The sequence below is a fragment of the Peromyscus leucopus genome, chromosome 20, assembly GCF_004664715.2.
Source record: "Peromyscus leucopus breed LL Stock chromosome 20, UCI_PerLeu_2.1, whole genome shotgun sequence".
NCBI classification, from domain to species: domain Eukaryota; kingdom Metazoa; phylum Chordata; class Mammalia; order Rodentia; family Cricetidae; genus Peromyscus; species Peromyscus leucopus.
Genome location: NC_051080.1, coordinates 19,661,697 through 19,804,299, shown reverse-complemented (window position 1 = coordinate 19,804,299; position 142,603 = coordinate 19,661,697). Strand labels below are relative to the sequence as shown.

The 142,603-nt window shown below is 52.2% G+C and overlaps 2 protein-coding genes across 13 annotated transcripts; one reads left to right on the top strand and one right to left on the bottom strand.

Moving 5' to 3' along the window:
- Positions 1-27: 27 nt before the first annotated feature.
- Positions 28-45,555, top strand: Arhgap8 (Rho GTPase activating protein 8). 12 transcript variants are annotated; one of them, XM_037197479.1, is made up of 13 exons: positions 28-340; positions 16,504-16,647; positions 23,041-23,128; positions 24,423-24,554; positions 26,486-26,560; positions 27,757-27,843; positions 32,777-32,875; positions 33,439-33,549; positions 39,586-39,659; positions 40,214-40,291; positions 41,059-41,187; positions 43,288-43,391; positions 45,136-45,555. In XM_037197479.1, the coding sequence occupies exons 1-13, from the start codon at positions 319-321 to the stop codon at positions 45,430-45,432; spliced, it is 1,440 nt and encodes a 479-aa protein (XP_037053374.1). In that variant the 5' UTR covers positions 28-318; the 3' UTR covers positions 45,433-45,555. The 12 variants fall into 12 exon arrangements, with proteins under 12 accessions (XP_037053374.1, XP_037053373.1, XP_037053375.1 ...); XM_037197478.1 differs by having other exon boundaries at positions 16,501-16,647; XM_037197483.1 differs by lacking the exon at positions 28-340 and adding an exon at positions 424-1,010.
- A 14,763-nt stretch (positions 45,556-60,318) lies between these two features.
- On the bottom strand, positions 60,319-131,224 carry Phf21b (PHD finger protein 21B). The gene is given in 14 exon segments (XM_028878123.2): positions 60,319-62,402; positions 65,971-66,074; positions 66,444-66,519; positions 66,943-67,101; positions 69,083-69,105; positions 70,346-70,400; positions 72,283-72,359; positions 73,848-73,899; positions 77,593-77,609; positions 77,612-77,723; positions 78,780-79,130; positions 82,220-82,312; positions 129,799-129,864; positions 130,776-131,224. Coding segments are annotated over 14 exon segments (1,458 nt in total). The 5' UTR covers positions 130,830-131,224; the 3' UTR covers positions 60,319-62,183.
- Positions 131,225-142,603: the final 11,379 nt, after the last annotated feature.

The following is a 142,603-nucleotide window of genomic DNA, read 5'->3' as shown; positions in this document are numbered from 1 at the left end:
GTTTTAACTGGTTCCTCGGGACCACGTCCCCTGCCTGTCCCCTCCGTGCAGGGCAGCTGGCCTGTGGCGATGCCTCATCTACTGGACAGGAGAAACTTCAAGTGGAGCTTGATGTGAGGGTCCTCAGAAAGGGACCCCCAGACCCTGTGTGGGAACAGACGGACAGGATGCAAGGACAGGCGCCAGGAGATCACTAACTTGACTCACTGGGAAGTGGTGGTACTGTGACAGACTTTGAAGGAGCTACCAGGGCTTGAGAGTGTCCCACACATAGGCTGTGAGGACTCAACGGTTTGGACCCCACCATTGGAAAATGAGATGGGGAGGGGTTGGCGAGCAGGTGAGTGTGCCGCTCCAGAGGTTGGGTATCCAGCGGACAGCTAGGAGCCTGAGCTTGGGATTGGGGTAGGAGCTAGGGGTCATCGGGGTTGGAGGTTGGTGGGCAGCAAGCGGATGAAGGAGATGGGGTGTAGGTGGAAAGAGGTGCCAGCCCAGCATGACATCAGGAAGCAGAGGAAGCGGCAACCTGGAGGCAGAAGTACACGCTCTGGTAAAGCCACTTTCGTGCCTCGCTCCACCTCTGGTCTGCTCTCCCTAGGACATCAAGACCTTCTTGTGCCTGGAGGCAAGTCCTAGGGGTGTGGGAGTGCTTCTGAGTCTCCAGCCCTGGCTTCGTTTCTCGGGCAGGGACAGCACCGAGGGGAGAGGGAGCTGCCTGAGTCAGGCCTGGGACGGCTGGTCGAGTGATCCAGGATGCGGGCTCAGTTTCCTGACTCAGCACCGATCTCCGGTTTCCCGTCTCATCCCGAATCGGGGTAAAGCTGCGGGCTGGCAGCGGGTGCGCAGGCGACCCAGGGCCAGTGTCCCTCAGCTCCCTCCCGCCTAGAGCCACAGTCACCTGCCCTGATCCCGCCCACCCTGAGGACTCGGGGCTGTGCGCTTTCGGACGTGGGGCGGGGCCTGGCGGGGAGGGGCCTGGCCAGGTGAGCGGCTGGAGTTGCAGAGGCCAGGTGAGCTGCTCTGTGGTCGGGTGAGTCGCCCCGGAGAACTGCTTGGGGAGGGGGTCGCTGTTCCTGTGCTCCTGACCCTGGCCCCTTCCAGCCCCCCTTTCCCAGGCTGTCCCTCTACTCCCCACCCTGTCCTCGCTCTCTGTGCTCCCTACCTTCCTGGCTTCCTTCTGACCGGGTTCGGTCCCCTTTGGACCACCGGGGTCAGCACCCAGCACTGGCCGCTCGGCTCTCGCACTAAACCTGAGCTCATCATGGTAGCATCATTCCCGCTTCACAGGTGGGAACACTGAGGCCGGGGCAGGTGCTGAGGATGCACGTGGGGCCCGAGGCTGGGGTCTGTCTGGGTCATCTTGTCACACTGGGTCCAACTCCCAGGATTTATAGGCCTCGGAAGTCCCCACTTAGGCAGGGCAGCCTGCGCGGGCTTCTTTCACTTTCTCAAATCTGGCAAAGGCCTCCCGAGAATGTTGCTGGGCGCCGAGGCTCTGCTGGGGAAACTGTGGAGGCCACCACGGGGGAGGGGTGGCATTCCTTCGTCCTGTTGACTGGGGTGGGGACGTCCTGGGACTGTTGACTGGTCCCAGGCTGCAGACAGGTTCTGCTCTGAGACTTCTATCGAGTGTGCGCGCTGTCGGCGGGAGTCGGGGCGAACCTGAGTCCAGGTGAAAACTCAGTTCGCCTCAGCAGTTTGGTAAGTAGGCAACCTTCACTGGGCTCTGTCGTTTAAGGATATGCTTGGGAGTTCCTTATGGAATGCCCCGCCAAACCCTCCCCCGAGTCAGCGCCGGGATGGGGGAGGGGGCAAGGGACTGGAAGTCTGAGCTCAGCTACTCCCAGAGGGGTCAGTCAGGTCAGCCTCCTGCAGGTTCCCAGCTCTCCGGAGCCCAGAGTCAGCTCTGATCAGAATCTGATCAGATCAGATCAGCTCTGATCAAAGCCAGGGGGTGTGGAGATTTTCCTGGAGGAGGCTGCGGTTGAGCTGGAAGATGGGTGGGAGATAAGCAGATGGGGTATGGCCCTTAGGTGGCTGGGAGGTCCAGGAGCGGTGGAGATGAGCGTGCTCAGGCTATGTGCTTGCATCAGCTCACAGTCAAGTGCAACTTGGGAGAGCTGGATAAGGTTGGGGGCTCTCCTGGCTAATCACCCTGTGAGTCCTGGTGTCTCTAAGTGCAGATTTGGGGTACCATGTCAATAATGGACAGAGACGTGGCTTCAGTTAAAGAGGAGGCAGCAGGGTTAGGGATGCAGCTAAGTTAATAGAACCCCTGCCTAGTATACACAAAAGCCCTGTGGTTTCCCAGGGACACACAAACCACAAGTGTGGTGGCCCAAGGCTGTAATCCTAGCATTTACCACAGAGAGGACAGAAAGTCATCCTTGGCTACACAGTGAGTTTGAAGCCAGCCTGGGTGGGTGAGACCCTGTCTCTAATAATAAACTAAAATATAATAGGCTAGCCAAGGGCTGTCACCCGGAGGTGCCTGACCACACTAGAAACCCACTCCAATCCCCAAATCACCTTCATTTCGCTGGTGGGGAAAATTGATAAAACTTCAGGAGGGTTTGGGAGAGCTTGATTATTTTATTTTGTTTGGAGACCGGTCTCACTATTTGGCCCAGGCTGGCTTTAAACTCTAGATAATCCTCCTGCCTCAACCTTCCAAATGCTGACATTACAAAAATGAACCACTGTACCTAGCCAGATGAGTGGATTTTGAGCTGGCCACATTGCTGTGGGGAGCGGCCTCCACATCTGCAAAGTCCCCTAGCAGAGGTCAAGTCATCCTTGCATGCCGATTGCCTCATTCCTCACTCAAACCAGCCTCCTGAGATGGCAGTGGCACTGCCCATTTCTACAGATGGGGAAACTGAGGCAGGGGAGTCATAGGCCCTGGACTGGTAAATGGAAAGCCAGGTTTGGAATCTGTCTTGGTGGGAGCAGGCTGATGAAATTTGGAGACTTTGGAAGTCTAGCAACTGCCTGCTCTTCCAGATGTGTGCAGTGAGAGGCAGATGTGAACCTCCATACTTTGGCCCTCAGTGGCCTGAGGAAGTTCCTGTAGGGACCTCAGCCAGGGTCTATGGCTTCCACTTAAAAGGGAATTTCAGGACTAAGCAGTGTGAAACAGAGCTGAAGTGTAGTTAAAAGTGGAAAGGGAGGTGCTCAAGAAAACAAAAACATACAAGAGAGGGAGGCTTCGCATTGAAGAGTTGCTGTTCATTAAAAGAGTTTCTATGGGCTGGAGAGACGGCCCAGCACCCATGTAGTGGCTCACAACCACCTGGAACTCCAGTTCTAATGGATCTGACACCCTCTGTTTACTTTAAAAAAAAAAAAAAACAATGGTTTTATTTTAAATTATGTGTGTCTGTGTGTGGGGAGGAAGTGGGAATGTGCACACGAGGCCAGGTTCCTGTGGAGACCAAGGAGGGTGTCAGATCCCCTGGAGCTAGCAGTTGTGAGCTACCTGATGTGGATGCTGGGACTGAACTTAAGTCCTTTGCAAGAACAGTCCATGCTCTTAACTGCTGAGCCATCTCTCCAGCCCCTAAAAAAACTTTTGTTGTTGGTTTGAGACAGGGTTTCTCTATGTATCTGTGACTGTCCTGGAACTCGCTATGTAGACCAGGCTGATCTCGAACTCACAGAGATCCTGATGTCTTTGCCTGCTGAGTGTTAGGATTATAAAGGTGTGTGCCATGCTGCCACCACAACTGTCTGCCAAAAGATATTTTTACATAAATATTAAGCACTGGGGTTAAAAGAAAGAGAAGCACTCAAGGAAAGATTAAGATATATCCAAATGTGGGCAGGGCCCTCTTAAGGGAGCGTCAATAAGAAGTGTCTTAGCATCAGCCATATAGACCATTTTACTGGCTTTCAAATTACCTCTCAAAAGGTTGCTAAGAATCTCCCTTCTCCCCCCACCCCACCCCCGTCTCTTTGCTAGGTAAAATTAAGGGTAGCTCTGGAGGTGGGTTATATTCTGATAAAGTTAAATCAAGAACCTCTAAGGTTACACAAGGGTTTTGGGATATGTTTTACTGTAAATGGAGTTTTCAGTGTAAGTCCTAGAAAATTGCAGGTTTAGAGCTGGGAATGGAGAAAGACCTTAAGCAGGTGCTGAATGTGCTAGAATTCTGCTTCTCGTCTAGGGAGAAGCTTCAGCCAGACTCAAGTGGGCGAGGGCTCTTTCCTCTTTTATGCTTTCATTATTTTCCATGTCGTTCTGTCCTGTGTCACAGACGTTAGCACAGGGATAGAAATAAGAAGTTTTCCACTATTTATCTTCCCCCAGTATGTGTTTACATTTGATGCTTGCTGAAGATGTCGCACAGATATCTGGAGGCTTCTTGGGTGGCTCCTGTGGGTGGGGACAGACTGGGATCTGGGGTACTGTATGGAACTTCTGGAAGCCCATTTGTCCAGGTTTCTGGGTTCCTTGAAGCAGGGTTAGGTGAATGGATCTCTCTAAGCTACTGCTTTGGGTTCCCATCTTCTCTCTCACAGGCATCTTAAGGCAGTTGAAGCTTGGAGGATAATGTGTGTGTGTGTGTGTGTGTGTGTGTGTGTGTGTGTGTGTGTGTGTGTTCAGTGGAGGCTGTGCAGGGGTTAACAGCTGGGAATGGGCCTCCACACCCTGGCCATAGGCTGTGTGACCTTGAGTCAATAGCCAGCCACTCTGAGCCTTGTTTTCCTCACCTGGGAAGTTCCATACTCCAGAGTTATGGAGGGGTCAAACTGAGTTGATTTAGGCAGAGTGCCTCAAATAGGCCACACAGCTTTGGGACAGATCATGCCTGGTAGCATTCATTCTGTCTGTGGCCTCTGGGAGCAAGCCTAGGTGTTGAGTGAATTTGTGTTGCTGTCCTTCCCTGCTGAAGTCCAGCCAGCTCCAACTTGGGAGCAAGAAATAACCTTTCAATCGGAGGGGGCAGGAGCCAGGGACTCTCAGAAGGAACTGGTTAGGCAGGTCTGGATTCTGGAGATATCTAGGAGCTACCCTTGCATTTTTTTTTTTTTTTCCCATTGGCCTTAAAATTCAACTCTACAGTGTCAGTCCTGAAGGGCGGGATGCCTGGGCTGGGTTTGCTGGGTTTGTGATCTGCAGTAGATTGGAACCCTGAGGTGCCAGGACAGGCTCTGAGTCAGTGTCTCGGTCTCCCTGAGGTCCCTGCAGCTATGCCCCCCATCTCTCAGGCTGTGCAGGGTGTGTGTGTGTGTGTGTGTGTGGTGTGTGTGTGTGCACGTGCGTGCGTGCGTGCGTGCGTGCATGTGTGTGTGTGTGTGTGTGTATCTGTTGGTCAGTACCCTCAGGCCAGAGTAGGGCATTAGATCCCTAGTGTTGGAGTTTCAGGAAGTTGTGAGCCACCTGATGTGGGTGCTGGAAATGGAGCTCAGGTCCTCTGGAAGAACGGGAACTCCCAACTACTGAGTCATCTCTCCAGCCCGCTATTTATCCATTTCGCCCAAAATTATTATTATTATTATTATTTTCATTATACATACATGTGTGTGTGTGTGTGTGTCTGTATATGGGTGTGTGCCCATGAGTGCAGGTTCCCAAGGAGGCCAGAGAGGACTTGGATCCCCTGGAATTGGAGTCACAGATGGCTGTGACCCACTCTAAGAACTGAACCTCAGTCCTCTGGAAGAGCAGTAAGTGTTCCTAACTTACTGCTGGACCATCTCTCCAGCTCTTATTTATCTATTAAAGATTTATTTATTTTTATTTTATGTGTATGAGTGTTTTGCCTACATATATGTCTGCACACCATGTGAGTGCAGTGTCCCCAGAGGCCAGAAGAGGGCATCAGAGCCTCTGGAACTGGAGTTATGGCTGGTTCTTAACTCCTGTGAGGAAGAATGGGAGGGCTGAGGCAGGACTGTTGAATCCAGACTGAACTACGAGTCAGACTTGGGTCAGTAAGGAGAGGTGACGCTGGCTATGGATCCCTTGCCTTGTGTGGGCTGTGTGTTCTAGGTCACAAGGACAGTATGTGCAAAGGTTCTGAGATGGCCACAGTGTGGTGTGTAAAGAGCACCCGAGGCTCATGGGGCTGAAGCAAGAGGCACAGGGTGCAAGTGGTCCATCTTGTTTTCTAGAGGCAGCCTTTGGGTCGGGGATGGGGGCTTCAGGAAGCCCCTGATGTGAAGAGAGCTGAAACAGGAAGCCTTGGACAGGCATTGAACGGCCAAGCGTTCTGTTGAGTTTCTAGTTTTAACTCAACAGACCTAGAATTACCTGGAAAAAGGAACCTCAGTTAAGGAATCTCCCAGATCAGATTGGCCTGTGCAGCCATGCCTGTGAAGAACTGTCTTGATTGATGATTGATGTGGGAGGGTCCAGCCCACAACGGGCAGCACATCCATAGGTAGGTGGGCCTGGGCTATATAAGCAAACTAACTGAGCTTGAGCCCGTGAGCAAGCCAGGAAGCAGCATTCCTCTTTGGTTCCTGCCGTAATTTCCCTCGATGATGAAATGTGACCTGGAAGTGTAAGATGAAATAAGCCCTTTCCTCCTCAAAGTTTCTTTGGGTCAGAGTGTTTTATCATAGCAACAGAAAAACAAATTATGTTTTGGGACTGAGACTCGGCGTTGAGGGCGGGATCTCAGGCTTCAGCGTCCTTTTGGGAAGAGTAGAAGGCCAGTCCCCCACCCCCACCCCCCACCCCTGTCTGGCACTGAGCGTGGGCTGTGGAAGCTGTGACAGAGGTACCGGCTGTGCCCAAATGGTGATAGCAGGGGTTCCAGACTGTAAGAGTGGGGCTAGACGAGGAGGGACCTTGAACTCCGGTCTCCTGACAGCTAGCCACAAGGACTTCACTGCTGTTGCCCCCACCCCGCCCCACCCCCGCCCCAACCCCAACCCCGGTGTCTCACCTGGATCTTGTGCCCAGATTCTGGTGTCTCCCTATTTCTCCCTCTGGACAAGTAAGTAGTCTGTGTGTGCCTCTTAGCCAGCACAGGGGACCTCGTGGCCTTGTTGGTAAGGTGTGGGCATTGGGGTAGGGGTGTGGCCACAAGCTTGGCTGAGACAAAAAGATGGATCCTGCTGTGGTGTCGGAGGCAGATATGGCCAGCGCATGCCTCTTTCTTTCTGAGCCTTAGAGGGTTAGGAATGGTGGTATGGGACCCCTCTCCTGAGTTCTGAGAGAGCCTGGAGGTCTGCACATCCACTGAGCTCTTTATCCGTGTGCCCCACCCTCCATGGGTTGTGCTGTTTAAGGTAAACTCAGAGTTAATTTGCCCGAAGTAAGTAGGTGTTCATTTGTAGCTACAGCATTAAGATAATTGCTATGAGGGTCTGTTTGTGTAATATGCAAACACATTTTGACAGCAGCAAACCACTTTGCTGTGAATCATAAACAGACCCCTTGGGTGGTTTGGAATCTGTTTTGCATAGCATGCCTGCTGCTGGAGCGCCTGTTCTGGTCTTGGGCGCCAACAAAGACTGAAGCTCTCCCAGCCTCACAGATGCCGATGGCTCCCCCAGGAATAAGTCCCCACATGGGGGAGACTCCTGAAGTGCACAGAGCTGCAAAGGGAGCAAGTGGAGGCAGTGGACACAGGCGAGTGTGTGTGTGTGTGTGTGTGTGTGTGTGTGTGTGTGTGTGTGTGTGTGTACACAGGCAGAGCCAGGCAGGCTGGGGGGCAAGGCTGAGGCCCAGAAGCCCTGAGCAGGACAGATCTGTTTGTAGCAGGACTTGTCACTCTGGCATTTATGAGGGGCCTTGACTATGCTGGCCCTGCATGGGGCATGAGGGGGCTCTTGGGCTCCTGTGAAATTTCACTAAACCTAGGAAGACCCAGAAAGCCAGAGTTAGGAATCTCTGCTCACCCCTAGTGGGATTGCTGTGATGTGGATGCCGATGCCAAGAGGGCTGACACTCCTGTAGGACATGGAGAATTCCCCTCCAGAGTGAGGAGGGTGGATAGAGGCCAGACCATGCCTGCAGCCAGGACTGGGACAGGAGTTTTAAAATGTACATTGGTGGGAGCCGGCTCAGTGAGTAAGTATGACTGCAGCGCAAGCCTGAGGTTCTGAGTTCAGATATTTAGCTCCCTTGTAAAAACCCGGGTGGTGGTGGCTCACACCTTTGATCCCAGCACTTGGGAGGCAGAGCCAGGCAGATCTCTGTGAGTTCAAGGCCAGCCTGGTCTACAGAGCGAGTTCCAGGACAGGCTCCAAAACTACACAGAGAAACCCTGTCTTGAACCCTCCCCCCAAAAAAAGCTGGGTGTGGCTGTGCACCTGTAACCCTAGCCCTGGGGAGGCGGGCAGAGACAGGAGGATCTCTGGGGCTTTGCTGTCTGCTAACCTAGCTTTGGGTTCACTGAGAGACCGTGTCTCTAGGGAATAAGGCAGAGACTGACAGGATACCTGATGTCTTCCTCTGACCTCCGTGTTTGCATGTATGTGCAGCTGTACACACACACACACACACACACACACACACACACACACACACCACATGCCATATATATATATATTGCATAGCATGCCTGCTGCTGAAGCGCCTGTTCTGGTCTTGGGCGCCAACGAAGACTGAAGCTCTCCCAGCCTCACAGATGCCCATGGCTCCCCAGGAATAAGTCCCCACATTGGGGAGACTCCTGGAGTGCACTGAGCTGCAAAGGGAGCAAGTGGAGGCAGTGGACACAGGCAAGTGTGTGTGTGTGTGTGTGTGTGTGTGTGTGTGTGTGTGTGTGTATAAACAGTTATATATATGTAGTGTGTAGAGACTGGAAGTAGTATGACTCAGTGGAAGAGCAATTGCCTAGCATATGCTAGGACCCGGATATATATACACGTGTGTGTGTGTGTGTGTGTGTGTGTGTGTGTGTGTGTGTGTGTGTACACATAAGATATATTTTGAATATCATTTGCTATACATATTGAGCTCTTTCAGCTACAACTGAGTTTACGCTAATGATGTGACTCAAAATAGTCCCAGCTTCAGAATGGAGCCTACGCCTGAGGAACCAGCCTATACTGGAGGGCTGGGCCACTCTTAGGGTCCTTACTGATTAGATGGCACCTGCCTACATTGCAGTGGGTCAATGTGCTTTACACAAAGCCACTTGACTTAGATGTCAACATCACCCACAAATCTCTTCACAGAAGAGACTAGTGTTTGAACAAACACCTGGCATTGATGGTGTAACCAGTTGACACATAAAAGGGTCCCTGTTAAGGGCCTGTGTGTACAGCCTCACCTTGAAACCGAGTCATTCCTTAGGACCTGTCCGTTAGCAACTCTAGTGACTCCTGGGCCTGATAGCCATGTGGTACCTGGTAGAGACAGGATTCGGGGATTCTCAGAACCTCCTAGACCTCTCAGAGGCAGTATGGTCCAGCTTCCTTCTTGGGTCTGTTCAGACTCTGGGAGGCGGGTTCCCACTGTCCACAACACCAAGAGTCAGGTGAGGCTGAGAGCAGTGCAGGATGCTGGAAGAGCCTTGCTGTAATTCCCACTCAGTGGCTGCAGCGGGAACCGGGCACAAGCCCCTTCCTGCCAGTGGTGAAGCAGGGCTGACTAGGCAGACTTCAGAAAAAAGTGTCCGGGCTGTGCCAAGGGATAAAGAGTTTGAGCTCGTCCAGGGGTCCAGTCGATGAGAGAGAGGAGGGATTCTATGAGCAAGGGACATCTAGATCATGATGGGGAAACCTACAGAGTCGACCAAACCAAACTAAAGTAAACCAATAGCTGTGGAGCCCCCGTTGGACTGGACTAGGCCCTTTGGATACTTGAGACGGTTGTTTAGTTTGAACTGTTTGGGGGGCCCCCAGGCAGTAGGATCAGGATCCATCCTTGGAGCTTGAGTGGGCTTTTTGGAGCCCAGTGCCTATGGTAGGACACCTTGTGCAGCCTTGGTGCAGGGGGAGGGGCTTGGACCTGCCTCAACCGAATGCATCAGGTTCTGCTGACTCCCCATGGGAGGCCTTGCCTTGGGGGAGGTGGGAATGGAGGGTGGGTTGAGGGGGAAGGCTAGGGGGCAGGAGGAGGGAGGAGAGGGGGAATCTGTGGTTGGTATGTAAAATGAATAGAAAATTTCTTTCTTTTTTTTTTTTTTTTTTTTTTTAAGATTTATTTATTTATGTATACAGCATATGTGACTGAAGGCCAGAAGAGGGCACCAGATCTCATTACAGGTGGTTGTGAGCCACCATGTGGATGCTGGGAATTGAACTCAGGACCTCTGGAAGATCAGTCAGTGCTCTTAACCTCTGAGCCATCTCCCCAGCCCCAGAAAATTTCTTAATTAAAAAAAGTTTGAGCTTGTAAAGGGAAAAGGACCCACATGTTGGTTGGCTAAAGCAGAGGACAGAGGAAAATGGAGCCATCACTGCTGCGGAGGCCATGGCTGTGGGCTCTGAGCAGCTACTTCGCCCTGGGGATGGTGTGAGGACTGGCCTCTCAGTCGTTACTGGTTCCTGGCCAGCTGCCCCAGGCTATGTGTGTCCGGAGCTGTGGGCTCCGAGGGCCAAGTTCCTTTGCTGGCTACCTATAAAGTAGGTTTTTCCTGCAAGGTGTGGGTTCAGGGTCCCAGCCTGGGCATCATCCCACACCAGTGAGGTCCCCGGTGAGCGGCTCTCCAGTGTAGATAATTTTGGATTTGAGGAGCACTGGAGAGAAGGTTTGGCTGATGAGGCCTGGCCTTGATGTCCTGTGCCCTGCCAGGAAGCAAACCTGATCCTGAGTATGCATCTGGGGCCTGGGCCAGTGGCTCCCCAGCTCAGAGCCTCAGCATCTAGAGTTAGGTGACGTGGAAAAGTACCGGGGCAGGCTTGGGGAGACTGAGGGCGGAGAGGCCAAGCCTCTGTGTGAAGTATGGGAGGGCTGAGGTGTCTCAGCTGTCCACACTACTGTAGGAAAGAATGTCACAGGATTAGGATGGGGAGGTAGCTGGTCCAGAATTACAGGTACTCTAGGCTCCATGTCTGTTGCAAGTGTGTAAAAGGGATGGGACACACGAGATCCCTCCCTGCTTTTCCCCTCTGGGCATCGTATCCTTGGCTCTCTCCTGGGACCTTCGCCCTCTCTGTTCCTCCCCCATTCAGGATGCCCTTCTTTCGGGATCTCCTGCCAGCATTGCCCTTGGCAGCCCCAGGGACTTGGCAATAAGTTAGCCTCCACCCTGCCTGTCTGACCACCCAGCTGGAGCAAAGCTCCAGGCCAGAGCCACACAGCAGCCTGGTGGCAGAGCCCTGACCAGGGGCACAGATGGCTGAGGGCTTCAGGGAGGATAGAATAGCATGGGGAGGGGGAAGGGTGTGTAACAACTGGACAAGGACTCTAGAAATATCACTATTGACTCAAGAGAAGCTTCAGCAACCCCTCCTGATGATGACCTAGCCTCCTGTTAGAGGTGACTAGTTTAGCAACACCCCTGCATGAAGCTTCAGCAGGAAGAACTCACTCACATCACCTCACCTGCTGGAATATAAAATATTTAAAACATTTGCAGAAGCACAAAGCCAAGAAAGAGTCTGGGCTTCCTGTCCTGGGCACTGACCTGTGGGTGACCTTGGGCTAGTCTGCGCTGAAGCAGCGCAGAGCTCTGAGAGGTAGAGATTGGTTCTCCTCAGGGCGCTGTGGTTGAGAAAGGCGCTTCCCCTCAGTCACGGCTTCCAGCTCTTGGTAATATTTCTTAAACATTCCTGTAGCCTGAAGATTGGGAGGAGGTGTGTTTTTGACTTGAGACCGAGTCTTGCTGTGCAGCCCAGGCTGGCCTCACACTAACTCGTCAGTGTCATGAGTTCTAACACGTTTCATACTTTAGCCTAGAGAGGTCTAACCTCCCTGATTATCAGGACACAGAGCTGCTGTGGTGTCTGTAGTGATGTCTCCTGGTTACATTGTTTTTAGTTTCCCATCTGTGTTTGAAGACATACACTTGTCAACTCGACTGGGTTTTGGCCAAGGAATTAAAGGTTGTTTTTCTCCCTTCCTGCCCCGACAACCCTGTGTGTCCATTTATCTGTGGAGGTCAGATGTCAATGTCCAGAGTCCTCTTCAGTTTCTCTTCACCTTATTTTCTGAGACAGGGTCTCTCACTGAACCCGGATCTTACGGATTCCCCTAGACTGGCTGGCCAGTGATCCCCAGAGCCCCTCCTGTACAATCTCCCCGGGGCTGTGACTGCAGGTACGCACTGCTGTGTTTTGCTGTTTTACTTGGGTTCTGGAGGATTTGAGCTCAGGTGCTCATGCATGAACGTCAAGCTGCATCCTCAGCCCTGAAGTTCTTTGGTGCAGATAGGAATACTATCTTGTGCCACCCTTCACGCTTGGTTTTTACTATTTATTCTAAATGTCAACCAGAGTTTTAAAATGCTTTACAGGACAGAAGTTTTGTACTACAAAGGTGGCCTGGGACTTGTTAAAACATGTGAAATACCTGGGCGCACACCTTTAATCTCAGCACTTGTGGCAGAGGTGGGCAGATCTCAGTGAGGCCAGCCTGGGCTACAAAGCAAGTTCCAGGACAGCCAGGGCTGTTACACAGAGAAACCCTGTCTCGAAAAACAAACAAGCCAGTAAATAAATAAGAGTGTTTTGTCTGCATGTGTATAATGTGCACCACATGCATGCAGTGTCCTTGTAGGTTGGAAGACATCACTGACTCCCCTGGAACTGGAATTACATACAGGTGTCTGCTGGAACTGAACCCGGGTCCTCTGCAAGAGCAGCCTTGCTCTTAACCACTGAGGAATCTTTCCAGACCCTATAGATTTGCTTAAATTATTATTTTTTAAAAGATTTAATTACATTTATTTACTTACTTACTTAGTTATTTTTGTGTGTGTGGGAACACACACGGGTATGCTGTGACCTACATGTGGAGATCAGAGGACAGCTTGTAAGTCCTGTCCTTCCACTGTGCATTCTGGGGATGGAACTGGGGTTGTCAGGCTTAATGACAAGCTCTGTTACTACCTGAATCATCTTATGGATCTGACTATTTTCTCTATAGCTCTTTCTTCATCATTTGGAGGGGCTACTTTTAAACAGAACTTCCAAGAGGCAAGAGGCTATGGTCTCTCCGGGTAGTGTGCGTAAACTGAAGACAGTGAACACTCTGGGTCTCCCAGTTCCTCAGACATGTGTCTTACAAACCACACACACCAGCCTCAGCTCATAGGTCAGTGGGGATGGCAGGGGTCCAGTTGCCTGATGCTAGCCTTTGGTGGACATGGCTACTTCTCCCCTCACAGTCTCCTTGGGGATAACTAGAGCATCTCCCATGGCCTGGCCACCTGCAAGGTCTGCATCATTCTTTCTTGGCGCTCTGCTGTTTAAAGGAGCTCTCTGTCATCTCTCACTGGGCTGCTTCCCCAGGCCTGGCCACTGCTCAGACCTTGTGTGTGCTGGGGTTGCTGCTAAGCTTTTACTTGCCCAGGCTGGGGCTGTCAGGTCAAGGTTACTGACCCCTGTCTGGTGCTTAAAGATTCACCCAGTTTTGAAATCCCCATGGTGAGTTATTAACTGAAAAAATCTAAGCTCTTCTGGGAAACAGCCCTGGCCGTGAGCCCCAGATATAAAGGGGGCCTTCCACTCTCGGGTCCAGGTTTCCAAAGGTTGCCTTCAACAGAAGCGCAAGGACTTGGGTGGAATCTTCACATGAGGTGGAGGCAGAAAGATGAAGACTCCAAGGCTATCCTAAACTACATAGTCAGTTCAAGGCTAGCCTGGGCTACATGAGAGCCTGCCCTAGAAAAACAAAAGCATAAACAAAGTTACAGCTGGGGGTATAGTTCAGTTGGTCCAGTCTTTGCCCAGCAGGCCCGAGTCCTAGCTTCAGTCTCTAACAGCATATAAAGCTGAGCATGGTGCCACTTGCCTATAATCCCAGGCAGGAGGATCCGAAGTTCAAGGTCATCCTCAGCTGAATATCAAATTTGAGGCCAGCCCTGTCTCAAAACGAAGCATACACACACACTACAAAAGAAAAGGTGAGTTTAAAAGGTGTTTTGTTTGTTTGGTTGGTTGTTTTTTTTTTTGTTTTGTTTTTTTTTTTGTTTTTCGAGACAGGGTTTCTCTGTGTAGCTTTGCGCCTTTCCTGGGACTCACTTGGTAGCCCAGGCTGGCCTCGAACTCACAGAGATCCGCCTGGCTCTGCCTCCCGAGTGCTGGGATTAAAGGTGTGTGCCACCACCGCCTGGCTGAGTTTAAAAGTCTTGAATCTACTGTAATTGGCTGAGTTGGGTCATATGATCATTCCTGTTGTTTGGTTTTTGTTTTTTTTTTTAAGTAGCTTGGGGTTTGGTCAGACACAGGCTCCATGTTCAGTCCTTGATGTGACGGCTCTTGGCTCTCAGGTCTGGTGTCTGTAACCCTGACCTTTTGCATGGTGTGTGGGGGGGGGGGGGGGGGGGGGGGGGGGGGGGGGGGAGGGAGAGAGGGGCTGGGGCCCAGGGATGCTGTGGGATGGCTGACAGTTGTTCACTTTGGCTGCTGGCCAGAACCCCCTTTACTGTGGATTGTGGGCCTGGACTGCAGGCCTCACACCCGTCCGTGGGCATCTTCCTGCTGAGCACTGTAGAGGAGGGAATGGCAGGGTCAGCCACCCTTGCCCCACACGAACTTGACAAGTTCTCTTTGTGCACGTCTGAGGGACATTCAGTCCCCTTCTCTGTGGTGGTCAGCCCTCACGGGGCCCCAGCAGCTGTTGGAAAACTTGGCTTCTGACAACAGCCAGTGGTGACAGGGGACAGCAGCAGCAGGTGGCACTTGCTGGTGTGACGGCTCTCGGGCCTGGTGTCTGTAACCCTGAGCCTTCTGCCAGCTCCCGGAACTCTCGTAGCAATTAGGGCCCTCAGCTTCTTCAGACCTGCACAGCTCTTGTGTCTACCACATTTGTTCTTCTTTTGCTTCTGCCCTAGGCAGTCCCTGGAAATCTCGATCTGTACTCTTTGTTTGTTTGGGGGTTTTGTTTTGTTTTGTTTGGTTTTGTTTTGAGAAAGCATCTCACTGCATAGTCCTGGCTGGCCTGGAACTTACTATGTAGATCAGGCTGGCCTTGGACTCACAGGTATCTGTCTGCCTCAGCCTCCGGAGTACTGAAATTAAAGGCAGGAGCCACCACACAGTTTCAGATGCCCTTTATTGCTGCTCCCGTTGCTATGGTTGCTGTTGCCACCACCTTCCGGTCTTCCTGTTACCTGCTCAGCTCACTCTACCTATAACTCAAACCAGACAAGACCCCAGCATGGAAAGGGGAGGTGGGCACAAAGCCCCACCCTAGCTAAGGAGCTGTTGGCAATTGGTAGTTGCAAGGGGAGGGAGAGTCAGGGTTTTTTTGTTTTTGTTTTTAAGAGTGCAGCCCCTGGGGCTGGAGAGATGGCTCAATGGTTAAGAGCACTGGCTGCTCTCCTAGAGGTCCCGAGTTCAATTCCCAGCAACCACATGATGACTCACAATCATCTATAATGAGATCTGGCGCCCTCTTCTGCTGGGCAGGCGCACATGCCGGCAAAATATTGTGTGCACAATAAATAAATAAATAAATAAAATTTAAAAAATGTAGCCCCTGGTAAGTGAACCGTGCTCCAGTGAAAGGCCCCAAATCCAAGAATACATGGGCAGCACAAATTTGATTTTCATGAGTTTAGAGGAAGAAACAGAAGACACAAAGTTGGGTGGGTAGAGAAGCAGAGGTAGATCTGGGGGTAGTTGGAGGAAGGAATAAGATCAAAACACATTGTATGAAAGAGCTAATAAAAATGAAGGGGGGGGGAATGTCAGAACTGAGCAAGAAACAGACACCAGAGAGAAGCCTTGAATGGGCCCAGGGGGCGACACAGGGAAACGGCCTCCCTCTGAGTCCCCAAGGGATTCATTCACATAGCCTGTAGATAGAACAGTGGCTGTGAGAGCCTGGCTGGGACATCTTTAACAACTGTGGCAGGCCTTCACTCCAGTGAGGACGCTGCCAATCACAGGCCTTCTGCTGGGTCACCAGGGGAAGTACTCTCCCTCGGGTCTGGGTAGAAATGGCTGCAGGCTCATGCAGAGTTCACTGAGGCTGACGGCAGGGTGTGGAAGAGGGGGTGGCTGGACAGCTTCAGGAGACAGAACTGACAAGGGTCCAGGGCTGGGTATTGAAGTGGGTGTGGCTGGACAGAGCTTTGGGAGCCAGAGCTGAGCTTCCACAGCAAGCAGCTGTAGTTGCCGTGGGGCTTCCTCCAAGCCCTGCAGCGCTCAGAGCAGCCATTCGTGACTGGCTACTTGGAGGATAATTATCCACTCAAAACATCAAGGCACCAGGGAAGGGTCTAAAAGCTGTTAACTAGGAAGTCAGCTTCCCTCCCTCTCAACATCTCAGCCTAAAACAAAAATCCACCTGGAAAAGGATGGTTTCAGTAAAGGCTAACTGTTAATGGTGTACCAATGGTATTTAATAGTGATTTGTCAATGCTTGGCCCTAGGTCCCCCTAACCTAGCTTGCCTCCTGACTCCCTTTAATTCCCGTGTCCCCAGCAGAGCTACAGAGAGACCAGGAAGCGACAGCCACACTGGGGGCCACAGGAGGGCCCTCAGTAGTGTCCATGGCCAGCCAGGACCCGACGCTGAGCACGAATCACCCGTTCTATGATGTGGCCAGACACGGCATTCTGCAGGTGGCAGGTAGGTGAACCATCTGGCGGGTCCCCAGACTGGGCAGTACTGTCTTTTAGGACTTGTGGGATGGTAGGCTGTCACAGGCTCCCTCTGCCCACCACGGCTGTTTCTCTGTTTCCGGTAAGCACTTAATGTAGGACTCATTTGGCGGCCTCCGCTGGGGTCATTTTTGTCACAAAGGAGGTCACCTCTTCCCCTCCCAGGGCTTCGTACATCGTTCAACATTGGCACTCCTGTCTATAACTCCGGTTCTTGCTCCTGAGTTTCCCATGGGCTGATGGGCAGTTCTGAGCCCGGGACCACCTTCCCTCCGGGATTCCTTCTTAGGAGTCAGTCGTATCCTCCAGGTACAACCAGATGTGGCCACACCTAGGGGTAGTGCAGCCTTCCCAGGGTCCTACAGCCAAATCTGGAGACTTGCTAAAGTTAACTAAAGAATGGCACGCCCACCTAAGTGCGTGCTTTTGGTCAGCCAAGGCACCATAGAAGCTGTGGGGACTTCAGTACATTAGTAAGTGGTCAAACGCAATGAGTGTTGTTTGGGGATCCGAGGCCGTGGCCTATGGGGCTGAGCTCAGTAGAGATCTTGTGGTGAGGACGAGAATGGGAAATGGAAGGTTCTGGACCTAAATACCAGAGAAAGGAGGCAGGAAGCAGGCTCTTGGAACTGTGGAGGGGAACAAGAGGCCTGGAAGAGAAAGAGAAAGCTATGCCAAACCTGGTCATCCTTTCATCTAGATCATTCTACCCAGCACATCACACAGCCTTCTGGGCTTTCCTATGGGACAGATAGACTCTTCCAAATTTTCCCATCTGCCAATTTTGAGGGAAACCTTAGCAACGCTAAATAAAAAGCCCCAGATAGACCAACTTCCACATCCCTCCAAGTAGACTATGACCCACTCAGCCCCTCTGCCTTGTTTTACTGGACAAGATGATGAACATATTGTGCCTGCCATGGGTGACAACTCTGGGAAGCCTTCCTTTGGGCACCTAATGGGGCTTCTCTGGCACGGAGACGGGGAAGGGGGGGGCAGCTAGTGATGCCATGTTGTAGACGGGGGAGAAGCGGGTGGTGGATTAATCTCAGGCCTGTGGAATTTGCGCTGTGGATAGTGTTCATCTCCTTCTGTTATTATCATTTCGAAGCCTGTGTGTAATGTGCCAGTCTGTGTTGCTGGATGGAACGCTTCTCATAGTGACTGATGTCCTGAATGCAGATGCGACACTAACAACTAATAAGGTGTATGGATTAAGAGGCAGAGGGAGGCAGGGGAGGGAGAGGAGGAGAGAGAGTGTGTGTTCTGAAGGGTGTGCTCCTGGCTTCTGAGGAGTGTGCAAACCCCTGTTTGGAGCAGCAGAGGACAGCCCTCTGTGGCTGCTGGGCTGGGCAGAGACGCCCTATCCCCTGCCCGCAGGAGTGGCATCTCCTGGCTTCTCCCGCACTGAGATGCTCAGCTCTCGATGAGCATTGGCTAACTGATCTTTGGGGTCGGGCAAAGAGGGAAGGAGGAAGGGGCCACCAACAAGGAGCGGGTGCCGAGGAGCCTGGACCTCACAGGCGGTGGCATGGGGGCTGCAGGAGCGGGAATACAGAGGCTTTCCGGTGCAAGGAAGCAGAGGATAATGGGAGCCACAGATGGCTGCAGTTGTGTAGGACCCAGGCTTTGTGTCTCGGACTTCTCAGGCATGAGTGAGCCCTGCAGACGGCTGTGATCTGGTGCGTCAGGTCTGACTCAGCCTCGGGGAATGTCACTCCCCCACCCTCCCACCCCCCACCCTCCTACCCCCACCCCCACCCCGAGATAGGGTTTCTCTTTGTAGCTTTGGTGCCTATCCTGGATCTCGCTCTGTAGACCAGGCTGGCCTTGAACTCACAGAGATCCGCCTGGCCCTGCCTCCCGAGTGCTGGGATCAAAGGCATGTGCCGCCGCCACCTGGCAGATCACTGTCTTTTCAAGCAGCCATACTGTGACTCAGAACTTTCCAGCTGAGGGGTTGGTGGCCCTCAGACACAGGGCACAGTTGCCTTTGGAACCCAGTGGCCCAGGCAAGAGGACCCAGTTTGGAAAACTCGCTGTTTTCTGGTGTTGTGCCCAGAGCCCCTGCTGGACAAGGGAGGGGACTGTGGGGTGGGTTAGAGCACAGAGCTCTAAACAAGCAGAGGCCTGGCCGAAGTTCTTAAGGACAGGGAGATGAATGGATGCTGTATTTGCAAGCAGATTGTTCTAGAATCTTAAACATCCCAGGCCCTGGAGCTTCCCAGAGGAAGGACGGTGTGGCGTTGTACATAACAAACAGCTTTCCAGCCGCAGAGGCGGGAATCGGGAGCCCACCCAGGCCCATGCAGTCGGCGCATGTAATCAGTTCCTGCTGGTTTATTACCTTTCAGGGCATGCATTCTTCTGTCCCTGCATCACATTTGGGGGAGTGAGGCGGGAACCCTGAGAATGGCGGCAAATACTTCTTTACAACACAAGTGAGTTTCAGATGGGTCTCTTTCTAGAAGGGGAGCTTTGTTGTCTTCCGGGTCCTGTCCTTCCGGCAAGCAGTCAATGGTGATTGGACCTGCAGAAAAGGAGATGATCAGGAGCCCCCAAGGGTGCTGGAGGGGTCTCCTCAGACTTCTCGGAGATGAATGAGGCCTGTGGACTTCCAGAGCCCTCTGAGGCCGCTGGGACAGGGTCAGGCAAGAGGAGGAGGAAGAAGAGGCCACAAACACGAAAAAAGGTGGCCTGGACATCACGGGTGGTGGCGTGGGGGCTGCAAGGGAGGAGAAGGGGCAGAGACTGTCCCCTGCAAGGCAAGCAAAGGCGAATGTCAGGAGCCATGGACGGTGGCTGTTCTGTGGGACCCAGGCTCTGTGTGTGAGCCTTGCAGACCGACACTGAGCAGCAGGGAGCCTTTGTCCTGGTCCCCTGCTATAGATGAGAGACGACGTGGGACAGAAGAGACATTCTAAATTCTAGAGACACCTGTGCCCTTCATTCTGAGGCTGGACATGGAGGCAGCCTGAGGTGCGGTGGCCTCTCCCCATGGGACAGGCTAAGTCATGCCACAGCTCTGTCGGCCTAGCTCTGGCCTCTTCCTATACCCTGGAAGACGGCCACAGATACAATACATTGTAGTACTTCTATCGGCGGTCTGTGCAAACTGTAAATGAATCCATTTCCCTCCACCAAGTTCTGTTTCCTAAGGCTCTCTGGAGAACTCAGGTTATGGGCCCAGGTGACAGATAGTAACTCTAGGGTTGCTGGAACAGAGGGTCCCAATCCAAAGAGCTTCAAAGAGCAGACATTCATTCTCGTGGCTCTCGGGTTCGGAAGTAAGAATCTAAGGTGTGGGTGGGCTGGTTACTCCCGGAGGCTTGAGAAAATTCACCCCAATCTCCTCAGCATCTGGGGCTCCGGCATTCCTTTGACCTCCTGACCTTTGATTCTCACTGCTCTTCCCGCCCCCCCGTGGCCCGTGGCTTTGTGCTCTCCTAGGTCAGTGTCTCCGGCCTCTTTCTTCTACATCCAGGACAGCCCTCTCTTAAACTTTCACCTAATTAAATCTGTGATGACCCTGTTGGCAAACAAGGTCACATTTGGAGGCTCTAGGAAGTCGTGAGCTGTTTTGAGGGGAAGGGGACAGTATTCGACCCAAAGCTGCCTCCATAGCTGCTTTCCCCGACAAGTTTGCCCGTGAGTGCTCTTAACCGCCGAGCCATCTCTCCAGCCCTCAAGGCAGCAAGTTTTTTAAGCATGTAGGGAAAGGCTCACAGGAAGGGGGCAGCACACACTTGAGTGGGAGTCCTGGTTTCCAGGGAGTCACACTGACGTGTCTTTACAATGATACATGTATGTATGTACACCACATGCATGCGGGTACCCACGGAGGCCAGAGGGCATAGGATCCTGAAACTAGAAGTACGGGCAGTTTTGAGCTACCTGATTTGTGTGCGGGGAAGCAAGCCAGGGCCCTCTCTGCAAGAGCAGCAGTAAGTGCCCCTCCCCGCTGAGCCGTCTCCCCGATCCACTGGATGTGTTTATGATTCTGTGGCTTTGGGAGCTCCGTTGTTCAAATAATATTGTGTACAACGAGGTTGAAAGATTAGGCAAAGTTGAAGGAGCTGGTGAGATGAGGACTCAGTTGGGAAACTGCTTGTCACACGAGCTGGAACAGCCAAGTTCATTCCCCCAGAATTCCTGTAAAAGGCTGGGCAGAAAGACAGGCTCCTGGAATCCCAGCACTGGGGAGGAGGGGCAGACAAGGATCCCCGGGGCTCCCTGACCAGCTAGCTACTCTTGTGGAATCAATGAGCTCCAGGGTGAGTGACAGACCCTGCCTCCAGAAATAAGATGGGGAGAGACGGAGGAAGACGCCCGACACCAACCTTCAGCCTCTACCCGTGCACACAGGAATGTATTCACACTCTACGACACACACACACAGATAGGGGAAGTTTAAAAAAAATTGATGCTTTAAGATTTAATTTAGGGCCTGGAAAGGTGACTCAGTGGTTAAGAGCACTGTCTACTCCTGCAGAGGTCGTGAGTTTGATTCTCAGCGCGCACACACGGCAGCTCACAACCATTTGTAACTCCAGTTCCAGGGGATTGGCTGTCCTCTCCTGGCCTCTGCAACACCGCATGCGTATGACACACAGACATACGTGCGGACAAACACTCATACACATAAAATAAACTAATCACTTTTTTTTTTTTAAATAAGCTGGTTGACTGATGTCTTTTTATTCCTTTTGTGAATGCCATTGTGAGACGGATTTATGGATTGTGTGGCTTAAATTTAGGGATGAGCAGGGGAGTGCTGACTCAGCTAACCTCAAGGCCACGGACATTTCTTTCCTAAGGAAGCACAGTTCACTGGTTGCCTTTAATGTCTGTGTTTAAGAAGTCTTTAGCACGCACATCTTTGCACGGTCAGCTCTTTTGGCTGTGTTGAGCCAAGAGTCAGCAAGGACGAACAGGATTCCAGGTTGAGGTCATCTGTCCCTTCCTCTGCCCCCCTTTTTTCCTTTTTATCCTGACTCAGGAGGAGGCTCTCTCATTTCAGGCTAGCCTGGGCTACATGTTCAGGCCTTGTTTCAAGGGGAGGGGCGGGGGTCTGCTGAGATGGCTCAGTGGGTCAAAGTGTCTACCGTCAAGGCTGAGTTCGATCCTGGGTCCCACATTAGTGGGAGGAAAGAACCATCTGTCACATGTTATCCTCTGATCTCTACACATGTGCTGTACTACGCACACACACAGTGCGAGACAGTGAGAAAGAAAGTTATGAAGGAAGGTCCCTGCAGCCGGGTCTCCTTGCTTTTGAGCCCTGGAGAGCTGGTCTCTTCCCGGTGCTCTGGTCCTCGGCACATGCCTCGGTTGCGTTCACCTGTGCCCTGTGTTCACCTGTAATAAAGCGTGAAGGCCAGAGCTAGCACAGCGCGTCATTTTCTTCCCATGTCTCTAAGGCAGAGCTGTGAAGTAAAGCCCCGAGGACCCAGTGGGCGGGAGCTGTGACTCCAGGCTGCTGCTGCTCCTCAGCATAACGTGGGGCTGCTAGTCCCGATCCCGTCCTCCACTGTGCGCCTGGGGTGCCATATGGATCGAAGGAAGGGTCCGACCATCACCTGGGGAGTAACATGTGCAGCACCCGGGGCCTCAGCAGCTACCTGTCCTCTGGAGAGAGGCTGTGTGATCGAGCTCACTAAGGGCCACCATACGCCTGGCCTGAGCCTAGGCTTTGGGGATGGCCTTCAAGTCCACTTGAGAGTCATCTGAGGAGGCTCCTGTCACCGAGGCTACCATGGCTGCTACCGGCACCATTTGTATGCTGGGACCAGCTTGCTTCTTCCCTAGCCAACTGAGTTATACGTACTATCTCTCTGAAGCTGAAGACCGCCCCTGTCCTGGGTACGAGGAGGCCGGAGCTCCAGACTCAGTGGGTGCTGCCAGTCCTCAGAATGCATTTGTCCCCAAGGCCTCGTGGCATTCTTGTGTTCCAAGAGCTGGTCACAGCACAGGGGTGACTTGGCTCCACAATGTAAGAAAAAGCAAGCGTGGAGCTCCTTCCTGTACTGATGTGTGGTCCTGTCCTGTCCAGGGCCAACTGGCCTCTGGCCCTTCTGGCCTTCATCAAGACTCAGGGTCCTAGGATAGCACTGAGGGACACTTTCGTGAGAAGGAGGCAGCCGGCTCCTGTACTTGAAGTCCAATGAAGCGAAAGTTAAGCTGGTGGGACCGGGCACTGGTGACGAACTCGGCAGCCCCCCATGTCCCATCTGTTAAATGGAGTGATGGCTGGCTGGAAGGTTTTCTCGGAAAATGTGCACGTCACATACCTCCCTCGGGTGTGACCTGGCCTAGCCCCAGCCCTGAGCATCCCAGCTCACACCTTTGTCTGTTCCTCCAGGGGATGACCGCCAGGGGAGACGCATCTTCACATTCAGCTGCTGCCGGCTGCCACCCCTGCACCAGCTCAACCACCAGCGTCTGCTGGAGTGAGTACTAACTACCCTGTTCTCGCCCCGGGCGTCTGCCTCCCAGGGTGGCCATCTCCGTCTCAATTCCCTGTGTGGATCTGGAGACGCGCTAAGCTCAGGATCGTCCTAACCCACTCCAGAGCCGTCTGGGGAGGTTCCCATCACCAGGACTGCCATGGATTCAACAGCACCAGTAGAATGGTAGACGTTGGCTTGATTCCCTCTTAGCCAGCTGAACTGTGGGCACTGACCTCTGAGACTGGGGACAGTCCCCTGTCCTGGGTGCATGGAGGCTTGTCTTTCATCCCTGATGGATGCAGGCTGTCTAGAGAGCAGGAAGGTGTATTCCTGGTAACAGCAGATCAGCAAGACATCTGTGCCGGATAGGACCATAGTGCTGAGGGCAAGGGCAAGTCACATGGCCTTGAGTTCGAATCTTGGCCCCTCCTTGAACAGTTTGCTGTGGCTATCGTAACAAATGATCATGAATCTAGAGGCATAAAACAGTAGGACTACATTCTATGCAGAACCAGGGTGTGTGTGTGTGTGTCAGACCTGATCCCTTAGTGCACCCTGCAAGGGAAAACAGGCAATCCGTCTCCTTTAACTCCCAAATACCAGATAATCCTTGCCCCTCTTGCCAGGCTGCATCACGTCCACTCTGCCTCCGTCTTCACACAGCTTTGTCTCTCTGAGGGTCTTGGCTATGAACCCATGAAGGGACCTGGGCCTGGGTTTGTATCTCTAAGAGTTCTCTTAAAAGCCCATCCTGGCCGGGCAGTGGTGGCGCACGCCTTTAATCCCAGCACTCGGGAAGCAGAGGCAGGCGGATCTCTGTGAGTTCGAGGCCAGCCTGGGCTACCAAGTGAGTTCCAGGAAAGGCGCAAAGCTACACAGAGAAACCCTGTCTCGAAAAACCAAAAAAAAAAAAAAAAAAAAAAAAAAAAAAAAAAAAAAAAAAAGCCCATCCTGACGGGTCTAGCATCTACCCACCCATCTCTTAAGACCCCAGATTCATCCATAAGTGCTTTTCTTCCAAATGTGGGGTGGTCACAGTTTCTGAGGCTTGCCTGTGGATTTCTTTGGGGTGGTGTCATGTTTCCTTGCTGTATGACCTTGGGTTGGTGAGATAACACCTCTGAACCTCAGGTGTCACCTAAGGGACAGGGACATAGAGTCTCCATGTGGTTCTGGATATGGCCTGCTCCTGGCACCTGCTGACTGACCATGGTTTCCGTTTCACAGACATTAGTAACTCACAGTGTAGAGCAAGTGTCTGTCCTGAAGAAGCCCTGTGTCTTGTGCCCTTCAGGTATCTGAAGTACACGCTGGACCAGCACGTGGAGAATGACTACACCATCATCTACTTTCACTACGGCCTCAGCAGCCAGAACAAACCGTCCCTGGGCTGGCTCCAGAATGCCTACAAGGAGTTTGACCGGAAGTGCGTACAAAGCACCTTGGGAGACACAGGCGTGGGCTGTACACAGGGACTGAATGGCGGAAGGGTCGTGGGCTATGCAGTGGGTAGAGACAGATGCAGGGGTCTCATTTTAGTGATGGAGAGAGTCCATCTGGGAGAAGGCTACAGAATCTTAACACTTCTGGCCTGTTGCAGGAGGCAAACGTGTATAATACAGCTGGGGGGGGGGACATCTGGGTGAAAGGCGGTGATTTATGTTAGTTTTTTTTTGAGATGGGATCTCCCTGCCAGGCCTGGAACTCTATGTAGACCAGGACTCTGTGTCCCAAGGGCTGGGATTAAAGGAATATGCCACTATGCCTAGCAGGCCAGTGGTTTTGGCACAGTGACATCTGCAGAGGTTGGAGGCCACCTGTGTCCAATGCGAACAGACATTCCCACTCACGCTGAAGGGCGAGAGAGAACACAACTGTCCGTGAGCAGGGACAAAGTCCTTGCCAGCTGCCTGTTTCCGGCTCTTCTAACCTGGGTCAGCGGGCACTAGGTAGAGGTGGAAGGAAGATATGGCCGTGGCCTCCGGACTGGGGGAGCTGAACTCTAGTGTTTTCTTTCCCACTCTCGGCCAGATGTGGTGGGGCATGCTTGAAATTAATCCCAGCACTCTAGAGGTGGAGGCAGGAGGGGCAGAGTTCAAGGTCGTTCTGAGCTACGTGAGTTTGAGGCCAGACTGGGCTGCATTTGACCGTGTTTCAAGAATAAGACCCAAGCAAAACAAATCAATAAAAGATTTTCCTGCCCTCTAGGAGAGGGAGGCGGGGCAGGGATAGGATTGTCTATGTGGGCTCCATAGACACAAAACAAGTGGGTTCTCAAGGCCCCCAAACCATCCAACACTGTGATATGTGGAGGGCAATGAGCCCTCTGTCCCTAGGCGCCTGCAACTGGGACTCCAGCTCCTCTTTGTGCTGGGAGCGCCTTTGCGCTGCCTCTGCTCTGCCCCGGAGGAATCCTACCCGCTTCCCTCTTGGGCATCATCCTCAAGCCAGGCCACCCCTGCTACGTGTCCACTCCTTACACAACCCGATTCCAGGAGCACTCGTCCTTGTTCAAGGCGTCTAGTGAGAGCAGCCGCCTCTTCCATGGGTGTGGGGTAGCTCCAGGCTCCCCTACCTTGTGGCCAGAGATTTTCAGATGTGATTCGTCAGAAGCTCTTGGCTGATCCACTGAGGCCACATGGTCGTAGCATCAAATTTCCAGATGCCACTGATGGCCTTTGTGCCTGGCTTCACTCAGTCGGTCAGTCGGTGCGGAGGGGTGGGTGGTGATGGAGCACTGGCCCGCGTTGACCTGTAGGATGTGCCCTCTCCTCTGGCTCACGTCAACAGGGGCATGCGACTTGGTGTGTCATTCAGTGGGGTACGTGTAAGAAATAAGTCATCAGGAGGAAGATGACCTCGAAACGGCAAGAGCAGACTTTGCTGGTCTGAGGTTGGCGTCCTCACGCCTGTGGCTTAGTCTGCAAGGGTACGGGAGAATGCACTGTACAGGCTCTGAGAATCAGTTTTTGTAGAGAGTAGGAGAGGGGAGGCCTGGCTTTTCCAGTCCCAGAAACTGTGGAGTTTTTTTTTCCCCCTGAGAAATTGAGGTAGGAGATTAGATGGATTGCCTGTTTTTTCAACCTTCCGACCTTCCCTGCCCCGGGATGAAAAAAAAGTCGCCTGTTTCTGTGACCTCTGAGCTCCAGGGTGCATAGTGAGGATTAACTGCATTCTGGAATTCCACAGCGGCCGATTCCTTAAAGCCTGTCGTATGGCCTCAATTTTGGAGGGGTGACTTCCTTTAGTGTGCCCTTTATCAGATCATTTATTGCTCACATGACATAAATTTATCTTTACCCACCGTTGCCCCGCAGCCTGGCTCAGGGTCCTGTCTCACCCCTTCTCTCTCTCCAGGCTTCCTTCCCTCTTGCATCCCAACCCTGGAACCCGTCACTTCTCCCAGGATCCTGCCTCCTTCCTGAGGACCGTGTACGTAAAGGTCCTATCGCCTTTCTTACCTTGGGCCGTCACGTCACGTTCCTGGTCAGCCTCCTGAGTTGACAGTGTGGGCTCCTGGGAGCCCAGCACCCACTCCTCTGCACACTCACTCCAGCTCCCCACCTGGCTGGACTTCTCCCTGACACAGCCCCTCCTCTTCTGGCCTGGCTCCCTGACCTCCAGATGTCCTTGCCCACTCTGCTCTGGTGTCCCAGGCCAGGCCACCTCAGCCCGCTGCTTAGATGCTTTCTTTGCCTGAGCTTTGATTCCTGTCCTGAATCAGGACACAAGTCACACTCACCCCCAGCCCCTAACCCGGCCTCCTGGTGTGTTGTTGCAGTTTAACAACAAGTTTAGGGCTGTGCCCCATGCCCCCCACCCAGCGTCTGTATCTGCGAAAGTAGCCACAGCCATAGGCTCCACTTCCCACACACCACGGCACACACATGCAGTGTGAACTATGCAGTGGGTGGGCTGGGGCAGAGGGATCAGAGTTTCTGAGTTTAAATACCTTCTACAGTGCGTGTGTGTGTGTGTGTGTGTGTGTGTGTGTGTGTGTGTTTTTTTTTTTTTTTTTTTTTTTTTTTTTTTTTTTTTTTTTTTGTGTGTGTGTGTGTGTGTACATGCACATGTGTGCATGTGTGTAGGCCAGAGGCTAACCTCAGCTGTCATTCTTTCTTAGGCACCATTCCACCGTGTTTGTTGAGATGAGATCTCTCGTTTGCGTTGCCCAGCAGGCTAGGCTGGCTGGCCAGGGATCTTCCTGCCTCGGCCTCCCTCGTACTGAGATTATAAGCACCTGCCATGACACCCAGCTTTTCTTACACGGGTTCTGGGGTTCCCAGGCACTTTACCCACTAAAGCCATCTTCCCAGTCCCTTCCTCTTCTGGTCTCTGATTTTGTTTTGTTTTGCTTTTGAGACAGAGTCTCACTGTGTAGCCATGGCTGGCCTGGAACTCTACATAGACCAAGCTGGCCTCGAACTCACAGGGCTCCACCTGCCTCTGTCTCTCAAGTGCTGGGATTAAAGGCGTGCATCCCCAGTTCTTTCTGGGTTTTAATCTACACCCTTTAGTTGGGCCTGTTGAGAAATGAATTTTCTGCTTCTCGGGCCTGCTGTACAGGCACTCAGTGTGGAGTGTGCTGGATTAGGGGACCTACAGTCACCTCACCTTTCCCTCCTCAGGTATAAGAAGAACCTGAAGGCGCTCTATGTTGTCCACCCCACCAGCTTCATCAAAGCACTGTGGAGCATCTTCAAGCCCCTCATCAGGTGAGCATGCGCCCGGTAGACCCTCGCACCGCCTCTCTGAGGCACACCCCTACAGGATGATGGCTCTGTGCAGGTCTGTGTCTGAGGCAAACTTGGGTTTTGGGGGAGTCACGTGACCACCCAGGCCACGCACTGTGACTCTCCGAGGTTGTGGACAGGACTACTAGCCCATGACATTGATGTGGGAGCTGCTATTTTAAATACTCTATGACCCAAAATGCCCACGTTTTGCATTTGTATCTTGGTTCTCAAAGTCACTGTCAAGTTCACAAAGCCCACCAAGGGGGCTCCAGTGTACCCAGCAGGGTAACTGTGTAAATGCAGAGGCTGGGATACATCTTTTGTCTTCCGGGAATGATCTGGGACAGCCTGTTCCCTGCAGCTGAGTGTGACATGGTGAGGAAGCTCAGCCGTGCTCCGTGCCCAGATGTTTTCTTAGGGTTGATCCTGTAAGTGTGGACACCCCACAACCGGCCTCAGTGACTCAGTTTCCACTCCATCTGAGTGCAGACAGGCTACCCTGTGAGGCCCTGCCTCATTCATCTGCTGGTATAAATCGTGTGATTTGGCCCATGGCCATGTTCCAGGTTTCCTCTCTGGAGCAGGTGAGGGCACAGACTTTCCTGGAAGCTCAGGATGGGTGCCCCAAGCCCATGGGCTAGCCTTTTACTCCCTGTACCTGGGCCAAGAGCCCAGAAATTTGGGAACTTCTATTAGCTCTTTCCAGGATGTCTGGACTCTTCCTCACTGGACAATGATGTCTCTGGGCAGAATTGGGAAGAGCTTCAGGGGATCATAAGGCTTGGCTCTGCCCGGGCCCCATGGCCATCGTTACTTCCTCTCCATATAGCCTCAAGCATCAGGCACAAACTGCACCCAGCCACACTGTGGGTGGGTGAGCTTCGTTCAGGAGGACTCAGTATTTGCATGGAGCAGGTTGGGACACTCAGGTGAGGTAGCATGTCCAGAGAGGGGTGGCAGTGTCCTTCCTGGTCAGCCAGGAGGATTCAGGAGGGTTTTCAGAAGGAGTATTTTTAGCACAGGGAGGGCACACACAGAAGGGGTGGTCACCCTTTGCTGGACATGGCCCTCAAAATCCCTTGCTGCCTCCTCCTCCTCCAACACGTTCCCCTCACCTCCTACTTCCGACAGTGGCTCAGAGGCCTGGTACTAATAATGCACTTCACGCTCTCGAGCCTGTGGCCACACAGGGGGTTCGTGTTGTGCCTGGGGTATAGGAGAGAAAACAGGACAGAGGCAGGGTCAGCCATTGCATCCTTTCTTTATGTTCCCATTTCCTCTCTGACTTCAGGAAGGCAGCCCAGCCTGCCACCTACAAGGAAAACTCCCTTTCTCCCGCATCCCCCATCTCCTCCCTGCCTCCTTGAGGGCTAAGTTGTGTCTCTCACCTTGCTGTGGTCTCGAGTCTCTGTCACCACCACACGCAGCCCTCAGGACACGGTTGGCATCAGTCCTTGGGGCCTGCAGACCCCTTTCCTACTGGACTGTGAGTGGCCCCAGAGGTTTCTGCACTTGGGTCCCAGTGTGTCAAGTCTGTCACATTCCACAGCACAGGGGCTATGCTGCTGAGATTAAGGCACGGGTTTACAAACAGAAGACAACCTTAGATGTTCTAATGGGCTCCAGACGGTCTCTGGGGTCCTTAGTGGACACCCTTTCCCAGCAATGTCGGGAAAGAAGCGCAAAGATGCTGCACCGATGGCTTGGAAGATGGAGGCAGGATGTGGGTCAGGGGAAACCTTTAGGCACTGGGAGAATCGAAGGGCTGCCGCCTTGCCCTCCACACCGACCTGGACCTGTGGAGGGTACACTGGCGACATTTTAAGCTGTCTCATTTGCCCTGGGTTCCTGACAGCTGCCTGTGGACCACCCATCTATATCCAAGGGCCCCAGAACCCCACTACTATATGCTCTTGAATGGCTGCCTGAACTGATGTGTGCACACACATTCTCACACCCATGTGCATGCACACACACACACACACACACACCACACACACACACAAACATTCATCGTCGTCGTCATCATCATCATCATCACCATCATCATCATCAACGGGTCCTGGGTAGTGCTGCAGCGCTTCCCCACCTCAGGCCTCATCCCTCAGCTGCCCTGCATCTCAGCCTGCCTTCCCCACAGCTCTCAAGTTCTATGGAATGTGGCATGCACCATCCTGCCTGATTTGTTCTAGAATGGTTTAAACTGTCCTTTTAGGATTGAATTATCTATCCACCCTATGTAATACACACCAAAACCATCTTATGTACGTCTAAACAGGGGAGGTTTGGTGCTTAGAGAGGTTATACAGTTTCCCTAGGCCACAGAGTCAATAAAGGACTCGGGAATGGGACCCAACACCAGAGTGACAGGGTGAAGGGTGGACCAACACAGGCTTGAGCTAGATCCTGAGCATCATCCTGCCTCCGTCTCTCCTGGAAGCTGGGGCTGTGACAGAAACCCTGTCCCATGCATGCCCCGGGACATGCCTGTGCTGGAATTCCTGACTGAGCTGCCCAAGGCCCTTCCACCAGTGTAAAAGGCCAGATGGGTCATGTCTATTTGCCCAGCGGGTGACTCCCTTGCAGGAGACATCAGGCATCCACAGAGAGAAAGGTGGCCTGTGGCTCCCGAGTGGACAGGAGTGGCATGGGAGGACCCCACAGTGCTGAAGCAGACGTCACTGTCCGGACAGTTCCACAAGACAGTTAGGCCCCTAGTAGGTTCTGTGGGCTCCTCTTGTCCACACACAAAGCATTCGCAGCATTTCATACCCCAGAGGGACCTTTAATGTCCTCAGAGCAGAGGCTAGACTGTCCCTGAGCTGTCTGTTACCTGAATGCACAGGTGGTGAGGACATCCCACAAGACCTGCCCCAACCCCTTCCTCAGGGCCCAGGGCCTGCGTTCTTCCACATCCCCAGGTTCCTCATAGCACCCTTGCAGTCTGTGAAACTACCTTGCTTGGGGCTGAAATCTGACCTCCAGGTCCAATTCACTTGTGTCCACTAGAGGGAGCCAGTGCACAGGCCTTGGCCCCCCTTGGGGTGTGGGAACTGGTTTAGGCTGGAGTTGGCACAGGACCCAGAGTTCTATTCTGCTCACATGGGTGTACCATCTATCATGATCCCTGTGGTCTTGTTTTGTTTGAGCAGTCATAAGTTGCATAATCTTAATTCTACGTTATCTACAATGTGAAGAACACAGATTGTTCTAAGCACAGCAGAGCTGGCCTTGCTGAACATATAACTTGCCTTTTTTTTTAATTCATGAAGAAATTTATTTTACAACAGTTCTTTGTACACACACACACACACACACACACACACGAACTGTATATATATGAATTTATTAAAGATAAAAGCAAATTCACACACTAATAAGATGAATGTCTTTCTTTTTACATGAAGAACGGAGTTTTGGCTGAATATCTGATAAGGCAACATGTATCACATCTTTAGTATTTTCTCAGAGTTGGTCAGTTTGATTTTATAATCATGAATGCTGAGAATGCTGCTTTGCATAAATGTACAGTAAAAGTGGCATATACATGCTTACATATATTTCAGAAATTGTTGGAAATCCTGTCCTACTTGCAAGCAAAATTCATTTAATGATTTAAAAAAATGAAACTCAATTCAACAATTTAAACATCAGTCCTTAAATTCAAGCATTCTAAACGCAATAATATCCGGAGACACACTACATGGACAGTGACACTTGGAAGTATACGTTGCTCCCGTGTAGAGATGTCCAGGGCTGACCACTTGGGCTTGAACAAATGATGCAAGAGTTTTTCCATGGGAAGAATGATCCTCCCTGTCTCAGCAGCCACTGACCACCTCTGGCTCTTCACCTAGAGCCGGGAACTTGTCGCATGCTCCTATCCCATCAGCATGTCAGCCAGTGTTGTCACTGCTGGAAAGCTGGGAACCACAACAGAGATCAGGCTGCCGAGACATCCCCAATGGTACAGTAGTAGCGCTTTTATGTGACGTGCCTTTTTTGGTCACTGCCATTCTGCAAACTGGCTCAAGTTCAGAGTCTGTATCGCTGAGACCCAGGCCTTGGCAGGTCAAGGGGCTTGTCCTGGATTCCTGGGAAAGGATAGAATTGATGGCAGAGGCTGTCTCTCCATGGCCTCCTGAGACACTCCTGGAGAGTCTCCCAAGGTCCCTGCCCTGTCCCTGGGAGGGGCAGGGGCAGGGGGCAAGGGAGAAGAAGGCGCAACACAAAGCCACCATTCACTCGGGACCCTGGTGTCTCCAGGCAGGCAAGCTCAGTCCACAGGTCCTCTGAGCCCCGAACACAGTTATGATCATCATTAAGGTCAACATACATAAGGCAGGATGTAGACTCACATGGAGAAGGGCCTCTGGGCGTGCCTGTGAGGGATTATCTTATCAACTGAGGTTGGAAGCCCTGCCCCCTGTGGATGGGACCATTCCCTGGGCAGGGGATTCTGGGTTGTATAAAGGGAAAGGTGGAACTGGGCAGTTGCATGCATGCATGCATGCATTCTCTTCTGGCCCAGACATAACTTGAGCAGCTGCCTTGAGCTCCTTCTGCGTTGACGCCACTGCCATGATGGACTGGACCTTGAACTCTGAGCTAACATGAACCTTCCCTTCGGTTGCTTTTGTCTGGGTATTTTATCACAGCGACAGGAAAAAGACACTAAGCCACGTACTCCACTCCACACAGAGAGGGGCTCTCATGCTGGCTGCTCTATGTAAATTCACAGTCAGTTCAAACTGGAGACCCCTGATTATTTTACATAGGTGAGCCTCCGTGCCCAGCCCAGTCCGGGTCTCAGTACATGGCCTGTCTTATGTGTGTCCCCCCACTCCTGTAGCCCCATTATTTTATCCAGCCTTCGCCTCATTATTTTATCCTCTTGTTTCCCCTTCCTTAGTCACAAGTTTGGGAAAAAAGTCACCTACTGCAGTAGCCTGCGTGAGCTCCGAGAACATCTCCAGTGCGACCAGCTGCTCATCCCCCCAGAAGTAGTACGGTGAGTGGCCACCGTCCCCAGAGCCGTGCCTGATACCCACTCCCACGCGCAGGAGAACAAGCCACGAGGGCCGCACGTGGGTGGGAGGCTCCTCTTCTCACTGCCGGGGCAAAACTGATTAAAAACACATCGAGGCACAGGTCTGCCGTTCTGCTTCTGAGGCGGATATGAAAGGGGCTCCCTGGTGTGCAGATGAGCCGTGTGTAGAATGAAATGATCCAGGAGTGGCAGGCGCGGGGGCCCTGGAAGACAGCTAGTGGAGTTTCATTCAGCTCCTGCCGAATGTCTCACTGAGCGTCTGCGGCAAGCCAGAGAACAGACTCTCAACTGTAGAGCGGCCCTGGCTTCAGGCCTGGGCCAGGCATGCCGGCTCCAGCGGCTACTCTGAGCCCCTTGCTCCTGAGAGGGCAGCACTCTGCCCAGGATGTCTAAAATTTAGACAGGAGACATAGGATATGTGCGTCTCCCATTATGTTTATAGAAGCCTGGTCCACATACAGCACTTGCTTCCATGGCCAAAAGGCTGTCCCCCGTGAGGTGACACTCTCCTGTGGTGTCTGCAGGTATGACGAGAAGCTGCAAAACCTGCACAAAGGCCAGCTGCCCCCTCCCACCAAGACCCCGCCACCTCGACCACCTCTGCCCACCCAGCAGTTTGGCGTCAGCCTGCAATAGTAAGTGATGGAGGGTGGAGGCTGCTCTGCTACCTTGAGCGCTGGGACCCCTCTGTGTCCTGGGAGGTTGCCTCAGGCCTCTGACTGCAGTGGCCAAGCTTAACTCTACAGGAAGGATAGAGTCAAGTCCCCACTGAGGCTGAGTGCCCACAGCTCTGTGTGTGTGTGTGTGTGTGTGTGTGTGTGTGTGTGTGTGTGTGTGTGTGTGTGTGTGTTGTTGTTTTGTGTTGTTTTTTTGTGTGTGTGTGTGTGTGTGTGTGTGTGTGTGTGTGTGTCTCCCTGCCCTTCAGGCCTCTGGCTAGGACCCCTCCTCTCACCTTCCACGTGAGATGTGCTCAGGAGACCTTGACCTTTAGTGGATCTGCCACCTTCCCCTACCTGTTTACCAGGCTAACTTCATTCCGACTCATCTGGGGCCTCTCCTTCAGAAGCCTTCCCTGGTGCCCAATCACACAGGCATCTCCAGCCCAGCCCTAGTCCAGGTTCCTACATGCCTCACCCTCTGGGTTATGAGTTTGTCCCTCTTTGGGTCTCCTGTCCTGGTAATAGACCTGGCCAATGAAAATCCAAGGTAATTTTTAAAAGATCTACTTATCTATCTATCTATCTATCTATCTATCTATCTATCTATCTATCTATTTATTTTACATTGAGGTTTACCTGCATGCACGTATGTCTATATGAAGGTGTCAGATCCCCTAGAACTGGAGTTATAGACAGTTGCGGATTGCCATGCGGGGGCTGGGAATTGAACCCAGGTCCCTTGGAAGAGCAGCCAGTGCTCTTAACCACTGGGCCGGCTCTTCAGCCCCCCAAGGCAATGTTTTGTCCTAGAGCAGCTGAAGCAGTCAGATCGCCCACAGTGAGCACAGGAAGAGCCGGGCCTGCTACGTGGCAGGTACTCAAGACCTGTTGCGTGTCCCACTTGAGTCAACCGCTTAGTATTAGAAACACTCACGAGTTTACGGTTTTCACTTAAAACCGGCCATCTTTAAGGTCCATGTGGACTTGGGAAGAGTTGAAGAGACGTCTGGTAGGGTTCAGGTTTGTCCTTGTCCATCCTGAATCACCAAGGCAGGGTTCCTCCTGTCCTCGTATATGTCCTCTGGGATAAGACCCATCCGCATGCTCTCATGACCTGTGACGCCGAGGGCATGTGTGGGAGGCAAAGCATGCCCAGTGCCCGTCACGTCCTAACCCCCAGAACTGTGGCTTTCACCTGCCTTCTGAGAAGGACTTTGCAGAGGTGAATGGAGACCTGAGATGGGGACTGTCTGGGCCACCTTGGCGAGCCGAGGGCAGCCCGCAGGGTTCTATAAGGAAGAGGCTGTGAAGCTGGAAAAGCGTGGAAAAGCGAAAAGTGTGTCCCTGGAGCCTGCAGGTGCCAGCCCCACACCTGTTCCAGACTTGAACTGAGGTAGTTCAGAATGTTGTGTCAAGTTAATTAGTCTCACAGCCACTGGGAAGCAACAGGAAGTGGTGGGAGGCTGTCCCGTGGTTCTGTCCCTGTCAGCAAGGAAGGCGTGACAAAGCAGTGTTCCCTGAGCGAGGCAGGGGTGCGTCTGGTGACCCGAGTGTCTGGAGCAGGGTGAGCCTGCAGCAGAGGAGGGGAGCATCTTGGGATATCACAAAGAGGACTGTTACTCCCTATACGTGTGCCCCTGGACCAGTACCGTCCCATGGGGCTTTCTGCTGTGACGAGCACAGACTGCTGGACCCACTCCAGGCTGAGTGGGCGCATGGCTACTTCCTGTTTAAACAACTTGAATAGCACCTGTGACTGCCCTACTGGACCCCACAGTGCCTCCCCACCCAGACACACGTTCTCCGAGAGAAAAGGCAGTGTGCGGTGATACGGTTGGCCCCCAAACTGGAGCACAAACTTGCCACCAGAGTGCTTTTTTCCTTTGCATGGATTCTGGAAGCATGCTGCTGTGACTCACTCCCTGGTGGTCCGCACATAGTAGATGCCCCTGGTGGCCACCCCAAAGGCAGGGCAGGTGCCTGCAGTAACTACAAGCACCTCTAGAGGTCGTCGGTCAGGAGACCCAGGCCATCAAGTGACAGTTTCACAGTGTTTCTGAGGCCTGCCGATGTCCCTAGTGGCTCTGCCACTCAGTTCCTTGGTGCAGAGGCTCCAGCCACGCTGCCTAACGGCCTGTTACACCCCTGTCTTCTCATCTATAAAAACAAAGACAACAATGAGGCCACGAGCCCTTGCCACATTTCCAGGGTACGCTGTCTTTCACCATACACTGGGGTGTGCTGTGTGCTGAGCCTGTGATCCCATCACTGCGGAGGCAGAGACATACCCGGAGTTCACTGGGCAGCTGGCCTCACCTAATCAGCGTGCACAGTGAAGCGTGGCACCCCAGGTTGTCCTTAGGCGCACCTCGCCCTCACAAACACACACACACACACACAACCACTTGAAAATGAAAAAAACTAGTGTAATGTACAGGTTTGTACAAAACTTACCTGAGGCTGCAGGTGGCTGTCAGCGGCCTCTCGGCTCTACTGTGTGACTTGGGGGGGAGACTTGGTCTTTGTTCTGGGGTGTGTGTGTGTGTGTGTGTGTGTGTGTGTGTGTGTGTGTGTGGTGTTTTGTCTGTAATCATGTGTCTGTACACCATGTATGTGCCTGGTTCCCACAGAGACCAGAAGAGAGCGTCAGATGCCCTGGGACCAGGGTTACAGATGGTTATAAGATGCCAGGCGGGTGATGGGAATCGAACCTCGGTCCTCTAGAAGAGTAGACGGTGCTCGTGACTGCTGAGCCGTCTCTCCAGCTCTGGAGAAGGCTATTTTTGTTCACCTCAGATGGGAGAGATTGACAGACTAAAGAGGGGCTCTGTCCAAGTCTAGTCTGCAGACCATTGCGTTGATGGGGTCACTCATGGGGGCATAGGTGACTCAGGTGCCTGCACCACTGAGAAGCCCCACACCCAGCATGGGTGATGGCCCAGGAAAGCTGCATCGCTGGAGCTCCTTGTGGGATCTGTAGAAAGCTCCAAGAGTGTCCCCTTCCCAGCAGTGGTTCACTGTTTGTGTAACCTTATACAAGCCGAGTGTGTCTTGTAAGTTTCTGGTGAATGCCGTGAGCTCTGTGAACCTTCCTCCTTCCTCCCCTCTCCAGGAGGGGGCGTTTCATTCGGAAGCAACAGCTACAGTACCAGGCCACTGGGGACACCTTTATCGGGGACACTCTTGTGACCTGAGCACTTGCAGGATGTGTTGACACAGAGTTGTCAGTGGACAGGAAGCTGCTGGGACAGTCACTTTGCTAGTGACTCCTGCTGCAGGGCCCGTTGCCGCTCTTGACAATGGGGACATCAGACAGACAGAGCTGGGATGCAGCTTGGTGGTGGAGCGCTCGCCTGGTACACATTACCACTGTGATCCACTCCAGCACCACACAGAAAAATCCACTTCATTCCTATCTCTTTAGGGAACAGCACGCAATGTCAGATGCCTTTGAATACATTCCGGGCACGCCACTTTAAGAGATAATCTGTGTGATTGCTCCTTTAAATTAATATTTTATGTTGTCTCATTGCCAATGACTATAATAAAATGGCAATAAACGTATTAAATAAAGCACCAGATATCTAATTTGTTTGGACTGCGAGCGAGTGGAAGACATTAAAATTCATAACTAAAGCCTACTCGCCAATGTTAATTTGCTGATTTAAGTTCACAATAGAAAGCCATCACTTGGAATGAGCCACTTAAGCCAACAGAGGAAGGCAAAGTCGGGGAGTCAGAGGTCTCACTTGGGCTGGGCCAGGGCTCAGAGGAGCTTGCCTAGCATGGGCAAAGCCCTGGGTTCAGTCCCCAGCCCTGCGGAAATATAAAGCCTTGCTTGCCATTCCCGAAGAGGGAGGATAGAGATGCGAGTCTCCTCTGGGCAGCTGTGAGTCTGGGAAAGAGGACAGGTCTAGAGATGAACCACTGCTCTCCTCATTAACCCGGTCCAAGAACCTTGTGACCAGGGGCCTTGCCACAGAGCATGCAGAATATGAGCCCTTCACTATCCCCTCCTCCAGGAAGCCTTCCCTGATGACTTCACACAAAATAGGATGTGTGAGACTCCTTCCCCTCCACACACACATGTACACACCTTCCTTACATCCTCCACCTGCTCCTCAGAGTAGGATTCAGTGCCCAGATGCAGGACTGACGGACACATGCATCCAGGAACTGTCGAGGCCTAGATTATTGGGTAAGCTTCCTTTTTTCTAAGTATGTCATTCTGTGGGTGAGGGTTGTCACAGCTATGGGCAACGGCCACCATTGTTTAATGCTAGAACATTCCATCCACATCTGGTGCCTTTCCTCCCTCACAGACACGAGTCCACTTTCCATCTCTAAATTCTAGACATTTCATGCAAATAGAACCACACCATTAGGCACTTTGAGCTGTATTCTTCAGCCTGGTGTCTTTTTTGAGGTCCATAGAGGGTGTAGCTGGACACATCTATTATACAGCTGTAGTGGATTCTGTTGGTTCTCTAGCACTTCCTGAATGTTTTGGTTGTTCCCACCTTTCCATTATTATGCATAATGGTGGTCTGCAAAGTCACGTACATAATTCTGAGTCAGCTCCTATAGACCCGAGGGGACAGAAACTCACAATCCGGCAGCAAAGCACCACGAAAAGGGGTCTTCAGTGGCCCAGCCTTGTCACATGCTGATCAGGACTCTCCAAGAATGGTGGCCAGCCGGATCTTTTGCTGTGTGACCTGGACAGTCACCATAGCTCACTGGGTCCAAACATTCCCTTCTGCCATGGGCCATTTGTGTTCTGCTTGGGGACACCACTCAGTCCTGGCGTGAGAATGATTTCTGCCACCAGCACCGTTGGCTCCCTGCTTAACAACACCCCTACATCCCTCGGGCCTTGGAGAGGTGCTGTCATTGGTAATGCTGTGTAACAAGCGGTCTTTTGTCTCAGCATGTTACAGGAGCAGGTCTTTTTTTCCAGTGTCTCAGTCAGCTCTTGATGATGCAACCTAACAAGTAGCCCCAACTCTCAGCATGTCACAGCAGTAGAAATTCTTTCCTGGGTTTCATGAAGTGTGTGGAGCAACTGGAGTTCAACTCACTTTATGTACCCTGTCATTTTTGACACCGGGCCAGAGGAGTGGCCTCCACCCAGGACATCTGTCCTCCTGCTGGGGGCTGGAGCAAGTATAGCCTAGTCAGGAGGTCTTACAAAATGTGTGTATTGTGTACATCCCACAGCAGGTTGTGTGGGCCAGCCCTCGGCCAGTGCACAGAGAGGCAACTGTCCTGCAGGTGCAGGTGACACAGAGACACTTGTCCTGAGACACCGTAGCTCCCTCCACTGCGGTCCCCAGCCAGCGCTAGATGCTGAGGACTCAGAATCTGCACCAAGTCCTTCTGAATATCTGTTGTTACTGTGTCTCAAGCCCCATGTTTTTATCATGTACTTTTGGGTCTTGTTGTTGTTGTTTGTTTTGGTTTTTTTTTTTTTTTTTAATCAGGGTCTCTCTGTAGTCTTGACTGTCCTGGAACTCACTATGTAGACCAGGATCCATCTGCCTGCCTCCACCTCCTGAGTGCCGGGATTAAAGATGTGTGACACCATTCCCAGCCAGCACTTTTTAAAATTGGATGAGTACCTAGTCTGGTCTCCTGGGTCCATGCTCACAGCCAGAATTTCTCGTAAATCTGTGTGTCTTCTTGTCTGTAATTTTTTTTTCTCTTTTGCCCTCTGGCAAGCTCCTACTCATCCCTCAAAACCTCTGCCTTAAAGTAGCCCCTTGAGGAAGCCTCCAGCCCCCCACCCCCACCCCAGCGTTCCCCACAGAATATTCTGGGTGGAGTTCTGGCATTTTGTTGTCCTTCCAAATGTTTGGACTCTCGTGGCTGCTTCATGGGGCCAGAGGCTGTCTCTCTCCCTGGACCCTCCCTGATGTTCTATCCCCTGGAATGGGGGGGAATCTGAGAGCCTTCCCCTGGCTGTGCCCACCCTCAGGGTCCGGAATAAGCCAGTACTTTCTTCTCCCTCAGCCTCAAAGACAAAAACCAAGGTGAACTCATCCCCCCTGTGCTGAGGTGGACAGTGACGTACCTGAGGGAGAAAGGTAAGGAGCTCGCTCTGGCCGGGACACTCAACAGCGCCTTTCCAAAGGGGCTGCATGTCAGATCCTGAACACCCCACAAGCCAGGGGCTGCTGGAGCTGTGACCCGAGCAAGCATGTGATGTGCAGGCACAGTGGCCACCTTGGGTGTGTGTGCATGACTGTGGGTCTGGGTCCAGGCTGCTGCCCAGCGTTCTCATGTATTCTAGGGTGCTGTTCCCCACATAGAGCAGGCTCAGGCCCGACTTTCTCCCCTGGTTGTGAAGCCAGCAGCGGGGGCTGGCAGGGAGGCAGCCAACTGATGATGCTAGATAGAAGAAGAAAGGCTGAGCATTTTCTTCAGGGTCACATAGTGGTTAGGGGGCAGAGGCAACTGGAGCTCGGGCCTGTGCGTTTCTGCACTCCCTTCTCTTAGGGAGGGAGGACCTGGGACATGAGGTGACTGGAAAAGCCTGATCTGTCACCACAGGAGGTTGATACTGCAGACAGGGGAGTCACAGAATCTCCAGAAGGCCAGAGTTCTGGGATCTGAGATGTCCGGTCTTTTCTTCCTGCAGGGCTACACACGGAGGGCCTGTTCCGGAGATCGGCCAGCGCCCAGATAGTCCACCAGGTCCAGCGGCTGTATGATCAAGGTGATGCCCCAGACCCCTCCCTCTTGCCAGATTCTCAACTGCTGCCCTCCTAGTCCTCGGTAACTCCATATCCCCCACCTGGCCCCAGAAACAGGTCTGGGTGGGCTGCTGCCTGGGAATGCCAACCACCATCCCATTGTAGAGCAAGGGAGTCCTGTGTCCAGACTCCAGCCAGCTAGGCAAGGCGCTGGCCCAGCCCTCAGTGCCTCTGCGCTTTCCTCACTGACACCAGGTGGCCACATGGTTTGAACTAACACTTCAAGGTAGGGAAATCATGTTACGGCGTTCCATAGGCAGCCCCGACTCTGCAAGCCGAAAACTGGACTCTGAGCTGGGGGTACCTCCAAAATAACACTAAGCAAATAACTATCTTGCTCCCAGGAGCACTCGCCCTCTAGTCTTGCTCGAGCCTTCCGTGTTCCTGTGACTGCAAATTCACTCGTCAAAATACGAGGCCCACACAGTCCCGAGCTGGACATTTAGACCTTAGCCTGGCCCTGTGTGTGCAGCCCCAGAGCCAAGGCCCTGACCTTGGAGCTCAAGCCTCCATCCAGAGCCAAACCTTACCTCGAGGGAAGCGATTAGCTGCTCCGTGGGCACCCTAGAAGAGGGAGGAGGCAGTGGCAGTAAGAGGAAGCTGGTGGGGAATAGCATCCCCATATCCAAGAGGCATCCCTGGGACACATGGCTGTGACCTACACCTCCCCCTCGAGCTTCCAAGCCATGGGCTGAGGGAGCTGCTCAGCTGTGCCATGTCCTGTGTTCAGGGAAGCCGGTGAACTTTGACGACTACGGGGACATGCATGTCCCAGCCGTGATCCTGAAGACCTTTCTGCGTGAGCTGCCTCAGCCTCTGCTGACCTTCCAAGCCTATGAGCAGATTCTCGGGATCACCAGTATGTACCCGCGTGAACCCTGGCCTCAGGGCATCCCTGGCTAATGACCCAGGTCAGCCTCTGTCTCGGCTGAGGCAGTGTCCACCCAACCTTGGCCCATTACTGTCCAGCCCTGTGGGTCAGCAGAGGGGAACTTGGGGCCACCCCTCTCTATTCAGTGAGGCTATCAGGCATCAAACAGGCCATATTGTCCTTGGGTTTGGGGAGGGTGACCCTAGCTTGTCTGGTGGCCCTACCGAGTTGGCTACATTTCTCCTTCAAGTGAAGTATACAGGCCTTCCTGTGGAAGCTTCCTGGAGCCCTGTGGAAGCTTCCTGAAGGCTGTAGTCTCCAGAGACAAGGAGCACACTGCTGGTGATCAAGGAGTCATCTCCCTGGTCCAGAGCCGAGTCTCGGGTCCCTGTTTTTCCTGTCACCATTTGTGTGACCTGGGGCGAGTCATGCAGGCCCTCTGCGCTCCCTTCCCTCATCTGTATTCACGAGGGCTCTTCTGAGGACTGAAAGTACATAAAGGGCTGGAGATGCAGCTCGGTGAATAGAGCATCGCCTAGCATGCAGGAAGCCCCGATTCCATGCCCAGCACCAAATAAAGTAAAGCATGGTGCTGTGTAGATATAAACTCCTGCACTTCGAAGACAGAGGCAGGAGGATCAGGACCTCAAGGTCATCCTTGGCTCAAAAATAAGTAAGAATATGCACAACTGATGGCTGTCACAGAGTCACTGTTGTGACATTCTGCTGCTCTGCCTGCTTCCTCGGGAAGGGATAAGAAGGACCACCATAGCCGGGTGGCAGTGGTGCACGCCTTTAATCCCAGCACTCGGGAGGCAGAGCCAGGCGGATCTCTGTGAGTTCGAGGCCAGCCTGGGCTACAGAGCAAGATCCAGGCCAGGCACCAAAACTACAGAGAGAAACCCTGTCTCGAAAAACCAGAAGAAAAAAAAAAAAAAGAGGACCAGCGTGATAGCCAAGGTGGCCTGTGTCCCTCCCATGTCGTCTCTGTGGCCATCATTCTCTGAAGAGGAGCTTGAGACTGGGTTATCCACAGCCCAGAGCTGGTGGCCACTGGTTTCCCTGGAAAGGCGAATCACAAGGAAACATCTTGTCCACCAAGATTACTAAGCAACCACAGCTTGGTTCCCCAGGACAATGACCTTTATTAGAACGCCCTCGAACGTTTCATAGATGGGGATCCTGGGTCCCAACAGGAGCCTTCGTACAGTTCCAGGGTCCCCTGGCCACTACACAGGCTTAGCAGAGGGACAGTAGTGTGCCAGAGGCTGGGGGTTCAGGAACAGGGTTGTGAACACGTCTGTGGGCGGAGGGTCTGAGGATGTAGATTGGCTAGTCGAGTGCCGGGGCTCCGTCCTTAGCACTATACAAACCAGAAATAGTGGCACACACCTATCATCCCGGCACTTGGGAAGTGGAGGCAGGAGGACCAGGAGTTCAAGGACATCCTCAGCTATAGAGCAAGTTTGAGGCCAGCCCGGGACGTGTGAGACCTCGTCTCAAAACAAAACTCAAGTGGAGGGCAGCGGTGGGGACCGAGGGTCTATGTGTGAATGCGGGTCTTTCCCCGAGAACAACACAGCCTGGTGATCTGTGCACTGAGAATCAGAGGCAGTCGCATTTATCCTGGCGAGATCAGAGTCAATGCTTTACCTTCCCCAGCCACACAGTCTCCATGGCAGCTGCCGGCTCCATCGTGGTAACCCACAAGCAGCCCTAGGCCGTGTGTCTACACACAACCACAGTGGAGTTCAAGTGAAATATTACTACTGATCGCTGGCATGGTGGTACATGCCTCTAATGCCAACACTTGGGAGGTAGAGAGAACAAATGAAACCTTTATTAACAACCAAATGTGCTGGGCCAGATGTGGATGGCAGTCTGTGTTTAAATGGCTGGCCCTGGTCTAGCCTTTTCCTGTTTGCAGAGTGACTCACTGCCCTGCTTCCCAGCGGGCAGTAGTTTTCTGCAGCCATCACACAGAGGAGGAAGGAGGCTGGCAGAAGTAGTGGGGTGCTGGCCAGAGCCACATGGCCAGGCTGGCCTTAGGACTGTGCTGCCCAGGCCAGCAGCCTCATGCCGTTGCAGGTGTGGAGAGCAGCCTGCGTGTAACCCACTGCCGCCTGATCCTGCGGAGCCTCCCGGAGCACAACTACACCGTCCTCCGCTACCTCATGGGCTTCCTGCATGAGGTAAGTGGGGCTAGCTGCATCCCAGGATGAGGAAGCCCAGCCCCAAGACTGGCCCTGGGGGGGCCTCTTGTCATCACAGACCCGAGCTGTTTGCCCCAGGTCCAAAGTCACACCCACTCCACTCTTGAACCACCAAAGGATGTCACTCAAGGTCCAGCCAGACTCCTCTGAGAAACTTGACAGTCTGGTGCGATGTCCAGGATAGGAGCCAGGAGGGACAGAGGGGACAGTTTATCATACGATGTCACATTCTTGGCTTTGTGTGTATGGTATATATTCATGCATATGTTTGTGCGTGTGTGCATGCATGAATATATGTGAATGGATGTGTGGAGGACAAATATCAACGTTAGAGGTCTTCCTCAGTTACTCTTACCTAGAGCTCAATTATTCAGTCAGCCATTATTGGCTGGCCAGTGAGCTCCAGGGATCTGCCTGTCTTTATACTCCCATACCCCAGTGCCCGCAGTAGAGGCATGTGGGTGCTGGGAATTGAACTCAGGTCCTGTGGCAAGTACTTTAGCCGCTGAACCACCTCCCCAGCTGCCCTCTACCCTACCCCCACATTCACCACAAGCAATTCCGTCTCTCTCGCTGTTGCCTGGTTACTTCTCACCGAGCGAGGATGCATGCGCTCAGACCCTCTCGGCGGAGGACGGACTTCTCAGGCTTCCTCCTCAGGCACTGGTGTGGACTGGTCTTTGTTGTGCTGCTCCCTCACAAGGCCCAGAGGCAGGTCTCCCGTGCCCTCTGGGCTCAGTCTTCTCATCTGCAAAATGGGGAATAATGAATCCTACTCATCCAGGTGGCCATGTCAGCCAGGAGGACGGGAGCCCCTACAAGGTAGAAAGCACTTGGCTCTCTCCACCATACCCACCAGCCTGAGCTCAATTCACCAATCAGATCACGGAAGCCAGAGGGCACCCGGCTTAGATTTGCAGTGTTGGGTGCCTGCCCGGCCCCCAAGTCTGCCAAAGTGGAAGGGGAGTTGATGGGGGCACTTATGAGATCCTGGAAGTCAGACTGTGGAGGTTCAGAGGGTCTCCACAGCGTCAAGACCAGAACCTTTCACAGATGGAAAAACTGAGAAACTGAGGCCTCCCTTAAGTAGGGAAGTGGCCACGTAGAATTTTGTCATTGGCTGTGACCTCCATTCTAGAACTCTTTTATTTATTATTTATTTATGTGTGTGTGTGTGTGTATGTGTGCATGCGCGCTGGCACACAAATGTGTACACACGCTACAGCATGCACATGTGGAGATCAGAAGACAGCTTGCAGGGAGCACCGTGTGGGTCCCAGGGCCTGAACTCAGACTGCCAGGCTCTGCAGAAGTTATTGTTAGCCACTGAGCCATCTCACTGGCTCCATTTTGTTTTTTGAGATTGGTGTCTTTCACTGGCCTGGATCTTGCCAAGTCGGCTAGGCTGGCTGGCCAGTGAGCCCCAGGGATCCACCTGTCCCTGCCTCCCCGGTGCTGGGATTACGAGCGTGCACCAGATTATTCTGGGGACCAAACTCCGGCTAGCATGGCAAGCGCTTGGTGAGACGAATTGAGCCATCTCCCCAGCCCACCCTCTCCCCTCAAGAGTTCTTTCCACCACATTAGCCCCTGGGAGGGGGGGGTGAGGATGGAATCATCAACAGCTCTCTCTACCACACCAGTCTCCTCTGGGGTGAGGACAGAATCCAGGCTGCTGATGCCTGGGGATTCATTTCTTGGTTTCCGGTGCGGCCTCTTCCAGGTGTCTCTGGAGAGCATTTCAAACAAGATGACCAGCTCAAACCTGGCATGTGTGTTCGGGCTGAACTTGATCTGGCCGTCCCAGGGGGTGGCTTCCCTGAGCGCCCTGGTGCCTCTGAACCTGTTCACGGAGCTGCTGATTGAGTACTACGACACAGTGTTCAGCACCCAAGAGGCCCCCGGGGAGCACGTGCAGACCACTGTGGAAATGGAACAGGCTGGCCCTGTCACCAAAGGATTCACGAAGACAGGCACTCCCCAGGCCTCGCCATACTTACCGCGCTTCCGCATCCCCTGACTGGCTGGAGACACCTCAAGATGGAGGTGCCCCCTTGCAATCTATGTATCTGTGGCCCCGTTTGTCTTATAAACATATGGTCTGTAAGAAGACACAGGAATTAAATGAACCCAGAACTTTTTAGTGGGAATCTTGTGCTTCTGATTGTTGGGTCCATCATGGTTCTGGGCCGTGGCTGAAATGAAACACAAGTGTGAGGATGACTGTCTGGAACCATAACCCAATGTGACTTAAGGGAAGTGTGAATTTGTGAGCAAGGGGCCTGGAGCAGGGCCTGTGTGACAGGCCATCTGACCTAGTGACTCACACAGCTGTAGGCTGGCCACAATCCAGGGTTACCTGATAGTTCAGGGGTCCTTGGGGGACAATAACATGCCCTGGGTGGGCTGGCTATGATCCGGGGAGACTTAGCTGTTTGGCCAATTACTCCTATCCTCCAGCAGGTGGCATGGGGGCACATTTTGCCTTGGACAGAGGAGCTGTTCAAGGTTAGTATGGTCTTCAAGATCATGGAGAGCAATGCTCAGGTCCCTGTGGAGAAGGACTGGTCCTTATGGTGAAGCGTGTCCACAGCCAAGCCTGTCGGCCACAGTGGAAAGAGCAACATTGTAGGCACTCCGCACAGGAGTGGAAGTGATGTTGGGCAGCCAACCTGCCAGAGAGTTCCAAATCTGTGGCCACAGACAGATTGTCCCCTCAGGGCTGTAGAATGGACCCTGCACATCACCAAATACAGTGCAGCAAGGCCACCAGCAAAAGTTCTGTAAGTTATTTGCATTGGACAAGCTTGGGTCACATGCCTGCTCTGGACCAATCAGTGGCCGGAGGATGCACTGAAGGGCTAGACCTGGGTCACACACACACTTTCTGCCGGGATCCAGATCACCAACCGCTAACAATTATCACAGGGAGAGCCTATGTCAGCTGCCTTCACACTCCTGCCGCAGATAGAAGGGACGGACGCCGAGGACAAAAGCCCACTTCAGATGCCTGCTGTCAGTTCCTCCAGGCCTGGATGGGGGCTGCCCCAAACTGTGTGGTGACCCCAGTGCGTGTTCAACATGGTGAAAAAGGACTGGCTGTAATCCCAGCAGTTGGGAGGCAGAGACAGGCAGATCTCTGTGAGTTCGAGGCCAGCCTGGTCTACAGAGCGAGATCCAGGACAGGCACCAAAACTGCATAGAGAAAACCTGTTTTGGAAAAAAAAAAAAGAACAAAAGGAAGGAAGGAAGAGAGAGGAGAGAGAGAGAGAGAGAGAGAGAGAGAGAGAGAGAGAGAGAGAGAGAAGAAGAAGAAGAAAGAAAAGAAGAAGAAGAAGAAGAAGAAGAAGAAGAAGAAGAAGAAGAAGAAGAAGAAGAAAATGGAAGGGCTGTGGTTGTGGGAGTTTCTTCCATCAGGACAGATTAGGAAGTAGAATTGAAACAGGGAAGTTTACAGAAACTTTCAGAACATTGTCACAACTGAGGGCCAAGTTTTAAACACAGGAGCCTGTGGTGGACATTCTGCACCCCTGAAAGTGCGGGCTTTACTCAGTGGCTAACACTATAGGACTCCACAGAGGATGGAGACCTGCCTGAGAACTGGGGCCTCGATGACACACCATTATGATCCAGACAGTATTGTTGCCTGGTGAGTGGACCAGCAAACACCTGATTCCTGAGGACCCATTTGGCTGATCATGCAGGGCAGCTCCTTCTTATAGGCAGCCATTGACACGTCCCCCCTTCTGCCCAGAGATGCAGAGGACACAGAGATTGAGCTTAAAAGGATTTCCTACTGTGGACAAAAAAAAATGAGACTGTGTGCTCAAATCATAATCTTAGTCCACAAATGAGGACCCGGAGACCCAGGAAAGTAAGAGTATACCCATGCACAGATATGCTGTTGAAAAACATCATGCCCAAAATTAACTTCAGTTTACAGATTACAGTCCCTCTCGAAGGGAGGGCAGGGCAGGGACCCGAGGCAGGAACCTGGAGGCAGAGGCTGTGGATGAATGCTTACTGATTTGTTCCTCACAGCTTACTCAGCCTGCTTTCTTATAGCACCCAGGACCACTAGCCCAGGGGTGCCACTGTCCCTAGTGAGCTGGGCACTGGCGTATCACTCATCAGTCATGAAAATGCCCCCATAGACTTCCCTACAAGCAATCTGATGGAGGCTTTTTCTCAACTGAGATTTCTCTTTCCAGATGACCGTAGCTTATGTCAAGCTGACAAGGGATTAACCAGTCTCGCTGTGTCCAAACCTATGCAGGCTTCTGCTCTGTGGCTTTCACGAAGAAGTGAGGCTGAGGGAGGCTCTGGGCTTGCCCTTCCCATCTGGATGGTAGGTGCTCACACCGTGTGCACCCTTCCTGGAAAGTCTAGCTCTGGGGTGGCTTGAGCTAGAATTGTAGCCCCACCCCGGGCACTGTCATCCTCAGCACATTTGGTCTCTTCTGCCTGATTCCTGTCTGGGCATAGAGCAATGAGATAGTTGAACACTCTCCTGAACGTGGATGTTTATTTATTTGTATCTGCCATTGAGCAGTCAGGCTGACATTTATTTGCTGGTTGTATTGAAATTGCTTGGCACGTCTAACCCAAGGTTCAGACACGATCCGATCGGCCATAGCTGTGGACACAGCACAGCCCAAATGGCAAAGTTGCTTAAGACATGAGAGTTGTTAGTGACTGGGGAGTGGTGGGTTGGGTAACGCAACCGTGCAGTTCTGGAGGGTGAGCTTGTAGACGCCATCTTGCCACACCACAGAAAGGTTGGACGCTGGTAGATATTGGAGATGAAAGTCGAGTTGTCTTCCTGGTGTCCATCTCCACTGGTTAGCGCTGTCACGCCTCTGCTGGCAGCCTGAAGTGGCCCTCAGCTGAGGTATCCTTCAGCAAACGGATGCCCTGCCTGCAGCTGGGGGCTCCGGCCTGGCTTGCACTGCCTCTGAGCTCAGGGGGGACTCCGAAGCCCCGGCCCGCCCCCGGTGTTGAGAGGCGCCCTTGGTGTCTTTGGCTTTAGTGTCTACTGGGTTCTCTTCTCCACACCCCCTCCTCTCGCCCCTAGCCAAGCTCCAGTCACATGTGTCGGAGGCCCCATTACCCGCCCACCATGCTCTGTCATGTGTTTTCTGCTCTTTCCACTGCTCTGTCGTTCCCAGTCCCCGAGGCCATGGGATTCTCCTGGGCTTCATGAAATTGTGGCTCCTTCTTTCTTTCTTTCTTTCTTTCTTTCTTTCTTTCTTTCTTTCTTTCTTTCTTTCTTTCTTTCTTTCTTTCTTTTTTCTTTCTTTCTTTCTCCCTCCCTCCCTCCCTCCCTCCCTTCCTTCCTTCCTGTTATCCTACAAAGCCTTTCTTTTTGCCCTTTGTTTCTTTCACTTTGCTTTCCTCCTTCCTCTTTTTCTTCCTCTCTTCTCTTTATTCCTTTCTCTTCTCTATCATTCATTCTTCTTTCTCTCTTTAATTTCTTCCTCTCTATTTCCCTCCCCTCCCTCCTCCCCTCCCTCCTCCCCTCCTCCTCCCCCTCCCTCTTCCCTCTCTCTCCTTCCTTTCTTCTTTCTAACAACCCTTCCTCTCTGACCCCCAAAAGTCAAACAAAGTGGGATCTCAGCAAGGCTCAGTATGGAACCCGAGGCAACCAGTGCCCCCCCCCCCCCCCCGTGTTCCCTGCCACAGCCTCTGGAAAGGCCACCATGCATCTGCGTGCGCGCGCACACACACACACACACACACACACACACACACACACACACACCACACTTCCATGATGTCTGTGCTCACAGAATGCTGAATAACCCCGAAGGGTCTCAGAGTTCTGCTGCCAGGGAGAAAGAAAGAAAGAAAAATGATGGCTCCCTTAAGAGCCTGCCATTGTGAGCCCCGAATTAACAATGACATTAAATCAAGCCTCATGCATTATGCAGCGGGGTTTACAGGGAAATGCATGTCTGTGAAATATATGTTTCAAATTTCCTGACTTGGAGAGGTGCCCCAAGATGGTCTCCTGCGGGTCCTTTGATAACAGTTTCTCTTCACAAATGGTAATTGTAGAATCCCAGCCCAGCACTGCATGGTCCCATCACCTTCCTGTGTCTCCGCACAATTTCCCGATCATTCCCACAGCAAAAGAAAGTGATTACAGCCGTCACATGTGGGAGGCACACAAAATGTCCCAGCTTAAAACAATGCTAACAATGCCCGGACAAGGACTCCAGGGTGTCCGCATCACCAGGACACACGGATGAATTATCCAAACATTCACTTTTGCAGAAATGACAGAGATTTCCAGGGACTCCAGAGATTCAGCAGGCTGCCCAGAACTTGTGGTTGACATTCACACTGAACCACGGGAACCTGCCTAGACCCACACACGCTGGGGCTTGCCATGGCAGGAAATGTCAGGGAGAGAAAATGGAAGTCAGAACATAGAAATCACTCACCCATGGCTGAGTCACAGACCGTTGTGGACACTGGGAGAGCAACTTAGTGAGCTGGGGAGATCAGACTGTGTGTCTAGGAATGACCCAGAAGGGGGACCAGAGCATTGCTGCAGGGAGATGCAGCCCGCCTGTCCTTCATCAGCAAGAAAAGCAGGCAAGTCGATGTGTGTCACTGAGGTGACTGAAGGGCGTCCTGCAATTAACACGGACAGAACTGACGTGTGTGTCCATTTGGATCTTAGTTTCTCCTGGTGACCATCTGTACCGGTCAGCACCGCCACACCTCTGTGACATGAAAACTGGCAGGGAATCTCCCCCAAGGCCACCTCTGCAAGCCCACAATCATTCATCACTGAAGGGTTTCCCACACACTGAATGACATACAAGCAGAAGGAGTTATTAAAAACTGAATGGTGCGAGGCTGGAGAGATGGCTCAGCAGTTCAGAGCACTGGCTGTTCTTCCAGAGGTCGCGAGTTCAGGTCTCAGCACCCACATGATGGCTCACAACTGTTTGTAACTCCAGTTGCAGGGGATCTGGCCTCCTCACACAGACATACATGAAAGCAAAACACCAATGCACGTAAAATAAGAATAAATAAATTAAATAAAAACTGAATGGTGGATGCTGTGGGGTGGCTCAGTGGGTAAAGGTGTCTGCCTACAAGGCTGGTGCTTCGAGTTCAGTTCCTGGGGCACACGTGGTGGAAGGAAAGAACTGCCTCTCCACTTGTGCACCACGGCATGTATGTGCATGCACACACACACACACACACACACACACACACACACACACACACTAAACAGGAAAAAAACTGAATGAGGGGTTCAGAGAATGGGGTTTGGTGAGAGAGCACTTGCTTGGCCCATGTGAGGCTGTGGGTTCCGCCCTTAGTGTTCAGGAAGGAGGAAGAAAAGAGTGGGGGGCAGGCACAAAGTGTGAAGACACGAGCAAGCTGAACATCTGGATCTCTTCAGTGTTTACAGAACACCATACTCAGCAGCTGAGGTGAGGGGTGTGTATTATTCCTAAGTGCACAGGACATGGCTACCAATGTGGATCAGAGTCTGGGTCAGAAGACAAGCCCCGGTAAATTAAAGGATTTTAATTAAAAACAAGCAAAGAACACCATGGAATAAAATTGATCTGAAAATCAATGATATCGAGAAGGGGGAACCATCCAAGTATATGAAAATGTCTTAAAAAAGAAGAAACACAAAAAAAAAAAAAAAAAAAAAAAAAAAAAAGAAAAAAAAAAAAAAAAAAAAAAAAAAAAAAAAAAAAAAAAGAAAAGAAGAAACACACAAATCAGGCTAAAGAAGTCAGAATGTAAGCAAGAAATTACTCTCTAATACACACATGCCTGAGGTATTCAGTGTGCCCTGTGTATGTAGAGGTCAGAGGACAACCTTGGGTGTCATTTCTTAGGCTCGCTTATTTTTTTTGGCTGGCCTGGAACTTGTTATGTAGATCAGGATCCTGAGTATGAGGACTAAAGGCATGTGCCTCCAAGCCTAGATGATTTTTTTTTTTTTTAATGTGTACCAGAGTTTTGCTACAGTTAAGTCTGTGTCCCATGTGCATGCAGTGCCCATAACAGCCGGTAGAGTATCTGTAGTGGGTAGCCATTCCAGCTTTGATCTGGAAGTTCCAACCCCATTGAGGCTTCGGTAACAGTCACACCTACAAGGCGGGGGCCAAGAGAGGGCCCTGAAGACCCGAGTTCCAGATGCACTGCCTTCTCTTGGTTCCTGGACCCTGGATGCTAGAGGTAGACTGAACAGAGTTCTCCAGAGAACACCGCCGGACTGCGCTGCGCCTTTCCCAGACCCTGTAACCTATCCCTTCATTTGTAAGTTACCCCACAAAATAAACCTCCCTTTTAACTACGTGGAGTGGCCTGAGTAATTTCACCAATAAGTATCAGATCCCCCGGAGTTACAGATGGTTGTGAGTCACGGTGTAAGTGCTGGGAACTCAACCTGGGTCCTCTTGCAAGGGCAGCCAGTGCTTTTAACTGTGAGCCATCTCTCCAGTCCCACGGTTTTTTTTTTTTTTTTTTTTTTTTTTTGGTTTGTTTGTTGTTACTTTAAATATTTTGTTGTGAATTATGTGTGTGTGTGTACGTGCCGCTGTGTCAGGCTATGTGCATGAGTGTAGGTGTCTGAAGAGGCCTGAAAGGGTGTTGTATTACCTAGAGATGAAGTGTTAGGTAGTTGCTTGTGAGCCACCTGGCATGGGGGCTGGGAACTGAACCTGGGTCCTTTGCAAGAGCAGTGAGCAAGCGCTCTTAACTGCTGAGCTGGATCTCCAGCCACCCCTTTTTATTAAAGACAGAGTTTCTTACGGGCCAATTAGGCTGGCCTGGTTCCCCAGCAAGCCCCAGAGTACTGTTTGCCTGTTTGCCTCCTCAGTAACGGGGTTACAAGCAATGCCCGTTTTTTTGTTTGTTTGTTTTTTGGGTTTTGTTGTTGTTGTTTATTATTATTTTTGCATGGGTTCTGGGGTCCAAGCTCAGGTCCTCAGGTTCACACGGCAAGCGCTTTGCTGAATGAGCCTCTCTCCAGCTCCCGAGAAAATAATTTGAATTCACAGGGAAAATAATCTAAAGACATGCTAATGTCACAACATATCAACATTCATGAAGTATTAAAGCAGGACCTCCAGGGAGAGCTAAAAGCTTGTAGGAAAAAAAAAAAGATCTAAAAGCAGTGGCTAGTGCCTCGCAGTTAGATGCAAGGGAAGGAAATAAAAAGGAACAGAAATTCGGACTAAGAGGAATTTCCTAGTTTGTTTCCTTTCTTTCTTTCTTTCTTTCTTTCTTTCTTTCTTTCTTTCTTTCTTTCTTTCTTTCTTTCTTTCTTTCTTTCTTTCTTTCTTTTTCTTTCCTTTCTCTCTCTCTCTCTCTCTCTCTCTCTCTCTCTCTCTCTCTCTCTCTCTCTCTCCCTCTCCCTCTCCCTCTCCCTCTCCCTCTCCTTCTCTTCTCTCTCCCCTTCTCTTTGTCCTCTTTTTCTTTTTTGACACAAACACACTTACTACATAACCTTGGCTGTCCTGGAACTCACTGTGTAGCCCAGACTGGCCTCAAACTCAAGAGATCTGCCTGCCCCTGCCTTCCAGTGTTAGGATTAAAGGTGCGAGCCATCTACACCTGGCCCTTAGTGTGCTTTCTATTGCTCTGCCTAACCCCATGACTAAAAGGAGCTTGTGGAAGAAAGAGGTCTATTTGGCTTACACGTCCCAGTCACAGTTGCTCACTGAGGGACGTCAAAAGGCACGAACCTGGAGGCAGGAACTGAAGCAGACCAGAGAACAACACGGCTTACTGGCTGGCACCTCACAGCTCCCTCAGCTTGCTCTCTCATAGAACCCAGGACCACCTGCCCAGGGGCGGCACCTCCCACAGGCAGCTGAGCCCTCCCACATCAATCATTAATCAAGAAAATGTCCCCACAGACTTGCCTACAAACCATCTGATGGAGGCTTTTTCTCAACTGAGGTTGCCTTTTTCAGATGACTCTGGCTGGCATCAAGTTGGCCACCAACAAAAACAACAGAAGTAGCTTGCACGGCGTGCAAGCAGGGTGTGGCGGCACACACTTGTAATTTCAGCCCTCGGGAGGCTGAGTCAGGAGGGTTGTTGAGTTCTGGGTCAGCATGGGCTATATAATGAGATCTTGTCTCAAACAAACAAGGAAAAGGGAAGAAGAAATCAGGGCTAGGGTGCAGCTCAGTGCCAGAGTCCTTGCCTTGGGTTCTGTAATCAGTAAGTACCCCAAACAAACAAAACCAATAAATAAATAACAGGCAATAGAGGATAGAAACAAACCCAAATGCCAGTTCTTCACATAAATACACGCATTCATGAACCCCTTGATAGCTTCCCACATCAAGATGAGAGGAAATACAAATTAAGAAAGAAAATGTGCTGATTGCTTTAGAGTGTGCAGAGACCGAGACGATCATCAAAATGTCAAGAACAATTTCATGCCAAAATCAGCCTAAGTGATAATTCCTTGAATAACTCAACGTATTGAAACTGACAACAGAATAGAATATCCCAACAGCCCCGTGTATTAGACATACTCAACTGTTAAAATGGAAATGTAATGCCTTCTCACCAATGAAACTCTAGCTCCAGATGGCTTTGCTAGTGCATTCGAATGAAAAGGCTTTCAGGAAACAAGGGGGCACATCTCTGACTCATAGAGTATGAAGGTGTCTGAGGCATCAAAAAGACAAGCAGAAATTTAACATCCCACAGAAATATCGGTACAGAACATTTAATATAAGCAAGTCAAATGGATGGGATGCTGTGCCATGAGCAAGTAGGGTTTATTCCAAGAATTTAAACTTGGCTTAGTGTTTGACAATTAATATAAACAATCACATTTACTGAATCAGGGGACACTCACATGGTTATAAAATCATGATATATGCATGTGAAAAAAAATTAAGAACAACCAGGATTTTAAAACAACCGACCTTTGGGCTCAGAAGTTAAAAGCAACTGAGGCCCTTGCAGAGGACCAGAGTTTGTTTCCCAGCACCCACACTGGGCAGCTCATAACTTTGTATAACTCCAGCCATGGAATCTGACACCCTCTTCTGACCTCTACAGGCATCTTGAACTCATGTGTGCACGTACACACACACACACACACACACACACACACACACTCACAAATAAAAATAAAACTCAAAGCAAACTGAGACTAGAAGAGACTTCCTATCATTCTATTGACTATCAACTTGATGTGATCTAGAATCCCCATGAGAGAAGCTGCTGGGCATGCCTGTGAGGGATTTCTTAGATTAACTGAGGTGGAAAGATGTGCCCTGAATGGATGGCACCATCCAGTGGCTGGGACTCAGATACAAGGATATCCAAGGGAAAAGCATTTGTTTCTTGCCTGTCTGCCTTGGCCTCTTGCTGGTGAGAGCTGGCGTCATCCTCCACTGTTATCTGAAGCCTGCTTCTTCAACCTTCCAACCCAGACTGAACAGGGGATCCTCCAGGCCTTTGTCCCCAAACTGAGACTGCTGAGGCACCCAGCCTCAAGGACTGAGGTATTGGGTTCCCTAATGGGGAATTGGGGACCAAGCCCTCTATAGTCTCCTCCCAGGGTCTGGAAGAATCTACAACCAGCTGATAATTAATCTTTGATTTTATGAAATGAATCTATATACATGAAACCCCTTAGTCCATACGATTTATTATTCTGTATCAATTCTCTCTCTAGACAGTTTCTATTCTGTTCTCATGCTCAGCTCCTTTCTTGCCTGATTTCTCTTTACATTTATCTGCTGTCTCCTCTAAGTTCTATCTTAATTCCTTCATCTTAGTTCTGCCCCATCTAGGTTCTCATCCATCTAGTTCTTTCCCATTTTAGCTCCTCTCTCATCTCCTTCTTCCTTATTTTGTTCTTCCCCATCTGGCTCTTCCTCATCTTCCATCTCGTTCCTCTAGTCCTCTCTTCTAGCCCTTCAATCTAGTTCTTCCCCATCTCAGCTCGTTCCTCTCCAGTTCTTACCCATCTAGTTCTTCCATTCTCATTTCTCTTCTCGATCTCCTTATTCTCTCAGTTCTCTGCAAGTCTCTCAGGAATTCAGTTATAAACCCAAGCAATAGCAATCCTCTGGCCGAGCAAGGTCACCAGGTTTGAATTCTTTTCATTTTTTTAAAAGATTTATATTATTTATTTATGTGTATGAGTGCTTTATCTGCATTTACAACTTTATGCCAGAAGAGGGCATTAGATCCCACTAGAGATGGTTGTGAGCCACCATGTGGTTGCTGGGAGTTGAACTCAGGAACTTTGGAAGAGCAGACAGTGCTCTTAACCATTGAGCCATCTGTCCAGCACCCCCAGGTTTGAATTCTTAGAGGGTCATAAAGGTAGGTAAGAATTTTCCTCAGGCAGTGACCACCAGGCTTTCTTTTACAACCCAAAAGGGGAGTGGTAAAGGAGGTCAATAGAGAGCTAATGACAGGTTAGTATATCAAGAAGGCAATTTATGTGCTCAATCTACATTCCTAGAAGTGGTTAGGTAAAAAGCTAGGAGTCTATTAGTAAGGCAGTAAGGAAGGAGGGTTTCACCCTAAACTGCGCAAGAAATAAAGCTATCCTCCTGACCTAGGAGACAGGTGTTGTTTTGTTTGGCCTTGGATGTTTAAGTCTGTTCTTAGAGAGTACAGGGGTATCTCTGATAAGGTACTTTCCTTCATCTGGGGATAGGCATGGCCGGATGCTGCCAATGACCGTAATTACAGGGAGGCTTGAACTGGGGTTCTGGCTGTGCACAGCTGTCAGCACAGAAGGTTATCTAAATATTCCTTTAGTAGAGGGGTAATGGTGCCCAATAAACCATAGAAAAGCTACAATAGCACACAAGAAACTCACAGCAAGAAACGGCTGATAATCAAAAGCCAAATATCACCAAGGCTCCTTGAGCCTCAGCTTGACCTCTGGAAGGACCTTGAATTCTTCCAGGTATTAGCTTTGTCATAATCAGTTGAAATCCTACTTTGTATATTTTAACAGCTTGTAGCAGTTCTCAACCTGTCACGTGTGAGACAGCCATTGTGTGACTACCCAGCCTGTATCTTGCAAGCCAAAGTAATAAACCCAATTTAAATATGCATCCGTTCTGTGCATTCCATTCCTCTAGAGAACCCTTGACTACCACGACACTTACGGTGAAGTTATTGAAATGCTGTCATTTTAAATGAGGAAACAAAACAAAAGACGCGGAGTCTCACCTCTTCCTTTCCATATTGGACTAGACATCCCACTGCTGTAGGAGGCAAGAGGGGTGAGAGCTACAGAGATGAGGAGGGAGGTCACAGGCAGGCGTGGTGGCACACACCTTTAATCCCAGCACTCGGGAACAGCGGGTGGGGTGGGGTGGTGGACCCCATAGTGAGTTCCAGGCCTGCCAGAGCTACACGGTGAGAGTCTTGTCCCCCAAACCAAAACAAATAGAAAGAAAGAAAAAAGGAGGGCGGCAGAAGCAGCTTGCAGATGCTGTTTGTGTTTGTGCTGAAGTGGGAAGATGTGTTGACAGATGTCTGTTACAATGGGCAGGAGGATTTGGTGAGTCTCAGCGTGCAAGCTGTATCAGGTAGGGGCTGATCAGGAGGAAAGCGACGGCCACACAGAACTCTGAAAAGGGAAAGTTGAGGACAGGCAGGTGTCAAGGTAGAATTCAATCTCCAATTGGATTCTACCACAGACGCCCTTCTCACAGACGCCCTAGGGCTCTGTGAGAGTCTCCAAGGCCAGAGCAATATGGAAGGAGACTTCCCCTCCACCCAACTGGGGTTCTGATCCCACAGGAGAAGGCATGGCTGCGCACCCTAAAGGTCATGCTGGTCAGGGATGGTCCCTAGTCTCTGTCAGTTACAGACAGCCGAGGCAGGGGAGGAGAGGGCGGGGAGGCAGGATTTGAGTTATATATGACATTTATTTATTTTTGAGACAGGGTGTCATTATACAGCGCTGGCCAGCCTGGAACACACTATGTAGACCAGGCTGGCCTCAGACTGACAGTGCCACCCGCTTGTGCCTCCTGAATATTGGGATTAAAATGCCCAGCAATAAATATTTTAAAAACACACATGATGGCTGGGGATATAGCCCAATTGGTAGAGTGCTTACCTAGCACGTACAACAGACGCCACGGGTTCGATCACAGCACCACATAAACCAAGGGTGGTACAAACACCTGCAGCGCCAGTACTCGGGAGGTAGAGGCAGGAGGATCAGAACAGGTTATCTTTGACTACATAGTGAGTTAGAGGTCAGCCTGGGTTATAGAAGACCCCATCTCATGGGAAAAAAAGGGGGGGCAGAAACCATAGGAGCAAGTTCAGGTGACTCCAGGACTGTTGCATCTGTCTCTGCACCGTTACCACAAAACACCCGGGGCGCAACAGTCTATTCAGTGTGATGGTATCGTCCATATTAAAGGTGGGTCCTTCCTCTCAGTTAATTCAGTCCAGCCACTTTGCTCCCAGGCCCCTTCCTTTTGTTACCGTTTGGACAGACTGTGCCGGGGAATCTTGATTGTCAACGGGATCTGGCTGAGAAGTGCCTTGGGGCTTAGTGACGCTCAGCCCTGGGTGTGTCTGTGAAGGCGTCTGCAGAGCCATTTAACTAGTAGTGCCATGTTTGCGTGTTTGGGGTGCTGGAGAGAGAGCTCAGAGGTTAAGGATGCTTACTGCTTTTGGAGAGGACCTGGGTTCAGTTCCCAGCACCAACAAGGTGGCTCACAACTGCCTGGGAGTCCATTTCCAGGGGATCGGATAGCTTTTCTGACCTCCAAGGGCTCCTACACACATGTGGTACACATACATACACTCAAGCACACACACACACACACACACACACACACACACACACAAAATAAAACAACTAAATTTCATATAAGTAAATTAATGAGTGCATGAATAAATATTAACCAACAATTTAAAAAGGGGGGGGGGGACTGGAGGAATAGTTAGTATACGTCTCTTTCTCTCTGGCCCTCTCTCCACGCACCCTCTCTCCCTCTCTCTTCTTCCTGGCCACTGCGGTGTGAACTGCTTTGCCCAGCCAGGCCTCCCACCACCCACCATGACGGTCTGAAACCTTAGAACCTATAGGCCAGGTTTCGCTGGAGCATTTTGCATAATACACCCATAACCTCTCCTGTTCCCAACAGAGAAAGTGTAAAATGGGTTGTGAAGTCTAAAGAACCAACAGGCAGAGAGAGGCAGAGGTGGGCAGGACATGCGGAAGCCGCTGGGAAAGCTGCTGGGAAAGCTGCTGGGAGAGGAGGGCAAATGGTCAAGGTCAAGTCTCAAGAGGCAACCCGAAGAGGCAGTGAGCAAGAGCGTGCCGAGCAGAGGTCCTGTGTGCGCAAGGGGCCTGCAGGGGGAGCATGCTGTGTGAACTGAGCTAGAGCGGGAGGTGGAGATGGTGGAGAGCAGCAGAAAGAGACCCATGGAGAGCAGGGACGAGGGCCCTGTGGCCCTGGATGCCACAAGGAAGGCTGGTGAATGTCCATGGACTTGAACTTCAGCGGAGCTACAGGGCACAGACCTGTTAGCAGTCGCCCCACCCATACCTGTTACTAGCGGGAAAGCAACTGCAGTGGAGTAGGAAGGAACTGGGTGGATGGTGGTAGCTAGGTGACAAGACAGGGGGCTGAGGGTCAAGGGACAGAGACCTTGGAGCAGAAGGGAGATAGGTCCCGTTCCTATCTTGTCTCAATGACAGAGGTGACTGATTTACCAGAGATGGGTGCGGAGGTCATGGAGTCAAGGGGGGCTCTTGGGGTGCCTCTGGGGAAGGAGCCTATGCTGAATCTGAGATGTCCTCCAGTGATGTCAATCCAGGGTGGCTACCAGTGTAGACAGGAATTGAGGGGACAGCTGTCCAAGGAGCTCTGGAGAGAGCAGAGGCTGGCGTAGACGGGAGGTCTCCAGCATATGGGGGTTAGGAAGGAGGGAACAGCCTGGAGTAGACGTGAGACAGCCATTGTGGAGTGTCAACAGGAAGTCACGTGGGCTGCAAGAGCAGGGAACCTGCCAGAGCTGTGCAGAAGTCACTACCGACTATGTAGATTGTCCTGGGGGGGGGGCAATGGGGTGGGGGGGGGTGGGGGTGGGCCAGAGATCTGGGGACTGGGAAGGAAGATGTGAAGACTGTTCAGGAGGCAGAAGGGTGGGGAGTGTGTAGGCAGGGCAGGCAGAGCTGGACTCCGGGTCCCCTCAAACGGTATGCCCCCCGCAGAGCAATCACACTAGGCCATGGATACAGTGAACATACTTGGTGGGCTGTCCAGCCTTTCAGTGCACGCATGTGCGTATGTATGCCCCCCCCTCCCCCGGCAGCGCACGCGTGTGTGCGTGCATGCATGCACGTTTCTATCCCTAGCTCCTCCCACCACAGCTGCAGGCACACAGGTGAACCCTGAGCTCCAGGCTGAGTCAAGGTCCTCTGGAGGGAGGTCTGGAGGTCATGCTGGTTGGTCTGCCTTTCCACAAGCCTGCTTTCAAAGGAAACACTGAGGTGGCGGTGGACTCCTGTGTCCAGGAGGCAAAAATGAGCGGGTGAAGAGGTCAAGGTGAGAAGCCGGAGTGAGCAAGGCAGTTTCGGGACTTTTCATAACAGATGAATCTACTGCCTCCTGGAGCTGGGGTGGACACCAAAAGCTCTCCATTTCCTTTAGGGGTGGGTGGGGACACACGTGACCCTGACTTTTAGCCTTCTTTTTTTGTTTGTTTGTTTTTTTGGTTTTTTGAGACAGGGTTTCTCTGTGTAGTTCTGGAGAATGTCCTGGAACTCACTTTGTAGCCCAGGCTGGCCTCGAACTCACAGAGACCCACCTGCCTCTGCCTCCCGAGTGCTGGGATTAAGGGCTGCACCACCACTGCCCGGCTGACTTTTAGCCACCGTGAAACCCACTCAGTTGCCCCAGGGTTACTCACTGTGAAAGTAAGAACACAGGACCACCAGGCTTTGAAATTGGGTTTAATGCATCATACAGAAGGAAAAACTACACTGGCATATTTAAAGACAAACACTTTCTCTAGTCACTATCCACTGGACGGTCCTCCTTGGTCCCAAAAAAAAAAAAAAAAAAAAAAACTAAGTCTCAAGACACGTCAGCAGCTCCCCCTCCCGGGTCCAACCTTCCACATCCTCCCACGTTTCTTACAAAATCGAACTCAATTCATCCAAGAAGAAAAAACCCAAACCAACGAAAGAAGAACCTGAAGACGGTTACGTTGCCAGCCGCGCGGGAATGCATAATCGGCACCTCGTAACCAATATATAAAGACGTGCGCCTCACGCGGCTCACGCCGTTCATCGATAAAAGAATATAAAAATCTTGTTCAACCCAGTGTAATGTGTATTAAAATAGATTTGTATCCTTACAGCACAGTTTCTCCCGGAGTCGTGAAAAAAAATGACAAGAGGGACAGGGGCTGGTGGTGGGGTCCCAGCCGGCCTTCCCGTTCTGCACTTGTGTCTGGGGGCCCAGGCGTGCGTGCGGCTGTGGCCCGGGCGCATGCACGAGTGCTCGCTGCAATTCGGCACCATGTGATATGCTCGGGGGGAGCCCTGCGGCTCCTGATCGCATAAGGGTTGTGCTGTGTCCCTCGGGACAGGGTGGGGCTTACGGAGTGGGCTGCATGGCTCCCAGAGTGTGCAGCAAACCCCAGGGTGCCTAGGGACCTGCCCTCCCTGCAAATGAGGAGACAGCACTGAGGAGGAGGGGGGCGCTGGAGTCTCCAAAGGCCAGGTCCCTAAGTGCACCACCCTCTCTGCCTCCCCTCTGGATCTCTAGACCCCTTCTGGGTGCTCCCTCTGGCCCCTGTCAGGGGAGGTTATCCATTCCTGCATTGGAGCAGAGACTTCCAGATGCAGGGGAAGGCAGGCAGGGGCGCGGTTCACATTACGGATCGTACAACAACAACAACAACAAAAAAAACGCTATACAAAAAGTGTGAAGCTCTTTTTGGCATAGTGTCTTTAACTGGCAAGAAGTGGGCAGGACGCTTATCGGGTCCTGCTCAGGAGAGGGCTCTAAAGGCTTCCATCGAGAGCTGAAAGCTGCCAGGGGCCTCCCACAGTGGGTGACTGCTCTGTCTAGCCCAGAACTCCATGAGGAAAATTCCAGAGATTGGCAACAGGAAGAGGTGGGCCGCAGCAAGAGCATGAGCTAGGGAAGAATGAGGCAGAGGCCAGGCTGGGCAGCCCATGCAGCAGTGACCCCAGGAGAAGCTGGCCTGTCATTTGTCCAGCTCAATGACAGAATTTCAACATTGTAATACTGATGGATTAGGGGCCAGCAGGGCACAGGGAGCCCAAGGGCCACCGGAGAACTACTTAGGTTAGCTACCCTCTCTTGTACCAGGGGCTCACCTGCCCACCCCACTAAGCAGCTATCTGTTGTCGCTTGCCTCCCCACAGGCTGTGACGGGTCTAGTCTGCCTCCCTCCCCACAGCCTGAAGTCTTTCTCTCCTGAGGGGAACGCCACAAGAGAGCTGGCCATGGAAGCCGGAAGCCAGGTTGGCCTGACAGTCCAAGGGGAGGGCTGCCTGTGTCTTGGTCTGAGACACCCTCACCTGGCCCTCAGGTGGTCGGGATCCACCTCATGCCGGTTCTGGCTCTGGGATGCTCAGATCACTCCTTTCTCTCTCTGTCACTCTGTCTAGTTTATTTTTGTCTAAAATTCATAGAGTTTATGAATTAAGGCCGACAGATTCCCCCCAGGTCTTGAGAGCAAGGTCCCAGTAACTTTCCGTGAGTGTTATTCGGATCCCCGGGGTCAGTTGTGGCTCTGGGGGTGCTGGAGGGCAGTGCGGACGGTGGTAGTGGAAGGCTTGGTCCAGGGCCCGGCCAGAAGTGGGGTGGGGCTGGTGGTTGCCATAGAGACCTGGAGCATCTGCTCACCCTGGATCAGTCTCAGCAGGGCCCGGATCCGGTCCAGCGATGACTGTGTGCCCCTTTGGCGGGTCAGGAGGCTTGTCTTCAGCTCCAGGCATTTCTGTCAAGAGCAGAAGTTGTGGAGATGGTCTCAGAATTGAGTTCTGCAGCACCCTGGGACAGCCACCTTGAGGGGCCCACCTTTTTTCACAAAGCCTCCCACCACCCCAGCAGAACCTGAAACAGGCCAAGGGCCTCACACAAAATGGGATTAAATAAACAGCCGGAGTGGCATGCTGGCTGCCGGGGATGCCGGTCCCCGAAGCTGACAGGTTCCATCCTGGCTGGTGGCAGCCAGTGAGGCTCACAGACTTGCCAGCATGTCCTCTTCTGCTGCCTGCTCTCTAGCTTCTCTGTGTGGCACACAGAGACGACACTGCAGTGGGACCGGAGGCCTAGAGTCACGTGAACCAGGGCTCCAGGTCCAACGGTGCCAGTACAGTACTGACCTCCTCGGGGCACCCCTCCAACTGTATGGATAATCAGGGATTTCTACGGGGCTCCGGATAACTATTCTTGGTTGTCAACTTGACCACATAGGGATTTCTCTAAAACTCAAATGAATGGGTATATTTGTGAGGGATTTTTCTTCTTAATTAAATCATTTACAGTGGGAAGACCCACCTCTAATCTGGATCTTTGAGGTAGGAAGATCCACTTTTAATCTGGGCCACACCTTCCGCTGGCCTAGAAGTTTTGGTTCCAGAGTGGGGGATCACTTGTCCCAGGAGCCACAACAAACATTCCATTGAACTGGAAGCTCAGACTCCCCCAAACCTCCAGCCACTTTGGGCTTCTGATGCCCTTAAGCCAACAGGTTAAGAAAGGCATAACAGTGTTAGGAGGGGTGATTGATCCAGATTACCATGGGGAAATTGGGCTGCTTCTCCACAATAGAGGTAAGAAAGATTATGTCTGGAGTACAGGAGATCCTTTAGGGCATCTCTTGGTGCTACCACATCCTGTGATTGTCAATGGGAAACTGCAACAATCTAATCCAGCCAGGACGACAAAGGGCACAGACCCTGAAGGAATGAAGGTATGGGTCACTCCTCCAGGAAAAGAGCCAAGACCTGCTGAAGTGCTTGCTGAAGGTGGAGGAAATGTGGAATGGGTAGTAGAGGAAGGTGGTTATAAGTACCATCTAAGGTCACATGACCAGTTGGAGAAATGAGAATTATAATTGACATGAATGTTTCTGTCTTATTTTGTTAAGAATGTATACAGATATTTGTTTTCTTTCTTTGATTTCTTTACCATGTGATATCATGAATATGATAAGAATATGAAAATTTCTTTATCATGTAACATCAATTAAGAGAATATCAGTGGTTATCACATGTAAGTTGAGATACTAAAAGAATGTCCCTCAAGGGACAGTGACACTTATTCTAAATTTATAATGCATTTGTGGTTGTACAAGGGATAGTTATATCACGTTAGGCATAATTATAACCTGGCTGAATATACAATGCATTTGTAATTGTGTATGGGGTAGTAATATCATGTTATACGTAATTATGTTCTAGTTATTTTTTTCATTTGGAAATTAAGCATGACATAAGGAGACATGATTGTGTGTCAAGCTGATGCGGGGGTGGACTTGTGATGGTTATTCTTGGTTGTCAACTTGATTACATCTGGAATTAACTATAACCCAAACAGCTGGGTGTGTGTATACCTGTAAGGGACTTTTTCTTTCTTTCTTTTTTTTTTTTTTTTTTGTTTTGTTTTGTTTTTTTCAAGACAGGGTTTCTCTGTGTAGTTTTGGTTCCTGTCCTGGAACTCGCTCTCTAGACCAGTCTGGCCTCGAACTCACAGACATCCTCCGCCCACCTCTGCCTCCCGAGTGCTGGGATTAAAGGTGTGCGCCACCATTTTTCTTAATTAAATCATTTGAAGCGAGAAGACCCACTTCAAGTTCTGATATATATATATATATTTTTTTTTTTTATATATATATATATATATTGGTTTTGAGACAGGGTTTCTCTCAAATCCTGATCTCTGAGGTGGGGAGATCCACCTTTAATCTGGGCCACACCTTTTGCTGGCAGCCTTTATAAAGGACGGGGAAGAAGGGAGCTTGCTCTCTTTGCCTGCTTGCTCTCGCTGACAAGTCCATTCCCTCACTGGCATTAGAGACTGCTTTGGGATTCTGGCATCTACCAGACCAGCTGAGACATCCAGCCTCACAGACTGAACAGTTACTGGGTTCTTGGACCTTCCATGGGTGGGCAGCCATTGTTGGGCTGGCTAGACCACAGCCTGTAAGCCGTTCTATTAAATCCCCTTTATGTATTCACAGATTCATTCTCTCAGTTCTTCTAGAATCCTGACTAACAAGGCTAAAGAAGGCACCACATTTAGAGAGCTTTTCCAAGCCTGACAGACAAGGATAGGAGACAGTGAGTTCGAGGCCTACCTGGGCCACTTGGTGAGACCCTGCCCCCAATGACCAAGGAAAACACTATGCAATGCAGGGGGAACTGGGGGGATGGCCCAGTGGGTAGTTCGTAAGGGTGTTTGCTCTGCAATGTGAGCCGGAGCGGGAATCCCCAGCACCGACATGAAAGCCGGGCATGCCCGTATGTGGCTATAACCTCAATGCCGGGATCAGAGACAGGTGGATCCTGGGAACTCAGAAGCACAACAGCAAGCCAAAACGGCAGGTGTCAAGTTCAGTGATAAAGCCTCGAGGTAGGGAAGAGGTGTAGGGCAACAGAGGAAAACACCTGACAGCCTTCTCTGGCCTCAACATGTGCGCATACAAGTATGTGTAACCTGCACATGCATTCATACCTCTAGCTCCCCCCCCTCCCTCCCACCCTCCATGCCTGGGATATAAAGTGTTTATGTAACATGCATGAGACTCCAGGCTCAATCTCCAGCACCGTAACAATGAAACAAAATAAAATAAGACAGAAAAGCTGAGCTCCTCCAGGGCCCAGAACTGCTGCTGTTAGGGACTACCATCACTACTGCACCATCCACCATCAGCCTCATCACCACCACCATCACCATAATAATCACCATGATCACCACAACCATCATCACCGTTACTACCCACCAATACCATCATCACATCATCACTATTACCACCCACCATCGTCACCATCACTACCACCCCAACACCATCATCACCATCACTACCACAAATCACCATTTCTACCTACCATCACTACACTATCACCACCACCCCAACACCACCATCCTCATCACTACCACAATCAACCGTTACCACCATTACTACTCACCACCACCATCATCACTATCACCACCACCCCCATCATCACCATCAGCGCCATCACCACCCGCCACCTCTACCATCATCATCATCATCATCATCATCATCATCATCATCTTCATCGCTTTGTCTTTCATCAATCTACAGAGGGCTATGCTCTCTTTATAGAGGAGGAAGTGGGGGTTCAGAAAGGCCGGGCCTTGCCAAGGTCACCTGGCTGAGAGGAGGCAGGTTCAGAATGTCGACGAGAGCTTGGTTAAGTATTCACGGTCCACATCAGAGCTGAACCTATGGGCCCACTGAGCAGCGCTGGTCGGCCTGCGATCGCCCTGGGTCCGGTGAGTGGGTGGCAAGGCACCCCACACCACCCACCGGTGCTCACCTTCACAGCTGAGGCCAGCTGCCGGTCTCGCTCCTCCAGCTGCTGGTGCTCAGTCTGCAGCTCACTGCCACGCTGCAGCAGCTTCTGCTTCTCTTCTTCTTTCACTGGGGGAGAGAGGTCAAGCCCACGGAGAGGCGGATGAGCAGCTGGACCGGAAACAATCTGCTCGGGACCAGCCCCAGCCACTCCTTTCTCAGAGCTCTGGTCCAGAAGAACCTGGACCTACCCAGCACCCCCAAGGTTCCTTATGAACTCAGGAGTCCTTTCCTAGTCCTAGGGACACCTTACCTGTCTTTATTTTTTTTTTGGGGGGGGGTATCTTGAGATAAGGTTTCTCTATGGCACAGCCCTGGCTGTCCTAGAACTCTCTCTGTAGACCAGGCTGGCCTCAAACTCACTGAGATCCACCTGCCTCGGCCTCCCAAGTGCTGGGATTAAAGGCCTGTGCATCACCACCGCCCGGCCCACCTTACCTGTCTTGTGGGTGACGTAGGAGTGTACGATGGCCAGCATCCCGGTCCAGGGCACACCCTCGTCTTTCTTTAAGGCCTGTGGGGCAGATAAGATGATGAGAAAGAATACAGGTCCTAGAACTTTCTGAGACCAGATACTGGCTATGTACCCATCAGGGAGGCATGCTTCTGAGCCACAGATTCCCAGGGGATAGTAGCCATATCAGCCTGGTTCACTGGGGCTACTCAATGAAAAGTTTACCTCTAGGTTTCTCTCCCTTGTAGAAGAAGCCAGGGATGGGGGTTGGGGATTTAGCTCAGTGGTAGAGCACTTGCCTAGCAAGCACAAGGCCCTGGGTTCGGTCCCCAGCTCGAGAGAAAAAAAAAAAAAAAAAAAGCCAGAGATGGGTGCTCAAGACTCCCTGTCACTCTCTTATGCACCTGCTATACCCATGCTAGGGATCACCCAGAACACTGTCTCAAATGTGCAGGGGCAGGGTCTGAGCCCATCTGCCCATACCTTCCGCTGGCACTTGGGGCAGACCCACATGCCCTTGGGTGCCGTCTTGAGGGGCGGGTCCAGGCAGCTGAGGTGGTAGGCCCCCGAACAGGTACCGCAGGGCTGCAGGCTGGCTCCTCGCTTGCAGGCAGCACAGAATTCATCATGAGTGATTTCGCTCTGCAAGAGAAGGGCGGGTAGGAAGTGCCTCAGCCGGGCCCAGGCAGCTTGCGGGACTGGGAGGGAGAGACTCCCCCTCGGGGTGATAGGGCCATGACACACTAATAGAACACTCTGGGGGGGGTAGGTGTCCCATGGGTGGGGTTTTGGGACACTCATGCACACCCTGACTGGGGCACTGAGCACTGGAGAGTCCCACATCAGGCCTAGCAGTGATGACTCATCCTCATGGATACACTGCCTCCGGGAGGGGGCTGTGACCTAACACAAATTACACCTTTAGTCCCCCTCAACTGCATACGCATCTAGTGAGGACCCCCGACACTTAGGTGAGTCACACGTCTGTTTCACACCCATGGTGGGGATAAGAACAGCTGTCCCTTGGGTGCTGGACAGAACGGGACAGAGCACACGAAATGCCCCCCACTCATGCCAGATGCCCCACAGTGAGGTACGGGATAGAGCCCTTCTGTCCCTCCCAGGGGCCTCAGTACAAGCTCTAGGGACTGTGCCCCCAGCCCACCAGCAGGCTGCCCCAAGGAGAGCACCAATGATGACCTATAACACCTGTCCAGCCACCCACAGGTGTAGTGGGTCGCCATGCTAGCTTTGATCTGGAAGTTCCAACCCCCACTGAGGCTTCGGTAACTGTCATGCCTACAAGGCGGGGCCAAGAGAGGGCCCTGAAGACCTGAGTTCCGGATGCACCACCCTCTCTTGGTTCTTGGACCCTGGACGGTGGAGGTAGACCGAGCAGAGTTCTCCAGAGAACACCGCTGGACTGCGCCACACCTTTCCTAGACCCTGCAACCTACCTATCCCTTCATTTGTGAGTTATGTCACTAAATAAACCTCCCTTTTAACTACGTGGAGTGGCCTTAATAATCTCACCAATACACAGGGGCCCTTGTCCCTGTGAGAGTGTCAACAGACCTTCCGACTCTAGCATGGAAGCGGTGGGAAGGGATGGCCCTTATCACCAGGGACTTGACACCAGAGGGGTCCCCAAAGAAGTCCTCTAAGTCTCCCCTCTATGTCCCTCATCCTGTGCAAAGACCCGGGAAGGGTGTAGCAGTCGCCTAGGGGGTCACACAGGAAGTGGGAGCGGAGCCAGGAACCACAATCTGTGCCTCCTGCCTCGAAGCCAAGGCCCCTCCAGCCTATGGACTTATGGAAAAGGGGAAATCTTCCACCACCTCATGCGTCCCCTTGTCCGTGTGGTCTGGACACTGGTAGTCACGGCAGTGGCTCCTGCAGGGTGACCTTGGAAAGCACTGTGGCCACCCAGAGCAGGCTGTAAGCAGTGCCCTGCGCACGCGAGCATGTGGGATGAGGTTCATTCGGAACTAGATTAGAAACTGGGGAAAGACTGTGGAGATAGTTCAGTGCACAAAGGTACCCGATGTCGAGGCTGGGGTCCATCCCTATGACTCACATGATGAAAGGAGAGAACTGAGCCCCACAAGTTGTCCTCTGACCTCTACACTTACACACAGTGTACACATACACACACACACACACACACACACACACACACACACCCCATAAATAAAATAAATGAAAAGGAATAGGTCAGTGAGAGGCCATGCACAGGACCCAGGTCCTGACCAGCTAATGCCTCAGAGGACAGGGATGTGGGCTTTGTGGTTGGGTGGTGTGTCATAGGATCACAATGGACACATAGGGTGACACCCTGGGAATTATCCCATGGGGTGGGCAACAGAGAACTAAAGATGGCCAGCTCTGCCCAGGATCACAGAGAGAAGCCGGGAGGAGCCAAGGTAAAGGTAGGTGGTACAGCGGGAGCATCCATCCTCAGGACCAGGTGTAGGGGGAGTTCTCTGCAGTAAGGTAGGGCTCAGCCTGGCATGAGGGTATGAGGAAAGCAGGCTTGGTGTCGTGCAAGCTCTGGGTACCAAGGGAAGTTGAAAGCAATGACAGATGTCCCCCACCTCTTCATGTGAAGATGGGGGTCACGTACCTTCCAGCAGGGGTCCTCATTGGCTAGCACAGGGAGGAAGGGTGGAGAAGATGTTAGTTGGGGTGGGAGGAGCATAGGTCACGGCTGGGGTTCCCCCAGGACTGGTGTAGCAGAGTCCTTGCCCTAGAGCATGATGGGAGTATCACAAGGCCCAGTGACACCTGAGTTCTCAGAACCACCGTGTGATGAGGGAAGACTCTCTGCCTTGGTCCTGGTCAGGACCTACCTGGAGACAGGTTCATTAGACCTGAACTCATGAGGATCATGGCTGGCACCGTGAGGCGCCTCAGAGACAAAAACAGAATTCAGGGGACCCCTCAGAGTCACCTGCTTCCAGCTCCTTCGGGCTCTGGACCTTTTTTTGCATTTTAGGCCGTGATCTCAAACCACACACAGGAAGAAACACAAACAGGATTCTCCTTCCAGGCTCCTAATCAAACCATCTGTGATGATGCTGTTCCTGGGAAGGACTGTCCACTGACTCAGAGCAGGCATTAGAGGCCCGTTGTGTAGGTCAACGGCCCAAGGGCTAAGGAGCCGCCCACAATCCCAAGACGCAGGCAGCCATTTCCTTTTACTTCTGAGACAAAGCCTTTCTGTAGGTCAGGCTGGCCTGAAACTGACAGCAACCCTCCTGCCTCAGCTTCCTGAGCACTGGTGACGACAGGGACAAGTGGCTGCTGGCCACGGAGGACGGTTGGCACAGGAGAGAGGACCCTACTGAACGCTGCACGTATGCCCTGCCCATCAGAACTGGACCCAGCACCCAGCACTCCTGGATTAGCCGAGGCTATCCAACTGCCCAGAGCCAGCCCAGGAGGGAGGGCAGGGTTGGAATGAGCCGCAGCCCGGTTGGGAGATGAGTGCCTGCTCTCTCCAGAGCAGTTCAATGGCAGGCAGGCTGCATGGCTGAGCAGGAGGCATGGGTCTCATGCTCCGGCTGCAGATGGAGGCGCAGGGAAGTCGAGGCATCTTCTACACAGGCCCTTGTGGCCGGCCTGCCCTTCGGTGAATGGCCCTACCACAGTGAACCTTCAGCCTGGTTCTCTGAGCTGGACACCCAGCCCGGGTGTAACTCTGGTGGGCAGCATGTTCCCACCGCAGTGTCTGGATCTAACGGGATGGAGCCGATCCCAGTGGCCCCCCTCCTTCCCCAGGGGCCCTGCGAGCAGAGGTCATATGAAGCCCTGGAGAACAGTTGGAGAAGCCAGAATTAGGAAGGGGTGTGAGTCTGTGGAAGCTATGGCTCTGGCTGGCACTTACCTCGTGCTGTGAGGAACAGGGGATTGTGGAGATAACTGGAGGCTAGCCGCTTCCTCTGTAGGGACAGAAAGCAGAGCCACAGAATCACTTGTGTGCACAACACCCTGCCCAGGACCCTCCGGGCTCTGGAGACCAGGCAGACACCCTAAGTAGAAGACATGGGAAATAAAAACAGATACCAAGGACCCAGGGGCAGAGGGGTAGTCTACAAAGGCTGGTTCTGCTGAGGCCTAGGAATCCTCATCCCAAGTTGTCTTGGGCTGGAAAGTCTCCAGACATGATAGGTTAGGGACAAAGTCAACACTGCCCTTTTATCTGCCCTCTGACCTTTCTCAGGTTCTACAGTCAGGTGGTGTATGGACTGACCCCCTCAAATTTCACCTCCTTGCATGTGGCCCAAACCTGGCAGTTGCAGAGGCCCGAGAGAGTGGCAGAAGCCTTAGTTTTAGTGACCTCATAGGCCACACACACCCCCAGACCTTGGTGGTTCCAAGCGGATCTGGCTATAGCAGAAAGATAGTTCTAGAACCAGTTTGGAAGTCTTCTCTCTCTGTGGAGCCAAGCTGCACTCAGGGGCAAGGAAGGGACCTGCAAAGGGCTGCTCTTGGCTTGCATGCTTGTCTAAGGCTCAAGGATCACAGGGTTTTGAGCTGACTGCGTGGCTAAGGAGGCCCCGCAACTCCGGCTGCAGACACAGGGCTCACTGAGTAGGTTCTGTCCAGAGCACAGAGGGCAGTTTCTTAATAACCACAGGGCTGAGGCCCTGGGGGCAGAATATGTGTTCTTGGTTGGAGGCTAAAGACAACTTGAAGTCCTTCTTCATTTATTTTTAAATCAAAGTTTCATGTAGCCCAGGCTAGCCTTGAGCTCTCTATGTAACCAAGGTTGACTTTGAACTCCTGATCCCGCCACCTCCCAGGAGCTGGGATTACAGGTATATGGCACCATGCCTGGCTTAAGCAGTGCTGGAGGGTGGGGTGGGGACTGCACTCAGAACTTAATGGATACCAGGCAGGTAACCCACCAACGGAGCTACACCCTTAGGCACGGATGCTTGTGGAAAAGGTCCCCATGTCTGGGGTCAGGGCTTGCACCCTGGACCCAGAAGAGAACAGGATGTGTTCAAGAGTGAGCACCTTCTAAGACAGAAGCAGGGAAGGCAGGGCAGGGCAAGGGACAGATGGTGGACAGAGCCTGGGGGGCCACTTTTCTCCCCTGGACAGGGCACTGCAGAACTGGGGCTGAACATCTCCCTGCAAGGACTCCCCTTCCCAGCTAAATCCAAGTTCATGAGACATGGATTTCGGACCCACGTCCTAGAGATGGAAATGGGGCCTGGAGAACTAGCTCGGACGTTAGGAGCACTTGCTGTTCTTCCAGAGGACCTGAGATTGGGTCCCCGCTTGCTGCCCACCAGCTGCCCCCAGGGGTTGAGAGAGAGCACAGGCCTGAGATGTTACAGTCCATCAGAGCCGAGAGCCTCCCAGGTGAAGGGCAAGCCATAGTGGGCTCTGTGACCAGTGAGTGGCCTGGGTCCCGGTCCCTCGGGCTTTGTACAGGTGTCTTTCACAGCAGTCTCATAGAGAACCAACGCTACTGCTAGGACTCCAACAGACAGTTTACTTTTTTTTTTTTCTTTTCTTTTTTAATGACAGGGTCTTACTGTGTAACCCAGAGCTGGCCTGGAACTCAGAATCCTCCTGCTTCAGCTTCCTGACTTCCGTGTTACAGGTGTGTACCTCAGTGAGAGTACACTCTGTGTTTCAAATGAGTGCTTCCGGCCAGGAAGGATGGGCAAGGAGTCAGTGAGAAAGCTGGCGGAGATCCCGAGGACTCCTCTGGGCCCGTCCATCAAATTTTCATCACCGCAGGGGAGGGGCTCACGAGGCTCGACACTATTTCTCCCAGCCCCCAGTGGTGGTGCCCAAGAGTCCCACCTCCGTCTCCAAGAAGCCGCTGTAGGCGGGGTTCGCTGTGCTCCTCCTCTTCCGCTCCTGACGCTTGCTCTGGATTTCTGGAACGGCAGACACTGCGGTCAGAGGTTCCTCGCCCAGCAGGTCAGAGCCTCCAAGAACTGCTTATAGCATGGCTCTGGTGGCTTAGGATGAGTGTCAGGTGTGTGTAAGGGGATGAGGGGACAGGGACACGCTCCTCAGCATAAGGCCCTGCGGTGGTTTGAATAAGAATGGCCCCCATAGGCTCCTCTATTGGAATGCTTAGTCACTAGGGAGTGGAACTGTTTTGAAAGGATCAGAAGGATTAGGAGGTGTGGCCTCGGAGTGGGTGTGGCCTTGTTGGAGGAAGGGTGTCACTGGAGGTGGGCTTTGAGGTTTCAAAAGCCCAAGCCAGGCCCAGGTTAGGTCCTCTCTCTGCTTGTGGACCAGGATGTACCTCTCAGCTACTTCCCCAGCGCCACGCCTGCCTGCCTGCCTGCCGCCATGCTCCCTGCCATGATGATAATGGACTGAGCCTCTGAAACTGTGAGCAGACCCCAATTAAATGCTTCCTTTTCTAAGAGTTGTCTTGGGGCTGGAGAGATGGCTCAGAGGTTAAGAGCACTGACTGTTCTTCCAGAGGTCCTGAGTTCAATTTCCAGCAACCACATGGTGGCTCACAACCATCTATCATGAGATCTGGTGCCCTCTTCTAAGAGTTGTCTTGGTCACGGTGTCTCCTCACAGCAGTGGGACCTTGACTAAGACAGGCCCCTCTCTGTCTCTTGGGACCCCTGGAGGGCAGCAGCCGAGTGAGTCTCTGGCTCTGCTCAGTCAGGCACAGCTTGGTGCTGCCCATCACTGGTCCAGGCATACTGGCCCTGGTCTGGCTGCTTTCCCTCATGTCTCTCTTGCAGGTTGCGACTCTCTCTACCTCCCCAGGTAGCTCCCCGGGCATCCATTCCTCATCTCGGTCAGCTTCCTCCTGACCCTCATCACTCTGTGCCACTCTGTGTGCTCCTCGTGAGGCACCACAGGCCTCTGTGGAAGAGACCGGGATCCAAATAAATACTGTGGGATTCCAGATCTTGGAGAGAGGTTTTCAAAGTGAGGACCAACTGCATATTAGGGGAAGCCCTCTTCCCTCACTCCCCACAACCCAACAAGCTTGAGGTTTTGGTTTCCCTTACGTTGGAGACGAGGAAATAGGTACAGAGTGGACCAAATACCAAAGAAGTAAAGAAACGTCAGCTCTCGTGGGTTAGTGAATGGCAGGATTGGACCATGACCTCTGTTACTTCACTGTGCGGCCTCTAGGGTGGGGACAGGTCCCTCCACAAGAACATGGCAGTGCCACATGAGGCATGTTCAGTCGTGGGATACCCAAAACCAAACGTTTCTTTGGCTTGCCTTCTGAGTGTGCCCCCATTACCTGGGGCTGGGTTCCTAAGACCCTCGCATCTGGATAGGGCACAACCATGAGCTGGGGCACCCTGAAGGCTGCTGCATCTACCTAGGTCCCCAGCAAGCCCCACCCACCAAACTCACCCCACTGTCCCCATCATTACCTTCCAGGTGTTCTGTTGTGACCAGGCCTAGAGCTACCATAAAGGCGATTTTCTGAGAAGAAAAGGGAGAGAGAGGCATTAACACAGTCAAGTAATCCCAGTCAGCCAGGAACTATCCTGTGAGCCCCAGGTCTCTATCCTGGGGGCGCCTGGTCATGCGGCCACTGTTCCACATGCTAACATTGTTCCTAGGAAATGTGGGGAACTCAGATGCCCAGAAACAGTCCAACATGAGTGTAGGGGGCTCCTGGGAGTAGCTAGGGGCCTGCCATGGGGCTGGATAACATATCTCTCAAATCCACTTTAAAAACCAATAGCATGTGGATGGCATGTTGAGTAATGAGGAGGGTGATCTCAGCCTTCAGGAGGCTCTGGCCTTAAGCAGAAGAGCAGACAGACACATGGGTGCCAATTCCAGAACCATTCTGACCTTGGAGTGGTCCATGTGCAAATTCAGCTCACGGACGCCTGAGTAAACAAGAATGAACTAAAGGAGGGGAGTGTCAGCAACATGGAAGATGGAGTCCCACAAGGTGCACACTATATTGGCCCTAGTGAAGCCAGAACCCTCTGGGCTGAGTCCCTTATATAAAACAGCACACAGCGTCTACACAAATCCTACGCATACCCTCTTGGATACTTTAAACCACTTCTGTATGTCTTGTACTGCCCCATGTGACAGACACCACATAGAAAACACTGTTTTACTGTGTCGTCTTGGGAATCAGGACAGGAGAAATGCCTGTGTGCACACTCAGTCTGTATGTAACAGTCATGGCGGAGGAGAGATAGGAAGTGAGGGAGACACTGAGGATCTGTGAAACAGCATTCCAACAGGACGCGCCCACACTTCAATGACAGGATTCTGTGCTGGGCTTGGCATGCAGCAAATCCAAGTGCTCACTGCCTTTCGAACTTCCCAGAATCTTTCCCCCCTCCGTCTCTCTTTTAGTATTTTTAATATTTAATACAGACTGGGCTGGGAGCTCCCTAGAAGCCATAGGGGGAAGGGGCCAGCAACATAGGTCCAACCCAGCTCTACTGGCCTTTTGGAATGTCTTGGAAATGTACGGAATTTGATGAGGGAGATGAAGCCGGCTTATAGTCTCTTGGAAGTTAAATAAATAATACGGGCTTCTCACTCACACCTGTCACCTTTTTCTGCAGAAAGTTTGGGACCTGTGAGTGAGGAAGTCGGAGGCGACTCCTGGCAGAGTGGCTGGCCTCTGCAGTACTGACCTGAGAAGCATGGCTGCAGCCCACCCTGCCCTGACTCAGCTGCCCATAGTGGAGGTGGCATCTCCGGCTCCCAGCTGCAGGGCTGGGTAGCCTGGGCATGCCCTGGCTCTGCTGGAGACTACGTCCAACCCACGCACACGCGGCAGGCTCACTGGACACAAGGGCTGCTTGCATCGAGAACACACCCCACCATCTTGTGCCCACACCCCTAGCAACTACCACCAAAACACCCCTTTCAAAGTGTCCAGGCAGGGCTGCCTGGGTTACAGAGAGAGAGAGAGAGAGAGAGAGAGAGAGAGAGAGAGAGAGAGAGAGAGAGAGAGAGAGAGAGAGAGTTCAAGTCCAGCCTTGGCAATTTAGTGAGACCCAGTTTCAATAGAGGAAGCTAAAAGGAGGCTGGGCTGTATGGCAGCTCAGGGTTTGGAGTGTTGTTCTGTCCCGAGGACCAAACAAAAACCAGAATCCATGTCCTGCGATGGCCTGGGGTCCCTGGGGGCTGCTGCTCAGTGTTCTGATGGGCACACAGCCTCTTGAAGTTATAGGCCTATGCTGCCCAACTCTCAAACTTTAACAAGGGCTTCTACACCAGGGCGTGTTTTGACTGTTCTGTTTAAGCCATTACGAGTATTTACACTAATTATGCAGTTAGATATAATTATACTAATTGTAAAAAACGCGCAATAATTGACTAAGATGCACTTGGAGAGAACAAGGAAATGTCATCTGGAGAAACTTCCTGAATGTGGAGAATGCTGAAAGCCTCAAGGCAGGAGAGACAGGTGCAGGAGAGTACCACAGGCAGCAAGCCAGCCAGGGCCTTACCCTACAGCTATGTGGAGCTCATACACTGCCACAGGCTAGACCCAATGGGACCTTGGAGATGGGGTTATCAAGATGTGGCTCATACAGCAGCTTCATATCCCAGGCAATCCAGAGGTGGCATTTATTTATTTGATTGTTTGCTTATTTATTTATTTATTGGGTTGGTGGGTGCGTGTGTGCATGCTGGGTCTCATGTAGCCCAGGCTAGACTCCAACCCAGCGGTGGCATTTATTTATTTGTTTGTTTATTTTTTTTAAGATTTATTTATTTATTATGTACAATGTTCTGCCTGCATGTATGTCTGCAGGCCAGAAGAGGGCAGCAGATCTCATTATAGATGGTTGTAAGCACCATGTGGTTGCTGGGAATTGAACTCAGGACCTCTGGAAGAGCAACCAATACTCTTAACCTCTGAGCCATCTCTCCAGCCCTGTTTACTGGTTTTTTTTTTGAGACAGGATTTCTCTGTGTAGTTTTGGAGCCTGTCCTGGATCTTGCTCTGTAGACCAGGCTGGCCTCAAATTCACAGAGATCCACCTGCCTCTGCATTCCGAGTGCTGGGATTAAAGGCGTGTGCTGCCACCTGGCTCACTGGAAGTTTCTTAACCCCTGTTTGGCAGCCTTTGTAGCTACGTTTGTCTCAGAAGTGCCCTGAGTTAGTGCCCTTAGAAGGGGGCTTCCCAGGACAAAGACCGCATCTGCCATCCTGAGTCCCCTGCTCACGCAGACCCAAGAGTGAACACTCAGGCAGGACGGGCACAGAAAGCAAGTGATACCTTTGAGACCACAGGCCTTTGCAATCGCTAGGAGCTCAGGGGCCTGGGGAAGACTTTGCTAATGTGGGATCAGCTGGGGCAGGGCACCTGCTGGCAGGGACTGTGCTGACTGGACTCTTGTAGGATGAATGCGGGTTCACTGTTGAAATTAGAGCCTGAGTGAGAAGAGTCATATGGAGAAGATCACAGCAGAGCAGGGATGTTCTCCATGAGCTGGGGCTGTCCCAGCATGGGACAAATACCCGATAAAGCCAGGTCCTTGGAGACAAGCTTTGGTCACCTGCCGGCCCGCTCTGTGACTGCAACTCAACAGCTACAAGGGCTCCAAGTATCGCTCTTCCTCTAGGGAGTGGGGGAGGAGGTGTCATGTGCAACTTCTAGAAAATTCTTAGGGCATCTGAGCTCTACAGTGCTATTGATCTTACTCTTTACTCCACAAGCTTCTAGGATTAAATACAAACAGGCAGGAGAGGCAGGGGCCACATGCTGTCCAAGGTAGGGGAAACCTCCCTTTCTGGGCTTAGTCCTGAGAGGAACAAGGCTCACAGCCAGGGATCCCTGGAAGGTGGATAATGTCCCTGATCCAGTGGTTCAACTCGGAATCCTCCAGCAACCCAGGCCTTACCGCTCCTGTCTGCAGATGAATCACTACACAGGACACAACATGGCTGACACTCAGCCAGGCAGCAAGGTGCTAGAAATCCATGCTGACCACGGCCCTACCCTGCCCGCACAGCCTGGAGAAGAGAGGATCCAGACTCAGCTCACTGGGTGAGCCCTGCTCTGGCAGCTTCCACTGTGCTGGGCTACGTCCAATCAAGATCTTCCTAAGGAAGCCATCCCAACCCTGCAAACAGCCTTGTCTTAAACACAAGAAGAGGTTGAGCCCTCCAGCAGGCCACACTACCTCGGGATTCTCCTGGCTGGGGGCTGATCTTCCTTGGTGGCCTGAGCTCCCTGAGGTGGCTCCTCCGTGGGTGGCCGGGGCTCTGCTGAACTCTCAGGCTGCGTCTGCACTTGAGGCTGAATGATAATGACCTGGAAGACACAGAAGGATGAGAGGAGCAGGGGTCCAGGTAGGGAGGGGCAGGGAGCAGCTAGGAATCAGGTAGGGCCTGAAAGGTGTATCACAGAGGAAACAGGTGGCTGCCCTGTGTCCAGAGTCTTGCTTCCAAATATCTCCCCACCATCCATTTCCATGAGAGCATTTTTGTGTGAGATGGGCAGGTTTACAAAGCAAGCAGGCCTCGGTGCAAATCTTACCACTCCCTGGCCTCAGAGAGATTACTCTGTGCCTCTCTGAGCCTCAGCCAACACACTGGCAATGCCAGCCTCCAGGGGGCGCTAAGTCTTTACTCTCAGTTCAAATGCAGGCATACGGAGCTGGGGAGCATTCATTGGCCTCCCCTTCCTGAGATAACAGGTTGGGAGGCAGAGGGACTAGGATGATTTGGGGTTGCCTGGGGAGGTGGAAAGACATCAGCTTTGGAAAGACAGGCAAGAGAGTGGGCAGAGGGAACCAAGGGAAAGATTCTTAAAGGGAAAATGGGGGTGACCATGTTTCCCCAAAGGCCTCAAACAGGGCAATCTTCAGAGAGATCTAGAGGACACGGGGAGATGATTTTAGTTTTAGCATTAAAACTAAATTCCTCACAAGAAATCAAGGAGTTCCCTCACACACATCCAGGTAACTGGGTCATAAAACAGCTCTTGACCACCTGACTCTACCAGCAGAGATGGAACATCAGTACTAGACTCTCTTGCAGCTACCCATTCAGCCACACACGATTAGTTCACTAATCCTACATTAATGAATCGCAGTTCTCTCAGCCAGATTTGTTTTATCCCATACCCATTCACCTGTCTCCTTATGTATACAGATTCACTCAGCTGATCACTTATTCACAGCACCACTCCCTCATGCTAACATCCATTCATTCAACCTCTCTTCATTCCGACAGATCTGCACCCCTTGGCCATGTGCTCATGGCTCCATTCACACACTCATCTGCTCATGCCTCCCTCCCGTCCATTCGCACTGATTCATCATCCCTGTTGGTTGTTGGTCCATTCACACTCCCTCCACACACTCACCTTTTTGTCGGCGCTGATGAGGAGGGGCTGCACTTTGATGCTGTCGCTGGCCGCGGGCACAGTGGTGCTGGGGGTGATGGTGGCAGCATTGCTGGGGGAGGTGGAGATGATGGCATAGGCCACCCCGGCACTGCTCAGGGGTGAGGTGATGGCGGTGGGCTCGGTGAGGGCCTGGGCCTGGCTGCTGGGTGTTGGCACATGGTTGACGGTATTGTTGGCAGTGGGGAGGGCTGGGCTGGGGTTCTTGATGCTGACCACAGTGGCCTTTTGGAATGTTGGGGGCTGCTTGGGTGGCCGGTCCCTGCCCGGGGTGACAGGGAGGCTGTCTGGAATCAGAGTCTTTGGCCTAACCTGGGAGGAAGGGACCAGTGCGTGGTCAGACAGACAGGCACAAGCTTGTAATGAAGGCGTGGCAATGAGCCAAGCCTCAAACAGACAGGTTGAGTCCTACATTAGAGGGGAAGGGACCCTCTAGGACTCCACTCTGAGTCTCCCAGTGGTCATGACCTTGACTCCAAGGCTCAGGCTACTCCATTCACCATCTCCCTTGCTTGGCTGTGCACTGAGCTTCTGATCTCCAGCCACCCATCCACCCCCAGGCTCAGATGAAGCTGCCCCAGGCTACACTCCCTTCTGGCACAAATGAGAGCAAACTGTGAGGGACAGGGGAGATGGGAGCCAACGAGAGAGCCCAACTGGGGTGCATCCTCATCACACCAAGTCCATACACAAAGTCCCCCTGTGTCACAGAGGCTGGGATCATGGCGCTTGGGCAGGACCAGGTGAGCCACAGGGCTCCTGCAGTCCCCTGACAAACGTAGTTGGTAGCCCTTGGGCCGTGGGCACCAATCATTCTAAAGAGCCCACACACGGAGGTGGGACATGGGCTGCAGGAAGGCACCACACAGCGGAGACTATGGCTCCAGTCAGCTTGTGTGGCCAATCCTGGATCTTAGGGGATGTGGCTGGTCTTGGAGACACCACTTAATGTTTTCACATGTGCACTGGAGGTGCTGGAGGCCACTTGGCAGGAGCTGTAGACTCTGACCTCATCTCCAGTGAAGTCACTCTACGCCCAGATAGTCCAGGCGAGTTGAAAAAAAAAAAAAAATGAGACTTGAGGAGGGACATGATTTGAATCCCACTGAAGCCATGGGGAGGGTGTCCTGGCCATTCCATGGAGGGAAACTGAGGCAAAACCAGAAGGACCTGAGCCAGGACTGCTGAAGCTGGGTGCTGGTCCCTCCACTCTCCCTTGCTCTGCTCTGGGGACACTGGGGAGATCCTGCTGGATCCTGACTCTTGGGAAAGTCACCAGGACTCAGTGTGCTCTGGTTATCAAGCATCATGACTATGCGATCCTTCACTGCCTGACACAAGCTGACAGCCTTACTATCTCTTGCTCTAGCGGGACCTGAGCAAACCAAACCAGGCCCTCCCTATCTTGGGGGCCCTGCCTTAGCTGGGTGGTGTGTCCAGCCTGTTTGAGGTGATCCTGCTGTTTTGTCCCTGTCCAGTATCAGGGTCAGACCCCAGACGCTGGGCACAGTGCCACACACAATGAGGAAACAAGGGAGGAGTCCTATGCCCGCCACCCCTCAGCTGCACATGGCTAGTGCTGGCCGGGGACGGGCTGTTCTCTGCCTCTGAGGAGGACCAGTTGGGGCAGAGGATGTCCTAGGGATGCTGGGGAGATGACACTCTGCTGGCTCCTTCCTGGTCACCTTCACTGCAACACCGGCCAGATGACATTTCCTAACTCAGACCAAACATGGTAAATAGCCACGGGGCAGGTGCTAGACCCTGAGGACAGTTTAGCCAGGCTCAAACACAGGCTGTCCACCCCAAGGAAATATTTGGGAACCTTGGAACCTACGATGCTCCCCACAGCCATGTGGAGACCCTGGCCAGCAGATCCCCAGGGAACAGCCTCAGCCTGCTGCTTTCCTTCCTCAGGGTCTACTTCCACCCCTACAAGCTTCCCAGGCCAGCAGGATGAGCCCAGGTGTGTGCAAGGCACCTCTCAGCCAGCCACCCCAGGGCAGGGGCAGAGGATTTGGGGAGGGGGACAGAAAGGACTGAATGAAAGACAAGAAACCCAGGAGCTGCAGGCAAGAAGAAGAGGCTGGGCGGGCAGCGCAGACGTAGTGGGGTGTGAACACATGGGACCAGGTGCCTGTCAGTTGCCTGTCTGTGCTTCTGTGGTGTGGGAGCCGTGTGGAATGCCGGGAGGTGGAGAACTAAGGGGGGGCTGCCTGGGGAGCAAAAGCCCCAGAGGAAACAGCACGAGTCCCTCGAGCCCCTCCCTTGCTGAAAAACCTTGTGAAGAGGTCCACTGCCAACAGACAAGGACGACACTGTTTTGGTATCTGAAGCCAGGACCCCCATCTCTACCTGCTCTCAGCTCCCCCTCAGGGGGAAACTCCAGCCTTCCCAGGACCTCTGCCTTAGTTCTCACTCTGCACCTTCCTCCTTTGGTCTACAATATCCACACCCCAGGAGACTTTTGTGGAACTCATGGGACAGGCCATCTCAGAGCTCCCACCAGCCTTTCATACCCCTTGAGAGATCCTTGAGACTTGGACCCCTCTAGGGGCAAGGCCCTTTGGACTGAGGAAATGGTGGGAACTTGGCGGGGGCAGGGGGGATGTTGCTTTACCTCAGGCACAAGGGCTCAGGACAGCTACTCCCTTTTATCCTTGAGCCAGGGGCATCTGTTCAGCCCTAGAGCTTCAAGACAGCCAGCCACTGCCTTCATGTCCGCAGCCAGGGGCCCCTAGGCAGTTATGATACACATAGCAGGCGCTCACCAAAGCTGAGCCATTGGGAGTAAAGGCACTGGCAATGATTCCCAGGGTCTAGGTATCTGCTATGTCCTGGGCGCAGGTACAAGTTCTCCCGTGACCGCTAAGGCCAACAGACACAATAGAGCCATCTAGCCCTCTGAGGGAGAAGCCTTCCATCTAAGAGGGTGAAGGGCTGGGTGACTTGTCCAGGGCATGGAGTCCACCTAGGGATGGAGGCTGGCACCCAGACCCTACACCCTGCACCACTCACCAGGAAAGGTGTTACTGTAGGGCTCCTCAGACCCTCTGACAGACTCCTCACCCAATATACACTACGTGTGACCCAGCATGGAAAAGCTCTGAGAATCAACCAGCATGCCTGGCAGTAGCTACTCTGGTTGACGCTGGCCATGGCTGATGCTGGCCGAACTTAACTTGTTTGCAAAAGTTTCTGGTCATGGCCCCACTCCAGGATCTCACTGTTTGCAAAACCAGATTCCTCACCGTGAAAACTCTGAACCAAAGGCTTCCCCTCATGAATGGACAGAGGGGATGGAGGAGAGTGGGCGCTGTCTAAAGGAAGGCGCCAGCGGCAGTGCTGAGGGGCTGGGGACAGACGCAGGACAGACAGACGCAGGACGGACAGACGGTTACCTGAGGTAGCACTGCTGCTCCTTGCCCGGCCAACCTCTGCAGGGAGCTGACCTGAGGACCCGTGACAGGCACTGCAGTGGTGGTTCCCAAAGCCTGAAAGACAGAGAGTGTCTCGGTTGGAGCCTGGCAGCCTGGGACCACGGGCTCAGAAACGGCAGCCTCTGCTCTTGTTCGCCATATGATAGTGGGTTTTGTTTGGTTCACCTAAGTAGTCTGTCACCATTTAAGAACAATTGGAAAGTAGAAAAGGAAAAAGGAAAACGTTGCCCAGAAAACAGCCAACCTTACTGTACACTGGCTTCCCTTTTAAAGTGAAGTTCCTATACGGTGAGACAAAATGTACATACGTGTTATCTACGTGTGCATGTGTGCCAGATGTATCTCTGACTGGCCTTGCATTTGCCATATGAGGATGACTTTGAACTTTGGATCTTCCTGCCTCCAGCTCCCAAGTGCTGGAACTGCCAGGCATAGTGGCGCACACCTTTAATCCCAGCACTGGGGAGGCGGAAGCAGGAGGATGTCTGTGAGTTCAAGGCCAGCCTGGTCTACGGAGCTCCAGGGCCGTCAGAGACCCTGTCTAAAACACCCGGGTGCACTATTTCCATGCAGACCCCGTCATCTCTGGGTGCTTCTTTGGCTGTCTCGGTCCTTAAGCACCGATGCCTGTGGTCCTAACCTAAGCCTTCATCTTTTCTTCTTCTTCTTCTTCTTCTTCTTCTTCTTCTTCTTCTTCTTCTTCTTCTTCTTCCTCTTCCTCTTCCTCTTCCTCTTCCTCTTCTTCTTCTTCTTCTTCTTCTTCTTCAGGTTCAGCCTCTTTCCTGACTTGTGACAGAGCCAGCTCCTGTCTGTCACTTCAGTGATTCACACTCAGGGAAGGGATGGGAAGCCAGAGAGTGAGGAATGGCCGAGGTTCACCAGAGACCCAGAGCTGCCAGAGGGGCACTGACAGCTCCCACTCCGCTTCTAAGTTACCAAGAGACACGGCCAGTTGTGCATGGGACGAGGGGGCGTGGTTGTCCTGCAGGCCGTGGGAGGGCTGCGTAACAGCGCCCCCTGGATGCTTCGACCAAGATCCTGGCCGACGCCACCCCACTCCACCGCTGTGTGAACACTGCCTGGATTGGGGGACCTGGCTGTTCTTCAGAGGGTGCTAAATACAAGGTGCCTTTAAGTTGAGTGTCCCACGAGTCAGGCTCTTGTGGGAATAGGTTCTGTACTGTACTCTAGGGTCCACTGCCTGGAGCACCAGAGACCTGACCGTTCTCAGACCATGACCGGCCTCCAGGATGCTGGAAAGAGTCAGGAGCAAACACTCTGCCGAGCAAGGTACCAGCATCTTGTTGCTTCTGGGCACATCGGGAGCCCTCTCAGAACATTCCTGTCACCTCTCGCAGATGGCCCATCCCCTGCCAATGCCGCACGTGCTCTAGGTGCACTCTCCTCGGCACGGGGACTTACACAGGCGTCCATCCTCTCAGAGCCTCATAAAGCGCTCGTTAACGAGTGGGAAGGCGTTTTGTCTGCGAGTGACCTCTCTCTGCTTTGCTTCCTGCTGCAATTTATCGATGCAACAGAAGCAGTCGTTTCAGAGGCCGGCTCACTTACAGCCGCCTTTCTGTCAAGATAAATGAGCTGCTGATGACGGCATTTATAGCTCCGAGCATTTTAATAGGGGGAAAAGGGGCCATAAAAGTCAAAGATAACTTTCCTGTCTTGGTTCAGTCCTACAGGCAGGCAGTCTCTGGGAGAGGGCGGAGAAGCCAGCACGTGGCCAGGAGGCAAACTCGGGCAGGCCCTGGCATCTTCAGGGGCAGAAGCTGGCATGGCTTTGGAGAAACTTGTCTTCGGTGAATGTTTCCATGTGTCAAGGAGACTCGACTCATGAGCATGGGCAGGGAGGGAGGAGGGGGCAAAGATCTGTTGTAACACCAGTTACATGGGCCACTGAGTGTTTCTTGCTGGTGTCCCCAGTGGCCACAGAAGGATGCTTGGGCCACAGAGACTAAAGGTAATGGCCCTGTGGGGTGGGCGCTGCACAGCCATGATTTTAGGGGACACTAGGAAGTGTGTGTGAGAGAGGAACATCACCCCAGGCCTGAGTGGGACAGAGGGCAACCTGGGGTCAGCCCACTCCGAGGACCTCCTTTGTAAAGGACCATGCGTGAAAGAAAGGCTTGGTCCCAGGGTTCTGTTGTCCCGGGGAAGTGCTGTGAACCTGCAGAAGGTGGGGCTCAGCAGGGGGTCCTTAGGTCTTTGGGGACAGAACCTGGTGGGGCTATGGGACCCTTTCTTTCCCTCCTCCATTTGTGCTTCCGCTTTGCTCTGGCATGCTCTCAAGAGGCACAAAGCCATCTTGGACCTGAATGTTCAAAACCATGGGCTAGATAAACCCATTCTCTTACACACTATCTTGGGTCCTCCAGGACAGTGACACAAAGCTGAGGAACACACCCTTCTGGTTGAAAAGCCAAAGCTGCCTTTAGCGGGCGCCTCCTCATCTCTAAGGAGTGGGGTCTACTCATCTGCCCCAGCATAATGAAAACACATGAAGGCCCCATTGCAACCAATGGGTGGGTCAGGGGCTTCCAGCTTGAGGCTCTTGAGCATCTCCTGGGCACTTCCTCCTCAATCCAGGCTGGGCATAGAGTGGAAGCCAGTCTGCTAGGCTGGAAGTCAGTGGGAACCCTCTGGGGAAAAGGGCTTCCACCTCACCTCTGTCCCACTGTGGTGGCTGATATGGCCGGCTTGGCTCTCATCACTGACGCCATCAGTATTAGATCCTCGTGCCTCTCTCCACACACTCCTGCACCTTCCTACTTTTGATGGCTTCTGTGTGGCCCCTTTCCAAGCCCCAAACCAGATCTTAATGGCAATACACAGTGGAAATTGACTAAATGTGCTGTGTGTGGGAGCCCTCCCCCAGACTTCCAAAGATCTTCTCTTTATTTTCCCCTAGACTTCCAAAGATCTTCCCCTTACTTTCTCCCAGACTCCCAAAGGTCCTCTCTTTGCTTTCTCCCAGACTCCCAAAGATCTTCCCTTTACTCCCCCCAGACTCCCAAAGGTCCTCTCTTTGCTTTCTCCACCAAACTTCAACAAGGTAGTGGCTAGCACGGCCTCAGGTGGCACACGGGGCATCAGAAGCCACACTGGCAAGGCCACTCACCATGCAAGAAGCTTTCTGATGATTGTAGCCAGGAGGGGTCACCATAGCAACATCCACCACAGCATCCAGACAGGACAGGGAATGCTGGAGCTGGAGATGTCTGCTGTGTGAGTGGCCTTGAGCTGTCTGTCTTCCAGGGACATGTGGCATGATTCCTGCTCATGACTTCAGAGCACTGAGTTCCATGATTCCATGAGGTCCCACGAGCAATGACTTCCCTGTTCTAACAGTCACCAGAGAAACACATCCTACAGTTGAATTCCCATCCCTAAGTCACAACCTAGTCAGGAGACCCAAGGGTCAGAGCCACAGACTACAGCTTAGAGGACACAGGACCCAAGTTCCTTGAAAATTTTTATATGCTAAGATCTCAGAGCCCAGGAGAGTCAGTTCTAACACAAAGGCTTGGCTAACTTACAAAAAAGGCTTCTTCCCCCTACAGTTCTAGACCAGTGGTTCTCAACCTTCCTTTTGCTGTGACCCTTTAATACCGTTTCTCATGTTGTGATGACCCCCAACCATAAAATTATTTTCGCTGCTACTTCCTAACATGCTATAGTTATGAGCTGTAATGTATCTATCTGTGTAATATAATGTAACTGTAATGTAAATATATGAATGCTGGTCTCTGTCCAGGCCAGATCCCTAAAAACTTGCTGGGGAGGTGGTACAAGGTGTGTGGTGGTGGAGATGGAGACAAGCAGGCCCCTCAGAGTCCGTCCTGAGGGTGCGTAGGGCGGGGAGGCGGGGCCAGTGTGAGGGTTTGAACAAGAATGTCTCTTACAGGCTCTGCCATTTGAATATTCGGTCCCAGATGGTGGTACTGTTTGGGGATTAGGTAGTGTGGCCTTGGTTGGAAGAGGGATGTCACTGGAGGTAAGTTTTGAGAGTTTTTTTTCTTTTTCTTTTTCTTTCTTTCCTTTTTTTTTTTTTTTTTTTTGGTTTTTTGAGACAGGGTTTCTCTGTGTAGCCCTGGCTGTCCTGGAACTCACTCTGTAGACCAGGCTGGCCTTGAACTCACAGAGCTCCGCCTGGCTCTGCCTCCCGAGTGCTGGGATTCAAGGCGTGCGCCACCACCGCCCAGCAAGAGTTTTTTTCCTTTTTTCCTTTTTTTCTTTTCTTCCTTTTTTTTTTTTTTTTTTTTGATGCCGTTAGATCTCTCTCTGTTTCCTGCTTGGCGGTCAAGGTGTGAGCCCACAGCTTCCTCCCCTGGCCACCATGCCTTCCCTCTGCCATCAAGGGGATCCAGCAATAAACCTAAAGAAACCCTTCCTTCTCTAAGTTGCCTTGGTCATGGGGTTTTATCACAGCAACAGAAAAGTAACTAATACAGCCAGTGAGGCGGTATCCATAGCTTGGCTGGCATCTGGAGCAGAGGCTGGGATGTGTGCCCAGGCACCCGGGGTGAGGTCAGGTCAGATGACTGGCCCTTCAGAGCTCAGATTCATTACATGTGCGGTGGGCCCATGGAACATTGCCACGCTAGGCACACTGCTCCTTGGGCCATCTGAGCCCCCTGGGTTGTGTCACGTGGCTTTGACCACTGTGCTCCAAATGAGGACATGGGTGCCACAGGCAGAGACTGCTGCTTGTCCCTTAGGGCCAGGCCTAGCATATTAACGGTGTCACTCAGTGAGACATTTGCCTGGATCTCAACTCCCCTGCAGGAAGATCTTGGGACTGGATCCCGAACACTCAATATTCCAGCATGGTCCCTAAAACCTCTGTCAATCTGTTGAGGGGGAGGTGCCAGGCCCAAGACATTGGGGTCTGGGCCCCAGGATGTCAGGGACAGAATCTCCAAATTTCTGTCTTTCTAACTGGTCCCTGGCTGTTTAGGATGATGCCTGCTTCCAGGGTTGGGGTTCCAGCTTCCCAAGAAACAGGTGAGGCACATTCCTTCTTCTGGCTGGGTCAGAGAAGAGGAGGAGGTGAGCGGAGGATGGCTGCTTTCTTACCTCCGCTCCATGTGGCCCAGCCTCAGCAGACACAGCCGCAGAGTGCAGCGGTTTAATTGCATCTGGGTTGTGATTTTCCTGCATTCTTACAGAACTGCTGTGATGTGTGGTTCAGCTAACAAGTGAGCCCCAACATCAGGAGCTGCTAATAAATATTAATATAACATAAGCACCGCTTTGACTGCCATGGGAACCAGCTTGTTATTCACAGATGAAACTCGATGGTTGCCTTTATCACTGTGGGCAGGAAAGAGCTTGTCCCGAATGATGCTGCTGGAGCAAGTTTCTGGGCCTGGCTCCTGCACTCCAAATTACTGTCCCCACCCCTGATTTCTAGACACGGAGCCTCCACTAACTTCAGCTGCATGGGTACCACCTGGACTCTTCACAAATACTGAGGGAAATCAGCTAGCTGTCCTGCGCCCTCCAGCCCACAGCCCACAGTCACGCAGGACACAGTGACAGTTAGAACCATGTACCACTAGGTACACCAGTCTGCCTGTGAATTTCCATCCATTGACAGCACAGTCACCCTAGAGCCTTGTCCCCAAGTTGGAGGAGCAAGTGCCCCCTTCCTGTTACCAGGACCAGAGAGGAGGGCGGGAGGCATCTGCATGCTTGGCAACAGGCCATTCTAACATCTCTGCTGCCCTGGGTCCTGATGCCCCACAGGACCAATGTATGCCATACACCAAGGCCACCATGCAGTCACAAATATGAGAGAGGGAGGGAGGGAGGAAAGGGTGCCGATGTGAGGGGTTCACCCACACTGGCAGGCAGGCCAAGAAGCTGACCCCCCAGGTGAAGTCAGCAAACCTGGGCCTGTACTCCCCCGGTGCATACACTGTGCAGCAACCCCTGCATCTAAGAAGGCCGGGACAGCACCACCGTCCCTAGGTGAGGAGAAAAGATCACCAGGAATGTTCAGAAGCTCCCAGCAGCCAGAGGAATTAGCCAAACTCAGCCGTGTTCCCCAGAGGCTCTTAAGCACACTGCCCGCTGCGCCATGGGACCACATGCAGTTTGGTGACATGCAGCCAGGATGGCTAGGGGATATGGGTCACTCCTAAATCTGCTGCCCCTCAGAGCACTGAGCAGAGGAGGACCGCAGCATGACCATGTTTGTTCACCGTGTGCAGATCGTGGGGAGGCCTTTTTCAGTGCCTTCAGATACTAGACAACCGAAAACAAGCATAGGGAGGCAGGGAGCAGGAGGGCTTCCTGGAGGAGGCAGCGTCTGAGCTGGACCTTTAAATACGGGCCAGAATATTCCAAGTGGGCAGTAGATGAAGTATATAAGAATCAGAAGGGAGGATGGAGAAACCATGGACAGGGTCGCATGGGAACCTGTGGAAGGACGAACAGGAGTTCTGGGTGCCACAAGTCACAAAGGAAGGTGCAGGAGGAGGAGAGGCATATGCAGAGGCTCCATCAGTGGTGGGGTCCATCAGTGGTGGCCAGGAACATCATGCCATTGAATTTGGTCCCTCTGGAAGTGACAGAGCCAGGGCAGGGTCTTGGCTAATGTAGCGGGGCAGGTGTATCACTGCTGGACCAGAGGCCCTGTGCCCAGAAGGGTTCTCATCCCTTCCAACACATGAGATACCAGCTGGGTGCCTCCCTGGCTTGCTGAAAGGGCATAGCGAGGCAGGCAGGGGAGGGCGGCCTGTGAGGATGGCCCATGGGCCCATCTGGACCTCTGCATTCTCTCCTGCTGGGCCAGCTTTCCCGTGAGGCCTTTCCCTGCCCGGCAGCCTGTTCTCTCCCGACACGACACGCTAAGGATAAACCCCAGCACAGGGCAGGTGTGAAGCACTGGCTGCCTCCAGGACTCCCGGGGACCGTTAGACGGTTAGAACTACACTTTCAAAGCAAGAGTCTTTGGAATCCGGGTCCTTCACGTCTGGGGCAGGAGGTCATTTGCTATAGCTATGAGAAGCAAGGTGTCTGAGGACAGCGACACCTGGCCGCCACGGCTCAGCTGCCCATGCAGGGGGCCTGTGGGGGCTGGTGACCCTGACTGAGACTTGGTCAGTGAGGGCAAGGTGCCCCAGGCCACTCAGACAATTGCAGAGGCCCTTTCAGGGAGCAGCTGCCAATCAGTCTGAGAAACATCAGTGACTATACTCCATTGACATCAGAAATAACCCTTTCTGCAGCACTGGGGTGGTGGAGTAGCTTAATTAACTTGAAAGGATGTAATTTTATGCTATTTAGTACAAATGCACACTCTAAATGGCACCACGGCCTAAAGATCAGGGGCTGAGATCATGGGGGTGGGGCACGGCCACAGGATCCTGGCCAAGATAGGGGTGGGATGCATTCTGGAAACTTCTGCATGTAAATGGAAGCCTCTGAAGCCACACAGCTCTGCCTCAGAAGGTGACCAAGACCAGCTGAAAGGGTTTCGTCTCCATCAGCTCCCCTGCGGAATGAAAACCATCTTGGGAAGAGAATTGGGCTTAGGGGGCTTGGGAGGCCAGCAGGACTCTCGTGTCCACCCTGCCCACCTGCTGTGGGACCTACCTCCGCCTTCCTGATGGAATGCCCAGGCTGAGGGGACATCTCTAAGAGAAGCTGTCCAGTCCCACAAAAGCTTGGGGCTTGGGCAGGAATGACCAAGCCTGGAACCTCTATGGAGGGATCTTGGGTCTAGTTTTTCATTCTGTTCCGAGAACAAAGAGCAACATGTGATACTGCTGAGGAGGACTGAGTGATGGCCCTGGAGCCTGGGGAAAGAAGAAGTGACATGGAGGGTGGGGGCGGCTCCTTCCTGTGTTCCTGAAGCCAATGCTGCACATGTCCCCCAGCATCCATGCCTGGTCCTCCGGGCTGTTTGCATCGGCTCCTTGACAGAGGTCCTAGGCATAGCCAAGTGTGCGTCCTTACATGTTGCAGAATGAGGATGTGTGCCAGACCCCACATATAATAAACAGTCTTTAAGAAGATCCAATGGGCCGGGCAGTGGTGGCGCACGCCTTCAATCCCAGCACTCGGGAGGCAGAGGCAGGCGGATCTCTGTGAGTTCGAGGCCAGCCTGATCCACAAAGTGAGATCCAGGGCAGGCACCCAAACTACACAGAGAAACCCTGTCTCAAAAAACAAAAAAAAAAAAAAACAAAACAAAACAAAACAAAAAAAAAAAAAAAAAAAAAAAAAAAAAAAGAAGAAAGAAGAAGAAGAAGAGGAGGAGGAGAGAGAAGAAGAAGAAGAAGATCCAATGTCCACCTGCAACCCCTGACGCACCTCTCACTGGCCACGTCACCTCCAAGCCTCCTGAGCCTAATTTGCATAATGTCCCGGTAGCATGGGAAACCCAAAGAGAGCCAGTTACGTGAACCTATGTCTGAAGAGGATCCGGGAGTAATGAGATGCAGGGCCCACCTTTAAGAGATCTGTGGTACCTCCATGGTCACGGGGCCTTGGTTGGGTGGTGACGACATGGATGGAGACATCCATCAAAGTTTACTGGGCCGCATGCCCAGCCTTGTGCCTCTCAAAGTATGTGACCGGTATTACCTCACTTTTAAAACACTGGCCCTGTCTTTGGATAGGGGGTGAGGTTCATCTTGTGGCATCCCACGCTCCAGTGCTTGAGAGACTCACCCCTCTGCTCTGGCTGAGCCTGAACGTTCCAGAAGGCTGGGATGCTCTAGGCCAGAGGTTCTCAGCCTTCCTATTGCTGTGACCCTTTAATACCGTTCCTCATGTTGTGGTGACCACCCCCAACCATAAAATTATTTTCGTTGCTACTTCATAACAGTAATTTCGCTATTGTTATGCATCATAATGTAAATATCTGTGTTTTCCGATGATCTTAGGTGACCCCTGTGAAGGGGCTATTTGACCCCTCTATGGAGGGGTCTCGACCCACTGTCTGAGAACCTCTGCTCTAAGCTAATCCTTGGTTTCCACTGGGAATGTCCCTACAGGAGTCAACTCATTCCACTGTGTTCAGAGCCATGGAGCCTCAGGCAGCATGCTCCAAAGGTGACCTTTCACTGCCCATCACAGGAGGGCTTCCAGGGCACATTAACTGTGAAGCTGAGGTCCCTTAGGGGCACCTGCAGGACACAACCACGGGCTGGCACAGTGCCTGTTTGTTTGCAGCCTGGGACATGGGGGGATTCCTGATAAAGGTAGCAGGAAGGAGGTACAGGGCGCCCACAAGGTCCACACTCCCTCTTGATGGTCCTGTGTGGCAGGTGACCTATGGCAGAGATGATCCCGCCCTCCATCTGTGGCTAGTTCCCTCTAAGTGCTGGCCCTTCCCTGACCATGGGCCACCTGCCCCTTGGGTATGGAGTGCTGGGCAGCCAGTTGTGCCCTCAAGGCAACAGTGAGGCTAGAGAACTGTGGGCACAGGCGTTCCAGCTGGCACCCAGTGAGCCCGGCGCAGGGATGAGATCTGCTCCATGCTCTGGAAGGACAAGTTACAGTCACAATCAGTTAGCTATCTGGGAGTGCTCCTGAGAGACCTTCACAGGCAACAGAGAGGCTCGAAGCCCAGCAGGATGGTACATGCTTACAATCCCAGCTATTTGGGAGGTTGAGGTTTTGAGTGTGAAGGAATTCAAGTAGAATTCAAGGCCAGCCCTGCTTATAAATGAGATTCTGATTCAAAAAAAAAAAAAAAAAAAAAAATAGGGAGAGGGGGTTGAAGAGGAAGGAGGGAGAAAAGAGGGTGGGGTTGGGAGGAGAGAAGGAGGCCGGGGTTGCTTGTATCATCAGGAGATAAACATGAACCACAAAGGAACCTCCCAGGCAGAGGGATAGTCCAGAGGTTCTGGGTGTTGGGGTCAGGAAGAGCCCTCTGCCAGAAGACTGACATTTTGAGAGAAGCGAAATCCCAGGACACTCAAGGTCACATCGCCAGGGCACTCTGGGTACAGGCACAGCAGGACAGGAGGCCCTCAGAGTCAGGGCTAGATGGCCCAAGGCCCCTGTGCCTAACCTTCAGTCTCCCAGCACCGCATCTACCAAGCCACCAGGGTCCCCACGCCTCCCGGCTCCGCTCACTTCCACTCAGACCATAGGATGTCGGAGCATTTCAGCTCATTGGCTCAGGAGGCCACCCTGGGAGTCGGGGGGAGTCCCCGCCTTCAGTGAGGTCTGCAGGAGCGCGGAAGGGGTGTGTGGCTGGCGTGTGTGGCTGGCGGCAGCACCTGCTCAGCTCAAGAGGTAATTTGTTTACACTCACACTGGCACTACATATATACACTCCTTCTTGGGGAGGGAAACATTATCATGGAGACGGTCCAGTCACCTGTCCCAGCATGCCACCCCAGGCCCGTCAATAGTCATGGGCGTGTGGCTCAGAGGACCCACAGCTGTGACAGCTTACACCAGTCACCCAGACTCCCCATGCCACACCATGTCCTCAGGGTGTCTGCCTGCAGTGTCTGATACACACCTAGTACCAGAAGGTCCCCAAAACCGGAGCTGTCATCCAAGGGAGGCTGTAGGACACCCTGGCTCAGGCAGGCTTTGACGAAACCGTTTAACCTCCAGAGCCTCTGTCTCCCCATTTATAAAATGGGGGTGGCGGTGCTGGCTTTATAAGGGGAGTTTATGAGATGGGGCGGGACAGGGGTCAGGTGAGGACAAGGTGGGCCTGCTCAGCTCTATCCTTTCGGGACAGGAAGCCCAGACCTCATGCAAGCTCAACGCTGGACTGAGCAGTCAGGTATGTGCGGCGACGCTGCACCTCCAGCTGGCATGGTTGCCCTCAGGGGACACAGCACCCCTTGTCTCTATGCAGCCTTGTGAGGAGGTTGGCACGTCTAATTAGAAATGTGTTCAATGAACTTCAGGTCCAGAGTTACCTGGACTGAAAAGGGAAAAAAGAGACCTTGTCCCAGTCCCGGCAGCAGGAGACACTTTGGGGAGTCCAGGACAGGACTATCTTCTCCAGCGAAGTAGGACTTTCTCTGAGAGTGAGGCTGCAGACCCCTCATGCTGCCCCTGGGGACTCCTGCCAGCTTCCCGCCTGCAGGGCCTGGAGGGGACAGCACTGGGAAGCTGTTTAGATGGCATTTCTCTGCTGAGGCCCGGCTAGGGATGCTAGATCAAGGCTCTGATTGTCTCCTGACCTCCTGTCCTCGAGTCCTCCCAATGTGACGCCCCACCTGGACGTCCTCACCTCCCAGCACCTGGCACCTGCTAGCACTTGGCCTATGTATGCACCAGGTATAAGACACACGCCATTTCAAAGGCGGCGAGGGAAAAAGCAAAAATCTCATTACTATTTTAAAACATTAATTATATGTTGGAGATGATAGTATTTGGGACATGCTGGTTACACAGAGTATGTTATTACAGTCAGTCGTCCCGGTTCTTTTTGCCTCTCTTGGGCTGATGAGGCAGCACACAAGGGGTTTTCTGAGGTGATGGGAATATTCCCCATCTCATCTCCACGGGGGTGTGAGTTACCTGCGCATCTGCAACTGTCAAAACTCATCAGACAGTACAATTAAGACCTGTGAATTTCAATGTATGTAAATTATATATCAAAGAAGAAATCGCACATCTAAAAGGCAAGCGCTAGTTACAGTTCCCTTTTAGAAAGGCAGAGCCCCGGGGGCAGCTGGAGGAGCACCCATGGGGTGAGCCCTACCCTACGGGGCCAACCCCAATACTGTCTCCTTCAGAAGGCTCTAACATGTTCAAATGGACCAGACAGCCTTGACCATGTCTATCAGGGCCTGGGAGAGGACCCAGGATGAAGACATGGAACAGGAATAGGATGAGGATTTCTTGGTAGCATAGGGTAAGTGCTGGGGTCCACAGAGGTGATGCAGGTGTGTACACCCCAGCTTCACTGATCACCAGTGCAGCCTGAAGAAGAATGGGGTTTTCTGATTTGCACCAGAAACCGTAGAGAAGGGGAGCCAGGTCCAGGACAGGAAAGACAAGAGACTTCAGAAACCCACTCTGGCTCCCAGCCTGGCATACCAGGCAGCTGTAGAGCGGACACTGAGCAGCACAGTGCCAAGCACAGCACAGATCTGTCCTGTCCCCTGCCAGGAACACCGCAGAAGTCCCAGTAAGAAACCTAAGATAACTCAGGCAGGGCGGGTCAGGGATACTCCCAAGGAGACAGATATGTGATGGGTCAGGGGCCAGTAGGTGCTCTGGGAGCTACATTCTCCACAAGAAGAGCCCATTAATCTAAGATGGAGTAGGAAGAAAGGATAAGGAATCACGGACAGACACCGCAGGTCCCTACAACCAAGAGCTGCATGACCAGAGTCTTTATCAGTCACCAAGCAAGGCTGTTGTAGGACTCGGGTAAGATGAAGGGCCTTCACGCGCTTAGCCAAGGCCAGCGTCCTCCCCCACCCGCTCTGGGAGCAGTATGCACTTTGGACACAGGTGACAACGGAACATCTGTGGAGACTGCTGATACCAGGAAGGGATTTAGCAGGAACCCCACAGGATCCAAAGAGATGGCGAAGTCAAGTCATGAAGACAAAGTTACCAAGACACAGATAAGGTCCTGATTTCCAAAGTGCTCCCAACCCAGCGTCAGGAGTCTGGGGACCCAGATGAGCCCTTGACATTCTGAGCCTCCGTCTCTCCACCTGCAAAGTCAGCAGCAGGTAGATGCAGAAGTGATCCTTAAATCATCAGCAACCTCTGCCAGCGATGGGCACTGCCATCATTAGGTAATGACCCCACGTAGGCCTCCTCTTGGCCAGAGGCCTCAGGCTGTCGTTGGCCCATCAGGACTGGTGTGACCTTTTAACCACCTGAATCATTTTGATCTTCCAGACACGAACTGTGGTCCCTCCCACGACCGCCACTCACACCTCTCATCTTCTTCCCGCCCGCTATGAGCCGCATCATCACACCTCGTCCGTAGCGTGTCCTTTCAGCAATAAGCCAGGAGGATACAGAATGTGTGCTCAAGAATGGGGCCTGGTGCAACAAAGGGGTGTCCAATCTCAGATTTGGAAGCCTTGAGTTATTGGTGATAACTTGAAGGAGAGGCCGCAACCCTGGGCCTGAGAAAGGCCGACCCCTGGAGTTAGAATATCCTGAGCCCTGTGTATGCTCTGGACCACTGGACATGGTGGCCTAGGTACTTTGTGAAGGGCAGAAGGTGGTCTCTGCCAACATCTTTGGCCCCGATACCTGGAGCACACAGCTGAGGAGAGAAGGGCCACAGAACCCCAACCACTGGCCCACCTGATGCTGTACTCAACACAGAACTGTTGCTCACTCTGCCACCCTCTAAAGAGGCCCAGGACACGCTCAGGGAACCACGTGGAGCTGGGTACCCTGCAGTGTGATACCACCTGGCCGCTGAGCTGACGCAAAGCGCCAGCAGACAGTTGGAGAGGCACACAGGAAGCAGGGCTGGCTGGGCCATACTACAAACCACAGCCAGTTGTAGGGGAAGATGTGGGAGGCACACAGGCTGGCAGGGGGCGGGGGTCAGGGAAGTGGCACACACACATAGCAGGAGGGGCATTCAAGGCTACATTAAGCAGGACTTTGCACCAGATCTCTATGGCCGGATGGTGTTTTGACTGCCTCTTCTGAGTCTGAGGGATCCCATCTTGGGGTCCCTGCTTCTTGCTTGTATCCTAGGACACGAAGACCCCCCCTCCATTGACTCAGACCCTTTACACTAAGAGTGGACATCAGCTACTCACTCTAGTCCCCGTCTTATAGATGGGGAAGCTGAGGTCAAGCCAAGGCAGGAGCAACTGCAGACGTTCATGTTCATACCCTGCAGGAGAGCCACACACACTCAGCTGTTATCTAGGACAACATCAACAGTTCTTTTCCCTCTCCAGCACACAGCAGGCACTGACCTGGACTGGCCAGCTGGTCTTCAGGAACAGGTTCCTGAGAGGGAGAACCAAGGGATTAGAAAATAAAGATAGGAGAGCTGGGGTCAGGAGGTCTTGCACAAGCTGTCTAAGGCCAAGCGAGTATATTAAGAAGTCCAGCATCTTCCATATAGTTTGCAAGGGGAAAATTCGTCAGAGTCAGCAGAATGCTATCCAATGGGCCAAAGTCAGCAGGAAGCAATCCAAAGGGAACACAGTATCTCAAGTGTGTCACAGACAGAGCACACAGCAGCCTTGGGACCATAACCACAGCCCTTGAGGGGACAAGAGTTGGGCTCCCAGCATCTGAAGTTGCAGCTTTCCCAAGACCCTGGCTCCAGGCCATTCCTGGCCTTGCCAAGCCCATTCCTGGATCTAGATCTAGACTAAGAACGACATTCCCTCACCATACATCAGGGCCCCAGGAAAAGCCTTCAATCAGCCCGACTCCTAACAGTTCTCCTCTTTGAATTTTTTTTAAGGCCAGATGAATTACTCACATCTGAGGGTCCACGAGATTCTGAAATCTGAACTAACATTCTCCTAATGTCATGCTTCAAATAAATTATGTTTAATTTTATTCCATTTTTTTTTTCATTTAGATTCCTTATAGCTTAATGGAGTAACAGAGACATGCCAGCAGGACACTGAACAGTCAGTTAACCGAGGTTGTATAGTTTGTACTACTGCATCTCCTGAGTGCAATATCACAGTCTTTAAGCATTTAACTTTGCCTCCAGTTCTTGTTCTTGTTTTTAATCTATACGTTCTTGTGTTGCCAAAGCTACAAAGGTATTAAAAGCAAAATGATTGCCGCCGGGCAGTGGTGGCGCAGAGCAGAGAGAACATGGAGCAGATAGACGGTCTGGGTATATCCAAGGGAGCAAGGTCTCAATGGGCTGGACTTGAGGAAGCAGCCAGGTTCTGTGAGGGAAGCCAAGTGTTCTGGTTTGCTTTCTGTTGCTGTGATAAACACCATGACCCAAAGCAACTTGGCAGTGGGCTTGTTTTAGCTTACAGAGTATATACAGGTCACCATCAAGGGAGGCCAAGGAGAAAACTGGAAGTGTGAACTGAAGCAGAGACCCTGAAGGAATGCAGCTCTAGCCCCTCACTTTCAAGTATCTCTTACACCGCCAAGGTCCACCTACCCAGGGAAAGCATCCCTGACAGTGGACTGAGCCCTTCTACATCAATCAGTAATCAAGAGAATTCCGGACATGGCCACAGGCCAATGGAGGCCATGTCTCAGATGAAGTTCCCTCTTCCCAGGTGTCTCTAGTTCATGTCGAGTTAACAACTAAGATCAGGGTCCCTGAGGGTGTCCCTGACCTTATGCTGACAAATGTCTTTCCCTTGCTACTCAACTCTTCACAGGACAACAGCCAGGATCCATCAGTAAGCCACCTCAGCCCTACCAGAGTCCTAGAAAGAGACTGTAAATTAAATCTAATCGTCAATGAAATCATCAATATTTAATTTACTCATTGTGGGTGGCAATTTACTTAGCTTAATGGCTGAAGTATTGGGGTTTCCCAGTCAGCCAAGGGTCTGAGAGGTGGCTGCCTGCCTTCAGGAGTTGGCTATGTCAGGCTTGTGGAAGGTGGCCATCTTGAAGGACCACTCCACACTGCCCCATGCAGACTCAGGCAGGATGCCAGCTTGAGCCTGAATGAAGTTACGGGTGGTCTCTGGGGACCACCTACCACTCAGGATCACCCAACACAGGAGTTTCACTTTTGAAGCCCCCCCCCCCTTTTTTTTTTAAGAAAGAACGGAGGAGAGAAGATAATACCCAGTGGGGACTTCCTCTTCTGAAACTCCAATCTCTGTCATCAGGGTACATGAACTAGGGTGGAGTTCTCTGATGATACCCAGATACTCATGAAGGACTTGGGAGTGCTCACAAATAAATCATTTGCCCACACTCAGGGAAGAGAACGGAGGCGGCCACTGCAGCAGCAGTCCATGACCATCTTTGTCTCAGCCTGCTTTCTGGTCTTGGGAGCTGCAGCTGGTGACCATCGCCCACATGACAGTCCCAGAGCCAGATACCCACCCTCCTCAAGAACTGTATGTATAGCTCCTGTACATTCTTCTACCCTTGCACCTCTGGACACCCTCCCAACCCCTAATGTCATGGTGTCTCCCGCCGACTCTACTTCAGTCCTGACCTCTGTAGAAGGGGCAGTTTCCAAGCTCATGGCAACCCAGAAGTTCGGATCAGCTCCTTGGGAACATCCTTGTTTGTATTCACTTCCTGCAACCCTTAGGAAGCTCTGGGGTCAGTTCCACATTCACTGCTGAGGGAGAAGCGCATTTGTGCAGAAGGGCTGGTGCATCATGTCTGCTCCCAGATCCAAAGAGCACTTTCAAAAGGACTCTAGACTTGAGTTTAAATAATGCATGCACTGCCTCAGGAGTCGGCCTCCTGTCCTCACCAACTGCTTTCCCATGCCTGAGCTTTCACCAGCTTGGTTTTCTGCTCTTTGTGCTCCCTCCTAACTTCCCTGGTCCAGTGACCTCTCTTGTGCGAACATGCAGGGACTCTTCCAAGACCCGGACAGAGGCCTCATCACATGCATGGGCTTCCCCGAAGGCGGTGGAATTCCTTTCCTGCACTCAGATTCCCATTTTTTTTTTCTCCCTTATTTTAGGTGAGCATCTGGCTGGGGCTCACTGAGAAAGGCCAAGTGAAGCAAACGCTCCGGAGGAGTTTTACAAGATCATAAGCAGAACTAGGTTGCAAGTTGCACCCTCTACGCTCTGGTGCAGGGCTGAGGGCGCCCGCTTTGGGAGCTGCTGGGGGGGCGGGGAGCGCAGACTCCAGCATCTTTCCTAACTGACCATGCATTCGCTCTCCCCAGATGCTGAGGGTCTTAGGAAATCCCGCATTCTCAAACATCAATGGTCACGGATTTTGCTGTGCCCTTTGCTAGAGACAGCCACTTTTCTTCAAGCTGCACTCTGCAGTTTCATCTGGGCTCTGGACAGACACTTCCCATTTCCCCGACTTCCACTGCCAATCAATCCCCTTAGCCGAGACCTCAGTAGAGACCTCAGACACTCCTGTTGCTGCTGGTCCCTTAATTCTCCATCACACATCTTCCTCGCCCCGGCTTCTGACTCTGATTTCCTGAGTGCTGCTCTCTGCCTGATTCCTTGGGGGATCAGATTTTGGAATCTGATCTTCCTGCAGCCCTTGCCCCCTGAACCTTCTGTGGTACAGCCCTGGCTGTCAGGGAGGGAAGCGCAACTTCCACACTCTGGTGGCTTGAATGAGAATAGCCCTCAAGCCACGCCCCCCCCCCACAGCTCCTATGTTTGAATTTTAAGTCTCTAGTTGGTGGAACTGTTTGGGAAGGATTAGGAGGTGTGGCCTTGTTGGAGGAGGTGTGTCACTGGGGGTGGGCTTTGAGGTTTCAAAAGCTTGAGCCGTTCCCAGTTAGCTCTCTTTTTGCCTCATGCTTGGGGATCAGAAGACGTAAGCTCTCAGTTACTGCTCCGGTACCATGCCTGCCGGCCTGCTCACTGTACAGGGAGCTTGTATTGGTTCCTCTGTCCTCTCAGAGAGAGCAGGCTCAGAGGAATACCAAATAGCATGCACTGCACCTCAACCAGTGTGTGGTCTTGACTTTCCTGGGCCAGCCACTCGATCCCCATTGGCATGGACCCCCGTGAGTCACCCACACTGTCCACACTGCACACCTCATCAGGCAGAGACAGCACTGTTTGGACTCTCGGTCTCTCGGGTGCTCCCCTACTGAAGGATGGCTGGTCTTGGGAGAATCCTTGCAGAAAACATTAATGAGAGATAAAAGCTGGGCTTTGAAATTCAAATTCCTCTGCTCTCCCTCCCTTCTTACAGACACCATGATCCAACATGTCTTCCCCAGGTCCACAGCTTTGATGTCCTAATGAAGATATAGAAGGGGATTAAGAACTCATCGGCTTGACTTTGGGAAAAACGGATAATGAGTTCCATTCTAAATATTTCCTCCAAGTGAAGAGAAAGCCTTGAAGAGCCACATGCCAAAAAAACCAAAAAACCCAAACAAACAATAAAACACCCTCTCCTAAGTACAACAGGAAGCTATGCACCAGGCACCAAAAACCCCAGTCAACAAATACCTCCTTCACACTCCATCCCAGCAGAGCAATCCTACCCTGGTCCTTCCCCAAGCTCGCTCGCTCTCGCTCTCTCTCTCTCTCTCTCTCTCTCTCTCTCTCTCTCTCTCTCTCTCAGAGAGACAGAGACAGAGACAGAGAGAGACCTAGCAATTGAGCACTACCACGGGCCTGGTACGTGGTAGAAGGAGGAGGATGTGAAGAAGAAGAGGAAAGAGGAAGGAGGGAGGAGGGAAGAGGAAGGCAGGACACACCCACGTCACCAGGCTGGTTGTCCTCAGCTAGCTCAACACCAGATGCCTGCCACAGGCTTCCACTCTGGTGAGGACTCTCAGCTTGTTGCCAGGGTTGGTGCCAACCTGACTAGCTCCCATCATCATAGTGATCACCGTCTTCAGGAGGAGGAGTCTGGGAACCCGACTTGAATACGGCAGCCCCTGGAGGCTGCATTCATTCGGGGACCTGGGCCTGCTGGTCGCCATCCTGTCTGTACCAAGGGCCTCCAAATAGGCAAAGAGGAGTCTATAAGTCGCTACCCCCAAAAGAAGAGAACACTGAGAAAACTGAAGCCCAGTGGCTTCTCCTAGATTCAGAGAACAGAGAGCACAAAGCAAATCTCCAGACTGGAGAGGCCACTGGTCAAAATCTCAGCTCGTTGCAGACACAGGCCACTCAAGCCAAGGACTGAACAGGTAAGGAAGCGCTAGAAGCTGTGTATACTAGTTTGAGATAAAGCCTCCCGGGGCAGAGCCTGAGTTCACCTCCAGAAACACCACTAGAGCAGTGACTCTCAACCTGTGGGTCACAACCCCTTTGGATGTAGAAGGACCCTCTCATAGGGGCCACCTAAGACCATCAGACAACACAGATATTTGCATTATGATTCAGAACAGTAGCAAAATTACAGTCACGGCGTAGCAACGGAAGTAATTTTATGGCTGGGGGTCACCACAACATAAAGAACTGTATTAAAGGGTCACAGTGTTAGGAAGATTGAGAACCCCTGGCCTAGAGTCTCAAAGTGAAGACCAGAGATAACAAGACAGCTCGGTGGCTAAAAGCATTGACTGCCAAGCCCTAGGGCTTACGTTTGACCCCCAGAGCCCACACAGGGAGAGAGAACCGGTTCCCTCAAGTTGACCTCTGACCTCCACATGTGCATACCCCCAGATAAATAAAAAATGTTTAAAAAAAAATTAAGTGACGATCACAGGGGGAAAAAATCCTCTCATGCTTAGTAGAAGGAGGGGGGGGGCAGCCATTCTGAAATATGTTGGCACACATGGAGCACCTATTGCACACACCAACACATAGGGAGCCCCTACTGTGTCCCCCTAGCTTTGATAAAGTACCACAGGAGGTACAGCGGGAACACAAGAGAGGAAAATGTGTAGCTCCTGTCCCCAGAAGCTGGGTAACGAGCCAAGGAAGACCTAGCCTGTCACAGTGAAGTCTGGGTTGAGGTGCTATGAAACAGTTCTTAAGCCATCCCCAGGACCGACCTAGGTAGAGTGAGCAGGGCCAATGCAGGGTGCCTATGTTTGTAACACTGATACACCCATGCCAGGAGCTTAGGGGGAGACCGTTTCTTGGCCGGCTCGGGCTGACCCCTCCCCCCATTGCCTCAGAGGCACCAAGAGCTTGTGAGCTGGGGAGTCCAGACAGCAATACAAGATTGCTGTTCTTTGCCCAGAGTGTTCTGTGAGACCCTGTCAAAATGGACAGAGGCGAGGGCAAATGGTCTGTACAGCCAGATTTTAGCTTCACCACATGGTGCAAGGTCCTACACTCAAACACAATGTCCTATTTCGGTGTCAGACAAGCTCAGGCGCGAAAGCCCGGTTGCAGGGCTAGGGACGGGGGGGGCCCCATGCGGTACTGCGTGCAAATCAAGCGAGAATCAGAGAGAGGAGACAGGCGTGCAGACATCCATCTCCCGCCCGTGCTAGGTTTGCTGTTCAAATCGGAGCTGCCGAGTGTGAACGTGATTTAGATTTAATAAGCCCTGGGTGGCGGCTGGCGATATAGACATATCAGCAAATAGCAGAGCATTTCCCCGTTATTGAAAGTTTCGATCATATAACACTGCTCAGCACCCAATCATTGAGCAAGTAAATCAAAATGAAACATGAATTAACAAATGAATGTTGTCGGATTTAAAGCCTAGAGAATCCCCTCCGCCTCTCCCTCTCCCAGCGTGAAGCCACAGCCTGCCCAACTCTCCAGAAAGCTGATTCCCCGCCTCCTTCTACTCTATTCACACCTCCTCCCCCTGGCTCCCCACATCCTCAGCCTAGGGCCTTTAAGAGTGCAGAGGATCTTCCAGAAGTCCACCTTGTGTACCAAGCCCATCTCTTCTAGGGATCGAGGACACTTCAGCTCTCTCCAGCAGCCCAGCCCCTTTGAGGGAGTCCAGCCCAAAGGACACTGGCACCTGCCTGGCCTTGGCTACCACCTCTGGAGCGGGCTCTGGCTCACCACATTGCCCGCTCTGCTCCTGCCTATCCACAGCCACCCTGGAAAGTGTGCGACCCTGTCATCACTCACTAGAGGTCAACACTCAGGACAGCCCAGGTGCCTCCCTGTCCTGCTTACACTCATCCCACGCTCCACCATTCTTCATTCCTTCCCTCTGACAGCAGAAGAGGTTTACGACTATCCACCCGCTCTAAGTACAAGCTGGGCTCTGAGGCAGAGCCTCCTAGAGGAAGCGGAGTAGCTGTCCTTGGTCCCAGAACTGTCCGTGGTACTAGGCCAACTCAGACCAAGGCAGTTCTGGAGCTGTCCGTGGTGCTTAGAGATCAGGCCACCAACTTGGGGCACTTCCACCTACGGCTGCCAGGCTCCGTTCCGAGCTTACCCAGGAGAGGGCGCGCATCCATTTTCCTTCGCTTCCACATTTTTTAGCTTGATTAAAGACAAAACTTAAAAGTATCTTGTTTATGACATTCCAAGGAGAAAAGACGAGTTACAGCTTACATTGCGGTTGACAAAGCTGATTTCACACACTGGTCTCCCACCGTGTCTCTGAAACTTACACAGCCTTCCCCAGAAAGCCAGAGGTGCCAGAGTCTACAGGCTACACATCTGACTCTCACCCTGGACGCTGATGCCCACACCTGCATGCTCTATAAATGTAGACACATTCTACTTTATACTGCAGATCAAAATGATAAAATGCCTAACATCTGAAAAGTCACAATACCCCAATTAAGGGAAGCTGGGGGTCTCCAAATGAGAGGCCGATGATGCAGCCTTGGTCTGCAAGGCCTGGAAGCTCTCTGGAGTCACGGGTGTGAGTTCACAGAAGAGCTGAAGAAGCTGGAGTCTGACGTCACAGGCGATAGCAGTCACAGCAGACAACTCACTCAAAAAGAGTGGAACATGCCCACACTGACCCACGCTGGTCCACGCTAGCCCACACTGGCCCACACCAGCCCACAATGACTGGCTGTATCAGTTCCCCATTTTTATTCCATCCAGGCCCCAGTCTATTGTATGTTACTGCCCACGTGGAAAGGTCTTCCTGACTTGTTGCCCCACACGTCAACCCACTCTGGACACAGCCACAGCATCGCTATCTTAGTTAGGGTTTTTATTGCTGAGAAGAGACACCATGACCATAACAACTCTTATAAAGGAAAACATTTCATCGGGGCTGGCTCACAGTGTCTTAGGTTTTGTCCGTTATCATCATGATGAGACGCATAGCAGCAGGCAGGCAGCCATGGTGCTGGAGAAGGAGCTGAGAGTTCTACATCTTGATCTGCTGGCAACAGGAAGTGAACTGCTCCACTGGACATGGCTTGAGCACATAGGAGACCTCAAAGCCTGTCCCCACAGTGACATACTTTCTCCAACAAGGCCACACCTCCTAAGAGTGCCACTCCCTATGGCCAAGCATTCAAACACACGAGGCTATGGGGGCCACACCTGTTCACACCACCACAGCCACAAACACACCCAGAGGTATGCTTTACTCCCCCCTCTTAGGTGACTCTCAGCCTTCTAAAGTTGACAGTCCAGACTTCCATCACAGCGTCTAAATATAACCCTTTAAATCAGGTGAAAGGTGCATTTCATTTGCCTTTTACAAACACATCATTAAGTGGCATTTAGCGCATGTGTGCGCACACACACACACACAATGTTGTACAACCATTTCCTCTCGCCAGCCCCTGAAACGGGGACCTGATGTCTTCTCTCTGTAGGACGTTTGCCCATCTGACTCTGGTGTTAACTAGGAATCCTGGTAGGGGGGAAATATGGGGTCCTCTTCACCCATGTTTGGGGTCATGGGCACACCTCGCTGAAGTAAATTAATGTGTGTGTGAAGATGTGATCTTGTAGCTCTTAGGTTGACTCAGATATATATATATATATTCGGCACCACCACACATCTAACAAATGGAACAACCTCAGTCCAGGCCTGTGCTGAGAGGCACAGCACAGACCTCGCCTTTGGAGACAGCCTTCAGTGCATGGAACAATAAGGTTTCGGGGGTGGGGGGGAGGGCTGTGCTATGTACAATAAAGATTTGTAAAGACTGGAGTGCAAAGCTGGGGAAAGGCAGTGAGTACAATGTTTGTGGCACAAGCCTGAAGACCTGCGTTCAAATCCTCAGCATACACAGAAAGCTGGACACGGCAGTCTGTGTCTGTACTCCTTCTTGGCCTATGGCAAGACAGGAGGCGGAGAGAGAATCCCACCCCTCCCAGGTTCACAGGCCAGCCAGTCTAGTGTACAAAGTAATAAACAATAAGAGATCCCATCTCAAACAAGGTGGAAGACAAGAACCAATGCTTACAGGGGTCCTCTGACCGCCACACGTGGACTGTGGCGCTCTCATGCGAGCTCACACGTGCATGCGTGCGCTCGCGCACACACAAAGATGAAAGAGAGAGAGAGATAAGAGGGTACAAAGGAAGCCCCTGTCGCTGATGGTGCTAATTCAGGGTGGCTTGGAAGCTCGGGGTTGCACAGGCCCTGGCCCCTCTGCCTCCTTAAGCACCGTGGAGTCACTTTACACACAACTATAAAGTCCCGCACCTGAGTCTCTCCAACGTGACTAATTAGCTTTTACTCAGTCTTGACCATAATTGGTCCAGGGTCGGACACCCCAGGGAACCGAGACACTTCACAAGGGGACCGTGCCCTCTCAGGTTAACCCAGGACCAGGAACCAACATCTGCCACCCCGCGCTGAGCTTGGAGTCATCAGCATGGCTAATTAGCACTAATTGTAATATCGTTTCTGTCTTGTGGCTAATACATTTAGACTTGCTAATCAAATCAAACCATTCCACCTTGCCTCCTGCCTTCGAATAAACATTTCTGCAGAACGAGAAATAAATAACTAACTCTCAAGCTTTGTTGGCTTCTCTGGAGCTGCTGTCTGTAGATTTGGGTGAGGGAGGGGGTGGGGACTGAGGGTAGGGTGGCCGGCTGTTTGTCTCTGGGACCAAAGGCAAAAGAAAAAAGGAATCTGAGAAAGACCAGGCTTGGTTGTCCAACCAGGCTGAGAAAGAGAAGGGAAGTAAGTAAGAGAGACCTGGAACCTGGAAGAGAGAGGAAGGAAGGAGGGAGAGAAGGAGAGAGGAGGGAGAGAGGGAAGAAAGAGGAAGGTAAGGAGTTGGCCTGGCCTGGCCCTTTAACAAACACCTTTCCTGTGTCACTTCCAGCATCTTAGGAGACACTTTTTTTGTTTGTTTGTTTTTGTTTTTCGAGACAGGATTTCTCTGTGTAGCTTTGGCACCTTTCCTGGAACTCGTTTTGGAGACCAGGCTGGCCTCGAACTCACAGAGATCCGCCTTCCTCTGCCTCCCGAGTGCTGGGATTAAAGGCATGCACCACCACCGCCCGGCTCAGGAGACACTTCTTCAGCAGCCACTGGTGAGGCTGGCAGCTCCTTGAAAAATCCCCCTTCTCTCCCCAAGGTGGTCTACACAGATGCAATGCCTCCGTTTTAGCTTTGAACCTGCTGAGGGCAGGCCCTAGGCCTCCAGATCTGGATTTGCCCGGCACCTCCCCCAGCGCCTGGGCATTCAGCAAGTGTACGTACAGAATCGCTGGACCTGTGAACACACAGCCTACGGACTGGGCACATGCCGCAGAGGAGGGGACCAAGAGTCAGAGACGCCCGGTGATGGCATGGCGCTTCTGATGGCATGGAGTGGGACTGGGTCAGAACGAGTCTCCGCTAGGCCTGGCCCACACCTGTGCTCTTTCTGGGGGGAGGGAGGACCGCCGTCATCCCCATGGCCACACACAACGCTCCTCTGCAGGACCCGGGACACGCTGCTCAAGGACAGGAGGGAGTGATTCTGAGAATTCTGGACCAGAGATCCACAAAAGGGGTGGCCATGAATGAGATTTAGTGTAAATGCACCCGTTACCATGGCAATCCTGCTGTGGAAATGACTCGCCTCACACAGTACCCCACTGCCCAGGACAGGCTGTGCTGCCCTGGGGACTCCAGGATTCCCACATGGCCCCCGGCTGATCTGTTTCTTGGCAAATGCCAACCCCCTTCATCACCACTCTAGAGGGAGCAGGAGTGTGGTCTTCACCTGGCTCTCACCCAGTTCTGCCAGGTGTGACCTAGACCATAACACTCCTCCCTCTGCGCCTGCGGTTCTGCCCAGAGACCACCCCTGCCCCCCAGCAGCGTCTGGCCATCGTCCACCTCATGGGGAAAGGGAGCAAATGGTTTGACAACCGGACAGTGTAAAGGAGTCTAGAGCAAGCTCTGAGCACCAACAGTAGGTGCCGGTCACCATCACCTTCCTCCACAACCCCTCATCACCGATACCGCTAAACCCATTTCACAGATGAGGAAGCCGAGGCTGGGAAGTTCAATTACACTAAGAGTGTGCAGGGCTGCCTGGATCTCACCAAGCCCATGTCTTCCTCGCTCCTCCACACACCAGACCACCTGGCTTGTCCTGCAAGGCTCCCCCCACGCAGCATCGGCCACGGGGTCCATATACAAACCTAGACTGGGAAAGGCATCTCACATCAGACGAGGCTATTGATTGCCATTAATTTCAGACTTCGTTTCTGGGAATTATAGCTAACAAGCCTTCTAGAAGGCAGTGGAAATTTGGGTTTTCATGTAGAGCACTGTTTGCCTTTTAAGTGGCTCATGAGAGGCAAGTTACAGAGTAGCAGGGTTAGTGAGGATGGAGGCACCTGGGACTGAGGGGAGAATTCAAGAATGAAACGGCATCCACACCGTGATGGACGGGAGCCAGCAGCAGCACAAGGCAACACTCCAGAGGAAAGCGTAAGTCTGGGTTTGGATGGAGATGTGTGCACAGGCAAATGGGGTGAGAACAGGCCTTAGTAACCCACAATGGCAAAGGGGTGGGCTGGCCTTCCGACGGCCCAGCAGTGCTCTGTAAAGCTAGCCGGCACTGGTGGCTCCCAGGGAAGTCCCGTCCCGTCTCTAGGCCCTGCGCTCAGGGCACTCACTGGTGCAGGCAGGAGACTGCAGTGGGAAGAAACCGAGCAAAGACAGGGAGGAGGAGCCCCCTCTTCAGAGCCAGGGGGAAGTCTGGAAGAGCTCGCACAGGGGTCCATCCCAAACAACAGACTAACAGACCACGGGGCAGGAAGAGAGGCGTGATAGATAATCTCTCTGTCTCTGTCTCTGTCTCTGTCTCTGTCTCTGTCTCTCTCTCTCTCTGTCTCTCTCCCCTTCTGAGGATTGAACCTAGCGAGCCTCACTCATGCTAGACAAGTCTCTATTATCGCTAAGTTATATCCTCAGACCTTTTGTGTGTAAATTTTTAAACTCTTTTTTTTTTTTTAAAGAATCGCTGTAAGATCTAGCCTAAACATCCCCAACACTGACAAACAGAAACATTCAAACGACAACCACTTGAGACCGAACTGGAACCATGTTTCCCTCCTGCTATAGAGCTACAGAATAAAATCAAGTACAGTTAGGGGCCAGGAAAGTATTTGCTGCCACACTGGACAACTTCAGTTTAAGTCCCACATGGTGCAAAGAGAACCAATTCCCACAAATTGTCCTATGACCTCCATATGCCAGCCGTGGCACACCCATACACACAATCGATAATTTTCTTAAAAAAGTAATCAAGTATAGTCAACATTATTATGCGTCTAGCGTTGGCACACAGCACCTGTGGCTTTGCCAGAGTCTAGGGATAGGAAATGCAGTGGGTAAAAGAGCACACTGAACTGCACCAACAGAATAAAGTTGATCAAAAGTCAAGTTTTCAGAAGTCTGACATTTGAATGTCCCAGGCTGTTTTAACAAATAAATTACAAAGAAAAGATAACGGGCGTGGGAGTGGTTCAGACAAAGTAACAGCGCTCAGTGCGCAAGCATGGGGACCCGGGTTCAGATCCCCAGTACCCACGTAACACACATACACACACCTGTTACCCCAGTGCTGCGGTCTGGAGGATTGGGAGAGCTCACTGGCCAGAAAGCCCAGCTGAAAAATGAGCCTCATATTCGAGTGAGACACTGATGTCCTTTGACCTCTGAGATCACACTAATGGATGCACACTCATTCCACATAAGCACATACTTGCCTATACATCACACACATGTACATATATGACACATATCACGTACATGTACGCACAAAATGGAAAAGAAAGGACAGAACAGATGAGGGGCCTTGGGTTAAGAACGTTTTAAAAACATCCAGTTGTTTAATAGGATCAGCCTGAACAATTGTGCCTAGAAATATACTTTGGGGTGAGAAAACACCTAGAATATTTCAAGAGAAGCAGTTAATATAAAAAGACAGGACAGTTTCTTCAGCAGTGGCTGGGGGTCATTTTGTGGGAGGCTTTGAGTGTTGCTGACAGAGTTCCAGTGCTTGGCATAGGTGTTGTTTGTGAGATGATTCATTAAGCCACACGCTGGGTTTGTATGGTATTCTGTACCTAGGCATCAGCTTACAATAAAAAGATTATTTTTAACTTGTAAAAAATCCAGTGTAGTCTTGAGTTATGATAAAACACTACCAACTGCATGGGCCTTAGAGCTTGTGAAACTGTGACTGTTTCTAGTCTACAGACAGGGAAACAGGCTCAAGAGGGTTCCGTGCCTTGCGTAAGTGGGGGAGGAATTCCCGGTTCTAGAACTGAGCCTGTGATGGCTATTCTTGGTAGTCAAGTTGACTACATCTGGAATTAACTAAAAACCAAACAGCTGGGCACACCTGTGGGAAGCCCCACTTTTAGTCTGGAGAGTCACACCTTCTGCTGGCAGCCTCTATAAAGGACGGGGAAGAAGGAAGCTCGCTCTCTTTGCCTGCTTGCTCTCGCTGACAAGCCCATTCCCTCACTGGCAATCAGAGCCTATTTCATCAGGATTACGGCATGTGCAGAAGAGTTATCCAGCCTCATGGCCTGATCAGCTACCGGATTCTTGGAACTTCCCTTGGTAGACAGCCATTGTTGAACTAGCTGGACCACAGCCTATAAGCCATTCTAATAAATCCCCCGATCTATATATAGAGAGATTCATTCTACCAGTTCTGTTCCTCTAGAGAAACCTGACTAATACAGGGCTCTTATCTGTGAATCTCCTCAATCCTTCCTGACACTAGTAAAGTGTGACTGCCATCAGTATTATGCTAATCATTTCTCCATAATCATAATCATAATCATCATCATCAGTATTACCATCATCACTATCATTACCACCATCATCTCCTATCACTTATCACCACCACACCATCCTTTCCATCAGTCATCATCATCACCATTGTTATCACCACCATCTCCACCATCAGCATCGTCACCATAGCCATCACCATCATTAGCATCATTACTGTCCCCATCAATCATCAACATCATCTCTATCAGCCATCACCATTATCGCCATAATCACCATCTCCATCAATCATCATCACTATCACCATCATCATATCATTATCATCTCTATCAACCATCACCATCACCTCCCATCAATCATCTCCATTATCATCACCTCCCATCAATCATCACCATCATCACCTCCCATCAATCATCACCATCATCACCTCCCATCAATCATCTCCATCACTACCACCCTCAGCAGTCACCACTTGATCAGAATCCATCACTTCAACATCACTATCATCTCTTCCGTCACAATTATCATTGCTACCAACCTCCCAAGAGAAAAGAACCAACAAAGGTTCAAGAAGCAGGACCATCTCCTTCCCACTTTTTCAGGTGTCCAGACCAAGGGTGTACCCTAACCAGAGCCAGGGTTCTCAAACCCCAGAGGTGCCAAATATCATGGGTAGCATGTGGCATACAGAGCCCTGCACCTAATGGTGAAGGTGGGGAGACCCTCTTTGGGTGGGGAGACACCAGGCACTTGTCGGTAGACAGATGCAGGGAATCAGGGGCCTGTTGTGATGAAGATGCTCGTGGTGATGCTGAGGGACCTGGGTGAAGCCTTCATCCTGGTCACAGAGAGCATATCTCAGTTAAAAATCTATGGCCGCTTGTTCTTAGAAGTGATGGCGGAAGTTCCCAGAACACCTTGTATTTGCTTATGAATACCTACATTTTGCTCCATGATTTATCAAGAACTGTTTATCTCACTGTTTCTTCACTGAGTACTTTAATTTTTCAGACAAATCACATTAAGATACACCCGACTGCGGGTACTTCACCTTAGAACCTCAACATTGCCCATAGCCACCGACAGAGCTACAGGCGTAGGCAGAAGGACAGACAGACCCTCCGCACCCTAGACACTGCGCTGGGATGTGTTGTGGTTGTTAGGTGACAAAGGCGCCATGGTTGTTATAAGACTTAGAAAGACTGCGGCAGCGCCCCACGTTCCGAGTTCCCTTGTTCCTAGCTCTACGGGGCTTCTGAGGGGTTTCCCTCCGGAAGCATAGCACACTTCCCCGTTAGGCGGCAACCCTGGCGAGCTTAGGAATGGTAAAGCTGTGGCTTCTCCTTTACACCGACACACAACAGCACTGTATCCTCAAGGGCATAAGGAACAGCAACGGCGGCTTCCAAAGTCCTTCCGCCGCCACTCAAGACAGTGCTTCCCTTCCGATGTGCACCTCTTTCCATCACTGACAGGACACTGAAGCTCCAAGTGTGATCCGCCATCAAGCGGCAAAGCTAACTAGCAACCTCCAGCACCCAGGGTTTCCAAGTCCCTGATAGAGAAGACCTCAGTGCTGCTTCTCTGCTAATGCTGAGGCTCACATTTCCTCCCAGAAGTGCTTAGGCAGGGGCTGTCACTGCCTCTTCCCACGTAACCACTATTAGCAGCACCGCTACTGTGAGCACAACCACTCACACTGTAACCACTGTTACCTGCTACCATCATCACATCACCAGAAAAGCACCATCATAGTCACAACCTTTATTTTTTTTTTTTTTTTTTTTTTTTTTTTTTTTGAGGCCCTGGGCTCCATCCTCAGCCACCTGCCTCCCCTCACCCAGACAACATGGAGGCGCCATGATGGCACATATAGGGTATTTTATTTTATTTCTTAATTATGTGTTTCTGGAGGTACATGCATGTGCGTGCAGTGTCCACACAGACCAGAAGAGGGCATTGGATCTCCTGGAACTGGAGTCACAGACAGTCATGAGCTGCCATGTGGGTGCTGGGAATTAATCCAGAAGAGCAGCCGGTGATCTTAACCACTGAGCCATCTCTCCAATCCCGTCACCATCGTTCTTAATATCACCATCATAGTCACCATCACCACCAAAGTATCACCATCATGGTCACCATCACCATCATGGGCACCATCATCATCATAGTCACCAGCATCACCGTCACCATCATGGTCACCATCACGTTCATAGTCACCATCATCATAGTCACCAGCATCAGCATGGTCACCAGCATCACCATCATGGTCACCATGGTGACAATGCAGAGGACAGATGGCTAGGAAGGGAAGCCACTTAAGCTGTTGGCCTTTTCCACATGAGAGCTGCGGAGAGGTAAAGAAGGGCAGCTGCCGAAGCAGGAAAAATAAATATTTAGGGGGTAAAGTGGGCAAGATGAAAATATGGGGCTGGGGGCTGGAGAGATGGCTCAGCGGTTAAGAGCACTCACTGGCTGCTCTTCCAGAGGTCCTGAGTTCAATTCCCAGCAACCACATGGTGGCTCACAACCATCTGTAATGAGATCTGGTGCCCTCTTCTGGCGTGCAGGCAGAACATTGTATACATAATAAATAAATCTAAAAAAAGAAAAAAAATATGGGACCGATATGAGAAGAGGGGTCAGTGAGAACCCAAGGTGAATGATGTCTGTGCAGCCAACAGCAGAGGGTAACAGCCAGATGGGAGCAGAGGCCACGTCGCTCCAGAGGCCACATGAGCCAGGTTCTAGCACCCATCATGTGTCCTTCTACCTCCAGTCCTACAAGACACTTGATGATCCATCTCAGATTGAGTACACAGAGGCCTAGCTCAAGGTTCCCAAACTAACAAGGTTCAGGGATGGAATCTAAAAGCTGGTGTCATGGAGAACCGTCAAGGCTCTGGGTCCCAGCAATGAATCTCCAGGTCCTCTGATCCCCAAACACACAGGAGCACCGCCTCTATCATCACCCCGTCTTTTCCCAGTTACAGAAGAAAAGAAATGCCTGCAGATGTGTACCCACAGTGTCCACAGGGCCTCTGAGTGGTTCCTGGTGGTGTGCGGGGACGTCAGCCCTAGGCTCTGCTTCTCAGGTTTTACAAACGCTGGCCGAGACCTCCAGGAGCTTCTGCCTGGTCATTCCCACCTCTTGGCTCCTTCTGACAGTGAACTCATACCTCCAAAGCAAGGCTGCTCCTGTCCCGGATGAGTCTGACCTGAGAGGACCCGCCTTTTCTTGAGGTTGGTAGATCCTGTTCTTCTCCCTCCCCGCTTCCCCCTTCCCCCTTTTATGAGCTATGGACTGACTGCTGGTGGAGAGAGGGAAGGGGAGGGGGTGGGGAGACTCACCAGCCCTCAACCTTGGCATTTTACTCAGAAATGAAATGTTCCGGTGGGTTAACACACGGGACAGTGCCCGCCACCTCAAGACACAGCTACACACGTTACTGTTTTAATGAATGAGAAGGTCCAGGGGAACCAATTGCCCACATCTGTGATGACCATGCAAGTGGGAGAGGATGGAGCCAATCACATAACAAAAGACCTAGACCACACCACAGCTGGTCTACTCTTGGAACACCCACACTCTTTTTTTTTTTTTTTTTTTAAATCCTGGGGTGATCAGACACCAGACGGCCTGGGAATTGAACCCAGGTCCTCTAGATCATCAGTCACTTCTCTTCGCCGCTGAGCCACCTCTCTCCTTGGAACACCCACATTCTTGATGTCAGTGTGGCATCCAGTGGGATGTCACTGGACTGTCATCAGACCTTAGTGCACAAGGAGGCAGTATGTCCCTGTCTACATGTCCCCAAGGCAAAGACTTGCTAGGGGCTGAGGGAGCCAGTCAGGAGACGCCCACTCCCTGTCAGACGATGATATCCAAGTCATTGATCACAGCACTGAGTCCGACGGGCAGTGACCACTGCTGGCCTCTGTCTCTGGAGGATAACCAAGCCAGCACTCAGGCTTCTCCCAGGACCCCTGCCCAGCTGAGTTCGTCTGGGAGGAGGAACAAAGCAGATCCTGGCACCCCACTGCCGGAAGACAGTCTACCTTTGCGCCCCCAAAGACAGAAAAGAGGTACTGGCACACCACATTCTCGGCAGCAGCCATCACAGAAGGTGGAAGGAACCCCGATGCCACAGATGATGCCACAAAGGGCGTCTGTACACGGGAAACCATTGCTTTGCCTTTACAAAGAGGGAAATCGCCCGGCGGTGGTGGCGCACGCCTTTGATCCCAGCACTCAGGAGGCAGAGGCAGGTGGGTGTCTGTGAGTTCGAGGCCAGCCTGGTCTACAGAGTGAGGTCTAGGACAGAGACAGGGTCACACAGAGAAACTCTGCATCAAAAAACAAACAAACAAACAAAATAAATAAATAAGGACATGCCCATTCCTGTTTGCACACGGACAGGTCTGGATAGCACTTCGCTGAATGAAATCAGTCAATGTGTGGTTCTCTATGTGAAGGTTCCTAGAGGAGTCGAACTAAGATGTAGAAGGTAGAATGGGAGGCAGCTGTAGGGTGCTGGGAGGAGGGCGTGGAAAGTTGTTTCCTGTGGGGACAGCGTTTCAGCTCTAGCGGATTTTGCAGCTCTGGAGATGAGTCACACAGCAGTGTGAATGGGCTTGGGTTGCTGGACCCACAACAGGAGGGGGTTTTGTATGGCGTACATTGTATCACAATGAACAGCTTCAAGTCTTGGCTTCCTTCTCTGCAAAGTGGGTAATAATACATGCCGGAGTCAGGCAGAAACTTTCTGAAATCTGCTGGTTCCCCGACCCCACCCTCGACATGGGGCGGGCCTTGGGCAGGCTCCCTCCACTTGGAACCTCCGTGTGTAAAATGGAGAGAATGCCATCACAGACCTAACCAGAAGGAGCGGAGCACTGGCGACTCAAAGCTGTTGCCCAAACCACAAGAGACCTGAGCCAGTGTGCCTGCCTGATCCCACTGCACTGCGACTCCATTCTGACATCTGCTCCCTGGCAGGGCCTGGTGAATTCGGACAGTGGGTGACTGTGTGCACAGGAGATACACAAGCCCCAAGTGGGGTGCAGAACACTTCTACTGCTGATGCCTGACAATGACAGCATGGGGGAGGGACGATGGGGGGGGGGTTAAAGCCAAACCACTGTCTCCTCTGCAGCCTCTGGCCCGTCATGAGTCTCTCACAGGGCTGTACCGTGCTTGAGACATAAGACCCCACGGATGATATGTCCTCTGTACCCAGCGCCCAGTGGTCACTCAAAGCACACTGGTGAATGACTAACGAACTGTCCAAAACAATGTCCATCATGAGTCCAACTCAAGGTACTCAGACTATAGCCCCAGAGGACCAAATGGTTCCTGAAGCCAGCACACCTCCGACCCACAGACCACAGGACAAGGGCCATGTCAGTGAAGGAACTCCGCCCTGTGTGGCCCCAGATCAAACAATAAGCGGGAAATCTGTCGATGTCACCCACAGGCCAGGCCTAGGGAGTGAGGTGGGGCACAAATCGAAGCATCTTGGGATGGCGAGCGGGAGGGAAGCTCAGTCTGAGGCTGGATCTGGGAGGGGACACCCATGGATGAACTAGGGAAAGACACCGCTAGGGTACCCATTGAGTGCTTCTTTCCCAAGGCAAGGTTTGGGCAGTGTCTCGGATGCGGAATCTGAAGGTCCAAGAGGGAGCCACAAGGATCCACCCCCAGCTCAGCCCCACTCACGGCCCCTGGTCATTTGTTAGCACAGCGGAGGTATGGAACACAACTCCACAGTCTCTGCAGCCCTCTTCAGCACAGTGCCTAAGAGCTCCTTGGAGGTGGAGGAAAATGTGCCAAGACCATGGGGTCTCGTGAGAAGAGAAAACCCTGATTCGGTGTCTCCACCCGGCAACCTCCACATGCTGCCCTACAGGACGCCTCCACCTCAAATACAGTGATGAGCAGGAGTTAAGTGGCAAAAAGACCAGAAAGGAATGCGGCATGGGATCGGCCTCAGTGGTTTTGAGCTTTTCAGGTAACAGAACTGGAGTCCAAACCAACGTCCTCACGCAGGACGGGGATGTCTGAGCCCAGGCAGGGATGACGTCAGAAAACCACTTGGAATGGTGTTAGGCACCTGTCTTAGTTAGGGTTTCCATTGCTGTGAAGAGACATCATGAACACGGCAAGTCTTATAAAGGAAAACATTTAACTGGGGCTGGCTTACAGTTTCTGAGGTCTCGTCCATTGTCGTCATGGCGGGAGGTAAGGCAGTGTGCAGGCAGCCATGGTGCTGGAGGAGGAGCTGAGAGTTCCTCATCGTGATCTACAGGCAACAGGAAGTGAACTGTTCCACTGGGCGTGGCTTGAGCATCTAGGAGACCTCAAAGCCTGTCCCCACAGTGACACACTTCCACCAACAAGGCCACACCGCCTAAGAGTGCCACTCCCTATGGCCAAGCATTCACACACGTGAGTCTATGGGGGCCACACCTGTTCACACCACAGCTACCTGAGCTTCCAGCCCCAGGCTCAGGGACAGGAAAGAAAGACACAGTCCCTCACAACCCTCCAGCCAGACCTGTGCCCAGTTACTGTGTCACCACGGTTGAGACTGACAATAGCTTCATCCCAGGAGCCTGGACACTTGCAGGGACAGGCCTACTGAGAGGCATGTCTGCACAGCATGAACTGAACCCTCAGCATGGCCATGATGGGTAAGCGGGCCCAGCCAGCTCTGTCCACACCCAGCTCAGCGCTCTCGGCCCTTCCCTGTTCCTGTCAGCTGGGACCTCTGCTGCTCCAACGTGGCCGATGCTGCTCACAGGAAAGCCGAGGTGAGTGCAACTGTCAGAGAAGTGAAGGATGAAGATGGCTCTCTGGGGCCTCTCAACCCTCTGTCCCAACACAGTTCTCCACCCCTGTGCCACTCTGTGTTCATCTGCTAAGGAGGAGGCGGTAGGAGGAGGCGGTAGGGCTCACCCTGACATTACAGATTCGGAAATGGACTAAAAAATGTCAGCCTCTTGGTCAACAGGAGGACCAACAACCAGGCTGACCATTCCGCACCGACCCCTCGCACAAACAGCAATCCGGCTCACATGCCCGCTTCCCCAGGCGCCAGCTCCCCAGCTCCTGAGTCAAATATTCAAACCCACTACCAAATAACAGCTTTGGAAAATCAGGCCATCACGCCGGCCACAGGCGAGGAAGCTCGGCAGCCTGTTCACCTCAGCTCTCCCTGTGGAGAACATGCAGTGACGGGAAGCCAGGGTGTGGTGAGCACAAGCCTGGCACCCCCGTCTCCTGACAGAGGAGGGCATGCCTCACCGATAACCCGCAGATGTACCAGGTTGAAGTGATACCCATGGTTCATGTCTACCTGGAACCTTGATCAGAAACAGGGCCTTTGCACCTAGCTCTCTGCTGAGGCTATTCTGGGACAGAGTGGCTCCCAAATGCAAAAGACTTGTGTCCCCAAAGAAGAGGAAGGTAATGCACACTGAACAAATGTGACTATGGATAGGGAGAGGAGCGACAGGCTGGGGCTCTACATGTACATATTAGCCTGCCTGCCATGCACAGGACCCCTGATCACTCAATCCCCAACCGAGTTTGAGGCCAGCCTGGGCTACATGAGACCCTGTCTCAACAACAACAACACAAACCAAAAGAAGGAGAGAAATGACAGAGACCACCAAAGAGGGAACAGAGCCTGTGGAGATGTAGGCAGAACCTAGAGCGAAGCGTCACAAGACAAGGTAAACCAGGAACCAAAGCTGGAACAGGTGGGGAGGACCCTTCCCTAGGGCCTTTGAGAAAACTTGGCTCTGTAGATACACTTATTTCAGACTTCCGGTGTCCAGAGCCATCAGCTAGCTCACTGTTGCTTTAAGCCCCCAAACTGTACTGATGTGACACAGTGGCCCCAGGAAACACACGGCTGAGGGACAGTTGCAGCTCAGAGGACAGTGACGGGGTGAGGTCTCTGAGATCTGGGCAGCTGCAGTCCGGCACCCTAGCCAGTCCTTCTTCTTATCCTGGAGGCCTCTCTACGGGCTCCATCCAGCAGGAACTTCTCTGCCACGACTCCCTCACTTACAAACTGCTGCCGCTGTTGAAACAGGAGTCGTACACATCCCCACTTCCACGGCCATCTCCAAATTAGTGCGATCGAAAGAATGAAGCACAGGTAAAAATACTCCAGCCCAGGGAACATTCAGCGAGCATAAGATCTACAAGGCAGTGTATGCCACTTGTGGGACCCCCAGCGGGGCATGGACTGCTCACCTTGCAGACACGGGCCACCACACCTCTGCGTGGCAACCCCAGGCCAGAGAGTCCTGGCCCCCAGGAGCAAATGTAACTTTTTTTTTTTTTAATGGAGTAAACAAAAACCTAAAAGAGGCAAACACAGCCTTGGGGAAGCATGGGAGGGGTGTACACACACACATTCTTCTCTTGAGTCACCAGGGCTGGGGCACGAGGGGGGGATAAATTACTACCCAAGTCCAGCCGCACTGGGATGTAATAAAATGTGTTGCTAAGATACAAGTACCAAGGAAGTTCATTAAAGGCCGCTTTAACCCCGGCTGCCAGCCTCTTCCTCCTTCCAAGGCGGCTTATTTGGTGCTGTCCCTTGTGTTTATAATTAGATCCACAGTACGTGAGGCCACGCTGCCCATTCACGTCCACTCAGCAGAATGCATTAATAAAATAACTTAAGATATGCTGACCTGGGCCTCGGTGCTGGGGTAGAGCTGTAAGTCTGTTTCACTTAAAGAGCCCCACTCACTGATCTAAATGGCAAACACCCTTGAGAAACCTCAATGGCTCTCTGATTATGCAATCTCTCTGGTTCTGCTGCGTTCAGCTGCGTTCGCCTCGTGGAATCTCCTACCGGGACAGCAGAATAGTTTCACCTGGGAAGCTGGAGCAGCCACCATGAGATGCTGCCCGGGGGACAAGAGGTGAGGGAGGGAAGCCACTTCTAGGCTGTGACCCAGCCCAACGGAGCTATCGAAGGGTTGATCCAGAGGAAGACGCCAGACCTTGTCCGAGAGAGCAAGTGGCTGCCTACCCCAGTGAGGCTCTGGGATGACGAGGCACTATGACAGCCATCACTCAGGTGTGTCCCTTCGGGCCGGGAGTGTTTGTTTGGAAACCTGCTTCCTCTCACGCTGAGGTCTATCCTCCCCATCTGAAGTCTGGGGACCCAGGTGCCACTGGGCCATCACAGAACCCTGAAGGCCTCAGCATCTCTGACGCTAGAATCTCCGTGGTAGGGAGAAGCAGCTGAGTTCCAGCCTTTGGCCTAGCCTGAGTTTATGGTGGGGGCAGGGCTAGTACGGCAGAGACACCCAACCCTACATCAGCTCTCTCTTCACACTCACTTGTCTTCTGGCCACACTAGGCCTCTCATGGAAACACCAGGCGCGTCCTCTACCCAGAGACAGTAAGGAGAGTTGCCTACCCCCCGACTGCAGCAGGCCTTGGCTCCAATGTCACCTTCTTGGGGAGAACCTCTGGCCACCCTACTTGAAGGGCCCACCCACATCATGGACCCCCCCCCACATTCCTCACTTGGCCAGACTGCCTGCCACCCCCTAATCGCAGTATTTCACTTATCGTGTTTGATCGTCACCTGCTTGGGACTGGCGTACCTTGCCCTGTCACCATGCTGACCCAGGACTGTCCTACACAAGCTAAATGTCACAGCGTGTTCAGGAGTCACAGCTACTGCAGCCTTCCCCCATGAGCGTGTGCCCCTGGACACCACCCACACCCACAAAGGTTAGGGGCACCCCCAGAGAATATGCAAAAAGGGCTTAAGACACGGAGAGAGCTCTGTCACCCCAGTGTCCTTCCAGTCCCCTGTGCTCAATGCTCTGGCCACTTAAAGGTGAGGTCCCAGCCTCACCTTTAAGAAACCAGCTACGAGTGGCCCTCCGCACACCTTTCCAAGTTCCCACATCTGCCATCACCTGTGGCTACAACAATCTCACACCATCATCACACCAGTGGCTAGCATGTTGCTTTTCTTTCTTCACCAGAACCGACTCCTTGGGACGGGGGTAGAGATGTGGGGCGTAAGGAGGAGGAGCTGGTGTGGTGTCTGCAGTATGAGCAGAGGGAACTCGCACCTAGCAGCCTGCCTGGGCACACATGTCACCCCCAAACGGCATCACTAAATCCAGGTGTGCAATATGCCACTGATTGCAAGGACGCTGCCTATCACTTGGTGAGCCGTAGCTTCCTGTTCTAGACCAGAGCCTCTGATATCTATTCTAATGACATTCCGAAGTTGGTTTACATGTGCAGATTGTCTGTCTGCCTGAATGACATGAGATCACCCTGTCCTTTCCTCCCTCCTCCTCCCCTATTCCGGCCCTGCCCTTTCCCTTTCCTGGGGGCAGAAGGCCCCCTGCAGCTTATCTCAGTGACAGTTTGCTGGGACCCCCAGGCAAAGCCACCTCAGCGCCCCCCACCCCCCAACCTGCCCTACACCCCCACCCTACCCAACCCCACCCCCCTCCATCTCCTAAGACTCTGCTACACCTGTTAAGAGATCCGAGAGCAGGCATTTTGTCCCCCCAGTGGAATAGGTCTCACCTGTTATCTGCTTCTAGCACCTCTGTTCAGGGGGCTTACCCCCTCACATGCCTACTCTATCCCCCAACTGCAGACTCCCAAAGGAGCAAGGGGTGTGCGTGGGCGGGGCAGCAAGCAGGGACACGGGCTAAGGCAACCAACCTTCATCAGCAGTTCTGCAATGAATCCAAGCCAACAGGCTTCACACACAACTCTAGAACGGAACACAGGGGCCCTGGCCATGCTACTCACCTCTTACTTGTGTAGCATCTAAGAATCACTTTAGAGCCACGAGAGCATCCCCTGGGGCCCTTTCTTAGTGTCCTGTGATCAGCACACAAGGACATCCTATGCAGGACCCAGTATCTCGAAGTGGTAACCCCTGGGATAGGCAGCTTCCGACAGAAATACAGAACTCTCTTCCTTTGGGTCACAAAGGCGTGGGTGAAGACTGAACCTTCCAGCTAGTTCCGGTTCCCAGACACTATCTCCAAGACCATTCTCGCCCATGACCTCAGTTTCTCCTTCGTAAAAGGATTTCTCCCTTTGGTATTCACATCTGATAACGTTCAGCCATAACCCACTGGCCAATTCTAGGAGACACTGGGAGACATCCTCATCTACCAAATCTCAAGTCTAGCACCCATCTCCAGCTGTGAACACACAGGAGAGTAGAGACTCAGAACATCTCTAAGTTGCTAGCCAGCCAGTGCGTGGTAGCGCACGCCTTTAATCCCAGCGCTCAGGAGAGAAAGGCAGGCAAATCTCTGAGTTCCAGGCCAAGCTGTGAGTTCTAGGTCAGTTACGGCTACATAGTAAGATTCTGTTTCAAAAGAAAAAAAAAGGTGGTGGGGGGGAGCAACCCTGAGGCTCCTGTCCCCAAGAAAACCACATCTGCGTCTGCGTTCTCTGGGCTGGTTGGCTCTCTGTCGTTTGCACTATGTTAATAAAGAAATAGTGAGAACAGTTCCTCTGCCCAACTGCCCTGCTGCAGCCTGGGAATCCGGCCCAGCACGCAGGCCACTGGCCCCACTGTGAGACCACTGCCAGCTACTTCTTCAGACTGAGGGTCTGCCCCCAGAAAGTGCAGCCCAGCTGAGAGCCAGGGCCGCCTGTTGTTGTTGGCCATCAGAAGGAACCAGGAGGAAGCTGCATTAGCGGTTTCTCCCACATTGGAGCCCCTACCCCACAATGAAAATGTTCTTAAGGAAGTACACGTGTCCCTTTAGAGAATAGAGGCTATTTCAAAGTTAGAAGACCTAGTCCACCTTAAAGCAGAACATCATCAAAAAGAAAACCCTAAGCCCTGCGAGAGGGGCTCAAGCCAGGGCTGCACAAAGACAAAGTCTGGGGTCGGCGGCGGCAGGCAGATGTAGGGGCTCCTCCATTGGTCCAAGGTCTGCCTACTCTAGTCCAGCTGACTGGGCCTCTTGACCCGACCTGCCCCATGTTCCCAACCTTAGCCTAGGTAGAACAGGGAGAGAATCTGCTCTGACCCCTTGAAAGTTCTAGGACTTTCTACGTCCATGGAAAAGTCCTATCGTGACCACCAGAACAGTCTCTGACTGGTGGGAGATTTTGCCCACCGCATCATCTCCGTTGGCTCTCACCTGCATTTCTCTCCAGGCTCAACACACACACACACACACACACACACACACACACACACACACACACACACACTCATACAAGCATCATCTATCACCCCATGTAGTCAGCACAAGGGGTTAAGAACAGGCAGCCAGGAGCCAACACCCAGAACGAACGTCTCTACTTATTAGCTGTGTGACCTCCACAAGTCACTCGACCCCACTGGGCTTCAGCCTACTCCTGAATAAAACTAAAAATACCAGCGGCCCTTCCTCAGAAGGCCAGGTAAGGGCTGAGTGAGGAGGAATGGGAGACACAAGGGGCCTCGGCACTGGTATCCAATAGGCAAGGTGCGGATCCTGGCGACGCTGTTAAAAAAAGATACAGAAGCCCAGAGCTCACTGCACCATATCACTTAATCACCAGTGGCTTTTTAAAATCACTTCCTGAACCACTTCCTGTACTCTAAGGTCTGACTAGCAGCGAGCGGCTGGTTTTCCACTTTCTTGTTGAGGAGCGCAAGCCTCCAAAGTGAGAAACGCTGTCCAGCGAGGATTCCAAGGCCAGAGCTGATTCATAGTTCCAGGTCTGCTCAGTTTGAAAACTTGTGACATTGACCTTTGTTACCGGCCTACGGAAGACACGTGAGAACCTTCTGAGAGGTCTTTCTGTAGGAGAGAGCCAGATGGGTCTCTGGAGCCCTCCCCACAGATGACCAGAGACCTTGCTCCACATTAAAAGCCTCCGCTGCCAAGGAAGGGACCTCAGGACCAGTGACACACTTCCAAGGAGAGCACCAGCTCCCACGCACGGTGAAATAAAAAGACTGAACCCACGATTCTGTTTCCCGAAGAGACAAAGGCATCAGACAGAGAACCTGCTCCGTCACAGGGTGAACCTCGTGGCCAGGAGCGCTAATGAGGCATCGAGGGATTACCAAAGTTATTATCAGCGTCATCTCACTGAAAAAAATCCAGGCCTAATTGAAATCAACCGCACAGTTCTGACAGCAGGTGCTTTGAGAGGTGAAAATATCAAAGCCAGCTCTCTGGACGAATTGAAAAGGATGCCACCATCAGCAGTCACCATCGTCAACTGTTCCCAGGGGTGGTGAGTGGTGACACCTCCCACAGAAAAGGCCACAGCACACTTTCTGAGCAGTCTGTAGAAGACCTGCTGGTGATTTGGGGTTCGTTCAGGAGGCCGGAAACCCCGGTCCAACCACGAATCTCAGAGCCACAATGTCACTCACTTGAAGTTTTCCTTGACTTTGGGGTTTTCGTGAAACTTTTCCAAACCACTGTTTCACTTCCTCCAGATGGATGGCCTGGTGGGAGAAGGGTCTCATCCTTGCCCCAGTTACAGAAGGCAAACGCATGCAAAGAGGCAGAACAGCTTACCCACGGTACAGGCCCTGGGACCTGAGGATCTGGGGAGTGAAGCAAGGTTCTGAGCATCATGTCCTACCCGATGATGCTGAACATGCCCAGGAGGACGAGGATGCCCCAGGCAAACAGAATGGGCAACTCCATTCTCCATGACAGCGTGTTATCTGACCTTAGAAAGTTTCCCTTCTCTTATCGTTCAGCAGAGGTGGTTGGCTAGCCCCGCCTGACCCAAGATCTAAGAACACCCTGAGTGAGAATCAGGTAGGGAGGTATTCACTGAGAGCTCGTGTGACGGCCTCTTTAGACACAGCCAATACCTCAAGGCCGTGTCATACCTGTAGTGTCTCAAGCTTCTCTGCCAGGGCCAATTCAACCATCCCTCAACCCGAGAGCGCTCACCGCTTCCTCAGCCGCCGAGAACTAAGTGCCGTGAATCTCACTGGGCCTCCAGGAACAGACAGACACACCTACCTTCCCGGCTGTGTGAGCATGTTCATCAGCACAGACCACATGGAAGTCCTCCACATCCCCAGTACTGGGCAGGAGCCCTTCACACACCTGTGGGACTGATTAATGGGGTGTTTCCAGCAGAGGCTCAGGAGGCTCTTGCCAACCATGAGAACCAAGTTCAGGAACAGGAAGACTAGCATGTTCATTGTGTCAGAGAAAGGCATTTATCTACATCGTGTGTGTGTGTGTGTGTGTGTGTGTGTGTGTGTCTGTCTGTCTGTCTGTCTGTCTGCATGTGTGTGTCTGTGCCCATAGACCCATACAGAACACCACAGCTGAGCATGTCCCAGGGCTCACACTGATAGGGTCCCTAAGGTAAAATGGGCAACTTCGAATTAGAAGATGACTTTTAAAGTATTTAAATCTGTTCTTCTATTTTCCCAACAAGCACCAGCAGCTTTCATAGCACTTTATGAGGCCTTTTTTAGAGTTCTTAGTGAGTGTGGCATTGTGCCCCTGTGGTCCCAGCACCCAGGGATACAGTGGGGGGTGGGGGGAATTGAGAGTTTGAGGCCAGCCAGGGCTGTGTAGTTAGATCTTTTAGAAACGTAAAAAGTAAGTGGAAATTCTCCCTTATCCCTGAAATGCTACTTCAGAGCACGAGAATGGCAATTGTTTCCCTGATCACAAAGACTGGTCGGGCTAGAGAGCTGGCTCAGCAATCGGGAATGCTTGCTTCTCTTCCTGGGGACCTGGGTTCAACCCAAGTTCCCTATAACTCCAGCTGCAGGGGATCCAATGTCTTCTTCTGGCCTCAAAGGCACCTACACATATCTCTCCCTCCCCCCTTCTCTCTCTCTCTCTCTCTCTCTCTCTCTCTCTCTCTCTCTCTCTCTCTCACACACACACACACACACACACACACACACAGGGGAGGGGGACGGGGGGGGGACACAGATGGAAAGGACACAGAGAGAAAGAGGCTCAAGAGCTGGCTGAGCAGTTAAGAGCACTTGCTGCTCTTCCAAAGGGCCTGGGCTCAGATTTCAGCAGCCTTCTTGGGCAGCTGACAACCACCTGTAACTCCCCCACCACACACACACTCCGGGTTTAACTACCAGGAAGCCTACCAGCATCCCTACCTCCCACTTGCAAGTTTTACTCAGGCCTTGCCACATCTGAGTTCTGAGGACACAGGCACCCTCCCTCCTCAGGCCACTTGTCTTCCAACTCACCGCATGACCTTACAGCACCTTCCAGAAAGTTCCTTGAAACTCAGCCATCCACACCCACACCGTCAGGTCTCCAGGGAGTGAGTCTCACTCTTTTCTAGGACCACTCATTTCTAAGACGTACTTTTAAAATCTACTATTCACTGTGTGTTCACCCGTGGAACCACATCAGATCATCACGGCTAATCTCCACGTCCTCCCTACCCTGAGAACAAACATAGGGGAGTGCTCCTTCCCCGTGGAGCTTACAGCCTAACAAATAAAGCGATGCAGGATGAAGACAGTGGACGTTCAGTCCTCCCCAAAGGTTTGGGGTACAGGGAAGTTGTTAAGGAGCAACCAAAATGTCCTGTGCCAAGTTGGGAGAGCTGGAGGAAGTAGACAACCCCAGGAGAGAATAAACAGCAGGGGGCACCCTAGGGTTCCCTTCAGGAGCCAAAGCAACCCACTGAAGGTTGTGAGGCCCAGATCACAGCCCGAGGTACGTAAGTCACCAGGACGAAGAACACAGTCGGAGGGGCTGGAGAGATTCCTGCTAAAAGGTAGGCCACACTCGCAATACCCCTCAACAGGTGAACGGTTAAGCAAAGGCGCTGTATCCACTCACAGGTAAGTCAAACGTCAGGGGAGAGAGGAAGCAACACCACATCCAACACGGAGGCAAGAGAAAGCAGCCCAGCACAAGAACACACAAAGCCGGCATAGTTAGAACTGCATTCATACGAAGGTCCAAAGCAGGCAACTCTCAGACAGAAAGCAGGTGCGGGGCCAGGAGGAAGCCAGTGCCTAGCCTCCGGGTGATGAAATGCTCTCAGATGGTTGCTAGCAATGGCCCGAGCCGTAGGAAAAGCATCAAACTCCCTGTGGGTGACTAGGACGCCGGAATTGTGTCTCCATAACACAGAAGCCCTTACTAGGGCTTCTGAAGTCCTTCCAGGAGAGGACAGCACTGAGCAGCTCCAGGGTGGTAGAGAGCAGGAGAAAGCAGTCCTGATGGAGGGCTCAGGTGGAAGCTCGCGTCCAAACACTTGCAGGGCCTGCTGTCCAGTCCCAAGCACTTCCCTGCAGCATAAAACACGAAGCCTTTCTCGTTGGTGTCTTCTCTTTAACGGGTAACCATCCTGGTTCAAAACAGACTGGCCTTCCTGCCTGGGAAGAAGACTGCTGTTTACCTTTCTAGAGCAAAAAGCTCAGAAGACAGCCTTGCAGCCGATGGTCTTGGGATGGGTGCTCTCAGAATAAACCAGCACACAGATTCCGGTGTCGGGCTCTCTGGTGTGTGACCTAGAGAGTGAATCGTACTGAAGACATGATTCAGGGCCCGTGAGCACCTGATACATAATCCCTTTCAAGAAGACAGATTTTTATTGCCAAGCTTGAGGACAGCCCCTTGGAATCCAAGTCCATAAAATCGATAGATCAGGTGATGCCCCAGACTCCAAGTTCACCTCCAGGATCTCTCTGGCCAGGCCATGCCACCTCCAACCGCAATTCAGGCAGAGCCCCTCCTAACTCGGCTCCCGCTGGATTGCAGGAAGTCAGGTCAGGTGAGGCCACCGTGAGCAGAGAACTCCAAAGGAGGGGGAAGAGGCTCCGATATTTATGACATGCCCGTTATTTAGACAAAGTGCTTCTTGTGCTTGACAATGAAGATTAAAATGTTACTGTATCTCAGGGCGTGCTGCAAATTCTGGAGTAAAACCACCGTGGAGGCTGATAGAGGCTCCACACAGCACATATTAAGTCCGTTCTCTCCCAGTTCCAAGACCCACATGGCAGACTTCCTGTTCTTTGTGGGGTCACCATCCCCCTTCACTTCTTCTAGTGGGGGCATGTGTCCTCCCCTTGCAAAACACAAGGTGCATAGCAGGTACTTGTACTTAGCCCAAGACCCCCGGTGATGGAAAACTGTACAAAGAATTTCTCTCCCTTCCTCTGACCAAGCTACTTCTAGGCGTTCTTTCAATATGACTCTATTTCTCGAAGAAAATGAAAAGCAAAACAACACATCACAGTGCCAAGGGCACTAATGGGGAATTGCAGGTGGGGCACTGTTGGACCTTACCCTACTGCTACTGTGTGTCTAATGGAGGAAGGCAGTCCGCCCATCCCTTCCTCTGACCATGTTTATCACCTGCCTGTGAACTTTTAACTGAAACTTAACCTTTCTTATTTCATATTCCAAGGGGCGGCAACAGGAGAACATCTCCGGAGGTGGAAAGGCTAACATTTCCCCCCTCAAGTAACTCTAGGGAGAGATTGTGCTTTTAACACTTCCTTGAATTTAAATACACATTATACTACACCTGACTTACACAAAATTTCCATCCTCACTCCTGCACCGCAGCTCCTCCTGGGCAAGTTCTGTGGCGTCCAAGCCAACCGTTCACAACTCTGACTAGGTTTTGGAGTCCCCTCTGACCTTGTAAATCCAGCTGCCCCCAGCCAAACTGTCAATCACCACCAAAGTCCCCCGAGAGAGGACAGTAGAGAACATTAAAACCAGCAGCTCACCGCCTAGGTGAACTCTTGAGAGCCTGCTGCATCCAGCGTGGGAGAGACAGGCAGCTCTATTAGCATGCTGAACCAGGCTTGGGGGGGGGGGGTCCTCTCCCTCTTTTATGAGCCCTTGTTATATAAAGGCCACAAAGAGAAACAGAAAAAGCAGACTTGCGGTCACAAACACAAGTTCTGATGGCCGGGCCAAACCCTGGCTGCCTACCAGATGTTATTTTTAGGCATCTAAACGAGAAACATTTTTAAAAGGCTAGAGAACAAAAGTTTTCTGGCTTCCTTTCTTTCTTTTAAAGCACTCACACAAAAAAGATGGAGGCACTGTTCCTTTGCAGGCAATACTCCCGAATTCAAATTTAAAGGCAAAGCCGTCCTAGGGGTAGGAGGGTTCCTTCTCCCGGCGGCAACCTCTACCCTCAAACAGGATTTTCAAAGGTTTCCTTTGTAGCCTTATCTAAATTCCAGCATGTAGGATAATAAATAGCTACTCATTTACTGTCATAAAAATTTAAACAGCGCCTGAAATAGTTGCCACAATACAGAAGAAACGATCGCGGGGAATCTCGGAGAGACCCACTCCAGACAGTCAAACTACTGCCTCGAAGCGCCCACATAAAGAGACATTGTTGCGAAGAGAGGCTCCCAGCACTGGCTTTCCCTTTTAAATCTTCTACTCCGAGTCCAAGACTCCACAACTTCACGTTTTACCCAGGCGATCACTCTGTTCTGGGTTTGTTGTTAAGATTTTTTTTTTTAAGTATGTGGTTTGATTCTACACAGTGATTAAACATCTTTGTGCTCTGCGAGGAAGGGTCTTCCAACCCCTCCCCCTCCAAAAATGGCATCGAAGCAATCAAAATGGTAATGCCGGGCCTGGGTCCCCTCCCCCCGCGAACTCCCCGACTTCGCCGGGGCCGCGCACAGGCCCCCCTCCGGCGGGAATGGAAGCTTCCACTCGCGGACGGGGGCGCGCAGCCGAGTGCTGGGGCCCGGCTCCGACAGAAAGGGGCAAATGCCAGACTCCCCAGCCTACTGGTCCAGCCGGGCGCCCCCTCCCACCACTTTGTAACTTTAAAGACTCGGCTTGGAGCACAGGCCTGCGAGCCGATGCGTCTTCCCGGGGGACGGTGAAAGCCCAGCCGCTGGGGAGGGGGCACCCCATGGGCTGGGGGAGGGGAACCGGCCGGGCGAGAGTCCCCAGGCTGCCCTAGTCCGGGTCCGGCAGCGGCATTCCGAAGGAAGCGAGAGCAATGCCAGGGCGCGGGCGGCGCGAGGGGGGGAGGGAGGGGCGCGCCTCCGCCTGCCGCCTCGGAGACCCGGGCGCACCATTGGCTGTACCGCTCAAAGTTCTCGGCCGGCGGCGCGCAGGGGGCGGGGGCGCGCGCGGAGGGGGAGGGGCGCGGGGGCGCGCGGCCGGCCGGGCTCCGGCGGCGGCATCTGTTCGTGGTGCTGAAACCTGGAGCGCTGAGCTCAGCGCAACTAACTCACAATGGACAACTTTTCCTCGCCGAGGGGGCGGCGGGCTCACACCCCCATGGCTGGAGCTCCTGGCGGGTCTCCATATCCCCTTTCAGGCATAGACACCCAAGTTGGGGCAGAACCGGGGGGTCCTGGGGGCGCCTTTCTTTTGTTCCCCGGTAGCTGGCCTCAGGTTCCGAGAATAAAAAGTGAGGCTGGCGGGATGGCATGGCAGGGAGGGGGCCGGCTAGGAGAAAGATCACCGAACCAGGTCGGCTGTGCCACGAGGAAATGGCTTCCAAGGAGTTTGGGGTGCAGGCCCAAATTGCCGCCCCCTTGCGCCTCCCTCCCTCCGCAGCAGGGATCGGGGGATGCCGAGGCCGGGGAATGTCCACGTTCCCAAAACATGTCCACCGCTCAAGATGGACGCCGGGCAGCCGGCGCCTCGGAGGTACGGCGCGGATCTTTGGGCGGCCGCCGGAGCCTCGCGCTCCCCTCTGCCGCCACTAACCAGCTCTTTCTATCAAGAAAGGGAGGACAGCAACTTTGAGGAATGCAGCCAGACCCCCACGAGAGTCGGCGCGTGCGGCGCCCGCATGGGCACTTTTTAGGGTGCTGCCAAAGTGCCCGGCGACCCTCCCAGGGCCCCGGTGCTCGGTGGAGGTCAGGCCCCCTCCTTACTTGTTTGTCGCTGAGCGCTGCGATCCGTGGCTGCCTTTCGTGGAGCTGCTTCTTGAGGTCGCCGTTCTACGGAGACACAGAGGAGCGGGCTCAGTCTGGCTGCCCGGGAGTGGGGGGTGGTAGATGAGCCACGATCCCCGCATCCCCACCACCCAATGCCAGGCGGGCCAGGCCAGCCGCAGCGCGCCCCAAGTTTCCGGGGCCGCGTCCAGCACACGGACGGCCGTGCAATGTCGTGCGGAGCCGCTTACCTGTGGCTGCCGCCTCATTGGGGCAGCTCCCGGGGCGGGGCGGGGGCCGAGGCCACCCGGCGGCGCGCCCCGAGCCGTGCAAGTTTGCAGGCCGGGGTGCGGGTGCGAGTGAGTGTGAGAGTGTGTGCCGGGGGAGGGGGGATGAACAAAGAGCCAAGTAAACACGGCGAGTCCGTGTCGAGCAAAGCTCATAAATATTCAAGTCGCGTCCTAATCTCCCCAACACATACACACACACACACACACACACACACACACACACACACACACACACATACACGCGCACGCCGCAATATCGCTCGGGCACCGGCCGCCACGGCACCACTCGCCTGAGTCACAATCGCCAAAACTACTTTTGCTAACAGTGCGGGTCGGTGCCGGGTTGGGCCCGGCGCAAGAGACAGGGAGCGGGCCTGTTCATGCGTCCTGTTCCCAGGACAGCTCTAGGAGAGTCCCCTTTCCCGGTACCCGAGCTGTGCAAACCGGGAGGCGACAGAGAAGACGCCGGGCTGGGGTCCACGCGTCCTGGACCTGCAAACAGTGCAGGATCGCCCAGAAGCGAGGGGGGACAGGGAGAGCTAAGGGACATGGCCCCGGGACATGCTCCAGAAGGGGCCTGCTCCCAGCCACCCCTATGACCAAGAGTTAGATACAGAACTCTGGTCCCTCCAGCCTCTATTCCCCAGGCACTACTCCTCTCCGGTCCAGGTTCCCCGGACCACCTACCTGGTGGCGCGCGAGTTCCACCGCGAGCGCCTCGGACCGGCTTTGCAGCTCCATCGCCGCAACTTGGGCAGTACTTTTGAGCTCACTTTGGCCCGAGCTCGCGGGAAGTTGTGCTGCTCAGCGGGGACCAGACCGGGAGAGCTCGGATCCGACGTCCCGGCACTAGGGGACACTAGTCCCCTCCTGCAGCGCCGACAGGAAAGGGGACTGACGAGGGGAAAGAAAGGCGAGCTGGCGCCCAACTCTTCCGGCTGCCGCTAAGTTGCGCCGGGTGCCCGGGCTGCCTGCGCCGCCCGGCGCATGGCCCCCCGGCGCCGGGAGCCCCGCGCAGCCCCCCAGCGTGCGCCCTGCCGCCACCCGCTCCAGCTGACCGCTGGCAGGGACTATATTTCCTCCGGCGCGCGCGCCTGGATCTCGCTGGGGCCGCGGCAAAGTTGTGCCTCGGCACGATGCTAATTCGGCAGTGCCCGGATGGAGCGGGCCGGGGCGGCAGGGGGCGGTGCCGGGAACCCGCCGCCCGGCCGGCCCCGCCCCGCCCGCGCGTGCGCACTGCTTGCGGCCCGGCGACGGAGCTCCGGGAACAAAAGTGGCGGCTGAGCGGAGCGCAAAGTCGCGGCTCTCAAAGCGGGGCGCCCGCGCGATCTCCTCGGTGCGCAGCCAAGAGCACGGAGAACCGGGAATGCTCTCGCCGTCCCACTCCGAGGGCGACACTTCCCGCCTCAAGCTGAGATGCCACCCTCCTGCTTCTCGCACCTTCTTCCTCCTCCGCTTCCCCTCCTCGCCTCGCTCTCCGGTTTCATTGAAATCACCCCGGTCCTCTCCCGCCTGCGCGCCCAGCGCTGCAACTCAGGATACTAAATCAGTCCTGTCGCCGGAGTCCAGCGCCTGATGGCCGCCGTGGTGTTTAAACACTATGAAAACTGATCTCTTGACTATTCCTTTAATGATTTTTTTTTTACACTCACAATTAAACTCTCAACAGATGTCACTAGACTTTTATTTTTCCCAGACAGTTGTTAAAAATCGTAAACACGCTGGGTCAGTGTGACATAAAACAGTCATAACTACAGCTGCGGAGATGGCGTTTCAGAACTCCCAGTCCCAGAGCCGGGGTCAACGTCTCGGAGTCGAGATTACGGCGGCGGAGTTTCCTGTCCTCATCAATTATTGTCGGGAGCTTTGTGCCCTGATGGGCGCTTGCACACTCGTGTGTTGCAAAGAGGCAGGGAGAAAGGGGGCCTCCGTGTCAGAGTAAATGTGAATTGATAGCCACGCATAACTGACTCTTTCCATGGGTCATGAGGAAGGAAGGAAAGAAGGGAGGGAGGGAGGCAGAGAGGGGAAAAAACAAGCTCACAAGCTCACCCAGTGAGAAATGTCCCTTCAACGATGCCAACACTCTACACATTTCCTTTACCCCTCAAGCAGAAATCAGTCTCTCTCTCTCTCTCTCCCTCTCTCTCTCTCTCTCTCTCTCTCTCTCTCTCTCTCTCTCTCTCTCTCTCTCTCCTCCCTTCTTCCCTCCTCCCCCACCTCCACAGACCAGAACACCAATGTTGTTAAGGCTATATGCATTATCGGTCACAGATGGCTAAGATGAGATAGACTAGTTCCTCCCACTTTTGGGTTAGACCCCGTTCAAGACAATGTTTCCCACTCCTTCATTTTTCCCCTTTTGCAGTTGTTGGTACTGGGGATCTAGCCCACATACTCACTCAAGCATACTAGGCAAGCCTCTGTCACTAAGCCACACTCCCAGCTCCACTTATGACTTTTGCTGGGCAGGACAGCAGTCTGGTCAAAGACTGGTGTTTGGAGGGCCAGGGAGAGCATATGCTGGCCAAGAGGCTCCCTCCTGTGATGTCTGTAGATGTCATCGGCTTTCAGTGAAAGCCCAGGGTTATCTTACTGGCCGCATGGTCCTTACATCAACAGCCGACATTCTGGTTGTCTAGCTAGCACAGATGCCTGCCGAGGAAGTGCAGCTTGGCCGGGTGGTGGTGGCACTCGCCTTTAATCCCTGCACTCGGGAGGCAGAGGCAGATAGATCTCTGTGAGTTCGAGGCCAGCCTGGTCTACAGAGCGAGATCCAGGAAAGGCGCAAACCTACACAGAGCAACCCTGTCTCAAAAAACAAACAAACAAAAAAAAAGTGCAGCTTGTATGGTGGTGGTCCAGGATGGTTTGTGGTTTTGCCCACTGTCCATCAGCTCAGGTTTCAACAATGGTCAACATGTCACCTACATCCTGTGTCAGCAGCACAGGCCATGACGTGGGAGCTTTCTGACAGTACAGGAAAGGCAAAGTGAACAGCCAAGGACCAAACGCAAGGCCTGGCCTGTGCTGAACAAGTACCTTACCCCTGAGTTACATCCCCAGCCACCGGCTTTTGCAGACTCGGAACTTGTGATCCTCCTGCCTCAGCCTCCTGAGCAGCTGGGAGCAGACATTCTCAGAAGCAAATGTGGAGGGCGTCCCGAGCCCCTGCAGGCTTCTGCACCCAAGACCTCCCTCCTTTGCCTGAAACATGCTCCCCTCTAGAACACTCTGTCATTCTACCTTTCCCAAATCCTTTTTTCCAAGATTCACTTCAAATGTCCTTTCTGGGACCCCCTCCCCTCATTTCCACAAGAAGACTCCTTATCACCCCTCTGGAGGTCTACCAAGCAGTGCTTCCTCATGAGGGGTACTGGGGGCTGAGGCCCGAGTCTACCCTGAACGACATCAGACAAATTTCTCTATACCTCCCAACCCCACTTCTATGCAGATGGAGATGTATCACACCAGACACAGGTACTCCAGACCCCCTCAGCTCCTTGCCCACTCCTCACCACCTTGGCTTGCTCAGTAGACATTGCTAGCTCTATTCGTCTCCAGCCTGGCCTTGGCAGCAAGCCTGCCAGAGAGCTACTTTTCTGCCACTGTGGTAAAACACCATTACAAAGGCAACTCGTAGAACTAGGAGCATATCCGGGCTTCCTTTTCCAGAGGGATAAGAGTCCATCATGGCAGAGGGGAGGCAGCAGAAGCAGAAACTGAGAGCTTACATCTCGAACCACAAGCAGGAAGCGGAGAGAATGACCTGGGAAGGTCCAGTCGACACTGCCTGCCCCCAGTGACATTCTTCCTCCAGGAGGGCCACACTTCCTAAACCTACCCAAATAAGCACCACCAACTTGGGATCGCATGTTCAAACATCTGAGCCTATAGGGGATGTTCTCACTCAAACCACCACAGGACTGTGGAGGGTCCAGAACCAAGGTCCACTCTATGGCTGAGGAAGGAACAGTTGTTTGTAGATGAGATGCTACATCCTGGCATGCAGCTCTGGCCTCAGTGGTCATCCAAGGGCTTGGCTAGCACAGCGTCTGCATACAGCCTTTCAGGCTTCTAGCATCTCCACCAAACATGCCCTGAGCTGAACACAGAACCCTTAACAGCGGTTCCAGCCTCTGCTCCCCTCCCTGGCACAACCCCTTCTTACGTCCCCCATCACACACATTCCTAGTCTTCCTTTGTATAGCAGGGGGTGCATCTGGCGTGGAACTTGCTATGGAGCAGAAGGTCACCTCGAACTCCTTCTGAATGATGGTATTAGACCAGTGACTCTCAACCTTCCTAATGCTGTGACCCTTTAATATAACTCCTTATGTTGTGACCCCCCCAACCATAAAATTATTTTTGTTACTACTTCTTAACTGTGATTTTGCTACTGTTATGAGTTGTAATGCAAATGTGTTTTGCCATGGTCTTGGGTGACCCTTGCAAAAGGGTCATTACACACACACACACACACACACACACACACACACACACCTACCTGCCAAAGGGATCGAGATCCACAGGTTGAGAATCACCTTGCCTGGTTCATGTGGTACCGGGGATTGAACCCAGGGCTTCATTCTAAACAAGCACTCTACCACCTGGCTGTCTCCTAGCCCTGGAGTGTCTTCTCATGCACCCTTTCTACCGTCTAAGACTCACAGTTCCAGATGGGCAGATTCGACGTGCAATTTCATACGTTTAAATAAAAGCCAACTTTTATTTACTGCTGACTGTGAGCCAGATTCATCTGCCTATGAATATGCTTAGTCCTTATTATCTTGCCCCTTGACAGATGGGCAAACTGAGATCCCACAGTCGTAGCTGTACACGGCAGAGCTCCATCCTTTGAAGGGCACCTGAGCAAAGTGAGGTTGGCGTGTTGTCCGGCCGCTGTAGAAGTGACCCCAGAGATGGCGCTTGACCTGTGGACCTCGTTGTTTAAGCCTCGTTTCCTGTGGCAGGATAAGGATGAGGAACTGAGGCCCAGATACAGCAATGAGGGCCTTGCCCGGCAGTAGCAGGTTGGAGGCAGAATGAATATTCAAGCTGTGGCTGCTGCCTCCACCACGCCATGCTGCCACAGGAATGAACACAAGAGGTGGCTCCAAGCAACCCACCGGAGCCTGCTGCCAACACTTTCTGCTCCTTAAGGGTGACGGCATGAGGGAACACAGGCAGAGAGATGAAGACCAGAACCAGGGTGCTGGTGGCCAAGTATGGGACTCAGATTTGGAGAGGACATTTAAGGAAAAGTACTGGCAAGGACTTGGTAGAGTATGTTACGTCATGGAAGGCTTGGCACAGGCCTGGAGATGATAATGCCGTGCCCCGTTGACAGATTGAAAAACTAAGGCCACCCAGCCATATGTCGGGCTGTATCTACCTGAATCCAGATTAGATACCCAAGGACATGTTCTCTGAATTCAAGTGGTCCATGAGCAAAGAAAAGTAACCCCCTGGTGGGTGGGGGGTGCTTTCCCAGGGGAAGTGGCAATAGATCAGAGGCAAAGGGAGCCTGACTGGTGTACAAATTTGGGGGCTTTCTGATGTGAAATGCAGCTTCTACCACCTCACACAAGTATCCTTCTCTCAAAGATTGCCAGCCTCTCAGCTTCTTTGGATCAGGAAAAGATCTATGGGGGAAAGGCCTCCATACCTCTGAGTAAGTGACCACCCTCAGAGACAGCAACTGAGATTGGAGACCTGGCCGCTGCTGGAGGTTCTTTGCTTCATTTCAGGAGTCAAGGTTTCCTCCAGGGTCCCCCAAAAAAGTGTAGGCTGGTGAGATAGAGGGAGAAAACGGTTAAGGGACACGAGGTAAGGGACAGCCTTCACTCCCCAGGGTCCCTCAGTAAAAGCCACGGAACAGAAAAGCCCCACCCTGTGCCACCTGAGGATGCTCTGTCCCTGGGGTTCTATTATTGGCAGGACCATCTTAATTAGGACTTTCACACCTACGTCACCAGAGATTCCAGATCAGCTGCTCAACTCGCTTTTGCGAATGAGTCAACGCGTGGCGTGTAGACGTGGGCCGCCCTTTAAAAGGAAAGGGACGTTTGGGGGAACATGCTGAGTCCTCTTGGGGGAACATGCTGAGTCCTCACCCTCTCTCATCTTTGCACCTTGAAGCCGGCAGAGCAGGAACAGTGGAGCTGGTTTGGGTTTTCCTTCCCACATTTGCCAATGTTTTTTTTTTTTCTACTTAAAAAAAAAGTGTATGTATGTGTGTGTGTGTGTGTGTGTGTGTGTGTGTGTGTGTGTGTTCACATGCATACACAACATGTTCATGGATATTAGAAGACAACTTTTGGGAGTCCACTTAGTGGGTCCCAGGGATAGAACTCAGGTCTTCAGGCGTGACCTTTACCACCCACCAAGCCATTTCGACAGCCCTGTGGTGACATTTTAACCCTGGGCCCCTTTTGCAAAGAAACTGAGGATCTTTTTCTCTGGTCCAGTCCTGAGCTGCTGGAAGTCCATCCTTCATGGAGTCATCCACAGTGGGCCTGGAGAAGTCCCTGGGAAATCCAGGAGGCGAGCTGGCTTTTGCTCCAGCATCCCCTGGGTCTCCCTGCATCTTCTGAAGTACCCCCAGTCTGATGAGGACAGACAGTTGTCAACCTCCACCTCATAGGACACTGTCCAGGGATAAAGAAGGACCAAGAAACATCAACTGGCCTCCCCCTCCATCCTTTAACGGGCATGACACCCACCTAGAGGGAGAAGAGAGAACACCGTACCATCTGCGTCTACAGAAACTGAGGCTTGGAGTGACTGTTTGTCACTTTGCTGGTGAGTGTCAGCAAGGACTTAGCCTCAGTGATGTTGGCTTGAACTGGGACACTGCTTTTCAATTGATAATGTGAAGAAACCAGAAACACTGAGCACACTGAAGAAGCGGGGCACAGCAAGCTTGGTGGCTGGTTTTATGTCAACCTGACACAAGCTAGAGCCATCAGAGGGGAAGGAGCATTCGGTTGAGAAAATGCCTCCATGAGATCCAGCTGTATGGCATTTTCTCAATTAGTGATCGATGGGGGAGAGCCCAGCCCATGGTGGGTGGTGCCATCCCTGGGCTGGTGGTCCTGGGTTCTTTGAGAAAGACATGATGAGCAAGCAGCACCCCTCCATGGCCTCTGCATCAGCTCCTGTCTCCAAGATCCTGCCCTGTTTGAGTCCCTGTCCTGACTTCCCTCGGTGATGAACAGCAATGTGGAAGTGTAAGCCAGATAAACCTTTTCCTCCCCAGCTTGTTTTTTGATCATGGTGTTTCATGGAAGCAAGAGAAACCCTAACTAAGGGCTGGAGAGTGGCTCAGCGGTTGAGAGCACTGGCTGCTCTTCCAGAGGACCCAGGTTCAATTCCCAGCACCCACGTGGCAGCTCACAACTCTCTGCAACTCCCGTTCTAGGGGATCCGACACCCTCACACCAATGCACATAAAATGAAGTTAAATAAATGATAAAAAGGAAAAGAAACCCCTAACTAAGACAGTGGGTGGCATAAGTGTGCGGATAGGCTGGGACACAGTGTGCTTAGACATGGGGGAGGGAGCATGGTGGCCTAGCCTGCATTTAAGCCGGATGTTAGGACTGAGCTACCGTGGAGTAGAAGAGTTTAGGAAGGAGGCAACGCCAGCTAGGAGGTAACCCCAAACTAAGAGGTGACTCCAGCTTAGAGGTGACCCCAGAAAAAATGCCCAAAGAGTGTGGGAAGCATGTGGAGAAGACAGAAAGGTACTTCAGTGCTTTGTAGACTGTCAAGGGTCAGGTCCCCACGCAGGGCAGACAGGGAGGGGAGTTGAGTTTGTGGCCAGCCTTCCTTTGTGCTATTCTGCCTCCTTTCCTGTACTGAGGTGACAGATCCGCTCAAAAGTGACATTCTGTCAAGCATGCTGGTGTGTGGCTGTAGATCCAGCTTCAGAGACGGAAGCAGGAGGATTCCTGCAAGTTCAAGGCCAGCCTGGGCTACATCTCCAGATCCTGTCTCAGAACAAAAAGCAGAAATGAAAGTCACACATCCTCAGTGAGCTTCAGCGCATTATCACTTGATGTGGAAATAGAGTCATTCAGATGAACAAGGTAAGACCAACTCTTCCCAGGTCAGGGTGGGCCCTGGTCCCATAGGACACAGAGACGCGGGGAGAACATTGCATGATAACAGCTGTGGAGAAAACCAAGGACCGGGCAAGGCCAGAAGCTGAGAGGCCTCGCTCAAACCTCAAACATTTCACACAGAGCACAGCCCTGCCTGCACCCCCACTTTGGGCTTGTGGGCTCCTGAACTGTGAGATACTGTGTTGCTCTTACTGAAAGCACCCCGTTTGTAGCAGGAGACTGTTACCTCAGCCTGAGGAAGCTGATGGCCCCTTTACTTTTCCTCAGTCAGGTCTCTCCTTGGTCTCCTTCTCTGTGCCATGGGATAAAGCCCTCAATCTCTCTACTTGAGGGACAATTTAAGACGGTTTTGCCACTGTCTAGGCCACAAGTCCAGGCCTACACCACACTTAGCCTTCCCTCACTCCCAGCAGGATGGGCTGAACCCTCCCTCTGGTCACAACTGGTCACAACGGCAGGAGGTGCCACCTTCAAACTTGTTCTCAGATCCTGTGCGTATCTACAGGCACAGAAAATTGGCTCGAATGTTCATTCACAGGCTTAGACCCTTTTCCTCACAGTTCATTGAAAACTTTCAAAGACTTTTGAGACAGGGTTTCTCTGTGTAATAGCCCTGGCTGTCTTGGAACTTGCTCTGTAGACCAGGCTGGCCTTGAACTCACAGAGATCTGCCTTCCTCTGCCTTCTGAGTGCTGGGATTAAAGGTGTGAGCCACCACCCAACTTCAAACACTTTTTTTTTTAAGAAAGTTTCTTTTTATCTCTACCAATTTTTTTTTTTTTTTTTTTTTTTTTTTTTTTTTTTTTTTTTTTTTTTTGGTTTTTCGAGACGGGTTTCTGTGTGTAGCTTTGCGCTTTCCTGGACTCACTTGTAGCCAGGCTGGCCTCGAACTCACAGAGATCCGCCTGGCTCTGCCTCCCGAGTGCTGGGATTAAAGGTGTGAGCCACCACCACCCAACTTCAAACACTTTTTTTTTTTAAAGGAAAGGTTTCTTTTTATCTCTACCAATTTTAAGCAGCCACAAACAAAAGCAAGAGAACAAAACCAGGTCTGGCCTCCTCCTTCTTGTCCTCTCCCTCCCCTCTTCCTGTTTGTGCATACAGATCCAAGTTATAGAGCATTCATCAGGCACTTATTGGGCACCCACCACACACCAGTCAACACTGAAGATACTTATCCCCACCATCACATATATCATATAACCATTATCATCACCATCACTTCACCACCATTGTCATCATAACCAACAGCATCAGCACCATCACCATCATCATTACCATCACCACCACCATCATCACTATCACCATCATCACCACCATCACCATCATCATAACCAACAGCATCAGCACCAGCACCATCATCATTACCATCACCACCACCATCATCACTATCACCATCATCAACACCGTCACCATCAGCAGCAGCAGCATCACCATTATCATTATCATTTCTGTCTAACATTTGCAGAATGAGACTAGATTAGATGTCATGCATCATGTGTGGGGTCCTCAAGGTCCGTTGGCTACCAGTCCCTGAGGACAAAGGTGACAGAGAGCTTTGAACGGCCTGTGAACATGGTGGAAATAGCCTTCCAGGGGACAACTTCAGTGAGGCAGCTCAACTTTATTCCAGCATATAGGGGATACATAGGATTGGGGATGGTAGATGGGGAATCACCTCATTTACATTAAGTGGCATGCTCCTGTCACACATCTGAACTAGTAGCAGTATGGCCCTATCAAAACAGCTAGAGCATGTCACCTAATTACCATATGGGCAGCCAGGGAAGAGCGTTTGCAGGGAATTGTGTCAAGAGTCACACTAGAGATAAGTCGGGCATCCAGGCCTAGAGACATTCTCCAAATAAGATCAGATAGAGAACAAGAAACTCTCCACCAGTGGGAGGGAGTCCTCCATGTTGCCAAGCTCAGAGAGAGCTGCCAGGCCATGGTAGACTGCAAGCTCTGACCAGCAGGGCCTCCCAATAACCACACACCACATTGTCTTGTTTTTGTCTTTTATAAAACCCACTACAATAGGTACTTCCATTAGGGTTTCTACTGCTTTAATAAAACACCATGACCAAAAGTAACTCAGGGGCAGGAGGGGGGGTTATTTGGCTTACACTTCCACATCATTGTTAATTATCAAAGGGAGTCAGGACAGGAACTCAAATGGGGCAGGAACCTGGAGGCAGGATCTGATGCAGAGGCCTTGGAGGGGTGCTGCTTACTAGCTTTCTCACCACAGAACCCAGGGCAACCAGCCCAGGATGGTACCAACCACGATGGGCTGGGCTCTCCCACATCAATCACTAATTTAGAAAATGTTCAACAGGCTTGCCTACCTTTCAGTCTTATGGAGATATTGTTCAAATTGAGGCTCCCTCCTCTCAGAAGACTACAGCTTGTGTTAAGTTGACATAAAACTAGTCAGCACAATAGGTATTATTAACCCCTCATTTACATGAGAACAATAGATGCTGGCTGATCTACTTAGGAGACCTCAGCCAATAAAGAGTGGTTCCCCTTCCTGGGTGCAAACCCGGTGTCCTGTTCACTTTGACAAAACTGAGCTGGGTTGGCACTGGCCAAAGGCTGCCTGCTGAGGCCTGGGGCAACGTGCTGGGCGGAGCGGCTGGAACTGGGCTTGCTTTATCTCCCTCTAGAGAGGACATATGTAAAAGTCTTCCAGCCACTGTGTGTTAGTCACTGATGAGAATAGCAGTTAAGGAGTTATGAGTTATTAATACAAGTTATAATAATAAAATGAAGATCATTGTAATTATAAGAGGTGCCATCAATGAATGCTAATTGCAATAATTAGTTCTGATTTATTAGGGGATGAGGGAATGGCTCGGAGTGGTACATCTGGAAGAGGTGTGCCTGCAGAAGATCTAGTTCTCTTTCTGTTGCTGAGATTAACACTCTGACCAAAAGCAGCTTGGGGAGGAAAGGATTTGGCTTACACTTCCAGGTCATAGTCCATCACTGGGGGAAGTTGGGGCAGGAACTTACTCAGAAGCCATAGAGCAGCACTGCTTAGTGGTTCACTCACTGACTCATGCTCAGCTAGTACTCTTAGACCATCCAGGCCCATCTGCCTAGGGATGGTGCTGCCTAAGGTGGACTGGGCCCTCCCACATCAATCATCAGTCAAGACAATCTTTCACAGACAGCGCCACAAGCCAATCTGATTTAGACAGCTCTTGAACTGAGGTTCCCCCTCTTCCCAGGTGACTCTAGACAAGTTGACAATCAAAAACTAACCAAGACACTAAACGTATGGGAGGAGTCCTCAGCACAAGCAAAGCCTGGTCACACCCTGATCACAAAGTTGTGACCGCTGGAATGATGGCAAAGCACACTGCTTTTGTTTTAAGTCCTTGCTCTGGAGATGGCTGTTTATAGCACATGCTTCGGACTAACACACACCTCAAGGAAGAACTCGGTTTCTCGTGGATTCCAAAACTCTACTGGAACTCAGGCATTGAGTATTTCCTTGACTTCTGTCACATGTCAGGTGTTGATACACATGGTATCTCTGTTGACACTGCCAACTAAGCCTAGCTGATATGAGCCTGACAGACGCAAAGATCAGTTTGCTGAAGGTCAAGATCTAGAGTGTGTCCAGGCAGGACAGGAAGCATTTGCCCCTACACCGTGTGTCACTGAGACTCAGAAAGCAAGGAGCACATTGGGGAGGGGACAGTCTTAGGATCCTTGATTCTCCTATGCAGGCAACGGCTGCTAAAACCACACAAGAGAACCAGGCTCAAGGGTACGGAGAGGTTGAGGCCCTAGGTCGCATCTCCAACAATGAAAATAAATAAATAGATGAAAATAAATGGCTAGACTCATTCCTGTCAGCAAAGAGGACCAAATGTTTGGATTTGCCTTCAGACTATAAGACATAGGGGTGAAGTACAAGGTAGCATATTCTAGAAAGATAATCATATTGGCAAGTTGGATGTTTTCTCTTTTTTCTTACTCCTCTTACTCAAGACAGAGGGGCAAATATCTCTCTGCTTTGGTGGCAGAGGGTGAGGGTAATTCTTATTTCTTAAAAGAAACGAGAACAAGATGCCTGGTCCTGCCTCAGTGGGGCTCTGAAGACAGTGGTCCACAAGCAGGGCACGGCTTCCAGCTGTTTTTTCATCCCTGAGGAGCTTGTTTGGCTGAGATGTGGAGTTATTTTTTATTTTTTTGTTTTTGTTGTTGTTGTTGTTTATGTGTGCGGGAGTGTGTATGTATGTGTTTGTGTGTGTTCATGTTAGGGTATGTATGTATGTGCCTGTGTGTGTTCATGTTGGGTATATCTATGTGTGTGTGTGTTTGTGTGTGTTCATGTTGAGGTGTGTATGTATGTGTTTATGTGTGTGTTTT

What these genes read in the sequence shown, in the direction of transcription:
- Arhgap8 (XM_037197478.1), top strand. Translation starts at nt 319, where the DNA reads ATGGGGAGGGGTTGGCGAGCAG. An exon ending in TACAAGGAGTTTGACCGGAA is followed by an intron (nt 24,555 to 26,485) that starts GTGCGTACAAAG and finishes CTCTCTCTCCAG; the next exon opens with GCTTCCTTCCCTCTTGCATC. An exon ending in TTTGGCGTCAGCCTGCAATA is followed by an intron (nt 33,550 to 39,585) that starts GTAAGTGATGGA and finishes CTTCTCCCTCAG; the next exon opens with CCTCAAAGACAAAAACCAAG.